The sequence below is a fragment of the Cydia pomonella genome, chromosome 1 (assembly GCF_033807575.1).
Source record: "Cydia pomonella isolate Wapato2018A chromosome 1, ilCydPomo1, whole genome shotgun sequence".
Taxonomy (NCBI): Eukaryota; Metazoa; Arthropoda; class Insecta; order Lepidoptera; family Tortricidae; genus Cydia; species Cydia pomonella.
The window spans coordinates 37107096-37228991 of NC_084703.1; the positions used below are offsets into that span (position 1 = coordinate 37107096).

Sequence of the window (121896 nt, forward strand, 5' to 3'; positions counted from 1 at the left end):
AGAATGATTCACTTGATATTAGCATAAACAATGTGATGTATCTACCAGATTTGTCTTCAAATTTAATGAGTGTGAGCTCTATGGTTAACACAAGAAATAAAGTTATGATTTTTAAAAAAAGGGTTGCGAAATTTACAATGCTTATGAATGTTCAATAAAAGGGAATCCATTTGTAACTGAGAAGCATGATAGGGGAATTTATAAACTAAAATGTTCCTCAAAGGCAGTTGCACTGGCGGCTACAATTGGAAACGAGATGGAGCTTTGGCATAAAAGGATGGCACACTTGAGTGTACGTAACCTGACTTTATTGAGAGACAAAATGGCAACAGGGGTAAGTTTTGAGAACATTATTAACTGCAAAATGGACTGCGTAGCCTGCTTGATGGGCAAGCAGACTAGGCAACCCTTTAAACGTAACCAGGCTACGAGAGCTGGAGAGCTCCTCGAGCTAATTCATTCGAATATTAGTGGGCCAATGAGTGATAAGTCTATTGGAGGTCATAGGTACTACATAACTTTTATCGACGACTATGTAGTATTTTTTGAGAACCAAAAATATGAAGGAGGCACTAGAAGAGCATGTACAGCAAGACGTAGCTCCAAAGCAAAGAGATAATATTCAGCAACGGGGAACTCTACAGCCAAGAGAAAATGTTTAACAAGAGTAAAGAGTTCAGGTAGAGAACCTGGAATGAAATGATGGAGATCATGATGCTCATACTGAAATATCTGAAGGTGAAGAAAACGGGGCTTCGTCTGAAGAGAGACCAGATGGAGAAAATAGAGATACACCAGTAGAAAATTTACCAGCTGAAGAGAATAGAGACACTCCTGTTTAACCTTTAGTGGAAGAAAGGAGATATCCACGCAGGTGGTGGTCCACTTACAGTGCAAGAGGCATTATCCAGGAAGGATGCTCAATAGTGGAGAGACGCGATTAAGGATGAGCTAGACGCACTGAAGACAAATGGAACGTGGACTCTAGTAAAGCCTGAACAAGCAAGCAACGTTGTTGATTCCAAATGGATATTTAGGATCAAAAAGGAGGCAGAGAATAAAACTCGTTACAAAGTTCACTTGGTTGCACGTGGCTTTAGTCAGAGAAAAGGCATAAATTACGATGAGACTTTCTCACCGGTAGTGCGACACAGTTCAATTAGACTTCTCCTAGCCTTAGCAGCTAATATCGGTCTACTGATTGATCACATGGACGTAAAAACTACGTTTTTTAATGGAAGTCTTAATGAGAGAATCTTCATGCGTCAACCACCACACTTTGAGGAGAAAGGGAAGGAAGACTACGTGTGTCTTAACCAGAAATCTCTATATGGACTTAAGCAAGCTCCACGATCTTGGAACTTGAAGTTACACGCTGAGCTGGAGAGCCTTAACTTCAAACGATGCAAGAACGAATCGTGTGTCTATATGAGAAAAACAGATAAGGACATGATAATCCTCGCTGTTTATGTAGATGACATTTTGTTACTCTATAGCAACGAGAATGAGATGAAAAAGGTTAAAGAAGAACTGAAAACAAAGTTTGAAATGAAGGAGAAGTTCTAGATCTCCGCCTTCTGCATCTAACTCTTGATCCAACCACCTAGCGAGAGTCTCTCAAGGTGTTGGTCGAGACTCTTCGCTATCAGACCGTTCGCTGAAACGACTATCGGGACAAAGATAGTCGAATCAACATCCCACATGACGGTTATCTCGTGAGCCAAGTCTAGGTACTTACTGGACTTGTCCTTATCGGCTTTCACGAGATTCTGATTTTAGGCTACAATAGTCCTGTCAGTGATAATAGATCGAACCCAATAGAGCGTGGCACGACCATTTTCGAGAACTGACGCAGGTGAGTACTTGTAGTACAGTACGGTACTTCGCGGTCCACAAGGCCGTATAGAAGAGCAAGTTGCTGGTGAATAATCCTGGCTACGAGATTATGTCTGTGCAAGTACTCATCGTTAGCAAAATGAGAACAACCGGAAATGATATGCCTGAGTGACTCTCCGGGACGGCGGCATGCCCGACAAATGTCGACCGTACCGTCCTTCAGGATATATTTCCGGTAGTTGTTCGTCATCATAACCAAAGAGTAAAAGTAAGTATATAGGAAAAGAGAGCCCTCTTGGAGCATTTTATGGAAACTAATTTCGAAGCGCTATCTCTTATTTGCATCCGAAACTAGCTATGTATGTGTGCGTGCATATGTGTAGGTACTTTCGTACTACATAATATTAGGTCTACTTGGGCGGTTTATAAGTTAATTTTTTGTTTGATTTCTTGTAAATTTGATAGTTTTTTGTTTACAAAATATCAAACAAAATATTAACTTGTGAGCCAGCCACCCAAGTAGACCTAATATTATGTAGAAAAGTTTAAAAAGAATGGAAACTAAAATAAAGACATACTTTATAGTAAAGCAAGTATATGTTTATTGTTTTCAATTTGGTATACAAGATAGTAATAGACTAGATTTGTGTACAAAGCTAAATAATTAGCTTCGTCTTCTGTGACTTGTTTCTCAGTCTGACTGAGAACTCTTTCATGTGCGCATAACTGACTTGCCTAGTTCTCAACTGAGCGTTTCTTCTTTCACCTTTACATCCAACTGGACTTGAATTGAAGATATTCCGGAGGTAAAGTAAGCACAGGTGAAGTGCACATTAGGAGCAAGGGCGGATCCACCGTTGTGGGCACGATGGGCATGCCCACAACCCTAATAGGGTGCCCTATTAATTCCTCGAGTACAATTTTATGCCGATTTTTGTTTCGCAGATGCTATGGCAGAGGAATCTTTGTAAAAATTTAATTACACAGAGTAGTTAGTTGGTTGGCATAACATTGATACGCGGATTTACTTTTCGTAAATTGATAGTTTGATAACTGTCACGCTTACCCAAGTCGAAAACAGATCATCTGGTGTTAATTAGAAATTCTCGCCACCGCGAGTCCTAATTATTTGGAAAAAATACAGATTATTTACTAACAGGGGCAATTACTTTTAGCTTATGGAGTCTTAGAAATGTTTAACATTCACAAATATTAGTACAATAATTTAAAATATTGCCAGCTTTTAATTTACAGCTGTAGGAGTTTTTATAGCGTAGTTAGCGTAGCGTTTATCTATCTATGTATAAAAAGCGGTCAAGTGCGAGTCGGACTCGCCCATGAAGGGTTCCGTACCATTTATGACGTATTAAAAAAACTACTTACTAGATCAGGTTCAAACCAATTTTCGTTGGAAGTTTGCATGGTAATGTATATCATATTTTTTTTTAGATTTTTCATTCCGTTATTTTAGAAGTTACAGGGGGGGGGGGGGGACACACTTTTTTTCACTTTGGAAGTGTCTCTCGCGCAAACTATTCAGTTTATAAAAAAATGATATTAGAAACCTAAATATCATTTTTGAAGACCTATCCATAGATACCCCACACGTATGGGTCTGAAGAAAAAAAAAATATTTTTAAATTTTATGACGTATTAAAAAAAAACTACTTACTAGATCTCGCTCAAACCAATTTTCGGTGGAAGTTTGCATGGCAATGTATATCATATATTTTTTTTTAGATTTTTCATTCTGTTATTTTAGAAGTTACGGGGGGGACACACACATTTTTCCACTTTGGAAGTGTCTCTCGCGCAAACTATTCAACTTAGAAAAAAATGATATTAGATATCTCAATATTATTTTTAAAGACCTATTCATAGATACCCCACACGTATGGGTTTGATGAAAAAAGATTTTTTGAGTTTCAGTTCTAAGTATGGGGAACCCCCAAAATTTTTTGTTTTTTTCTATTTTTGTATAAACATCTTAATGCGGTTCATAGAATACATCTACTTACCAAGTTTGAACAGTATAGCTCTTATAGTTTCGGAAAAAAGTGGCTGTGACATAATCGGACAGACAGACGGACATGACGAATCTATAAGGGTTCCGTTTTTTGCCATTTGGCTACGGAACCCTAAAAAGTGCTCCATAGACTGCAATAAATCGTTTGCGATTTTAGATATATTGCCGACCCGAATGTTATAAGTACCTATCGCAATTGCTAAATTACTAATTTAACTGTTAGTTAAAGTTTAATTAAATTGTCACTTTATTCGAAAATAACTTTAGTCTAGTCAGCAAGTTGAATTTAGATACTGCTTCGAAAAATACATGTGGTACCTGATTAGATTCTGAATAAGGTAATGTCTAGAAAAATGTATTCGAAGCATATATTACCATTAGCACATAAACAATTGCAAAAGTTAAAAAATAAATATTCATGAAAAAATATGGTATTTCGTTTTTAACCGAATCTCATAAACTATAATACATTTAAGAAATGAAAATAAAATATTTCTAAAGAAGTGGACATTTCCAATTAAAAAAATCCCAAGTACTGTAACTCTATTCATTGTAGTTTTCATTTACCGCTGAAAATAGCCCTAAGTTAGGGAACAATTAATAAAAAAAAATCTCGTTCTTACGTCATTATCGTAAATGTAAACAAAAAAAATGTTCAAATAATTGGCGTAAAAATATTTCGGTTATCGGTGCTCTGCTTATATACATACTAAGCAATATCACGCTATAAAAACAATACTTTGGTTATAATATTGTTTTATATTTAACAATTTTACCTTGATTTTTTTTTTGTCAATTTTCACTATTATTCTGAAATTGTACACAACGTATTAAACTTTTTGTAATCTTATTAAGTGAAATCTTAATCTTTTATAATATGGGCTCCACGAAATATTTTTACGCCAATAATTATAAAAAAAAAAAAAATTACAATAGAGACGAGAGTTCGAGAAAAAAGGGTTAATTAATAATTGCCTATTGTTGAAAAATCTACCTTTAAAATAATATTTAATGTTACATATTTACTCGTTTTTTCACGCCGCGCGCGCATCCCGAAAATGAGGCGCGGCTATTTTTAACGTTAAATTAAAACTGTAACGAATAGAGTTTTGAGTACCTAGAGCTGGATTTTTTATTGGAAAATTTTCTCTTCTTTATAGTATTTTTCAAACGGGAAGGGTACCCTGATAGATATCATCTCCATACAATTTATATCCTAAAAGCTCCACATGTCGCAAAATTGTATTGAGATGACATATAATTTTGCGAGAATGAGAATATATCAGCATACCCTTCCTGTTTGAAAAATATTAATAGGAATCTTTTGTTTTCATTGTCAATAGTTTATGAGATATTGACAAAAACTAAATACCATATTTTTTATAATTTTTGTGCTAATAAACGATTCGAATTCGAATACCGAAGGGGTTTTAGGGTTCCGTAGCCAAAAAACGGAACCCTTATAGATTCGTCATGTCCGTCTGTCTGTCCGATTATGTCACCGCCACTTTTTTCCGAAACTATAAGAGCTATACTGTTCAAACTTGGTAAGTAGATGTATGACATGTGATGACAAAAATAGAAAAAAAACAATAAATTTTGGGGGTTCCCCATACTTAGAACTGAAACTCAAAAAATCTTTTTTCATCAAACCCATACATGTGGGATATCTATGGATAGGTCTTTAAAAATGATATTGAGGATCTAATATCATTTTTTTCTAAACTGAATAGTTTGCGCGAGAGACACTTCCAAAGTGGTAAAATGTGTCGTCGTCCCCCCCCCCCCCCGTAAGTTCTAAAATAACAGAATGAAAAATCTAAAAAATATATATGATATACATTGCCATGCAAACTTCCACCGAAAATTGGTTTGAACGAGATCTAGTAAGGAGTTTTTTTTAATACGTCATAAAATAAAAATAAAAAAAAATTATCCAACCCATACGTGTGGGGTATCTATGAATAGGTCTTCAAAAATGATATTTAGGTTCCTAATATCATTTTTTTCTAAACTGAATAGTTTGCACGAGAGACTTTCAAAGTGAAAAAATGTCCCCCCCCCCCCTGTAACTTCTAAAATAACAGAATGAAAAATCTAAAAAAAAAAAAATGATATACATTACCATGCAAACTTCCACCGAAAATTGGTTTGAACGAGATCTAGTAAGGAGTTTTTTATAATACGTCATAAAATTAAAAAAAAAAAAAAAAATTATCCAACCCATACGTGTGGGGTATCTATGAATAGGTCTTCAAAAATGATATTTAGGTTCCTAATATCATTTTTTTCTAAACTGAATAGTTTGCACGAGAGACTTTCAAAGTGAAAAAATGTGTCCCCCCCCCCTGTAACTTCTAAAATAACATAATGAAAAATCTAAAAAAAAAATATGGGATACATTACCATGCAAACTTCCACCGAAAATTGGTTTGAACGAGATCTATTAAGTAGTTTTTTTTAATACGTCATAAATGGTACGGAACCCTTCATGGGCGAGTCCGACTCGCACTTGGCCGCTTTTTTTTCTAGACATTGTTTCAATTCCAATGAGGTATTTTTCAAGTATTATTATTTCTATTTTTGACCATTTTGAACTTGTCGAATAGACTACTCAACGAAATATTTAAAAAATGTAAATAAAATATAAAAAAAAAGTTACTCTACTAATAGTTCCTTAAACGAAAAGATTACTCTGCCAAACGAAATTCATACAATAATTGTTCTGTCAGTGCTCTGCTAATTAACAGAAAAGCGAATTGAACGGTATGTGAACCAAGACTAGCAAATGTCGACTAAAAGTTAGATCTACGAATAAATCCCTCTATGAAACGTTGTCTGAGAATCGAGTATCTGCGAAAAATTGATAAGGTAGCCCCCTAATAGCCTTGTGACGTCACACTTTCAGTCTATTGAGATCGGTAAATAGTACGATCGTTTAAGACTTGCAAGAGTCATGATTGTTCATGAACGAGTTCGGACTCCGACTCGCACTTGGCCGATTTTCGGGTGCCTGTGCTGTGACCACAACCTTTTTTGAGGGCTGGATCCGCGCCTGATTAGGAGAATTCCTGGTAATTTCGTCTCGCTCTCTAGCTCCGTAAACAATGCGCTGCAGATATTCTTTGGACCCGGGTACGTCCTTGGACCCGGGTACGTCCTTAAACTACGTCCAAAAGAGAGGTATGGGCATTGTGAATGTCATCTCGCTTTGTGTGGTAGGGCACAGCACAGCGGATGTCATTCCAGATCTAGAGCAGAGCCCAACTGGGGAAGTACCTCCACCTTACAGAAAACCGCAGCCAAATAACACTAGACTCTACACATATTGTTGTGTTCCTGCCGGTGAGTAAGGTTTCCAGAGCTCAATGACTCAATGAGGGGACCCCTCCCCTCATTGAGCTCTGGCAACCTTTGTTTGGGGTCGGCAACACGCATATAACTCCTCTGGAGTTGCAGGTGTACATAGGCTACGGAAACTTATATGAACTTCCTAAAGACATGTACACTTCGGCTTCGCTTGATAATTCTATTGAACTTGCCTTTTTTACAGTGTTCAAATTTTAAGCCTCCAGGTTTTGTAACATTGGAACTATTGGGATTATAATTTCCCTCTTTGAATTTTACTCGTGTTTAATCCTTGCTCCGATTTTACTTTGCTTTGCTCTGCAGTTTAAAATTAATAGAGAAATTGAAAGTTCATATCAATCATATCTTTGTTTACATTTATTTGACAGTAAACAACAGTTGCAATGTAACAACATTATGAACAACAACAACAACTACATTATATACTATAGGGACCGTGCGAGTTGGAGGGTCTGCCATCTTGTGGTCTGAATCGGAACCATAAACAGGCACATTTACACGTCAAGAGTTTTCTTGTGCATAGTAGGTTCTGCCATCTTGTGGGCTACATCGGAACAAAAAACATCACATTTACGCCTCGCGCCAAAAATCTGACGGCTCTTGTGCTGCCTCCTATAGTTCATGCAACCTTCTTATTATTGAGCTCATCATTTGACAGCTCCCCAGTAGTTGCAAACGCTAAGCGGCGCTGCCATCGTGCACGCACCCAATAGATGCCACCATACTAGGTACACAAGTTTGTTAGCTACTAGTTTACCTAATTAGTACAGCTACTCACCAACAGATGGCTGGTATTATTTCAAACAAGTTCCGAATTTCTCAACATCATTTTTTTGCGTCCTTATCATCAAGTACATGTCAACTCGAATCTCAATAATATTATAAATTAAACAGTATATTTTAATGTGTTTTTATCCCGGGTAAGTTTTTATTATTATGTTTTTGTACGCTTAATGTTTGTGTTAATGAAATAACCAATGTTTGTAAAATTACTTTGAAAAGGCGTCTTAAGGTTAAGTTAGCTTTTAATGTTCTACTCTTTACATCAATGATAGTCTCTTCGAGGTATTTAAAAATATGAACCCAGTTTTACATTATTTCGAAGTAATCTTAGATTTACATGCAATGCGAGTACGTTGTGAAAAATGAACATAACGTGTTTTTGAGTACGCCAGCTGCAAAGGAAAACATAGCTTTCTACTAGTTGCGACTTTATTTCATTTCTATGAATGGCTCCGTGATAACTGTGTATAATACAATAGTCGAAACAAAAGATATATTATGAAGTTACTCTAGTTTATTAATGGAGTTCCTATAGTTTCAAAGTTTCTAAGTATGAAACAAGGTATCAGGAAACACCAAACTAGGCATTACTCAAGTGTAGTTTAAAAAATCTCAGGCATAAGTTTTCATCAATTGTTTTGTGTAAAAGTATTCACCTATGGTTGAATGGAAGCAGCCCACCTAGCGAATTGTAAACATTTTCTAATCTATTATTTAAGCTTATTATGCTTCTAGTTGTAATTCTTTACTGCCTGGATGATAATGAACAGTGCTTGCGGTCTTTCGAGTCTAAAAAATAATAATTTATATTCTTTGACATTAACTGATTGTGATACTGATATATGTATGTGCATGTTGTACATATAAATGCTTTCTGTTGTTAAGTTTATTATTAGTGTTACCTATTTTGTTCAGTGTTATTAGTTATTACATGTGCCTTGGCTAAATATCATTGGCCATCAAGCGGGGTAATGTACCCAGTACTACAGACACCCTTTTGCAAGTGAGAAATCTGGGGTACTTCTGAGACACTGGCAGTTAAAGATTCGGCGTTTCTTGTAGAATCACACTCCTTTACTTCCATTCCATATTAAAATTTTCACACTGTAAATTTTGTGTTTTTTAAAAACATCAATAAAAATTATGTGATCTATTATATACTTCAGGTCAGATGACGCCTATATCAAACACTAAAATAAAACAGTTCCACAAGATCACATAATTTTGGCTGTATGTCTAACTATATCCTATTATTTAGATAAAACTTTTTATATTAGCAAGCAAATTAAAATAACCCAACTTGTGAGTGTACAAACATTAATTAGTTGGTTATAGGGTTCCATACCCAAAAGAACTCCGCTGTCCGCCCGTCTGTCTCTCACCAGGCTCAATCACATGAACCGTATTTGAGACAGTTGAAATTTTTACTTCTGATGTATTTCTGTTATTGCTATACTATAACAACAAATACTAAAAAGTATGGAACCCTCGGTTGGCGAGTTCAACTCGCACTTGTCACGCTTTTATTTTTATTTTTAAATATCTTTGTATTGTCAATTATGTATGGGTGTTGTGAAATTACCAACACATATTTTGTTTATCATTTCAGTTACCAGGATGGCGATGGACCAGGAGGTTGATGTTAAATTATTTATTACATGCCGGTTGTGCTTAAGCGAACCTGGATCATATCAAATAATCCCTTGTATTAAGGGGCAAATATACTACTGCTTTGGAATCGAGGTGAGATAAAAAAAACCCACAATAATTTTTATTTATCTATAGGCATTTGACTGACGCACAACACTTAATTTAAAAAAAAACTACCATTTAGCTGGGCAAACACCCATAATGGGAAGGTTGGATGGCAGCCACTAGTAGGGTGACCAGATCTGGTGTCCGGTTTTACGGGAAAACTTCATTGAAAATACGGGACAGGCCATTTTTTTTTTATTAAAAAACAACATTCATTTTTTAATGCAAAAATTTTACATAATCAATCAACATTGTTAAACATTTAACACATTCACTGCCAGACAAAAAACGGCGCACTACCCCAGAAACCGGTGGTCTATATCTGCATACAAAACAACCCGCCCAGCGGGTGTTCCGGCATCTGAACAAAGTTCATGAACGCCCACCAGGTGGGTTCCCGGCAGTAAATGTGTTAAAAACATAACAATTTTTATATTATATGGAAAGGAAAATTTGAAATAATTAACTAAATAACCTATACAATAATTGTTGCTAATTGTTTTTGTTTAAGCTGTATCTTTTACTGAGGTGTGCTAATAAGGAGTACTTATTCTATCTATCTATCTATCTAGACACGAACCTATACAACTTTGATTTTCTTTATGAATCACCCTTAAAACAATTTGTAATAACATATTTGGATAAGAAAATGTGAATTTATTGACTATAAAATTACATAGACATGCAAACAAATTCTGACTTTGCCAATGAAATACCATTAAAAAAATGATAAATATTAATACACACAATTTTTATCATTAAATGCCATCGAATCATAAAATTATGGGACAATGTACTGTCCCGTATTGGTTTCACCAAATTACGGGAAATAGAAAAATTCGTGCCTGAAATTCGGGACAACGCGTAAAATACTGGACATCTGGTCACCCTAGCCACCATGGACAACGGTCAATGGCATTGCCGTTAGCAGGGGCGGCCTTAGCCTCTGCGAGGCTCCGGGCGGAAAATCTTTGCGAGGCCCCTTTTCTCATTACTAAATTAAAAAAAATGGTAGGTCGTATCAGGAAAACGCCTTGTACACGGTCCAAAGGCCGAGCTTCAAGAGAATGAAGTTCGGTCGTGTGTGTTATAAAGCGAGAAGCGAGGCAGAAAGGCGAGCTCCATCTAGGATAGAAAACCTGGGGCATTAAATGGCTTCCCGTGCTGAAGCTGAAGACTGAGCTGCTGGAAAGCAGAGCTTGGAATCGCACTCACAGAGTGAGCTATGCCGACGGCTAAGCTCCGTAAGAATAAAGCCAGCAGTCCCGAATGTGTAGAGTTTCCTGCGAGTCTGAAGTCGAGCTGCAGAAGACCATAACTTGGAATTGAACCAGTGGCCTAGTGTAAGCAAGACCGAAAGCCAAGCTTGGCTTATTGTTTCAGTCAGACCTACAACTTTCCTGCAGCGCATTTAGGCGTGGCCAAAGGCCAAGTTACAGACAAAAACCAATGGCCAAGTGTTTTAAAATGTAAGGCCTAAGGCCAAGTTCCACGAAGGACCGAGGGACTTCCGCGTAAAGCCAAAGGTCGAGCTACGAGAGATCAGAGCTTGAAATCTGACAAACGGCCGAAGGCCCAAACGTCCAATCGAGGAGCGTTTCCATGCAAGGCCAAGCTGCAGGAGAGCATAGCTTTAGATTTAGATTTATTTATTTCATGATATGAAATTACAATATAAATAAATATTTAATTAATTATAAATAAGTACTCTATCAATATTGATAACAAAAGTAATTAAATGTCGGGCACAATAAAAATAAACTAACTTATCTATTAAATAAAACTAAATTAAAACTAAAAACTAATACTAAATAAAATTAATACTAAATATAAATTATATTAAACTAATATATATGAATTTGTACTATGATCGTCAAAGAAATCTTATACCTTTAAACGAGCAATTCTTGTATATATATATATATATTTCCGGGATCTCGGAAACGGCTTTAACGATTTTGCTGAAATTTGGTATATGGGGGTTTTTGGGGGTAAACAATCGATCTAGATTAGTCTTATGTTTGGGAAAACGCGTGTTTTCGAGTTATCATGCGTTTTTCTTTCGACGCAGAATATGGTCACTAATTTCGTGTTGCCTGCCACTGTCCGTCTGGTCCAGCAGGTTAAGACGCGGACTGCTAAACGAGTGTTACGGATTCGAATCTCGCCCGGTGACTAACTTTTTTTTTTATATGTTCAAGTTTATATTTAATTTTTTAATTTTTATTGTTTTAGACAAGTTTAATGTAGTAAAAAATGTAGATAAGATACACCTATACACCACCATATTACAATAAATAGTTATAACCGAGCAATGCTCGGTCGCCCAGGTACTATTGATTATATACAATTATAAAATGTCTAGATACATAATCTGGACATTAGTAAATATTATCTCGATTCTCTTGCTAGTTGCTACTCAATCTTTAGCATCGCATGGAAGCGCGACTTTCTTGGTTGTTATGGGCCTTAAGCAGTATGCGCTTTTTTAAAATTTCATATTTTAGTCATACGATCACGGCTGTACAGTAAATTCGCATTTGGCTTCGCACTCCACATTTCGGGGTTTAGGCCTGATGTGGAGCGCGCTCTCCGGCCACCTAGGGCCTTGAAGCTCATTCTTACGATTCGCCAAACACATCATCTTTTGTTACTCCGTCTCGCTATCCGATTTTGGCATGCCAGTTTTATATCAGATATATCAAATTGCATACGGCGCAGCAAACCAAAATTTGAGCTTCATTAAAAATTATTGCAAAAATATAATAAGCGATAGTGCCATGACACTTTTTTACGACTGTTTTTTTGCAATTAAACCATCTTAGATATTTTTACAGACATTAAGAGTTCTTAGACAACTTTTGCATCGACTCTGCTTATGTTTGACGTAAAAAAAACTACACAGCGTGTTGCGCGAGGGCCCCCGCAACCGCGAGCCCCCCCCAAGCGCGAGGCCCCGGGCGGTTGCCCCTGTTAGGATGAGCAGAGATATAAAGTGAACCAAGGCTTCGGCTAGCGTCGTTGTATGGCATCGAATAGACTAATATCGTAGAATTTGCTGATTTCGACTATTGTATCATGCATTCGTACTTCGTACCGTTTTGATCCTCTTTTCGTGGGAAACAATGAGACACAAGATGAGTAGGACATGAAGTGGCTCCAGGAGCTCTCCCTTTGGTTTACACTCCACTCGTACCAGAGGTGACTCCTTCAGCACAAACACCACGCTCGTGCATCTGCAGCTTTAGTCTGTGACCTTTGCCCAGGCGCCAGCATTCGGTTCTTGGTAAAAAGCTTACGGAAGTTACGGAACTCTACTATTATTATTAGTACTTCTTATTTTGACCTCGGCCCTTTCTTTCCACTCCTCGGCAACAATGTACTATTCCGCACGTCCCATCCATCTATAGTAGGCATAACTAGTTATGATACTTTGTGTTTCTGGTATAATATCGACACATTATTAGGTAAATTAAACTTTTATTCGACACAAATAAGCGTGACGAGCTAAAGGCCAGACCACCTATGGCCATAACATATAATTACGTCGGAGGGGTGCTGACCTGCAGCGAGTGAGGCCGCACGTTCGCTGCTAAGATTGGCTACGTCAGTCACCTGAGAGCGCACCAGCGACAATCGGCGGTAGAAAGCAGTTGCTGTGGCCGGAAACGGCTAGGAGACGATGATGATATATATATTTTTAAACATAAGAATAAATTGGAAAGTTGGAATACTAGGAAAACTTAGAAACTAAAATGTAGAAAAGTAGCTGGAATCAATATTGTTTAGCTCAAGTATACTTTAAAAAATTACAACTCATGTATACTCAAAGGTTGTACATATGGTTAAAATCTGGGCCTTAACCACAGAAGGAAAGTATGGAGAGGACTATACTGGGAATAAAACTAAGAGATGCAAACTCACATACATTAGGAAAACAACTAAGACGTTTCCCAGAGAATCCGACAACTCAAATGGAAATGAATAGGGCACATGATGCGCCAACAAAAGGACAAAAAATGTCACAGAATAGTACAGTCAAGGTATTAAATATCGACACGGTCAAAGTGCCAAAAATATGTATACACGACCTTATTGCCTATACATTAATGTAGCGTGTACATATTTTTGGCATTTTGTACGTGTCTATTCTTAATACCTTGACTGTACCTAAGAGGACAGATAAGGCCCCATTATAAACCGTACAAAAGATGAGAAGATGACTTTCCTGAAGACTGGAGAAGACTCCAAAAACCGCGAGGAGTGGCGCAGCCTGGAGGAGGCCTATGTCAAAGTCAGCCTGACAAAGAAGAATAAACAGAATAGAGTAAAAAAATAAATGGATACATTGTGTATACTAGTAAAAGAAAATGTAAAAACTTATGTGTCAGGAATAAAGACTTCAATTCAATGCTTTACGCAAAACAGGGTGCTTGGTTTTGTTTACCCTATTGTAAATGAGCCATCCATTAGCAAGAACATTCATTGGTGCAAATAATATATCTTCAACTATAAATATGTGCAATTAGGTGCTTCACTACCTAATTGCTTTTCAAAAATGAGAACTATTTACTTAGTAATTCCAATTATGTGCATTAAAACCTCAATCAGAGGCCACTCTTTCACCACCTTCATAAATGAGATCTATATCCAGATAATATTTTCAGGTTGATCCATTTGATGGATTACCCCAGTTGATTTGCAAAAAGTGCAAGGGTATGTTGGCTGATTATTATGCTACAAAGAATTTATTTGTGGAGAAGCAAAAACAGCTACATGACAAGTTGCCTAAAAATGTAAGTGTACCACAACTATTTCTATTTTGGTACAACCACGTCTGAAAATATCGATACGGACAAACTGCCAAAAATATTTATACACTACCTTAATATATGGACAATAGGTCGTGTATACTGTTCATATCGATATTTTTAGACGTGTACTGTCCCTGAAAGACCTCAATACTCAGTTTGGAATTCACGGTCGATAAGCCTTTCAGATATCAAATTGAGTGTTCTATCGTCACTACTATGAAAAAAAAAACTCGTATCTAATATCATCAAGTTTCTATATGTTTTGAATATGTTACCACAGTATTTGTGAAAAATAATAATAGTTGGGCATATTGGCTGCCGCTGCAGCCCTTACAAACGATTACTCGCTGATTCACACGGATCTACCGTTGCGATAGCAAAAACTGGAAATATTGCTTCAAATTAAAACTTGACTTGCCACATTTGCAGGATTGGGACCCCTGCGACTTACGTATTATACGTATGTATGTGTGTGAGAGTCAGAATGGCGGGTGTACCTAAATAAAATTAAATGAAAACCATACCATATTTTTGTACCTATTTGTACTATTTAGTACCTCCTTTAAAAAAAATTGTACCTCACGGTACTTAAAGTTATCACCAAAAAACAGGTCACCCGCCATCCTGACAGTCAGAATGGCGGGTGTACTTTATTACGCTATGTTCCCGTGGTTATTGATAAATTCTATAAAAGCCAAATTTTTGTACCTTTTTTGTACCTTCATATTCAATTATAATACGAGTCATTATATTTTTGGTTTCCAAGTTTTACTCATTTTATATTTTGCTTGCTATTACAATTTTGCAGGCGTTATAATTTTTCAAATTATCGATTTCATTTTTCAGAAAAAACGCTAAGGTACAATTATTTTTATTACGCCAGGATTTAGTACCTTTAATGTTTAATCTGTTAAGTTCAAATAACTCAGTAAATCATGTCTTAAAAAAGGCTAGGCGCCAATACAAAGAAATCTTCCTAAGAAAAAATCATTTTTAAGACATGATTTTCTGAGCTATTAGAACTTAACAGATTAATCATTAAAGGTACTAAATCCTGGCGTAATAAAAATAATTGTACCTTAGCGTTTTTTCTTAAAAATTAAATCGATAACTTGAAAAATTATAACGCCTGCAAAATTGTAATAGCAAGCAAAATATAAAATGAGTAAAACTTGGAAAGCACAAATAAAATGACTCATATTATAATTGAATATGAAGGTACAAAAAAGGTACAAAAATTTGGCTTTTATAGAATTTATCAATTACCACGGGAACATAGCGTAATAAAGTACACCCGCCATTCTGACTGTCAGGATGGCGGGTGACCTGTTTTTTGATCATAACTTTACGTACCGTGAGGTACAATTTTTTTTAAACGAGGTACTAAATAGTACAAATTAGGTACAAAAATATGGTATGCTTTTCATTTGATTTTATTTAGGTACACCCGCCATTCTGACTCTCACGTATGTGTCCAAATTTCATAAAGTGGCTAATATGACAAAAAATCCACGTTCACCAAAGTAACGCCAAAAATGGCTATTTTGAGCGTTTTCACAGAAAATTATATCAAAAACGGAATAATGGCCGTGGAAAAGCATCGGTTTAGTTATATCTAGCTAGAAAGAGCATATGTAATAGACAAAGAAATTAGTCGGAAAAAACTTATCAATCCGCCGTCGTATATGGGAAAGCATTAATAATCGATTTCCCAATATATGATATGCCCACCTTTCGTTAAATTTTGCCCTCTAAAATCCGACTATATCTTAATGTTTTCTTTCAGAACATAGATGCACAGTCGTTGACACTTCCAATAACTGAAATTGTTCCGAAAGAATCACCAGCTGTAGCAGAAGTGGCCCCTGCTGGCGAGCCGGAGAAACCAGCGGCTGCAGTTCCAGATGTTGCTGCTAAAGTTGCTCGGCATGATAATCGAAAAAAGAAGAAACCTTCATGGAAAACAGCATTTAACAAACACTTTGTTTGTACGATTTGCAGCAAAAGTTTTTTAACGGAAAAGTCAATTAAAAAACATTCCCCGACGCACAAAAGATTTATTAATAAACATGAAAAAGTATTTAAGAACTTTTTGACTGTGCGCTTAAATAAAATAGATAAAAAGAAAAATAGCACTGGTTGTTTACAAAATGTAGTTATCAATAAAAATAAGATAGTTGAACGAGGCAATAGTCAGTACCACTACTCATTTTATTTGAAGAAGAACTTTGAGGAAGGAAGTACACCTGAGAATAAAGCTGATGAAAATGAGAATGTGGCTAAGAGACCCCGGGAATTTTCAAACTCTAGTGATGACCAAATTATTAAAGGTAAGAAAAGAAAAACTGGTCGTCTTGAATCAATAAGTTCCACACAGACTGTTATACTTGAAGAAAACAAAGATCCCACCAACGTAGCGAACACGGACGACCAAAGCAACACTAACGAAACGGACATCGTTACCCCTGATTATATTAACGTGGATGATACGTCTTCCGACTGTCCGAAAAAGAATACAGAATTAGAAAAAAAGAGAAAAATGCCACAACGGCGGCAAGTTAAGGTGGAAGTTGCTGATTACAAAGCAATCCAAAATATTGTGACAATGTGCCACAAAAATTACATTAAGAAAGTTCAGGCAGACACTGGGGGTTTGAATAAATCTACATTTTCTGAATCTTCACTCAAACACAAAGTTTTAAGCTTAGGTAGAAAAGTATTAAATAAACAGGGATTTGTTTGCACCGGCCTATTAAGATACATGGAACATAAAGATTTAGATATTACATGGACGCCTACTGCTAATGAAATGCAAAAAAAAGGTTCAAATTTTGTGAGAATTATGACAAAATTAAAATCTCGTGAAGATTCAGAAAATGATGATGCGTGCTGGAAAAATTTGCACGATATTTCATTTTGTAGAGATAGCGGTGTGGAGGCGGTGGTAGCTACTGTCCCCGATGTGAGAAGTGATGATCAGGCACCACTTCAATCTGCCCAAACTGACGAAGATCCATCGTTTGCTGGCCCTCCTAGTGAATCGAGTGACTCGGCCTATAGAAATAAATTGCTAAATAAAACTCCTGTTGCCAACCCGCGGCAACTGCCTAAAAAAAACAATATGTCTGAAACTGAACTTGTTGTTACAACTGATGATGTAGCCATGATGCCATCAAACTTAATTAGCAATGGCTTAGAAGATGCGCAGGTTGATGACGATAATATGTGCTTGCCAATTATAACGTCAACTACATCATTATCTGTAAATGTTAGTGAAAAAGAAAAACAAGAAGTTCCTGTCTTAGAAAAACCAGCACCTCGTATCAAAGTGAAGCCGGCGTCAGAGTTGATGACGGCGATAGCTTTAAACAACCAGGAAACAGTAAAGGACATCTGGGCGTTTAATGCGATCCAAAGTAGTTTACCTTATCATTTAGCCAACACAACACAACACAACTCGCACAGTGCTTTTGCCTCAAATAATCGCACGGATGAGCAGCGACGACAAAATGCATACATATTATTAAATAGCCCTCAGTTCCCCAATACCAAAACATTGGCGCCATTCCAGTATTTTAGAAAAGTCCTGCTCGTCCACGGCTTGCAGTTATTAGACTTGAATGAAGATTTACCTGAACATTTTAACTGTCTTATCAAATTCAGGCTAAAGCTGAAACAAGATACTAAAAGGCCTATTGAGGTCTTGTTGTCTTTGTACTGCTCGAAAAAATACTTTTGTTTTTCTTTTAAAGACACTAATTCTAAAAAGTTTGATCCCAATCAGTTATCCGCATTTTGGCAATGGGAGTTGTTGAAAATATACAAAAGCGATGTCACCGACAAAATTTTGGAGAATGCTATGAAAGTAGGTAAAGAAGTACATGAATATACGAATCTTTTCTTATGTTTACTTAAATCTATAAATTTAATTAAGGAAGCGTAGCTTTACCAATGAATACTCAATTGTGAATGACTATTTTTAGAAGCCTCATTGTGGAGACTTTTTTTTTATGATAGAAGAGGCAAACGAGCAGACGGATCACCTGATGGTAAGCGATTAGCGTCGCCAATGGACACCTGCAACACTAGAGGGGTTGTTAGTGCGTTGCCGGCCTTTAAGATGGGAGTACGCTTTTTTCTTACCTCCCTAGTTGATTTAGACTGATATGCAGTAATGATATTTATCTATATGTATATCATAACTTCCCTACAATATGTTCGGAAACGTCATGTTAATGGCCTATATTAAGAAACCTGTACCCCTAGTGTAAATATTTTCGACAGCGAAACGTGACGTACGCGTTTGCGTTAAGTGTCATTTTGTATGAGATTTTTGACTTTCCAAAACGTCCCGCTTGGCGCGCTGTTCAAAAACCCATACAAAATGAGACTTAACGCAAACGCGTACGTCACGTTTCGCTATCGACTAAATTTACACTAGGGGTACTGTATCTGTGGTTGCACCGTAGTGTTTACTTTAAAGTATCGATAATTAATGACCGATGCTTTAATTACATTCAAAATTATTACATCTGAGATACAAAGCTATTTGACTTGGCCTCTAATATCAATCGAGATGACGTTTTATTCGAAATGAAGTGTCAATTCCAAATAATCTTGTCAAATCACGCGTGTTACTTGATATCTAAATTATATCTAACGATATGGCAGTGGGCCCCCGACTTTAGACTATATTCGCATAAAAAAATAGAGTCGGTAATTTTGGCAGTTATGAATTGACCCTTATATATGTGACACTAAGGCTACCAGAAACGGTAGACCTTAGCTTCGTAAATATAAGGGTAAATTCATAACTGTAAGCTTTTTAACTTAAAAGGACTAAGGATGCGTGTCATGCGTGAAAGAGTTTCATTTACCGTCATTTGACGTTTAGTTTATCTTTTAATTCGTTTGTAAGTATAAAATTAGTTTTTGTTGTTAATAAACTAACTATAACAAAAAATGAGCGATAAAGATATTTGGGAGACGCCATGTCATATCCGCGAGAGAGCAACGATGCCCCAATGCCGGCCGTAACATGCGGTTCCTGAACACATCGTAGAGAGCCTATGATATGAATTTAGATGAAGCAGTGTATGTTACTGTACACAATTAGGTATTAACCTTTTGAGCGCTTTCTCTCTCGCATCAAAATGTGGCATACACGCCTACATATCAACTAGTGAGAAACGAATTCAAACCTTATCTGTCAACAGTAAAATTGCTTTGACAGCGTCTGCCATGACCCCTTTAGTGGTCGTTGGCGTGGTAGGCACGACACCACACGACCACTTTAGTGGCTCTTGGCGTTCAAAAGGTTAAAACACTCGTGTGATCATTTTATAACCCACACCCGTATTGTAATGCCTTCCAATATGCAGCAGTCGCATAAATTACTATTAACAAATAACAATGAATAGTGCCCGTTCCTGTGACAAAGTGATTTTACTGTTATTATTGTCTATGTTATATTTAGAATAGGGAGTAGTACTGCAATATTCTGCCGCCATAGCCATCACTAGCACATAGAGTAACTTACATTTAGGTGCAAAACTTTCCCAATAGTAGCATCTTGGTAGAATGTGGAGAAGTCGATGTCGATCAATGGGAGGGGCACATGATTAATTCATAAATAGAGGCTGATTGTTTAATGAAGTATGGTTCCCTATTTGGAGTTTCCATAGAAGGAAATAAAAATATTGGAAAAAATAAAAAGGTGTTTTTTTTCTATATACCTTCAGGTTCTAAATTACAAAATAACCATAAATTCCGAGTATATCAAATGTTAAGCCGAGTTGTAGGAAATTTTAAGTACTGTTATGTATTAATCATGTGCCTATTAGTCAGCCAGCTACGGAAATAGGTATACAATTTATAGAGCAACGAAATCCCTCTAGTTAGTATACCATACTATTATTATTGATTAATTCGAGCGCCTGGCAGCTTATCAGCGGTGGGTGTCAGAGTCGATGGGCAACAAAGGGGTTCTACAATCAATTGAAGCTATACAATTTTAGAGCTCTGAGTTTGGTGTGATATAATAGCTAATTATATATTTAATTCGAATATAACATTGCCAGGCGTTTTAATTGGGGGAAAAGTAGTGCCAGGTTGTCCAGAAGTGCCAAGTCATCTCATTTACTGGGTCAAACTGTATCGTGTTTCGCTACCCAAAGGCTGAAAACGGGACTTTGTTACTAAGCCTGACTGACTCGCACTTAGCCGGTTTTAAGAAACTTTGCAACCCGGGATCGAACCCGTCCAATTTTTTTAACCCGCAGCCTAAAATATACGTGTAACGTGTGTATCGGTGTATGTTTTATTTGGGGCAGTAATATTAAACATCGTTATTGTGTAAATAAAGTATACCTGAAGCATTAATGTTGCCACGCTTATTTTCATTCATACTCGTCCTCTTCTGAGTCGGCATCGTCATCTGTAAGAATAAATTAATGTTATTAAACGTATTCGGTAGCATTATCTGCAATATATCGATAAAAAAGTATAACATAATAATATAAATTTATATATGCCTGTCACGTTAATTTTCTTCCTCTTTGTTGGGTTGAATGATAATATCATTTACGTAGGCTGGTGATTGATCCCCTTCAAACCAAAGTAGATCGAATTTCCCTTCGGTTTCTGTCCAGCCATAATCTTGTGGGGTAAATTGGGTTGGGGTTTTTAGATGAGCGTTTCCCCATATACTGCTGATGTAGTTTGCTCGACGCCATTGTTGATGCAGTTCTGATTTGCATTTGCATGGTCAATATTTTCGCTGCGTCAATATTTTTGAGTTTTCGGCTGAATGTCTCATTGACGTCTTTTTCCCGCACCTTGGATGTCACATGGCACTACTTTTACCCCAATTAAAACGCCTGGCAATGTTATATTCGAATTTAATATATAATTAGCTATTATATCACACCAAACTCTGAGCTCTATAAATTGTATAGCTTCAATTGATTTTAGAACCCCTTTGTTGCCCAATCACTCTGACACCAGGCGCCAGACTGCCAGGCGCTTGAAAGAATTAATAATGATAGTATGGCATACTAACTCTAACTAGAGGGATTTCGTTGCTCTATAAATTGTATACCTATTTCCATAGCTAGCTCTCCGTCTACTATAGTTGTGGCGTTCTCGATAATGTTATCCGTTTGTATGGGGAATGTTCTCGGGCGAGAACAACGTAGTAAACGGAGAATGTTCTAGAGAGCGGCACAACTATACATGTGCCCCCTCCACATTCTACTATTGGGACAGTTTTGCACCTAAGTGTATATACCTACACTATGCCTTAAACAGTTTATTGACAAGTTTTCACACATTATTTGTTACGAATAAATAAAACGTTGATGCATCAAGGCGGTTTGTTTACAGTTTGTGCTAGTGGCTCCCCCTATGCAGTTTTGCATATTCCCTATTACCTTAAGTCATATTATCATAAAAATAGCATTTTTTTTATTAAATGTTATGTATTTGATCAATATAAAGATTTTATATTACCGAGTTGGAATTTGACAGACGGTTATAGTCCTTTTGGTTTTCTATATTAGCGTCCTTAGTATGAGATTTCCTTTCTTGGACGATGCATGATAATTATATGTTTTACTTTGTAAACAAAATATTAATTAACATTTAAATCCAGTATGTTACATGTAATACAGTTGATTACTAATAATTCAGCTAAGTGCAAATCGAATTTGCGTACAAAGGATTCCGTACCTTAACGCCATTCTTTATATTTTGTTTTTTGAAAATAAATATTTTTTTTCTTTTTACACCCTGATGATTTTCATAGTTTGCAAATTTGTACATAGTAAAGACTCTTAATTATTTTGCATTTAATTAATTTAATTGTATTACTAAAATTACGCATTATGTTATTATATACTACAAAGGCCGCGAAATATATAATTGCCGCCAGAGGGCCGAGCGAAACGTGGACCTTTATGCACACTAGGCCGGTAATTCCTATCCCGGCCAAAGTATGTATAGTGCTTTACTCTAAAATGTGTCAAAATACTACCTATAAACCGAATGCGCGCTCAGAATTCTATAAATACGGAATCTCATGGCCAGGAAAGACGTTTAGCGCGCGGAATACGAAGTCTCGCGGCCTATACACCGTGCGCTGGTAAAACCAGACAGATTTCAGCGACGCATTCGCAGGAGCAAAAAATGTTATATGAGAGTTTTGGTCTTATACAGCAATTTTTTTTTCTTTTAGAAAGAAAAAAAAGTTTTTGCGGTTTCTGCACAACACGCGTTATTTCTTTTTACATTTTGGCGAAAAAAAAAAACATTACAACGGATAAGTAAATTTCAAAAGAATTGTCATCATCTCTAAAACAAGACTGATTTCAGAAAACTTTGTATGGTGACCTATTAGTCTCTAAATGCGGCCAAGAATACAACTTTAAAATCTGTCGGGTTTTACCAGTCCACGGTGTATATACCGTAATGACAATATTTGCTCGCAACTATGAGAAAATTGTATTTTAGGTATTTCAATTATACACATTCTAGATGGACAAATACCGCTTTAATAAATAAAATATGACGCATTTCGTTTATTTAGTACTTTCTATATTTGTTTATAAATTAGATTTGCAAAATAAGTTCAGACTTGAATATCATCTCTAGCTGTACCCTTTATACTTACGGTGTTAGGTTAACTCAGTGACTGTCTCGGATATGCTGTTTTAACCCTCTTATCTATTAGACATTCCTTTCTAGTCAATCAATCTTGAACCGTTATCCTTACAGTAGTGATGCGTTTTTGTTTTAAATATGATTGTTTTTAGATTTAACTATTCTAGTTACGTCGGCTTGCTAGATAGCCAGGAGCTGTTTAATTCGAGGATCTTGGCGGCCACTCAATACACGACAATCACCGTTTTTCACACTGAATAAATTTACAGCTTACGCCAACATACTAACATGCATGTAACTTAAAACTGAGTAATCTAATGTCTACTACTTGATGTTTTTGTTTGTTTTTCTTTTTCACGAATATAATCAAACGAATAAGAAAAACCATCTGGGTCATCACTGTCATCAGGTCTAATATAAATTTTATTTGTCTTACGTGTGCCTTCAGCCTCTAAAGCTCTGGGTGTTGTAATGAACAATATTGTTCTGCCCTCACAAGCCTAATATAATAGCGGTATCTCAAAAACAAATGATTTTAGAGTTTAAGGTATATGTTTGCATATTTTGATTTGAGATACCGCTAATTGGCTTAGAAGTGCAGTGTTATTCAACAATTTGTGAGTTATTTTATTCTTCGCTTTTCCTTATGTGAAGTAATCAAATCTATAATTTATAGAGAAAGTTTGAGATTTCCCTCATTCACTATGTCTGTTTTTAAGTCTTCTGTCATTTGTCCAATGATATAATACCATAGACAAAACCCGTACGATCAAGCCAATCTTAGTCAATTTTGTATGATATTATATCATTGGATGAGACAGTCTTGTGGTTATGTTAATTTCTTAAAATACTGTAAGTTAATTGTGATTATAAAAAAAATACAATTTGTTAAAATCTTACATTTGTTTGAATAACATCTACAAATCATAAATTACTAGATATTTACATTTCTGATTGATGCCTAAAATTACTGTAATGTTTTGCCACCAGAGTCCAACACTAGCACATATCGTAAACCATAGAGTAACTGCATGCATAATGTGCCTTAAAAAGTTTTTTGACCAGTTTTCGCAGATGATACGACCTTCCTTCCTTCCTTTCTTTCCGTCCTTAAACTATGTCCAAAAGAGAGGTATGGGTTGTGAATGTCATCTCGCTTTGTGTGGTAGGGCACAGCGCAGCGGATGACATTCCAGATCTAGAGCAGAGCCCAACCTTACAGAAAACCGACCACTATTTGTTTATGGTTTACCGACGTAGTATAAAAAAAAAGATGATTTGTTACGAATTAATATGACATTGTTGCACCAAAGGCGGTTTGTTTACAGAGGACCGCCGCAAAACCCTAAAATTGATAATTCGTTATCTGCCACTCTATGGCTCGAATATGCAAGAGTGATAGAAGAGGCAGATAACAAATGATCGATTTTATGGTTTCGCGGTTGGCCCTCTGTTTGTGCTAGTGGCGCCCCCTACGCGGAGTATTCCGTAAGATTCCTTATTAGCATCTGTCAGCGATCAAGCAGCTACAGGTATACATCGTGAGGCCACACAAAATTTAAGTTTTGTTTTAAATCTAGATTATTTATCTGCATAGTGTTTCCATCACCGTGTGTGATTCTGTTTGTTCATCATTTGTTTCATTCACAATTTGAAATTCTAAAATCTATAGCTGAAATTTAGATACAGCAAAGGTAAATTAAGATTAAAATTCAAAAATCGATTTAATATAATTATATACGTCGATAGACTGGCTCATTACCAATAAATAATACATGATGTGCCGAAAGTAGGTAGGTACGTACCTAATAGAAGATTGGCCGAAAGTTCAAATCTTACCGGATCGAATATTCTATAACTGTATAAAATAATAACAATAGATAGGTACAATTCAATTACATTATTCCCTAGAAACAAACAGCTAAGAAAGTAAGCAACTCGAGGGTTGCTTGTACAAATTTTTAACAATCCAAACAAAAAGAAAACCAAATTCAACATGACTCATCATCTACTTTAATGACTACGGGAAAACGTAACCTGATAGCAAGAGTAGGTACTTGAAAAGCTCTCGAGAAAGTTTTACAGTGTTACAACAGGACAAACATATTTTTTTTGCTAATATTCGTCAATTTAACCGAATAGTTCGGTCGAATAAGAACATTATTGGAAAACTTGCCGAACATTTAACGAATGTTCGGCCCATCTTTAGTATGTACAGTTGCTATCATACATGGATAGGTTCATTGAGAAGCCCTATTTACTATGAAACATCATATAGATAAATAATCTGCTATTTAATACATTCAGCGCGAGCTACACGCTATATGCCGATAACAGGCAAAACCGTATGTAGTGAACCGGCCTAGCGGGTCGCTGGCAGTGAATGTGTAAATACCATGTTGTGTATAGGTACTGGCTAAATAAAGTCCAGTGTAAAGGTCTTCGCACACTATGCCAATTCCACACCAACTCAACTCACTTTTGGTTCACCTTAGTGGACGACGAGTGGACGACGCGTAGACCACCCGACAGTTCTAAATTTTAAACATTGTACTATAGTTAGGGAGGTGGCGAGCATTTCGGTATATGATTTGCACACGTTTCACATCGAGGTAGATTGCAGTTTACGTCAGTACGAATCGATTTGGTCCAGTCAATAATGGTCCTACGTCGCTGCGTTTTCGCGTTACAGCCGATTAAAGTTGTTAAAAAAAAAAGGGGTATCAAATTATTTGCACACGTCTGCCTCTGGGGTTCATGGTCACAAATATCTTGGAAACGAAGAAAATCGAGGAGGCAGACATTCAGGGCTCTGCATTATCATGGGACGGAGTTGTAAAAGTGTTTGAAAAAAAAACTCTACTAAGTCATTTGCACACGGTTCTCATTGCCCCCATTCGATTCATTACGACTCCGTGGATACGAAAAAACATTTGGCAGACACTTTGCTCACTGATATTTAACTTTATAACGGTTTGAAATGGACGTAATCAAGGGGAAGCGGGTATTGCATGTTATTATTGTGATTCTTTATAGGTTTATTATTATTATTTTGTTTATTGTTATTCGCTGAACTCACGGTGACAATCCAACTTCTTCTAGAGCTGAAATCTACGAAATTATTTGTTTTAAATGCTAAGAGGAAACGAAATGCGCTCGAAACTTTAATTGGAGAGTGAATTTTTTTCAATTGTAGTTTTTATTTGTATAAAATACGTAGATTTTTAACCTCGGCTCTATTTTCTTCTTTTTACAATAGAAAAGTTAACAAAAAGCGATAATATTTAAAAAGCGTCGTCATCACTGGCATCCGAGAAGCCTTGGCGATCGTTCATGTCGGCGCTTTCATCCATGTCTCCTTCCTCATCTGAAAAATACACAACGTGTTAAAATTTTTATGGCACGAAAGTTACATGATACACCTAAATGAAAAAATTATTACCTGATTGGTGTTCAGGATCTTCAACTTCGAAGATGACGTCGCTGTAGAACTGGGGCAGTTGTTCTCCTTTGAACCATTTGAATGTCAGCGTTCCATCTTTTTCTTCCCAGCCACAATCATTCGGGTCCAAATCACCAACAGGATTTTTTTCGTGGGCATTCTTCCAAATTTTCGTAATGTACAGAGTCCTCAGAAAGTGTTCCGTCAATTCAGTTTGACATGGTGGCAAATTGGAAGCGTCGAAATTGTAGGGAGACAGTTTATTAAGTTATTATGTGTATCAAGCGCTTACACACTAAAATTACTCGAGAAACTTCAAAGACTCCAAATACTCCAATTACTCGAAATACTCCAAAACTGTTGATGAGCGTCTCGGAGAACCTGCTCTGCAACCTCTGCTGTGTACAAAGCCTTACGCTTTCGAGACGTCCTTGTGGAAGTGCCTGGGAGCGCGAGAGAGAGGGAAAGCGTGCAAAATAAGAGGGAAGGCTGTCTCCTGTTTCTTTCTATTTACTTCTATACTACCACATGTATCTATAGATGTAGGTATACGCTATATACATTTAGGTACGCAATACGGAAAAGGTCGGAACTGGGTTATACCGTTCTCACTCATATTCCCAGATAAAAGAGAGACACTACGAAAGGAACTATGGAGATGTTTTATACCTGCGGAGCCGCAGTTAACAGGCAGAAGCCAAATATTTTGAAGAGTTTTGAAAATCGTTCGTATAGATTCTATTAATTATTTTCAATAATATTCAGTAGATGCAAAATTTTGTATTTGCAGCTTGGCGCGAGTGTCGAGTTGAAAAAAAAAAAAAAAAAAAAAAAAAAATTCAAATGGTCTGCCTTTGGAATATCAGGGGTCTGAACGTCTGCCTCATCGATTTTTTTCGTTTTCATGATAAATTGAAACATCAGTCCAAGAGGCAGACATGTGCGCATAATATAGCACATCTTTTTTTTTTTTACATTTTTGAAGCGCTGTCAATAGACAACGCAGCGGCATCACGCTGGCAGACTATTTTTCCGTGGTCCTTTTCATTGTTTTTAATCGAACAATTCAAATCTGCCAAGTGTGCATTTCATATACAGTTTTTTAAATAATAAAAATAACTTAAAAAATTGAAAACTTCAAAAGTCAGAGCCCTGGATGTCTGCCTCTTCGATTTTTTGTGTTTACAGGATGACTGTGATCATCAGCCCCAGAGGCAGACATGTGCAAATAATATCGCCCACCTTTTTTTTTTAACATATTTGAAACGCTGTAAATTGACAACGCAGCGCCACCGTGGTGGCAGACGAGGTCCTTTATGTTTCTCAAGGTATCATTATTGCTATTAATAACGTCTGCCATGTGTGCTGATGATATCGAAATTTTGCTCGCCACCTCCCTAACTACTATAGGACATACAAGATAAGGCTTTAATTTCAATATTTAATTTTGAGTCGAGTGGCTGTTGAGTTGTAACAATGTGCTAAGACCTTTAACGTGCTCTGAAATTTGACCGATACGCGATAAAGCCAGAAATATATGATCACGCGCCATATCGCAGAATTACATTGGAACTAAATTTTTCATAGAAAACTGAACTGTCACCCTGTACATGACAATAACAGCGCCCTCTCAACAATGATCATATCTTTCTGGTCAGGCTTTATATGCCACATGAGGTACTTGTTCCTGTTGCACCTAGCTTGAACAAACTGTTCGCACATGTACCCCGCACCCATACTTTTTGTTCTATCAAATGGGATCTACGGGCAGTTTGATAAACGCTAATAAACTGTGCCTGTTATATGTCAAAATCTCTATCTCACTAATGAGGTTGACAAAGAGACTACCTCGTGAATTACATATTGGGCACATATAACGGTGTCCTGGTTCTGAAATGAAGCACGGCGTTTTTCGATTCAATAAGAACATCCTACTTGGAAGACCGATGGCAAACATACACCGTGGCCCAAAATTACGTTGACAAAATTAAAAAGTAAAATTTTTGAATTTGGAACGCCAAACGAATTCGGTTCATTTTCTGTTACATTCTTACACATATTGGCAACGTTTTATGAATAATAGCTTGTTTGAATTATATGAATATTTTTGGTTTTTATGATGTCTACGCAGCGTAAAGCAATAATTTCCTTGCACGAAGCGGGAAAACGACAGTGTGAGATAGTTAGATCGCTCGGTGTCAGTCGTCAACTGGTGTCCAAGACTATTGGGCGGTATAATGAACTCGGGCATCTTGCTGACCGCCCAGGAAGAGGAAGAAAGAGGACTGTTAGGACTCCGAGGCTTCGAAATGTTATAAAAAAACGGCTTAGTCGTAATCCACGGACCAAAGTGCGAAAAATGGCTCGGGAACTGGGTGTAAGCCGATCAACGGTCCAACGTATTGTCGCTAATGATCTAAAATTAAAGGCATATAAGCTACGTAAAGCTCAGCTTCTAGAAGATAAAGATAAAAAAGTTCGTCTACAGAGATGCCGTTTGATTACGCGACGTGCCGCTACTGAAAAATGGAAAAATATCCTTTTTACTGATGAAAAACTTTTTTGTATAGAACAGGCCCACAATCACCAAAATGACAGAATTTACTCTTCTAGTCGCCCCGGAGAGGTCGCAGTCATTCCCCATCGTCAAAAGCCGGATTCAGTTATGGTTTGGGGTGGTATTTGCTCTACAGGCAAAACTCCTCTCATTTTTATTGAAAAGGGTGTAAAAATAAACCAAGAAATATACAGGAGAGATATTCTGGACGCTGTAGTTCTTCCTTGGAGTCAACAACATTTCGGCAACCAGCCGTGGATATTCCAGCAGGACTCTGCTCCATCTCACAGGGCCCGAAGTGTGCAGCAGTGGTGTAAAGACAATTTTCCAGGGTTCATAAGCTCGAAAGAGTGGCCGCCCTACTCACCTGATCTAAATCCAATGGATTATAGTTTGTGGTCTATCTTAGAAACAAGGGCCTGTGCTACAAAACACAAGAGTGTAGACGCTTTAAAAGCGAAACTTACCCAGGAGTGGGCAAAAATAACCATGGAGGAGCTGCGGCATATCGTTGAAAATTTTACCAAACGTTTGCGTTTGTGCATTAAAGCCAAAGGGGGCTATTTTGAAGACAATTGATTTTTCTTAAATAAAAAAGGCTGTATTTTTAATTTTAAGTTGTATTGAATAAGTTATGTAAGTATTTAATATTAAAACTTAAAAAAATCTTTGTCAACGTTTTTTTGGGCCACCCTGTACATGGCTCTTGAATCTGTCGATTCCATTAAGACTAGTGGACTGACAGCGGCCTTAGCGATCTTCTGGAGTTCATGACTAGTTATGAATTTGGTAGGTATGTTTTATCCAAGGGTCCAAATCGACTCGAAATCTTTGACCACTTCCGTTGGAGGCGAATGCTTGTGGAACATAAAGTAGCCTTGTATCTGAGCGGGGCTGACTTGCGTGTTGTATTTCATCACGCTGAAAGAATAAAAAATACAGTTAATATCGGAATGTTTTGTAAACAGACTGCGGTCTAGCCTAGTTGGTAGAGACCCCACCTATGAAGCCGAAGGTCCCGGGTTTTAATCCCGGTACGGGCATGTATCTGTTATCAATGTGTTTAAGTATTTGCATAGTATATTATATCGTCTGAGTAGCCTTAACACAAGCCTTCTTGAGCTTAGGTACCGTGGGGCTTAGTCAATTTGTGTAAGAATGTCCTATAAATATTTATTTATTTACTAGTATAGTTCAATTTATTTTCTTGAGTAGGTAGAGCCGGACCAAGCCAACTCTGCATGACATATTGTGGCAATGTCTTCATTAATGTCAAATTTAAAATGACACACCCTCACTTTTCTATTCAAGTCTGGGCAAAGTTAGATTAGATATCCTCTATTTCTCAAAAAGATACAAGTACAGTCGAGTTCAGAAATATGTATACATTTCTTCACCTTAATCCATGCAAGCAATTTATAAAGTGGACTTATTTATATATTTATGATTCGCCTGTACCTACTGTCTTGAACAGTGTTATTGGAATAGTTTTTGAGAATGTTATCGTGGGGCAATCGTTCATTGTTCTTGTCTTTTGCTTACAACATGCATTGAGAAATGGTTTGCACAATATCTTTCTATAATTACGTTACTTTTATCATATGTAGGTATCTTACTTCTCGGCAAAAATCCTCGCATGCTCTGCAGCTCCATCTCCTTTGTAAAACCTCAAAAACATGAGTTCAACTTGTTGCTGGTCACAGTAGCCCACGTACTCTTTCATGTCGACTCTGCCGGGCCTAATTAGCGCAGGGTCCAACCTGAAAGGACAGTCTCAATTACATGTAGAACCGCATATGCACACTGGCCGGGGTGTAAATATTCTTATGCACCACGCCAGCTCGTAAAGTAAAAAAGGTAACTTTTATAGTTTCAATGCCTATGGACAGTCTATGGACGGCTAATTTTCATAAAACTAATGCTTTGTTAAGGTGCCAAGTCTTAGAGTTTTCTCACTTTGCTCCTATTAGGATCACGGTTCGTCAAATACTTAAAATAGCTAAACGCAGCCGTCGGGCTCGGCTAGTATTCGGAGGCTCTCAAAAGCACCAATATGAGCGCTCCACATATTCTGTATCGCGACCAATTAGAAGCACCAAAATTTAAACCACCTTTTGTACTGATCAAATATTGCAAAATCATCTTCATAATCTTCCATACTATCAACAACCAATTACTTTCTACATTTAACCGTTTTGGCAATTAAACACTTGTAACCAGTACATTGGAAAATTATACTCCACTAAGAATCGAATTTTTATTTGAGTCGTCGAGATTCTGACCTGCACGACGGCTACAGACAGACGTGTTGGTACAATATGCACTTTTTTGGTTATAGCAATTATTGTTTACTCTTACTAGGAACCCGCGGCTTCGCACGGGTTACCAAATTATGCACTTAAACATTTCTCAAGAATCACTCTATTGATAGGTGAAAACCGCATGAAAATCTGTTCAGTAGTTTTGAGTTTATCGCGAACATACAGACGCGACAGGGGATTTTATTTATAACAACCATAGTCATCGCTCCCTTCGAAGTCGTAGTTATAACAATAATTATTAAATACCTTTCCAAATAATTAGTGGTCATGAAGACTATCCTCGCTTCCGTGGATGCAACGCCATCCAGACAGTTGAGCAGCCCGCTGAACGTGACGCGGTTGAGGCCGTCGTACGCCGCCTTCTGCGAGGGCGTCTCCTCGCGCGACACGAATGCTGCGTCGATGTCTTCCAGTAGGATGATCGACTGTTGTGGGGCTACGCTGCAAATTGTATCATAGATGCAACTAGTTCGTATATAGGTACAAACTTAAAATGTGTGTTGGTCTTTTGATGTTGATATAAGATTTAATTTCATCTGGACTGTGAGCAAAGTTAATGTCCATACAATGATTCGATATGTCTCCATTGTCGCGGACGTTGCGAGTGTTGTGCTTATCCAGTTGTGAGTGCATACTTGCATAGGAAGATATAATCAAGAAAATATCTTCATATTTTAAAAATAAGAGCATCATCACACTTAAAATTATTATATTTAATTATGTCACATCAGGAAGAAGTCAAACCTAAGTAGATGGTTTAGTCTGTCATCAGTAAGACCCCTCTCAGACAGATTAAGTACACAGATGTTGTACTCCAATTCTCCAGCTAGGGCCATAATGAATGATGATTTTCCACAACCAGGTGGGCCATACAGCAGGTAACCTGAAAATATAGACAGAGTAATCTTCAAAGAAAATGCGTCACTTTTATGTAACCGTAGCATAGCTTAGGTCTAGTTAAAACCGCCTTAGTAGTATCAACAGGGATATGCTTATTCACAAACTTATCAATAGCAGATTGACAGTAACTTTAGCTAGGATCAGTTAGTTCGTACTATTGGCAATAAGGACCTGTTGCCAATAATATGATAACAACTTGTTTCAATAGTTACCTCTTCTGTAAGGTATCCCTCTTTCCGTATACCATTGTGGATGGTTGATAAAGTCCAGACAATCCTCCAGGATCCTGTCTGTCAAGCCAGCCCGCAAGACTACACTGTGCAGAGGACGCCTGCGCCGCGGGTGTCCGAATGGTCGCCACTCGGCCCCCATTGCTGTGTACATAATGGTCATGCCTTCGTGCTGCTTTAGTGCCATTGTCCGAGCTGGAAATGACAAAGTTGAATCTTGTAAGTATCATTAAGTATGTACAGTTTAATTCCTTTGTTCTATGTTCAACTTACGGTTTTTGGTATAGATTTCAATAAAATTCAGATACCTATGAGTGTTTTCGTAAAAGTTTAGGTATAGTTGTGCTTTTTAAGGGTTAGCTATCATAACTTGGAAACATTTTTTGTCCATTGCATTTTGTACAGTCACGTCTGAAAATATCGATAAGAAAAATGTGCCAAAAATATGTATACACTACCTTAATATATGGGCAATAAAGTCGTGTATACATAATTTTGGCACTTTTTTCGTATCGATATTTTCAGACGTGATCGTACAAAAACTGTTCAGATTGTGATATCAGCAGAAGATCAAACGCTCAAAGAACAAGACAGAAGGATTTATGAAGGTATATGAAAGAGATAATGAAAAACAAAATGTATCAAATCCGAACTCTACAATACCTGTCTACTGCCATGCTTGACATATATGCGGATGTGAAACATGGGCGTGCACTAAGAATAATATAGAGGGGGACAGGTCACATGGCAAGGTGAAAAATAAAGAAATGGACACAAAAAAACATAACAATTTGGTTCCCTATATACAGTAAGAGAGGTCAGGGACACCCGAAAATGAGAGGATGATTTCCCACCCAAGTGTATAATATAAGAACTGCCCAAACTAAAGAAGACTGGAAAGCTCTAGAGGAGGCCTAGCCAACAACCTGACAACTAAAAACAGTGATAAAATAACAAAACAAAACTAAAAAATTAGTCAGTGATTGAAGGCTAATTGTATTGTATTGTAAAAGTAAGTAATGGTTTTTTTTTTTACAGAATTTTAGAATATTGTTTATAAGTCTTTGAGTGATTCTTGTCCATGTCCAAACTCACAAGTTTTTGGAAGCAATTAACCATGCATCAGGCATAGTTGGCATGGTTAAGCGCATGATACAATCAGAAATTGTGGGGTCAGAAACTCTAGACTCTGAAGAATTAATAGACAATTTTTAAACTGAATCCTAGAAAAGTACATATTTCATATACATCAGATTGCACTTGTCTAGACTTTGTTAAAGTATGATTATTCGTGACCTTGCATTTGCAGCTTGCAAAATGTCCCACTTTGTCCCTTGCCCCTCCTTATGGCACGGTTATTCTTATAAAGATACAAGCAACTCTTGTCCTGATGGCAAGCGAAAAAGTGGGATGTTTTACTGGCCGTGGTCACATTTTATGTTTTACCTTCTTCCAGTATATCATAATATAGTTGCTTATTGCTGCCAAAGGATGTCAAGGTTACTGTTTCCCATGGAACACCCATATGCAAATCCAGAGTATGTTGTTCCCTGGTGCGGTCTACTTTGATCCAGGCTCCACGATATCTACAATCAGGTTTAGTGTAATTAAAATGTTGGACATGTCGAGATTGTTCAAGGCACTGGCAATATCATCACACAACAAGATAAAGAGATGAAATTTCTGGCTTTGTTATCTGCCCATGTTAACTTGTGGCTGATGATCAATTTGAAGTTAAAGGTAGATATTAAATTGCTTTTTTTAATATGCATTTTACACACTGGGCTGGGAACTTCCAGTTTATAATTACTTTCCAGGTTGATAGCATTCTAGAGACAACAGTTAAGTACCATGGGTGAAGACTACTTCTGCATGTAATTTTGATGACCCGTTTGGCCTAGTGGGTAGTGACCCTCCCTATGAAGCCAATGGTCCTGGGATCGGCATTTATTTGTGTCATGAACACAGATATTTGTTACCGAGTCTTGAGTATATAAGTATGTATTTATGTATATACATAATGGATATTGTCACCTAGTACCCAAATTAGGTATAAGCTTTGCTTAGTTTGGGGCTAGGTTGATCTGTGTAAGATTGTCCCCAAATATTTATTTAATTATTTTATAATTTACCTGAAAAAATGCTGACCTACACTGGGAATAAAGTCGTATTTAGTTTTAATTTGCCCAGTGTCCTTCTGAAGGAAAGACGTTTCCACACTTAAATGTTGCGTTTGTTTAGCACCTTTCTGAGTTATCCACTGCAGCAACCATTGGTAAGACTTGTCTCTACATGGTACTTCAAGTGTGATCATGCAGTGCCGTCGAAATAATATCATAGAGGTTTGGAATCCTTTCCGTAAAATTGCAGCACTGGCTCCAACGCCGAATAAGCCGAAACCCGCCCCGAAATAAGGATTTTGCGCTAGCGAAGTCACATATTCTACAATCGTCATGTTTTAAAAGGACAGTTAACACCAATTTAATATTTTTAATCAATATTATTTCAATAGTTTTTGTGTAATACGCTTTATTTCTTTGATTTTTCTAGGTTATAAATGGATCTTCACTAGTGTCATTGATGACATTGACAGCTATCACAGCAGAGCGTTCAGATATGCTACTTTATTTCACCTGCTAAAAATCATTCGGTATACTGGAGGATTTATAATTGTTGTTTAAACAGTAGGACGACGTATTATTAGGGTTGGCACAACTTGATGTCCCTATAAATGCACGACCACATATAAGATAATGACTTCAATTTTGACAACCCTAAATGGCTGAAAGGGATAGTGCCATACATTAGAAAGGGACAGCATAATTCGTCCCTGAATCGCTGTCAAACTTCAGTTTTATAGAAGTGTACAATTTTTTTTTATTTTGTGCTACTCTTATCTTGATTATCTTGAACAGTGTCATTATATTGGATTGGAGAACCAGCGGCTGTAACACGGCCGCATTTTTATCATTTGTCAGTATGGCCGTCACTTTCGCGCTTACATACTTGTTAGAAAGTGACAGGCATGGTGACAAATGATAAAGAGCCGACCATCATAACCCTACTGGAGAACTTTTCGAGATATGTTATCGTGGGCTAGACGTTTCTTCGTACTATTGTTTCAGGTGTTGGTACCACGGAGAGCAAATTAGGCGCACTATTATTCTTGATTTTTATAAATGATCTCCCATGTGGTTCTCCCTAAGGGCACAAAGCCGAAAACCATACATTTTGTTGATGATACGACTATAGAAGTTATTAGGATCAGAGTAAAAGTCCTATATATTTTACTTACTTTCTCTTTGGTAAAAGTGCATGGCGAATTTATTAATGAATTTATAATATCTCCATGCAATTTGGCAGCTCAATGTACATACGAGGCAGATATTAATAAAGCTTTAACAGTCAATAATAAATAATAATCTTCTCATCAATCTTAGAAAATTAAGTACGTATGTGCAATGCCATTCTTACAGGTACGCTCCACCAAAGAGTATAATATATGTATATGAATGTAAATTTCAACAAAGTTCAGCAATAACATTAAATTCTTAGGATTAAATTTCGATTCTACTCTAAACTGGAAGGAGCATATTCACCCCATATGTGCAGAACTCGACCGTTTTAGAAAACTTGAGAAAACTACGAAAATTTGTATCTTATGAAGCTGCACTTACCACGATCTATTTAGGTTTCCGGAATCCGGAGTCCAGATACGAAAACATTTTCTACCACTAGTGGAGGTCGAGTGCAATAGAGTAAATCAGAGAAGAATCACAAAGGCGGAGGAATAGAAGGAAGCTGCATTATTATGATTCTTATAAGTACCATAGCGTATAAACGTAGTCGGAAAGTTTTATGCCTACGAACAATAGAGTCCCCTGTTGATATGAGAACCTTATATTAAAAAATGTTTGATGCGATGCGCGCCGTGCGGGTCACGCGACCCCTATCGTTGCCGAGTCGACGTCATGCCACGGGTTAATTTATTATTACAACATCGCGGCTCTGACTCCGAGTGTACGGTCAACTTTTAAAGTAAATACCTACTACTTAACTCAGTTTTTAGTAGACGGTAGTAGCAAGCAATGCAATTAGAACTAAAAATCAACCATTACAAATTGAGCCGTAAACTGTAACCGATCGTAACGGTTTACGGTTCAATTTGTAATGATTAATTTTCAATATTTTCAATTCTAAATAACTTTCAGCCAACACTGGTAGCAATTATGTAGCGCAGATGAGACTCGCAGTCCCCAGCAATTACTTACCTATTACCTAGGCTCTACTTACTTACTTACTTACATAATTAGGTCTTACCAAACGAATGAATACTCAATTCTATCCAGTTACTCTGCTTTCGTATTCGTACAAGTTTAGTAGGTACTAAAATGACAGATCGGTTGCTGCTGTCGGTGTATTCCCATTTGTCTTCCCCGGGCACAGATGGGAATAAGTGCATTCATTGTATGGCGGCGTTCACTTGGGACAGGGAGAAATGGGAATACACCCTGCTTTCGTATTAATTTAGTAGGTAAGTACTAAAATGACAGATCAGTTGGACAAATTGTGACAACCAAACTGTAATTACAGCAGGTTATAAAAAGGTTTATGTTACAAATCTATATGGCTATGTCAAGATTTTCTTACAATGTTTAATTTGTTTCACATTATGGTGATATTGTGGTGTTTCACACCTACGCGCGGCCTGCGCAGCGTCCCGCAGTACGCGCGGGACGTGTCGGAGCACTGTAAGCGGCGCGACGCGCTGCCCTCAGTGTTCCTCAGCCGCAGGGTCATGGACGCCGACGCGCAGGTGCTCCACTTCTCCAGGCTGGATGTACCTTATAGCTGTTTTACTACTGTAAGGTACTGCAGGGAATTAAAGATTTGCATAATTTTGTGTATATAGGTGCGTCAGATACTCCAGATCCAGCAAATATAGTAAGCGGTTCGCGAGCCAATGCGCTGCTCACGTGCTTTACTACTGCTACGCGTGCAATCACTCGTATATGCAAGAGTGATACAGAGACAGACGAAATATCAATTTTCGCTAAGCCCTCAGCGCATTCTGATAATCTGGACGGACATCTATGTACGTCGTAATACACGCGACATCGTCTGGATACACATTAATAGTTTATTTTTAAAGACATGTTCTTGAATGCGTAACATGTCAACGTTAGCAATCACATTTATTACTTTTCAGAACGGAGCCTGGCCATAGCATAATCATGGTGGTAGAATTGTCGCCGGGCGAGTCACAGGAAGAGTTCTGTACTAATGGATATCAGCTTGGAGTTTTCGAGTATACTGAAACGTTCGGCGGATACTGGGGCCCGATACCGGACGCCGTTCTGAAACAGGACCCGAAAGACCCGGTGTACACTAAGCAGTACACCCTGGCGACTAAGCCGACGACGCGTGTTATACCGCGAACTACAGAAAGTACACTTAGGTAACTTTTAACAAGTTTTGGTAAGCGATGATATCACGGCGGGTCTCGAGTGCGATTATGCTATGTCATTTTGTCACATTCTGGAGTCAACTACTACCTATAGACAAACCGATATTAATATTAGAACTTCTAATTTAAAAGGTATCAATACCTATGCAACACGCACAGAAAAAGTGATCGACTCTGGTCCAAGACAACAGATTTTTTCCTTATGTTAGCTGGTAGAATTGACTTTTAAATGATATTTTTTTTATTACGTTCATTGGATTTGATTTGTTTTTTTTTTGGTATTTCATAGTTTTTTCGCGTTGGTGTGGTGAAAAATGTTGTGTTTCACTCGGAGGCAAAGCTTGTTTAACCCTCGTGCCTTGAAACCTGAGCAACACTCAAGATTCCACTTCTCAATCCGCTCGTTGTTCATTTTTGGAATCCTTCGCTTGCTCGAGTATAAATATTAGCAAGAGCGGTTAAACAACAACTTTGCCCCCTTTACAAATAACTATTACTTATTCCTCTTAACCCTTTTCCATGCATAGTACGATTTATCGACCACATACGTGTCAATAGAATTTCAACCCTAGCCATCTGATTTAAGGTTCAAATTAGATTGCACTTTCGGAAAATGTGACTTGCCTTCAAATGAATCATCAAAGCTGGATTTATTGGAATATATTTGAATTTTTTGGGAAAACCTTGTAGATTGGTTCGGCCTGGAAAAGGGTTAAACAACATTATCACACCTTAACGCGATTGATACCACACTATTGAATATATACCTTAGTTGAAAGAATGAAGGTCACTTTGCTAGTGTACAGTCGTGTTCATAAATATGTATACATTCCTTTATCTTATTCCATTCCACTGCAAAAAGGTGAAAAATCGTACCTATACATATTTACTTATATGAAGTTGACTTCGCCATACCTAAGCCTTAGTTCATTTAAAGGTCGTTTAGGTCTCAAAGGTTTAAATGTAATTTTCTCTTCAGGATTCCTAAAACGACATCTTCAACCTCTAGTAGACCTACAGCTGTAACGCAGGACTTTATCACAATAGAGGTGCCGTTGGTCAACCTCTCTGCGACTTTGGTACCTATGGAAACGCAAGACCAAAAACCTTTTGATGTAGACGAGTTTTTTGACCTATTTTATGATGTAGTGCCAAGGTTTGTATAAATGGTATAAATACATCGAATCGCGAGTGGAAGGTTCATAGTTATAAATTTCAATCGCTATACTACTCAGAGACCGTCTCTCTGTGTCCCTCCCGCCTCAATGTTTCTAAGTGCGAGAATGCTATCGTTTAGGTGGCTGAATTATATAGAAACCTCCTTTTTCATAACCACATTCGAAATGATTCGAACTCTAAAAATCTCGTAGCATCTGGCGTGCAGCGAGATACACTGCGAGTAATCTTAAATCAATTATAGTAAGGAGGCGAATTTGATCGTACTATCTAAACGTAAGATCCAAATGATCTCATTCACGCGTGCATTTTGCTCGTAGGTACTTGTTTGTACTTACATGTTAACAAAATAACATCATGTTGATGTCAAAATTTTAGTTTGATTTGGTCTCTAGGAGGCTAATTCAAACTTACATTGTGACATCAAAATGATACCTAGATGGTTCGCTCTAATCCATTCAGCGCTAATCACGACACGTTGTCGCTTTACCTCTACGAAGCATTTCCTCTACATGCCAGGAAATCCATGTTATCGCCTATGACGTGACGCTACGACCGTAGCTCAGCGGTGAATATGTTAAAAGGCAAGCGTAGATTAACTTGGCTACGCCGTAGCCCGTAGCAACCTTAAAAAACGCTACGCAAAGAGGCAGGGAGGTGGGTGTCCTTGGCTACCATACTTATACTGTTTTTTTAGGTTACATCTACTCTCGGTTATTGATAAGGTTGATTTTTAATATAATCTCAGTGGCAAAACTTCCTTATTTACGATAAGCTCTTTAGGTTGAAAACGGTCTGTACGTTTCTCCTAATTTGACACTGGGCACCAGTTTAATAGTGATCGACTTCCCGAACAATTTAAGGCGAAATATTATTATGTCATTCTAGTATTACCAATAATAATGATTTACTCATATCTAGAATTACAAATGGACTAAGAGCTAGCCAATGGAGTTAGTACATGATATAGTTCTTGTCATCCACGATGACGCGCAGATTTGTCAAATCTAACCTTTAAGAACATCACAATACGAGCCAAGGCACGCGTCGTCGTGAATGACACGATCTATAATGAGCTCAGCGAAACTTTACAGTTAGTTTACTATATTAACGGCACCAATCATGGGACATTTAAGAGACAATTTTGAGTATTTTTGATATTTCACCGACACCTGTCTACCACTTTATGCGTTAAAAGTTGAATGTCCTATTCATCCTTTATGTTTTCTATGTATTTAATGAAAGCTACTACAATTGGTTTCAATATTATTAACAAATTAAAACTATGTTTTTTTTTTGCTCCAGTAATGGGATGTATGGCGCCATTAATGGTCAAACTAACAAATATCAATGAAAAATTAAACTTAAGCAGCTTTATTGCTCTTGTTTATGGTAAAATGTAGCCAGCCTTTAAAACCTGATGGTAAATACTTGTTTTACAGGATTTGTCTATACCATCCCATTACTGGTGCCAGTCCCATCATAGGGGTGTTTACTATATAGGTACCTAGACATATTATTACTGCATTCACAGTCTGTTCATCGGCGAAGGCCAGCAAAACTTTTAGTTGGAAAAAGGAATGCCAAAGAATGAGATTGAAGTTGTCTACTTGTGTAATTTACAAGTATAGAGGGCTGGGCCTATATTATAGGCAGAACATTACGCAATAACATTACGCAGTTTTGTGGCAACAAAAACCGTAGGCGAGAACTATATTAACTATGAACAAACAGAATTTGAAATAGAGGTGGATTGTCAAAGAAAACTTTGAAGCCGCAGTAAATTTACTGCCATCTTTCGAACGATGCTGCCATACCTTTGGCCTATGCTCTATAAGATGGCGCCACTTTTTGATATTTAACAAATTAATACATATTAGTGAAAGAATAAGGATCAAAGTCAAATGGCGTTTTAAAACTTTTAATCATTAGCGTGTGCGTAACTTACGTAACGTACTCGCATATTAGTGCAAGAGAGATGTATAGAAAGTAAGTTAAGCAGACCTTAGCGAATATGTCAGTTTGACATTGCTAAGGCAGTCGTGGTAAGGCTACAAGTAATAATGATACCTATAGCAAACTGACTATCAAGATACTGTACAGTCAAGTGTAATATATTACTTACTGAAAAATATGTCCCATAGTTCTTAATTCGCTGACAAGAGCTATGAGACATATTTTATTTATTTATTTATTTAATATACATGAATTGTACGTGCTTGTTAAAATGTTTTTGGAAATTGCTAACAGTTTACTCTTCCTAATTCTGCATAGCAATATAATAGTGTTAAAAAATCCTTAAATGTACGATCTGTCTATTATAGGCCGGGGCAGCCATACAAAACCAGTATTTTGCCGTTGGTACAAATAGCAGTGAAGGAACAGGAAGGCTTACGGAAAGGCGACGGAGAACCCAGATACGAACTTGATTACGCCGTGGGACCATTTACACCAGATCATAGGTTAGTAGAGATAGAATAATAATTATGTGGACACTGATTAAGGTCAATACGGATAAATGTCAGGGCTTCACATTCGAGCCTGTTAACTACAAGTTGGCCGTACCTCCCGTCCTGCTTCCCCGCGCCAGCGCGCCACCCCCTCTGACGCCGTATCTACTCGCCCACCACAACTTTACAACTACACTCACAAAAAATATATATAAAGTAAGCCTTAAAAAATAAAATACACAATTATTTTTTGTCGACAGTAATAGTAATTGTGCCTGTGACGTTAACGGGTAGTACACATGGATTAGTGTTTACTGCGCGTTCATACTTTTGCCACTAAGTGTTAGGCCTGAGTGGACGCTCGAAGCGGAGCGTTCGGCGGAGCGGTAACGATGGTATCAAGTAGCAAATGTATGAACTCGTAATAAACACTAATCAATGTGTAAACAGTACCCAATGTGAAGGCTAGCCACACTTGCCCGTATAGACCTTACCCAAACATTGTTTATCTTGTCTCGTTACACTAAGGTTTACAAATAAGTATAATTTATTGTGGTTCTTAAAATGAGTCTAACAGACTAACCTTATGTTTAGGCTGACTACACCTGGACGGCCGGCGACATCAACGCACATCAATACAAATAGAAACAGTAACAGGTGGAAAAAGAAGAAGTTGCAGGACAAGCGCGTGGAACCAAACACAAACAACTCGCCACGCACAAGAGAACCTGTCGAGTCCCGGAAATTGTATGGATATTCATGCGTGCAGGCCAATTAATAATAGAGACTACATACAAAGTTGCATTCCTCTGAAAAATTTATGTGGGGTGTAATTAGTGAAAACAGTTCTTGTTACTTAATAAGTGTAACTAAAAGCGATGGCCATATTTAGCACCATACAAAAAAAAATAACTCTGTATCCTCCCTAAATACATGAAACTTTGTGTTGAGATTAACATGTTTTGTAATTTATTCATCTATCTACACATGTACTTAATTGAAGTAGGTTGAGCTATTCATGATCGTTTTTCAAGTTTCAGAAAAGAATACTCACTCCCGACCACTAACCATAGGCCATCCAACGACGTTATTTTTCCCCAAGCAATAGAAAACAAACACGAGGACGCTAAAGAAAAGGAACCATTCAATCTGGTAGATGATGTCATAAAGTCACTAAACGAAAGTGGGGGTTTGAAACCACAAGAACAATCCAACGATAGTGATGTTTTTACAATATTTAATAAGTGGGATAATAGTTACCGAAACTTGAGTGGTATGTTCAATTTAGTCTTATTTTAAGCTTAACTTAGTTTCCCCGGTAATTATTTTCTTACATGTATAAAGTATTAGTCATAATTATAACTACTTTCGGAATTCCATCTTAATCTGATAAAAGATTATTGTGAGATTTTTGATGTTCAAATTGGGCTTCAAGCATAGGTACACATCACACATTTAATATTGAATGTTCTGTACATACAAAAAACTTACATGGGAAATGCTTTTTTGTTTTATGTTATACTTCTTGTCGGGGCAAACTATGTTTATAAGTGTTGTTAAACATATATATTAGATAGAAAAAAATATGACTCCGGACATCAAATGACAATTTCTTTTTCTAATTTCAGTATATTTGGACCCGTATCCTAATATAACTGAGATTGCTTTTCGAGGCACAACGGAAAGTGTTTTAAGTAGGTAAGTGTTTTAATAGGTACCTTGTAGACCCTAAATATTAATATTTCTAATATTTGAAATATATAGAATAAGTAAACAATGTTTATAAATGAAAATTTATTTACTTAAGTATTATATCTATTTCAAACCGCGAAAACTAATACGTATCTTAATTACTTCATAATTTAACTTAAATTTTCTTATTACGAACGTACTTAGTAAATCACAGGATGTGCTAGAAAACACTAATAATATATCATCAGTACTGGCATACAATACAAACTCATACGAGAAACAGCAAATCCTTGAACATCCCGATGACGAAATTGAAGTTGAATCCTTAACGAAGGAAGGAAGGAGGATGTCGACAGTCGAAATGGATACAGTGACATTTTTACCACTTACTACCGAAAGTTCCGAAACAACGAGTAGTCTAATAATTGGAGCAAGCAGCAGTCCGAGCTTTGAAACAAGTGTTCATGGTGCGTTTGCATTTAACCCTTTGACGGTCAGACAATTAAATTATAATTTTAATAAGAGGATGTGAATTATACTGTGTATTATGCATTACATATGGATCTATACCCCTAGTGTAAATTTATTCGATGGCGTAACGTGACGTACGCGTTTGCGTTAAGTCTCATCTTGTATGGGATTTTGAGTTTCCAAAACGTTCCGCTTGGCACGCTGTTTCTAAATCCCATACTAAATAAAAAAACTTAACGCAAACGCGTACGTCACGTCACGCTATCGAATAAATTTACACTAGAGGTACAGTACCCCTAGTGTAAATTTAGTCGATAGCGAAACGTGACGTAGGTACGCGTTTGCGTTAAGTCTCATTATGTATGGGTTTTTGAACAGCGCGCCAAGCGGGACGTTTTGGAAAGTTAAAAATCTCATACAAAATGACACTTAACGCAAACGCGTACGTCACGTTTCGCTGTCGAAAATATTTACACTAGAGGTACTGATCTGTAATTGAATACTTATGCCTGTAGTTTATTAAATTGAGTCTGTTTCACGAAGTCTGAGTAAAGTATTGGAGGAAGTAAGAGGAGGGAATTGAAAACTTTCAGATTTTATTTAGATGATGATAAAAGTCAAATAGCAATACAACTGTCAATCAAATATTCAATTGCAATTCTTTATTGACAAAATAAATGTTTACAATACATGTCAGGTACTATTAGTATGTACCTGATATAGGTAGTATGAGTCAGAATAATGAATAACATTACTTTAGAGTTTATTTCACATTGTTGGTTATTGTTTACTAGGTAATTTATACAATCGTGATATAATAGAGAGCTTTTCAGTCGAGTGCCGTATTTAGGCAAAGAACCTTGCTGAGCTACCTGTAAGGTACGAGATTGGAAAGCCTGATTATATCACTATTGTATACAATACTTTTTCTATTACTAATCTAAAATAAACAAGTAGTACAAAAAACATAAACGCGCGATCCCCCGTTTAGTCTTTTATACGGCGCGGCGGCACGTGTTTTTTTTTATAGTTGACTACAGCGTATCGTAATGAATATTGTAGTTGAGTTAGGAGCCCATACATGAAAAGTACGCAGTTATAGTTTGGTATACGAAATCTTATTTTAACCATTACAGTCGACGAGTAGAATATTTTTATAAGAAAATCGCATTCGCGTATCGTCGCCGATACCCGAAGTATCTTGATATTTTTCGGTCAAAATGTAGGCTTTAATAACACTAATCGGTAACCATGCGTATTGGCCACCAGGATCATCACGTCATACAAGGTGTCCCCAAAAATAACAAAAACTCGTCGAAAATAAAATTTTATGTTACACAGCCACAGGGATCAAGTTTAATCTTAAATTGAAATCGTCACATTATCTCTGCCGCTTAAAACCGACGTATTTTTGGTAATTTTGGGGACAATGTGTAGTGCGTGTGTTTTAATAGTGCTTGTGTACACGTGCTAATTGTAACGTGTAACTATTTTTAGAAAACCAAGAGAAACGAAGTAGCTTAGGAGCTACAGATCCTTTAACAGATGATGTCCTAATTCCTGCTATCACTACAGAGTACGTATGGATAGATTAATACTAACAGTCGAATTCATAAATATGTATACATTTGTTCGTCTTATTGCAATGGATTTAGGTGAACAAATGTATACATATTTATGAACGCGGCTGTACGTACATTTTTAGGTACAGAAAGTAGGATAAATGCAAACGAAATAAGTAATTATTGTTAATGAAGACAGCAGTTGACTATTATTATAAAGTACAATATTACATAGGTACGTAAATGGGATATATATTTTTGTGCGATATTTTAGTCATACATAATTTAAACATGTGCCACTCGCGAAATGTTTCCAAAACGTTTAAACAGTACACAGAAATTTCAGGAAAGTTTTACAGGAAATAGAGGAAATTTCCATACAAAATTAACCATTTCAAAAATTTGGATATGTTTTAAAGGCATAATGCTTAAAAATGTGTAGAGGTAGGGACATGTTGCTGACTGTGACTGTACCACCATTACATTATTATTATTATTGATTGTATGACCATTGTATTAATATATTTCTAGACGATCTTTGTCGGGGACGTTGGTGGATCACGAGTCTTGGGAAAACGTGGTGCAATCAGCGCCAGTAATGGCCGGATTGCTAAATCAACATGGATCTGAACTTTTAAAACCACAGAGCAAGCGTAGGTATGAATTATGTAGTGAAGTAGGTATAGTCACCAGCTATAATATATTACACAACGAAGGCCGCAAAAATATCTGCCACGATCTTATTTGTAGCGCAATAAGAGCGCGTCACTTATTTTTGTGGCCCTCTTTGTGTAACATATCATTGCTGGTGACTGTACCTTAAGGGGCTTAAGCTATTTACTTCACTCTGATTGCCGGTAGTAATAAGTAGTTAGTACGGTAGTATGATTGTTTCGCTTAAAACTAAAAAATATCGAATAATGATTCTATCCAATTTCGATTTTGACAAACAGTGATAACCTCTCGGTTACACGTCATTAATAATACCACCGAAAAAGTTCGAATCACCGAATTTATTTCAGTGGACTCGACCGACAACAAGTTGGAATAATCCTTTGTAGGTTTATATATTAATATTTTTTGCCATAGGTACTTAATCAATATACAGTGCGTAAATCCACGGGTGGTAAATTAAACCAGAAATAGAATTCATGAAAACAGAAGTGTTTCAAGTTACACTTAATTTATTAAAAAAAAAATTAAAAAGAAAATTACCGGGCAGTAATGTCCTGCAAAAATAATGAGAAATAACATGACATGACATTCCGAAATATGATCTTCTTAGGGTTCCGTACCCAAAGGGTCAAACGGGACCCTATTACTGAGACTCCGCTGTCCGTTCGTCCGTCCGTCCGTATGTCACCAGGCTGTACCTCATTAACCGTGATAGTTAGCCAATTGAAATTTCTACAGATTATGTATTTCTGTTGCCGCTATAACAACAAATACTAAAAACAGAATAAATACGGAACCCTTCGTGCGCGAGTCCGACTCGCACTTGGCCGGTTTTTTATCGTAACTGCCAACAAGCGTTGACAGTTACTATGAAAAGCTCGTATCTCATAACGTGTATTGCTTTGCATATTTGGTATGGTTCAATATTTTCATAGTATTTCTAAAATTTATCTCAATATACTTCTTAGGTCCTATGCTAACCACCACTTAAATATTCGGCCGTATTTAATTCACACACTGTATATTGCTGTGCCGCACACTAGTAGAATCCCCCTTAAAAGCAACATGCCGAACATGCGGTTTAGAACAGACGGATGTTCATTTATAATTGTATACCTAATTAGAGTTTACGTATATATTTTAGGAACTAGGTCACTTTTTAATTAATGTAGTCTAATCACTATTGACTATTAACATGACGCGCAAAACCGGAATCTGTCCTCAATGAAATGTTTTTTGGCAACATTTGCATTAATTGAAACTATTGCTGTACCTCACTCTGTCAAATCTATGCCGTTGCCTATAAAAGCCTTTGTGTTTGAAAGGAACACATAAAATTTTCCACAGGCATATATTAATGCTTGCCTACGATGGCTCACAGCTTACGGCGGAGGCGGCACATCTCGGCCATCATGGTAGACGACGCTCGGCCGCACCGCCGCGTCACCACGAGCTTGCCGACGCAGCAAGCGAGTGCGTTCAACGCCATCGACATGCACGAATTCGCGCGACTCATCGAGCTCCCGGATGACCAGGCACTTATTCACTTAACATATTTTATGAGCCGAGCTTTAGCTCTGTCACTCACGACTCCGGGCATGTGTTGAAAATTGTTTTAATAGTAACGACGGCTGCATGAGGGTTTGCTTAGAAAATAGAACTTTGCACATGGGAAGGTTGATCTTCCAATCAAAGCAATAGAAAGTAAATTTGCAGTCGATATGCAATAACGCATTTGCGATGCTATTTACATATGGTGCCAACTTGCTTTACACTGCGACTTCCCGGCCGTTGTAAAATAAGACTACCTACTAATAATGTGCCTGTAGCCGTACCACGACTACCTTAGCAGTGCTAGAAAACTGACATAATATTCGCTAACGTCTGCGGAACTTACTTTCTATATATATATCTCGCTCGCATGAATAAGCGACTTAGTACGAGCGAGATGCATAGAAAGCGAATATGTGAGTGTCAAACTGGTGGTAGCCGTAAATCATTTTGAAAAGAAAAAAAAACTAATTTACACAACAGTTTGAAATAACATTTAAATTATTTAATACCATAGTGCATCTCATAACAATTAAATTAGCTACAAGACGTAAAATAAGTACCTACCTACTTGTCAAGGAGGAGTTCCATTTTGGTCTTCATGAGCTGTTCCATTTCAGCATATAGCACTGTTTAAATACAAATGCTTGGATTATAGATTTAAAAAAAATCGCTATAAGTAAGCTTATAAGAGTTATGGAATTCCTTCAATTCCTCATGGTATCCATCATCAGAACTCGACCTTGGCAAAAATGTTGTTTAAAACCTAACTAGCTGAACAAACTTACCGAAGAAGACATATCGCAAAACATGAATTACGTGTCGTTGAGGGTGTTCCGTTCAGATTTGAGGAGTTCCCTCGATTCCTAATGGATCCCATCCCATCATCGGATTTGTACCTACTTTGACAAAAATGGGACCAATCTGTAAGAATATAAGTATAGTGTGTAAATTCAATGCGGGCAAATATTTAAACTGACGGAGTTCTGTGATAAGAAAAATTTAAAATAAACAATTCCTTTTGGAATTATGAACCGACTTGCAAGACCCGAGTGATCCCATAAGTGCTTCATGAACAAATAATAGCGACTTACTTTCGACGATTAACGCGATTGTATGGCTAGATATTATTGTTTGACGGTGCTTTTAATATACTTCACTGTTATTTTACAGATGAATAACCATGTAACGATAAAAATGAATCCCGAAACGAGTACGCAGTTGTTCGATATGTGCAGCGCGTACAACAGAACTAAAACCCGATTCTTGGTCGTGTTCAACTCGTCGAGGATAATACTGAGCATCGAAAACTTTACAGTGAGTAATATTTTACTTACTCTGGCATAACAAAAAAGCGGCCAAGTGCGAGTCGGACTCGCGCATGAAGGGTTCCGTACCATTTAAGACGTATTAAAAAAAAATCTACTTGCTAGATCTTGTTCAACATTTTACCGCTTTGGACACACATTTTACCACTTTGGAACTGTCTCTCGCGCAAACTATTCAGTTTAGAAAAAAATGATGTTAGGAACCTAAATATCATTTTTGAAGACCTATCCATAGATACCCCACACGTATGGGTTTGATGAAAAAATTTTTTTTTAAATTTATTGACGTATTAAAAAAAAACTATTCACTAGATCTCGTTCAAACCAATTTTCGGTGGAAGTTTGCATGGTAATGTATATCATATATTTTTTTTAGATTTTTCATTCTGTTATTTTAGAAGTTACAGGGGGGGGGACACACATTTTTTCACTTTGGAAGTGTCTCTCGCGCAAACTATTCAGTTTAGAAAAAAATTATATTAGAAACCTAAATATCATTTTTGAAGACCTATCCATAGATACCCCACACGTATGGGTTTGATGAAAAATTTTTTTTTTTTAAATTTTTATGACGTATTAAAAAAAACTACTTACTAGATCTCGTTCGAACCAATTTTCGGTGGAAGTTTGCATGGCAATGTATATCATATATTTTTTTTAGATTTTTCATTCTGTTATTTTAGAAGTTACAGGGGGGGGGGGACACATTTTTTCACTTTGGAAGTGTCTCTCGCGCAAATTATTCAGTTTAGAAAAAAATGATATTAGAAACCTAAATATCATTTTTGAAGACCTATCCATAGATACCCCACACGTATGGGTTTGATGAAAAAAAATTTTTTTTTTTAATTTTTATGACGTATTAAAAAAAAACTACTTACTAGATCTCGTTCGAACCAATTTTCGGTGGAAGTTTGCATGGCAATGTATATCATATATTTTTTTTAGATTTTTCATTCTGTTATTTTAGAAGTTACGGGGGGGGGGGGGGGGACACACTTTTTACCACTTTGGAAGTGTCTCTCGCGCAAACTTTTCAGTTTAGAAAAAAATGATATTAGAAACCTCAATATCATTTTTAAAGACCTATCCATAGATACCCCACACGTATGAGTTTGATGAAAAAAGATTTTTTGAGTTTCAGTTCTAAGTATGGGGAACCCCCAAAATTTATTGTTTTTTTTCTATTTTTGTATGAACATCATAATGCGGTTCATAGAATACATCTACTTACCAAGTTTGAACAGTATAGCTTTTATAGTTTCGGAAAAAAGTGGCTGTGACAGAATCGGACAGACAGACGGACATGACGAATCTATAAGGGTTCCGTTTTTTGCCATTTGGCTACGGAACCCTAAAAACGCTGATGCTATCATATCAATCGCTCTTCATGTTGTTATGTCGATTTATTTGTATTTGTGCCAAAGGGAAAAAAAACAGGTATCGTTCAGGGATTGATTGTAAACTTCTTCTTCTTCCTCGGCCTTCCAGACTCCCATGAGCCCCGGAATATTGCCACGGCTCATGGGAGCCTGGGGTCCGCTTGACAACTAATCCCAAAATTTGGCGTAAGCACTAGTTTTTACGAAAGCGACTGCCATCTGACCTTCCAACCCAGAGAGTAAACTAGGCCTGGTTGGAATTAGTCCGGTTTCCTCACGATGTTTTCCTTAACCGAAAAGCGACAGGTATATATCAAATGATATTTCGTACATAAATTCCGAAAAACTCATTGGTACGAGCCGGGGTTTGAACCCGCGACTTCCGGATTGCAAGTCGCACGCTCTTACCGCTAGGCCAGGGATTGACTGTAAACTGAAATAAGAAAATAAACAGACCTTAATTTATAAGTTTTATTACTTGCAGCATTCTGAAGCCGTGTAAAGCATGCATTCAGAGAGCCAAATCAATTCGCACCCAATTCATAATTTCAGTCCATAACACTTTTAAGGTTACATTCGGATGGCAATTGCAGCTACATTACTGGTGCGACATTACAAGGGCCTTGACGCGGACACTGTCACTGTCAATTTCCTTGAAAAAGTGAGTGACGGAATGAACGTGGTATATAATCGCGCCTGTAATGTGGCTGCGAAACTCACTCATTTTATTAAGGAAATTGACAGTGAAGCGCGCGCGTTGCACGTCTTGGCCACAGCAGTGATGCCGGAACTTTAATGCAGCTGCAATTGTCATGTCACCTTAACACTTTTGGTAACATAATGTAACGCTTGTGACCCAATGCCATATTAAGCGTAAGCGAGCAAAAATGGCTTGTGTATAAAAAAATATGATAGGTACTTTGTAATACCGTATATACAATGTTTAGATGGCACACGTTATGGTGGCGCTGACGACGGCGCGGCCGCTGGCGCTACTGGAGCCACAGTGTCCGGAGAACCTGGTGGAGTGCCAGGTGGAGGGCACCCGCCTCTGCATCGACAGCACCAACGCCTGTGACGGCATACCGAACTGTGGATCCGCATGTGATTGTTTCTCTGTTTACGTCACTCTGGCTGTGTATGACCACCATTATTAGAGCTGGCGATAGTTAGCGGCCAATTTATAACATTTAATTTACTTATAGTATATGAGTATATTAGTAAGATGGCTTTTCAAACCATGGCGTATTATATTGAGCGTGATACGAAAGATGACATATTTCTCAAAATGTTCAGGCGCTGCCCGGCGTCTCGTTTTGATGAAGCAGGCATACACGTGGTACATGAGTGTTTTTGTCTTTTCTTTGGATCCATGTGAAGTACAGTACATATGTTGCCTGGCCCGAAGAAGTAGTATTATTCTTCACTTCACTGTCGAATCTGCATGTCGTAGTCGTGCGGATGTCGTACCTGCGGCAATCAAGACATTTCTATTGTAATTACTTTTCATGAAGTACCTACAGACTGCTGGCTGTGTCCATCAATTCTATTAATTAAATGTCTACAATGTCTACATATCTAGAAATAGAATAAGGCGTTCGGAACTCGATTACTCATATTACGCTCAAACTTCAACAATAAATCTTCCTTTACTCATGGTTGGTTTCTGAAATGGATTTGAAAATAAAAACAAGTGTGCAAGAAGTGTAGATTATGAGATTAGAGAGAGCGTAATAGGTACACGTAGACATATTTAATGCAGCTCATTGTACAATCACGGAATTTGAGATGTTGTGTGGTACCGTTTTTACTACCGTTTTACAGTAAACTAATAAAGTTTTAACTGTAGCAGTAATTAATAAGCCATACATTAATAAGCCTTATTGCGACCAAACAAGGTTTATGATCGATTAGTTGTTTATGTATAATGAACCACCAACTGTTGATATCTAGATGCCTACGACGAAGACCGCGTGTTATGCGGCGAGATCGACCGACAGCACAGCGTGTACCTCGCTGCCGCCACCTGCCTGGCGGTGTTGGTCACGATGCTCTACATCACACACTACTGGCTGCGGATATGCGTGCCCAAAGTGGCGGAGGCATTCTTCGTCTACTACGATAGCGCCGACAACGAGTAAGCGTTTTACATTGCTATTTAGTAGGTACATATACTAAACGCAACACATTTAACTGACTTGCGCTAGACCTTGTGTCTTATGGTTATGGCAGTCAAGTTTACCAAGTTAGAGCTTTAAACTCCAGGGGTGGAAGTGAAAAATTGTGTAAGACGCGAGTTGGCACAGTGGCTGCTCGCAGCCACTGGGTAGAAAGCGGCGTACACCTCTCAACACCCCTGAGCCACTTACACCGGTGTTGCCCTTGAGCCATCCTAGATGTCGCTTTTTGTGGGGGCCCATCTTGTGAGGGCGAGTCACCGTCTGCCGGAAATAAAATTGAATACCGTTTTATTAGGCAGGCGTCCGGTTTTTTTATCCCATAGCCCAGTATTTAGTCCATCGCTTTCACCCAATAGCCCAGTTCATGTTAGAGTCATCAACTCGCAAATAGTCCTTACACACTGGCGAGTGCTGCCTCTGTGTGCGTCCCACGACACGGGCAAGGGCAGCATCCTCTACGTGTTGGCTTCGGCTCCGCGCACGCCTCCCAAAGGTCCGGAGGATGAATCAACTTTTTTTGTTTTGTTATCCTGTCCCGTTGTCCAAGGGACAACAGTGGCACAGTTTGTTTGAAGAGACGTTGTATGCCGTTCTATTAACATGCGTAGTAGGGGGCCCATTATGGACATTGGTTATAACGACCACAAAAACGCAAGTTTAATACATTTAAGTACCATAAAATCAGTATTTCAATGAACTTTTGTCCCCTGGACAACTAATCGTAACCATGGCAACGAGTGACGCTAAAAAGTTGATTCTCCCCGGAACACCATTGTTCCGTGATGGGAAAAACATACAAGTATAGTAGGTATATTAAATACTTTATCAGTTTCGATTAGATTAGAACGATAAAAAGTAAAGTAAAGGCCCTCTTGATTGTTCAAGAACTAATGAGAAAGTTGCATTTTATCTACATGTGGGGCAAAGTAATCAGATGCAAATTTTGAGTTGTTTCTTTATGTTAGTTGGTAGAATTGACTTTTAAAAAATACAATTTTTATTACGTTCATTTGGATTTGATTTGGTTAGATTTTTTGGTATATCACAGTTAGTATTTTCCTCGCGTTGGTGTGTTGAAAAATTTTGTGTTTCACTCGGAGGCAAAGTTTGTTTAACCCTCGTGCCTTGAAACACTCGCAATCTTCAAGATTCCACTTCACGAACCACTCGCTACGCTCGTGGTTCAATTTTGGAATCTTTCGCTTGCTCGGGTATAAATATTAGCACGAGCGGTTAAACAACAACTTTGCCCCCTTGTAAAACAAATAACTATTGTGACCTCACATGGCATTTTAGTATGAGGCGTTAACGTTATAACTTGCGTTGCGCGCGCCATATTTACATTTATAATTTGGAAGTATCTGGGGTACAATATATATCAAGTTTTTAGAATTCTTAGAAACATTTGAATGTAACGGGGAGTATGTAATCGATGGTCAATCGATGACATCTTCCAAAATATTCATGCATGAAGTAAATTCGAAAATGCAACTCACCAAGTGAATTAATTTACTGAAAACATTTAGAGCTCTTTTGCACATTATTTATTTTCTTTTCAGGTTATATTTGGACTCAATCATGCGCTCCCCGATGGATACTGATCGCGACCAATACATGTACAATAGCGCTCTTTTTGACGAAGAGAATATGTTATATTCCCACGATACTCGAAAATCCACAAATATTTTTCTACGCGCGTTTTCTTTTTTCCACAAAATAAACTTATTTAAGCAGCGGCGATCGTCGACTGAATTAGAAGTGCATGGAGCCGGGAGATCGTTATCTAAAGACGTACCTCGAAGTAACTCATTTACTGAGTCCGAACTGCTCAGTATGATGAGCGACGGAAGAGATCAAGAAGTTCAAACAGGAGAGAGTCTAGAAATGGCATATTTAAAAGTGATAAACTCCTTAAAAGAAAGAGAATCCGACAAGAGACCAACCAGACAACGCCTACCTTCAGTGCATAATGATGTGTTAAGAGATTTACTAAAAGTCAAATTATCTAGTTCTTTGGATACGAGTTTAGAGTCACCTAGTCCCCCTGGAAGGAGCGCGGTCCTTGCGCCTCAACCTGGTTTAGAAGAAAAAGAAATTCATAGCACTTTATATGATCCCGGTACAAGTAAAACTTCAAAACCAGAAAAAATAAAATTTTCGGGTACAGGAGCTAAACGGGGTAGGAAGTGTTTGAGATTTAATGAACATGCTACTTTCATACCCAGGGACGATGAGGAGGACGACGATCCTACGGAGATGGAAGAATTATCAACAGGAAAACGTTCACATAAAAAAAATGTTGATAATAATTCAGAACATGGAGGTTCAGATTTCAGAAATTTCTTTAGAAAGAAGAAAGATCATAAATAATAGCTTACAATAATGTGTAGTATCTAGTTGCTTTATTTAGTATCTGCTTAAATATATGCATTCTTTTACAAGCTTGTATTTAACTTGCTATATAAGTATGTATCTAACTATGTTTGTACGGGTCAAATCACTTCCCGATTTCCGATGAAGCTTAAAAATTGCATACACATGTAAGTCGGGTAACAATGAAATATTATGGTACCATCGACCTGATCTGATAATGGTGGCAGGAGGTGGCCCTAGGAACTCTGTGATAAACACAACGCAACTTAATTATGTTTGGGGTTTTTAGAATTGTCTCCATGAGTGCTAGTTACATGAAGAAAGAAAGTAGTCAGAAATAAAAGCTAGTACCAAAATTGAAATTTTTGCCAAAAACTTTTATTTTATATCATAATATTTGTTTCGTTTAAAGTAAAACTTAGTGATACGTATATACGGACTTAAAGATAAAGATTGGCATTGGCGCCGTAGGTTCAGCTACTTTTCCGAACGCAGCTCGCTGAGCACTGAGCTGACGGCCGTACGTGCCTGCGTTATTGAATTGTTATTGTTAGACAGTTTTAGCAAAAAGTAATTAAAGAATTCGATCAATTTTCATGTTAATAGGTAGCTTTTGTACAAAAATAGTTACTTACTAATATTTAATGACACATTTGAGACCTATGTTCGTGATTTTTTTATATCGAGCGAAAGTTTTCGAATCGATGAAGTTACCAGAGAAAGTCAAAGGTTGCTATTCCTAATTTTTGGCACCCTTATTAATCTAAACAAGCGCTAAAAAATTTCAAAAACTCTGTTGGCTGAAACCACGGCACCATAATATGAGACACGTACTACCTTAACTTCTGTATACAAATTACTACATTGTACCTCAGCCAATTTCAACTCTGGAATACCACTTCGACGCTATATTGACCGTATGAATCGGAACGTATGTATAGGAAAGACGGCAAGCTGACGCAAGACTCGGGCGTCCCGCACCGCTGTTTCCTAATTAAGAGCAATTGTGGACCGGATAGGACACGTGCCAAAATGTCGTGCCTCTTACGTCATTGTACATTTGTAATAAAAAACCCATTAGCAGATGAAACTATTGTCTTTGTGGACAGGCTAATAAAGGCACCGAAAAGTAAATAATTTTAAAAAACAATGTAATTTTTTGAATTTTCGGCCAATTATGGAAAGGGTCAATCATTTTCGCAGTCTATGTATAGGTATTTAGTCATGTGGGTATGTTTGTGTCGAGTTGGGGTGTTCCAACCAAGCCGATTCTGGTGAAAGAGATGTCGATTGATCGAGGCGATCGTTTTTATGTCCCGGGTAACAGGCAAACATTTTTGAACAGGTTTGTAATAGGAGGAGGTGTTTAACAAAACAATTCGTAGAACGGTTGCAGTTTTGTTGTACCAGCATAATTAGACTAGTCCTTATAATCGAATGGCTATAGACCCGCTATACGTTTTTCACTGGATTTAGATATGAATGTCATGTTTACCTGACATTAGTATGCATATCGTATCGCGAATTCATAAAAAATATGTATCTTAATACTTTAATTTTGGGAAATGAGCGGCCTTATATCTGCTCAACGACAACGAATCAAGTTCAAGTTCAAATACCTATACTTTATTCCTGTAGGCCTAGAAAGAACCACTTATTAATAGTACATAGATATATATTATTTTAAGCTAATTATCAGAGCAATTTCTTTATGTTAATATTATTCCACAAAAATATTGATTATTATACAGATCAAATTTAATTGTGGACGAATACATACGCGAAAAAGGCTTTTCTATAAAAGTGATCACGAATAGCTAAATGTGTAAAACATCAGATGGCAAACAAATGGAACTTAAGAACCTATCGAAAGCAAGGGAAACTAAAGCAAAGCGAAAAGCAGCTCGCAAAAGTAATAAAGCTTAGAAAATTATATGATACGTTTTAATTAAAAATTAACATTATGTTGAGACCTATGTCAAAACCGGCTATTCTGTACTACGGTCAGATACTGTACTAGGGTCAGGTCAGTACATACGGTTGATGAGGGTAAAATGTCAAAGTACCTACTCGTAAAATGTGGGTCTATGGCAATGGTTTGGCAAGCGATATGTGAATGCGGTACGAAATCTAAAGGGTTAATAACAACCTCCACAATTATTATAGACGTTTATAAGGGGTGTACCGAAATAAAACTGTAAACTTCAAATGCATAGAACTTATGCGATTGAGGAAAAATTAAGGTTTATAGAATAACTACAATAAAAAGCGACTTTTAAATTAGATAATGGACCGATTTATTTATTATACTTTTTTCTGTAAGACTGATAGGCTTTTTCCTAGCACATTCAGTAGCAGCTATTTACGGACCCGTTTTTCATATTTGCCTGCATCAGCCTATCACCTGTTGGAATTGTTAATGTTTTTTGGCTGATTCATTTTTCTCTTTTAATACACTTTTGATTTGCGTCCAATAATAATTGAGGGAATGGCACTCCAGGACGTTTGGTGATCTTGCTCTTATCTTCAATAATTACTAAATGCGAGTTTTGTACGAAGGAAATTGAATGATTTTCGACTTGGCCTAGAATTAAATAACGCAAATTTTCGGTTACTTTAGCTATCCTAACCTTCATATGAAGAACTGAACTGCCTTTCGTCGTATTTCGTTCCACTTTAGCCGCATAGATACCCCAGTTTCTACGAAAAATATGACAGGCATGCTTCGTTTTCGCAAATTCTATTAGTAATATAATATTTCTGATGGGCATAGGTCACTTGTTCTTAGAGCTCTGCCGCTTCGAGGCCTCAGTTCAAAAGACAATATACTAAATTAGTTATTTGTTATGAAATACATGAAATTTCGAGGTAATTTTAAGTGTTTCGAAATCAAGTATATAGAACCAATTTTCAAGAAGAAAATACCAATTTTCAGTGATCTCTTCTATTTACCGGTGTAACGTTGCTTAACGTAAAACCAGAATTATTTATATTGGAATATATAATATAATAATTAAACTTATTATCCCCGTAAGAAAGCCGTAGTCATCTTGGGTAGTTTTTTTTTACAGCTGTTTGAAATTTACAGTTTTTTATCGGTACAGGCCCTATATTCAAACGTGTTTGTAGAATCGAATATTGCTCATGATTCGGTGCCATAGACAGAAGGTCAACTTTAGTTCGGCCCGATTTAGCGAGATTCCATTATGCTGCGCATCACAAAATGAATGGAAGCCCATGAAGGCTACGAGTATATGTGGAAAATATTATGAATTTATTAAATTACCCAGAAGTACGCCCAATCGATGAATACTGGGCCATAATGATGAGGACCCTTCGGCAACATTTTATTGCAGTGGATACTGTAGATAAGTCGGACACATATGTTATTGGAAGGACACATATTTGTAAGTCGCACTTTCCACACTCCCTGGAGTGACAAAAGTTGTTTGAGCTGCTGAGGTAAATAGTTATTTGTACAACAAGAGAGTAAAGTTTGATATTTCTTCGAGTGCTTGTTTTGAGTCCCGTGCAAGCGAAATATTCTATAATAGATTCACGAGCGTAGCGAGTGAATCTAATTTAAAATCTTGAGCGTAGTAAGGGACTCAAAAGCGCACGAGATGTAAATAACTTTGATCTCGTGTAGTACACTAATTTTTTCACGTCAGTCAGCTATCAAAAAATACAACCTGAAAAAATGTATTCCAGACGGACGGATCACTATTTCACTCATGTTTTCTGAAGGTTTTTTTTTTATTCTAACAATTAACTTTAATTACCGCAATAAAACAAAACGAAAGAAATTTCAATAAAATAATACGAAAATAATGAATTAACGAACATCAATTGATAGTTCAATCAACAACTTTTTTTTTGTAAAAAAAAACTTTGTAAGATACGGTCCGAATTGCGGATACTACTATTTGTCAACTATAGTAGAGATCGTTAAAAGTAGTTAAGTAGAATTATTTACTGCATAACTATTGCGTAAATTTGTATAGGTTCATTGTTTTGATTGTATAATAAAATACGTAAAATATGGTGTTTTTATTAAATTTTAACCTTTATTTAATTAATTAGTTATTACGAATGAAGACTCGTAGGGTGTTTTGGAACGATGCGGTCTGACTTATTTCGGGGGTCTATTATAAACCGTCAATATACCGTTGAATTAAGTATGCACTTTTTTTGTCTCTTTCTTTTTGCTAATGACGTGAAAGGGATAAAGACAATAGAATCCAAATATTTCGAACTTGTATTAGGCCCCGCACGTTGAAATGACGTTTGTCTCACTCGGTGAGCAAAATGCGATTTTGCTCATTGTTTTTAAGCAGCAAATTAACCTTGTTCGAGCTGCTGACGTGAAAAAACTTTTTTTATAGTTTCTTTTTACCGTTTTGTAACGATCGCTGAGAAAAGCTGAGGACAGACGGACATGGCGAAACTATAAGTTTCTAGGTGACTACGAAACCCTAAAATGGTGAATGGACTTTGTGACAATATAAAAATGCAAACAAAAGCTAACTTAGTAGTCTTTTCTTTTCAGTCCCATTAAAATTAACCAAATCTCGTATTAACACCTTTAGAATTGCAAAAATATCCTGAAATATCAAAAAACCTGCTAAGAGCATATATCGGGCCACACATTAATTTAGCGCTATTGCGATAAAAAGGTCTAACTGATCATAGTGATCATGTTCGTTTTTTTTCGACAGCTCTACTTTAACGTTTTTTTTCGGAGTGATTATATTCAAAATTATTCACTTTCTCAAAAAAGTGGTTGTAGAAGAACTTTTAAAAGACCTATCCAACGACATTCTACAAAATAACAAATATATAGGTATTCGTATTTTATCCTAATTTTTATATAACTTCTTTATTGGCGTGATTGATTAATATATCCATGACAAATAGCTGCTTTCCTGCACTAACGATCATTGTTACACTAGAGCTGTGATATATTTAGTCATAGGTATTGGCTGGCACTATTCGTTTAATGTTGTATGTATGAATAATAATCGTTTGATTTAGATGCTGGTCCTTTCGTTGAGGTTAAGTAATGGCTTTAAAATTTAAGTTTCATGTAGTTCAACCTTTTTCCGGTTTGGTGTTATTATTAATTACACTATATAGTTACGTAAATTCTTCTACATACCCAGGGTTTATAACTAGCAAGGATGAATCTATTTTCAGAAAATCTGACACTAAATTCACTATATCTAAACAAGTTAATGCTTCTTAAACCTTAGCTAGTTTTACCTACTGATGGTTTCATTTTAATTTATAAATCTGAATAATATATCTAAAATGACGCCACGACTCAAAAACTAAGAACGAACATAGAATGACGATTATTACGAGTAGGTATACAAATATTCATCTAACATGAGTTTATGTCAGTTCCAAAAAAAGATAAATGTCAGGCTAGTGGTGGGTTACAGTCGGTGCGTGCGAGGTCATTTCAATTGAAGTCAATTAAAGCAATTGAGTCCAATTGAGCGAGCGGCAGATTCTGTGCTCGCTACGTCGCCAGAGAGATTTTATGTGCGACGCCTACGCCCCGTCACGTGATTCTTCACATAGACGCCTATACCTATGCTATGAGAACATACATTACATATATACCATAAAAAATATTCTTGTCGATATAAACTAGGTATCTAGGTACTTACATAGTATATATGTATGTCTACGGACATCAATTGCAAGGTGAAATTACTTAGCCTTCTATTGAGCGGTTGGTGTAGGTGCTTATGCACCTATTAAAGTCGACCTATCAGGGGTCGACAATTTTTAAAGCAAAAGAGCAACACATTATAAATATGAGTATAAATTCTAGGCTTGGCCGTTCTACACACTATGTAGCTAATGAGTTTTGTAACAAAGCTACAAATGCGAATTATTTGTGGCATTTACCTAGCATTAAATCTTAAGTCCACTGTAACTTGTATCATGGGCGTCAGGTACATAATTCAACACAAGTAGGATTTATATTAAGTATAATTTTCATTTAAAAAATGGGGCGAATTGGGGACGGGTGGTGTATTTTTTTTTACTTTGAAAATATTTTTACGCAGTGGATACTAAGAAATATATGTTGGTAAAATTCTTATTTTAATATTTTACTTGGGCGAAATTAGATTGAAGTTAGGGTTCCCTACGGTACATAGTTTTGCCAAGCATATTTTTAATGAATTATATATTTATTATTGATAACGAGTTTTGGTTATGTAAATATTATTATCTAAATATATTTGCTAAAGGAAAGTAACGGGCTCGAATGAATATAGAAAATTCAGATAACAGATCAGACACATGCTGCTGGGGTGTAAGAATTAAAATAAAATGAAACCTTTACCAAACAATACCTACGATTAAAATTAATCATTTTAAAAATAGCTTAAAATGTACAAAGGAATACTACATTTCAAACTCGGTTGATAAGAAGATACAATACAAATATTTCCCATAACGAGGCCGAGATTAAGGTTCCGTAGTCAACCAGAAACCCTTATAGTTTCGCCATGTTCGTCCAATTGTCCGTCAGTCCGCTCGCAGTTTACCTCAGTGATCGTTAGTACTAGAAAGCTAAGTTGGCTCGAATATATCAATCATCACGCCAACAAAGTAGTAAAATAAAATCTAGGCAAAAGAAAACTTGGGTACCTAAGTACAGCAGGTAAAGCTTGGAAATGTTTATTTTTTCCCTTAAACATTATTGTGTGGGGTGTCGATGCATAGGGCTTTAAAAAAGAATAAGGGTCTTCAACAACCATTTCTTCATATAATCTCTGAGAGACCGTGGTGGTCTCAAAAACTGCACATAAAAATAATGAAAGTAAAGCTTAATGTCAGTGAAACTTGACGAACAATGAGCCCTTATTCTAGTCATGAAATAAAAGATAATGAGTGCCGAAAATACTGTTTTTTGCTCTCTTATTAGTTATGAGGCCGGCAACCCCTTTTCACTCCGAGGTACATACTCGTAATTATAGTGCTTTTTAGGGTTCCGTAGTCAACTAGGAACCCTTATAGTTTCGGCATGTCCGTCTGTCTGTCTGTCTGTCCGAGGCTTTGCTCCGTGGTCGTTAGTGCTAGAAAGCTGAAATTCGACAAAGCCAAATTGAAAGCCGACAAAGTCGTACAATAAAATCTAAAAATTAAATATTTTTGAGGGCACCTCCCCTACACGTAAAGTGGGGGTGAATTTTTTTTTTTGCTTCAACCCTACAGTGTGGGATATCGTTGGAAAGGTTTTTCAAAACTAATGGGGGTATTTAACAAACATTTTTTGATAAAGTGAATATATTCGGAGATAATCGCTCCGAAAGAAAACAAAAATGTGCCCCCCCCCCTCTAACTTTTGAACCATAGGTCCAAAAAATATGAAAAAAAATCGTGGAAGTAGAGCTTAAGAAAGACATTAAATGAAAACTATAGCGGACATGATCAGTTTAGCTGTTTTTGAGTTATAGCAAAAAGTTTCCCCTTCATAGTAAAAAGACTTACTTTAATTAGGTACTGATTATACAAATTTGCCTATTTGTTTAACTCGCGTGAAACGTACCGTTTCATCCCTTGGTTAACAATTTACTATACTTTAAGCTCCAGTTTAGCTTATTGTGACGGAAGAGCAACTACGGAACCCTACACTGAGCGTGGCCCGACATGCTCTTGGCCGGTTTTATTTCAAACATACAATGAAAATAGTACATTTCGATGCTAGTGCGGAAAGTATGTAGGTATGTAGTAGGAAGAATGACATTTCCGCACGTGTATCGAACGACGTTTTTTAATACAGTTGCGAAAAAAGAAGAAAAACAACAAGTACTTTTTTTATGAATATTCTAGACAGAAACTATAGACAGAAACAATTGTAAATATAAAATGTTATTACCTAAGTATTGTTATTTACGATTATTTGTGTATCGTATATTTAAATTGTATGTAAAACAATATCGAATGTTGCCTTTGGAAACTTAAAACATTCTTGCAGTAAGAAAAAACGCCTCTGCTTTGACAGGTGTTTCGGCAGCTATTCCCTTTTTCAGACAACTTATTAAGAATGGTTTTTCAATATTCAATATTAAAAAATAAACGTGTTATAATGATGAAGAGGTAAGTAATACAATATGAAATATGTTTATATTTATTATTTTTACATGAACAGTAGGTTTTTATGTTGATTGCGACTTTTAAAGGAAACTAACATTCACACTCATCAATAAGTAGTCATGAATTGGAACAAGTGGAAAAGTAAAAAGCACTAGTTCGCGAAATCCAATTTTCCAACGTAAAGTAGCACTTTTTGAGCAACTGTATTTAAAAAAATATATCGCATTGTTTCATGTCCTCATGTGATAGTTTATTCAGTGCGTGGGGTATTAAAGGGTGACAAAAATTTTATTATTTCACCGTTACGACGCACGGTTTAGGAGATACAGTCCTATAAATATTTTTTTAATACATTTGCTCAAAAAGTGCTATTTTACGTAGCTGTTTAGCGTGCGGAAAGTTGGATTTCGCGAACTAGTGCTTTTTACTTTTCCACGTGTTCCAATTCATGACTACTTATTGATGAGTGTTAATGTTAGTTTCCTTTAAAAGTCGTAATCAACATAAAAACCTACTGTTAATGTAAAAATAATAAATTTAAGCATATTTCATATATTATTACTGGCATGTGGATATGTATTATGATCTTTATCGAATCTATAAACCTGTATTGACATACCTACCTGTAGTGAGTTATAAGGCATTTGAAAGACTTCAAATGTTTTAAAACTCACTACAGGTAGGTAGGTCAGGTACAAGCTGAAGGATAAATTCCAGATCGCTTTGTGAATTTAAAAATGATGATGAAAGTTTGGATTTAAGGCCCCGTACGTTCGTGTTCTTCTCACTCTCGCTGAGCGTGTGTGTGCTCGGGATCACAGATAGCATGATAGCAATTGTTGTATGTTAGAACAAAAACTAAAGTAAACGATGAGTTCCCTCAAAAATAAAATTGTGCAGTTTTAGAAGCAATTTACATATTTTTAGCTTTTGTGCATAAATTGTAATAAATTATCAAAGTGCGTTTTAGACCAATATTGGTTTTTCTATTCTATCGAGCGCAAGTAAAAAAAATCAAGATTCGATCGATGAAGTCCCTAGAGAAAATTCTCAAGATTGCAATTTAATTTTAATCAATCGTATTGTGATCTAAAAATACGGTGTTTCAATAACTTCGCTCTCTGAATCTACGGCACCTTAAGAAACACTCTTTTACAATACAAAATACATGACAATGTTCGAAAACACGCAAAGTGGCCACTCTCCTCTAACTTTCAAATCAACTTTCACTGTACGTCGTAGCCTGTAGCACGGATTTCGACTTAACGACAATGCGTTGTGACAGTATTGCGCTGAATGGATAAGCGACAATTTTCCATGAAAATAATATTCTTAAGATATTTTGCTACGAAACACATGTGCTTCCGCTTGGGCGGATACGCACTTGTCGTAGTTTTACTAACGCCTTAACATTATCAAAACCTTATATTTTTCAAAAAATATATTAATGGTTTTACATGTGTTCGGTGCATTGCACCTTTAACATGTTTAAAGCTTCGTGCGGCGCGTGCGCACCCTGTCAGCAAAACACGCGTAAACCAACAATTTATATATACCCAGATTTAGTGTACTTTTCGGATCCATCGCGGCCGGGTGCATAGATTTAATTATCATAACATTAACATGCATACAATGTTTTAGCAATATTTGAAGATAAAAATAAGCAACATAGGCCACATTTACTATGCGACGGTGCATGTCTGTACGTTAAATTGTTTAAACTTTTAATAGAATTCAAACAAAACAGTCGTGCATTCGTTAGCAAAATAAGTTTGTAGCTAATGTACTACTTTGAAATTGAAATAATGCTTAGGCCTTTCGGACGCCTCTTGAAATACATATATTTTTGTACTAATCACATATATGTACATACCTAAATATTTGTATGTTAAACTTTTTCTTTGATTTGCACTAGATCAGAGGCAGGGACTTAGGTTTTCCTGTAAATTCTGACTCAGTAGGTACTTCCGGTAACATCGTCTCGCGCATGACACATACGTACATCCATCAAAATGTCCGGGAGCCGACATGCACGCACAGGATGCAATGCACATTCGAGTCAAACGTTCCTAGCACGTACACCACAACTTAGCGCAATCATAATCCACGGATACACAAGGTCACTCATGAAAAATACACAGGTACGGAGGTGAGCCACTTCACGAAGTCACGTCGACCCACTTTCCACGAACTCCGCGAGTCAATATGCGACAAAGTGCATCAGCGAGTGCAATTCGTGTTGTCTGAAAGTCACCAATAAGCCCAATGAAGCCGAGATCCCGCTGGCGAGCGCCAGCACCAACCTAAATAGACTCTGATCATCTAAATTGACTTCAATTAAATAACAACCGAAATTGCTGAAATGCGCCATTACTCCCTCGACGTTAATCTAAGTGCCAATAGTTAGGGCGAATGTTTTATTAATAATCCCCAGTAATAACCATTAATGAATAATTAAGCGGTGGCTGCGGCGGACGGCCCAGTGCGCTCGCGCCGCGGCGGCCGCGCGCCGCTGCTGGCCGCTTCGGCGCCTTGTCATACCTCGTACACAGTTTTCTTACCATAACACCTTTCTTCCTTTATTCGAGTAAAAACAAGTCCATTGTTCCAATTCTGTTTCTGGATGCTCATAGTCGAAAATAAAACTTTATGTAATAATAATAAGTAATAATAACGACCCCACGGACCCGAGTACTCCCGAGAGTCGGTCAGGGTCTCCGTCTCCGGCGTGTCTTCGTCGGTCGGAGTGGACCCCAAGGGGACCCGCAGGACCCTCAGCTCTGGCTTGCCTTCATTGGCCGTCCAGAGAGGAGTCGTTAGAGCTAAATGCTCCAGGGGTGGAAGTGAAAATTTGCATAAGACGCGAGTTGGCACAGTGGCTGTTATCAGCCACTGGGCAGAAAGCGGCGTAGACCTCTCGACACCCCTGAGCCGCTCACACCGGTGTTGCTCCTGGTCGTCTTTACGACGGCAGTTTCAGGGGCCCATCTAGTGTGCGGCAAGTCACCGCCTGCCTCGATAACTAGTGGAAACATTGTTATGGCAGGTGTCCGGACGTCTTTGCAATAACCCAGTCTCATTGTCCACCCAAATTTCAATCCATAGACCGTTTTACTGTTCACTTTTTCTACAATAGTCCCAATGCCTGCTGCCACCGGTTCATGGGTATCTATTGTTGCACCTGTAAACGGGTTCCAGCAGGCGTTCTACATGACATTAAATCTCTCCAAAGGGCCTCTACGTGTTGGATCTATATCCCCACGCAAGCCTATAAAAAGACCGGGATTTATAGGCCCGTGAAATCCAAGGAGATACAAATAAGTACTAGTAATTAGTAGTATTGATACGAATAGATAAACATAAAAATGAAAAAAAAAAACAACTATTTGAAAATTATGGTTACCTATTATGATGTAGGTACTTTAACAATGTTCCCACGGCTATAAATCATGTAAGAGACATATGAGTTGCGCTGATACGGATTTACAATGAAGTGCTATGGACTTTTACAATAATGATGTGGGTGTTCGCGCCCCACAATACCATCGAGACAAACAAATATATCGGGTGAGCTTGTGGGAATCCCGCATGGTGCGCCGCGGCCGCGGCGGCAGCGCCGAGCCCGCAGCCGGCGTCCGAGGGGAACCGGCCGGGGGAGTGGCTCTGCCGGCCCGCTATTGGTTCCCGTTCGTGTGCGATCCGCAGTCTTAACCGCCCGACGTGTGCAACGCAACCCCATCCTTACCACCTAACATTACGAACGAATATGCCTCACCCTCGCGCATGCAGCGCGCCTCCATCGCCCTACTCATTGGCCCAAAAGCCGTGCGGAGCAACATATTATGATAATATAAATTGACCAACCGTAGAGCAAATTCGGTTAGTTCGTTAAAGTTGATTAAAGTCACTTAACCGGGACGGACGCGACGAAACGAACGGCGCGCGCGTTCGTCGATCCCGAGGGCCCGGCTAAATGAAGTCAAATTGTTTAATATAGCAGTCGATAAATCGGTCGCAGCTCGGTGTCGGAGACGCGGACGCTAGAGGTGCGGCAGGTAGCTCGCCGCGACGGAGCCCAGCGAGGTGGGAACGGAGGTAGCGGGCCCGCACCCGCCGCCAGCCGACGGCTACATGTACGTGTGCGGGGACAGCGCGCGCTACGAGTGCGCCTTCGAGCCCGGGGGAGCCATGGAACAGCCCAGCTTCGAAGAGCACATGTTCGGCGAGTTCGGCAAGGAGCGGCACGTGCAGGTGGTGGTGGGCGCCGGCGGCGAGCTGCAGTATCGCGACGAGCTCCCCGTGTTCGGCGAACCTAAGCGGAAGGACGAGCCGCTGCTGCTGCAGGGCTCAGAGCACGCGCCGCAGCACCCGCTGCCGCTGCCGCACCCGCCGGCGCCCGCGCCCCCGCCCCCACCCGCACCCTCAACCGCCACCAAGAAGAGCGACAAGAAAAAAAACGACAACAATGGCATCAAGAAAAAGAAAACAAGGTAAGCCTCTCACTCACATATTATTTTTTTGATTTTCTCTTGCCTGTACCTTAACTTACATTGTCATACTCTATTATATGGAAATCTAAGTTAAGGTAAGGCAAGCTTATATATCTTGTTTCTAACTATCCATTGCTTTTCAATGTTTGTATTTCGTATGTACTTACTTTAATTGCCAAGCGCCGCGATTTTGTTCTTTTTGTTGCTTTTGCGAGTATTGCGAATATAAAGTTATACATATATATATAACTATAGTGTATTTTGTACATAATTTATTATTAGTAAATAATTATGTGTATTTTAAGATTGTAATAAAATCTTACTATTTATTTGCAAAGAATGTAACGTCGTTGTGGGTAAGCGCGGTGAAAGCTACAAGCGTCTTCGTAGCATGCTACGCGCTACGAACATGCGGTGGTATATCCAAAATACCACCACCGGGTTAGGGTTGGTTAGGGTACCAAGTACTTACGGCCGTATTCGAAGAATGAAATACGGAAAACATAAGATAACGATAAGGTCTGGTTTACATAAGTTCTCAATTAGATATCGTTTGTATGTCGTATAATTGACAGAAGCAGCACGTTTCGGGCAACCAATGTCACTTTGGCGTTAGAAATATCGTAAATAGATCTTACTGAGATCACAGCAGAATCGAAATAAACGTCAATTTTGATATATCGTTTAGTTATCGATCTTTTCAATCTCTTTCCAAGATCTTAAGCATCTCTTAATCATTCTTCAAATCGGGCCCTTAGGCACAATGAGCATCAAAAGTAGCGGGTCAGACTACGCGTCAAAAGAATCTTGTAAAAAAACGCGTCCTTTAATAGCTTAACAATAATAAAATATAATACTTTATATGTAGACCAATTAGATTGTGACAGTTACTTTTGGCCTGTTGGTTCATCCGCTGCTATTGGTGCTGACTGTACCATTTTAGGTAGATAGAGATATAAGACTCTTTAGGCTCTTTATATCGTAATCCGAGATTTAGCCGAGACATGATAATTAAAAACTGGCTCTAGTCATGTGATTACCATTAAAATTTCAGCAATTTAATTTGATCCAATTACGAGTACGAGTACATGTAGGTAATTACTGATTAGGTATCATGGTATAGGTGATGGGTCGATGCTAATGCTATTAATGAAATGGATTGCATAAACATATAGTAAAACAATGTTTTTTTTTTTTATATCGTAGGTATATTATTTCTCTGAATATACGAGTATCTTTTTACAAAAGCAGGTGTGAAATTATGCAATTAAGTATTCGTCAAAGAGTAAAACCAAAATAAAAAGAACAATATTCCTAAATGGTATAATACGGTACGGCCTAGTAAAACTATCTAACTTCTCGAAAACCTTGTAAATAGAAAACAGGGAATAAATATAACATCGTTCAATCTGCTTTCCTTAACCACACAATCACTCTGTAGAACATTATTGAGAATCACGTACAAGATTCAATATTATACAAAAGTGCAATTCAAAGAACTTGCTACTTGCAATAAAATAGTTACGCATTTAGTATAAGAACTAGTTATCTACAACTAAAATAACAACGTAATCCATAAAAAGAAGTCAAAATTCATTAATTCCCACTCTAACGCCTGCCCAATAAATTGGTGTTCAAATATTTATAGCATCTTGATTGCCTCGATATACACGGTGAATATCTCGAGGAATCTGGAAGATTGTAACCACGAATTTTTAAGGCCAAAACACGGAAAAAAATGTCATATGAGTTTAGGTCAATTCCGCCAATAAAACATTTTCTACAAATCAAATTTTATTAGTAAACCTGTCACTTAAAATGAATTATTATATTACTTTCTTTTGGTAAGACTTATTTTTTGCAGTGTTATTGTTACTTTTGTACATCTATCAATGAGGATGTTTAGACTACGTCTCATAGTAGCAACATCGCCATCAAAAAGATAGTGTTTAACTCAGAAACTAATTCCAGAAAAAAATATAGGACATTTTAGTATTTAAATATGATGAGGAATACACTATTAAAATCTTTCGGCTTCCTCGTGAAACACCGTGTATACACTGGCACAACCATTTTGTCAGTAGAAAAAGGCGGCAAATTTAAAAAAAATTGGCGCGATAGGTTGATCTCTCATAGAAAATTTGAAATTCGCGCCTTTAACTGACAAGTTGGATGTTTGCGTATATGTGACAACTAATAGAGCACGGCAGAAATTGCAGGATCGGTGAAGTGCTGGCACGCGCGATCACAGGTGGCGGCGCGTGCGACCCCTGTTTAAATGTTCAACTCATCGCACCGCACCCCAATATTATTATTTGCATAGCTAATTCAATGATTTTCAAATTATGAGAACATATGGTTAGGTGGATTCCTCTGCATCTACATTTTATTGACTCAATAGTAACTTATACACTGGATGAGAATTAATATTTTGTACGTAATGTGTATACCGCTCTTAAAATAGGCCATCTACTATTTTTGCGTAAATATATTAGGACGAAAGGGAACGATGTCATGTGGGCACTTCTCCATACAAAAGTAGTCCCCATTTTCTTCATTTGTATCGAATGTGTTTTTCGCTTCTTTCTCTTAAAAATCGAAAAAAGTGATATGAAGGGGCATAGCTATGATTAATATACATTAATATGTACCTAAGCATCTGTAAAAATATTTTCCTCGATGTCAATATTAAGGGAGAAAAATTGGGACTACGTTAGTAGGAGAAATGGTCGTCCATTATACTAGTGTTCTTTACCAACAATAATTTTATCGTCATATTTTTTACGGTTTTTAAAGATTTTATCATAAATACGACAGTGGCTGATTAGAATGCCTAGCCTCTTAGAAAATTTGATTTTGTAGGTCTTCATATTTTATATTATTCTCGTGACATTGACTTATAGGTCAACCTACAAGGCTTCCTAAGACTACAGAACCCTAAAAACGGGTACGTGCAAGTGCGGGCTAAGTAAAGGAACAGTTTGAATGGAAAGTCAGTTCTAACCCTGTATCCATCAACACGAAAACCATTGTCTGGATAAAAAAACTGTTAGTGTTATGGAATTTAGATGTTATGAAATACGGAAGGGGCGTCAAATAAATAGGGTATGAATATCAATAGCACAATCAAAAAGATCCAAGACTAAGATTAGTATTTACAACAAACAAAAATTTTACGCGCTACAACAATATGCATGGGTTTTCTAGAGGGTTGTTGTATTCTCGCGAGCCAGTAACAGTGAGATCTCCGATCATGCGTAGTTGTTACGGGGCTTGAGAACACTAACACTGGCTCGTCTTAAGCGTGTGCTTGGCATTTGATGGGAACAACACCCCAATAGTCAACACCGTCTGAGCGATTAATTACCCGTATGTCGACGGGAGGGCAATTGCTCTATCGCGCCGGCCATCTCGGCTGCTGTGGCCCGGCCAGCGTAATAGGGTAATGCACGCATTTGTCTAACCCGGGCACAGATCATAAGGGTATTTATGTTGATATTTTATGTAGATATAAGTGTCAGAATTCATTTAGATAGGGGACAGAAAACGATACAGTTGTTTTGTTTGTGGAGTGATCTTCTCTTCTCATTTCAAAGAAACAGTCATCGCCACTTACCTAAACATGTTAGTATAAATATAAGAATTTCGCATCATCCTTTACAAAAAGGCGACTGCGACGGGTAATATGGGTGGTAAAATTTAATAGCATAGCTATACTCTCAATTTTATTGGCAGGCAATTAGTGTTCTCCGTGGGGTACATTTCGTTTCACGCTCAATCAATTTCCGCGCGTCGCGTGTGCCCGCAGCCATATTGCACGCGTCAGATGGTGGATGCGCTGATAACATCCATTTATTTGTGAATATCTAATTGAGCTCATATTTATGCAGGTCTTTTAATTGACCACGTTTCGTGCGTGTTGACCTGTTGGCTGTTTAAATATTTTCTTAATACATTTTATACGCTGAACTATTAAAATTTAACTCTTCCTATTAATTGACTACGAGTCTGCGATTGCACAAGTTAAGTGATTACTTGATTACATTCCAACCTATGAACGGTGACATGACGGTTATCAACAAAACTATTAGAGTTCTCTATCATGTTAATAATGGTGAATCGACTTTTAGCCGTAAATATCTACAGGTAAATACCGACTACTTAGGTAGATACTGAGAACCAGCACCTAATTTTAATTTATTTTCATGATTGTTCTCAGGACAACATTTACGGCATACCAATTGGAGGAACTAGAGCGGGCTTTCGAGCGAGCGCCCTACCCAGATGTGTTCGCGCGAGAGGAGCTCGCGCTTAAACTCAGCTTGTCTGAATCAAGAGTACAGGTATATACGAATTTTATTGCATATACCAAAAATAACGGTACTAAAACGTTATTTATAACGCAATCATCTAATTCTTTACTTATCTTTTAGGTATGGTTCCAAAACAGAAGAGCGAAGTGGCGAAAGCGCGAACCTCCGCGGAAAACTGGGTACATAGGTTCAAGTTCGCCGAGCTCCACGACCCTTGGCGGCGGTTTTTCCGGCATCGGCGGCAATCTGCCCGCCTTCCCGCAGAACGGCATGCCGGCGCCGGCCGATTCCTGGTCTTACCAGCACTCGTACGAGCTGCCCTCGCACCACCTGCTGTCGTCGGGCGGCGGCGGCTACCCGGGCTTTAACGCGCAGCCGGCATACTCGTACACCACGGTGCTGAACGGGCACGACGGACAAATGTTCGCACCACGTCACTACGAGTACGGTGAGGGCAGCCCGCCACCGCTGGGTGTGCGCGACTACCCCATGATGGCGGCGCACTCGCCGCAGCTCGAGCCGCACGAGGACAAGCTGGAGTACCGCGCGCACGAGCACGAGGACAAGTACCCGCCGTGCGCGCTGCACGAAGAGGCGCCACGCTACACCGCGCCCGACGACTTCCCGGACAAGCACGCCGGCTACGAGCCGGAGCGCCACGCGGACCTCGCACAACCCGTCGTCGTCAAGGTGGAGCCCACCTCTCACCAGCCGTACACCACACTTCCCCCTTTTTTGAATTGAAATACTCCTTTTCGAAAATATCCATGATACACGAATAATTTCGAAAAGGAGTATTAATTAAGTCCACGAGTACGATGATATCGTTATGGCGCCGCGAGTTGACAGAACAGTCCGCGGGTTAGCAGCTGCCTGTGCCTGCCGAGCCTTGGCTCATAAAACTATAATGGGCCTATCATCGGCAAAGAAATATGATTTTATTTAGATTAGCCCCAGTTCTTGAGTTAGGTATGTAATTAATTATGAGAAAGCATTTTATTTCCTTATCCTAATAAAAGTAGGCACTCGATAGTTACGTAACTTTAGATATAAAATTAAATTATTATATGGCTGCGATTTATCAAATATTATCAGATATTTACTTAGATTCATCACACAAAGTTAATGACATTAATTAATATAGTATTTTTTTAATCTTGTGCAATTGAATCTAGGAACATTAGTTACAAAAACAGCAGCAATATTTTAAAATTTCGTTATGAATATTGTTGATATTTTATATGAAATATCCTCGTGCATTCCTTGTGCCTTATTGCTCTAGGTTAAGTTATCATTAGTTAGGAGCAAAAACCTCCGGCTAATACATGGTGGTATATAATTATATTATTCTATCGTATCCCATTTCTACTTGATCAACTGATTAGTCTGTGGAAAGAGAAGAGTCGGGAAACGTAAAGGATCCAATACATTCTGCGACTTCTCTTTCCGCACAGACTCTAAGGCAATTTATGTACTATTGTTGCATTTTTATTGTCATGGTTAGCTGAACTGGCCAACATCAATTAAATATTTTTTTAAATTATTTTGTTTATCAGTCCCAGTTAATGTTTAGATAAAACAGTTAAATAGCCTTTATGGAATAATTGAGTGGTGTAGTGGTGGTGCTACGAAATAAGTAGGAAGTACTCTTCCTGAGATAATTACCTTATATAATTTGTCTTCTAGCTAATCTTTTTTTAGCTTGCCTTTTTTAACAAGTCTACAGCTAACAAAGCCAAAGAACAGTAATGATTTAATTGTAGATAAGCGTCATAAATGTGTATTAATGTAAATATTAGGTTATTGCGTGAATAAAGTGTGCCAATCGTTTAAGGTCTACCTAATTAAGACATTTTATTTTTCAATCAAATGCATATTTACAATTATGCAAAGATATTAAGCAATTTTAGAAGACTATATATTATTATAAAGAAATGTAATTATAAGTGCAGTTTAAAACATTTATATTTAATTTAAGTAATAATGGCATAATAGAAGATCATAAACCTAAAAAATATACTGAAAAAATACAAAACAGATCTCCTTGTTTGATGTAGTTAATTAAATGAATTGTTAATGATGAAGAAAGGTAATAATAAGTAGATTGTTAGTACTTTTATACAAAGTTTTTACTTTAAACTACATAGGTAACTAGGATAAAAATATTATTTAAGGGAAAAATATGTAACCATAGCTATACATTACTATTATGTTTTTACTTTCTGCATGTCTATGTTTACATTCATAAATATTTTAAATTAAGATTTTAAAAGCAATATTGGATATAAATTTAATGCACTACGTTTGAGAGATTGCAAATGTTGACGCCAGGGCGTAGATTTACAGGAATGTTCAATAATATTAATGATGTGCTTAAACGAGTTGTTTTATTTATAAATATATATCTCCCTGACAAAATATTGCTTATTATTTATCGGGCATTTAAAAATGAAACAGCATTGTTTTGTTAGGCAAGTGCAGCACAATAATAAAATTTAACTGTTTATTCATATTTTAGCGCCAATTAAATTAGATAAGGAGCAAATATTGCCATCATACTATTAAAAACGGCAGCGATTTCAAGCCTACCAAGTTATAAACAAAAAACATGAGATTATAGGTTGGACTCTAAAATTATACTTGGCATCTAATATTGTAAACGGTAGCGCCATCGTCGATCTCGGTTTTGAACCCCTGATTTTAGTTAGGTACAGTAGTCACCTCTATTGCCAAGGCGTTAGTGCGTGTTGAGATATTTTCGAACACCTCGGCCGCTCCGATAAATCTGATTGCTACTATACAAATGAGGTTCTTGGTTATGTACGAATCATCATTTAATATTTACTAATTGCTTTTCATTTTCTTCCCATTGTTTTATATACTATTGACCGAGCGAGCCCAAAAAGTGAGAGAAGGGTCTCAAAAATCCTGTGTGTCTGTCCGGCGGTTATCTACAGGGCGCATTTTTCAACCGATTCCATTGAGTTATTAATACTTCATATAGAAAAAGCCATATCAAACAATGAAATTGTCGCAATCGAAACCTGTATCACGCGACCAAAAGCTCGGAAGTGCCGTGAAATTCATGGCGCTTACGCGTTAGGTCGCGAGTTTCATGCTCCGCTTCCATAGTTTGTTATTGGCCGACAACAATTCATGGCGCATAATACTGGTTTTCTGTGTCGGTTATATACGTAGTAATAACAGTTCAATGACCGATTCTCGTGAAATTTTGTGACAAGGAGCGAATTTTAAATTTCGAGCGCTTGATATCGCGTGGCTCCCTTCACTACTATCTCCACTACTTCCTCTTCTTCTTTTCATCCTGTTGCCCCCTGCTGGGGTATAGGGATCGAACAATCTCTACAACCTACAACTACTAAGCATTTAAATTATACTAATAGAATTGAAATCAAGTGGTCGATGCCACTAGATTCCAAATTTCTATCGCTCGTATTTCAAAAACTTGCGTTTTGCCGTTTTCCACAGTATTTATTTCGAGTGACTAAATCGAACACTCGAAGTTCAAAAGTAGGTAGTGCCCCCTGGTTTGATACTTTTTTTTAACGGATACAGTTTTTGGAAAACTTTTTTAAATATGGCGCAGCGTTCGCGAGTCTACTACAGCTCACAGCGCCAGTAAGTACAACATTCTTCTTTCTTTCATTCTTTCTTCAACGTTCTATACGAGTATTAATTAACCGAGTATTAATCGAATTAATTACAATAAGACTTAGTTTCTCGTCTAGACGTTCTACGTTGCCAAAGCGGACGATTTTTAGGGTTCCGTAGTCAACTAGGAACCCTTATAGTTTCACCATGTCCGTCTGTCTGTCCGAGGCTTTGCTCCTTGGTCGTTAGTGCTAGAAAGCTGAAATTTGCCATGGATATATAAATCAATAAAGCCGACAAAGTCGTACAATAAAATACGTAAAGTGGGAGTGATTTTTTTCCTTCAACCCTACAGTGTGGGGTGTCGTTGAAAAGGTCTTTCAAAACTAATAGGGGCCTTCAACAAAAAAAAAAGATTAAGTGAATATATTCGGAGATAATCACTCCGAAAGAAAAAAAAATGTGTCCCCCCCCTCTAAGTTCTGAACCACAGGTCCAAAAAATACAAGTATGAAAAAAATCGTGGAAGTAGAGCTTATGAAAGACATTAAATGAAAACTGTAGCGGACATGATCAGTTTAACCGTTTTTGAGTTATCGCAAAAAGTTTCCCCTTCATAGTAAAAAGACGTACATCCACAGTTAAACGTTATCACGACATTAAATGGGTTGTTAAAGTTATTTTGCATTATTCATGAATAAAGCTAAAATTTAACATAAAAATTGATTATTTTACTCGTTCTATTTTTAGTTAATATTTAATTTGTCTAAAACAGTTTCATTGGCTGTATGAGTAAAGCCGTTGACTATTGGCAGTTTTAGAACGAAAGAGTAAAAATTAAAAAGTAAGAGGCCATACTGCAAATTTTATATTCATATTCGTTTACTACATTCGTGTACGATGCATTATCTCTAGGACATATTGATATACTCTACTTTTTCATGCTTTAATGAACAAAATCATTTTAAAATTACTGCAGTTTGCTAAAATATGTGTTTTATTCATCTATATAGCTATCTAAATGTTTTTCGCTATGGGATATTTATCTTTAGACATGCAAAGTCTCCGATTTCAAGTAAGTCTGTTACTTTAATTAGGTACTGATTATGCAAATTTGCCTATTGGTTTAACTCGGGTGAAAGGTACCGTTTCATCCCTTGGTTAACAATCTACTATACTTTAAGCTCCAGTTTAGCTTATTGTGACGGAAGAGTAACTACGGAACCCTACTCTGAGCATGGCCCGACATGCTCTTGGCCGTTTTATTTCCTTTAGAATACAACCGGGAAAACACTAAGGTAAAATGGATTGACCTAATTACAAATTTTTTTTTCTGTATTTGCAAACAAAATATTAAATAAAAAAAACTTCATTTTAAAATAATTGCTGCTCGTCCTTTAAAAGAAAGGTCAACCTAAATATGGTCTGCCTTAAATTATTTCAGGTGTCATTAAAATCCAGCTCGTATTGAGGTATTGTATTTTTAATTTTTTTAGCAATTCAATTTTTTAAGCTACCCGAAATCAGTTACTTATTTGCCTGGTTAAATAAGACACATCTTTCAGTTCATACCTGTAACTCTTAATATAGTAGGAAAATTAGATAAATGTACTAACAGGCAAAGGTCAGCTGGCGGATGCGCCCTCCATCTTAACACCGTCTGGGCGAGCCCAGATGCCATCTCCACTAAAGTGGTACTTTTTCTCTATCTCGTAGAGTGTGAGGCTGAGAATTTGGTCGTCAGTGAACTCTTGGCAATTCAGGTTGTTGTAGAACCCGTCTAGTTTTACGGCGCCCATGGCCGGGGCGCCGCTGCGCAAGGCCAGCAGCAGTTCAACGTATTGTTCTATATCCAATCTGAAATATCAACATTAAATTACTTACCTACTCCTTTAAGGGAAGAATTTGGTACTAAGATTTGATCATGAGCACTCATGGGCTCCTCGATTTTTAAACAAAAACAGAAGTCGTAAATAGCGATTGTGCCACTAATCAGTTATTCGTTTTCAATGCTAAAAGAGTAGGTTTAGGTAGATATATTCTTCGTGTACAAACGTTCTACCTTTCTCTCTCCGGCTTATTTGCGCATCTCTTCCATGTTGTTATTCAAGGAAGAGATACAACACGAATTTTGAGCAAATAAGGCAAAAAGATTTGGCACTATTCTTATTCTTTTTAGCGATAAGAGCGCCTGATGTTACCTGGTTCTATTTTCCTTTACAATTTATTTGTAGCTTTACATGTATGTAAATGTATAATTGTTGATGGAATAAAGAATATTTACTTACTTACTTATTTACTTATTAACATGTTCGATCTGAAAAGTATTTACTTAGATACTTACACAGGATATAATAACAACTGACAATTATTAATGATGAATTTGTTTTGGAATCTTTGTTGCAGAAATTTAATATTTTCATCTACAATATTTAACGCAGCATGTAGCCAAAACTTGTGTCTTCGTAATTGACTTAAAACAAACTTCAACGGATCTGTCGATACTTGGGGCATTCCGCTGCCACCAGTTAGTGAGGATACTATCAGTACTGCGATGTCCCGGCCGCATACTTTGTTTCCAAAGCTGCTTATGTACCTATAATAAAATTATATTTCTGTATAACTTATTCGGCCAAGCTAGCGAAGTAATGACACAGTGAAGTGATACACAGGACGAGGCGTTTGGAGCGTGAACCTCCAATTTCGAAGTACCTACCATTGCTTAAAACCCATTTCTTACTCCGCTCCCACAGTCTCAACAATACGTAATCTTAAAATAAAATTGGTTGGGTAGATATATTTTCAATATAAAACTTTTAGTAACTTACTCGTTGAATACTTTGCTAGAGGAAACCAGATGATTGAGACTAAAACACTGTTTCTTGGCTGCCTGTATTTTACTTAGTCGGCTCATCATTTTATGCTTGTGTATCACCATCGACAGCACCTGTGATTATAAAAAAGAGCAACAAATATAATATCAATTAAATATGAACAAATATAATTAATTGTTTATCTAATTTATGTGACTCACTCTTGGGTGGGTTGATAATATATTGTATTCCTTTTGGTTTTGTAACTCGTCCAGCCTCTCGCGCACTGTGGCTGGGCGCATACAGAACACCTTCAAACATCTTTGTTGGGCCTCTTGTCCTATTCTATACTCCTATAAATGAAGTACAATGCATTGTATTGTTTTGTCGCCTAAATAGTGTTTAGTTGTCATTTTATAAAATGTATATGTATGTTAGTCTGTAAGGTATTTGTAATATGGGCCTTGTTGCCTGAATCAAATTTTAAATAATAATAATAATTAGATATACATAGAGAATAGGTAACTATTAAATTTAAAATGTTAAAAACGCCCTAAACTATTCGAAATACTTTTTTCTAGCTATGCTTTACTTCTAGCATTACAAACTGGTCCGAAAATACTTTAAAGGACTTTCTCACCGAATGGAGCGCATTTTCATTATGCCTGTAGAGTACATTATTTATGGCAGACGCGATGGAGTCCTTTCGGAGGCGTCCGAATTCGCGAGAAGCCGATCGGCTTGCGGCCGTACAAATTAGAAATGCGCTCCGACGCGGCCCGACCCCGCCCGTTCGGGGGATCTTACTTAAGAGGCTGTCAACACCCAATGTCCTTGAAATTGATGTTACTTAAACAGTTTTTTAAGAAAGACTATTTGTTTTAGTCAAGTAAGAAAAATATATGTTCATATTAATTATATTTCAAAGACCGTGGTTGTACTCGATACATGATTGAACGAAATCGGCTCGATAGAAAATAATTGCAAAGATTGGTCTTAAAATCACAATTATACGGTTTTATGTCTTTATTGTTTTGACTTATGGGTCTGCAATTAAAATCACAATTTCAAAACATTTATATCTAAACCGCTGTTGAGTAAAATATTACACTAATAATCCACATTTTAATTTAAATATTTTTCTTATTATTCCCTTGCCCAGGCCCAGTAACATGCGACAGTGCTATCTCATTTACTCCGATACAAATAGACAGTGTGCGCGCTTTAGGTATTGACAGCCTCTTAACAGGGAAGTATACCACGTGAACGTCCATACAAAAAGAGAAAACGTTTTTCCACTTCTAAATATTTTCCATTCTCCGTGATTTTTTAGTATGTTATTGACACAATGAACAACTAGGTTTATAGGTTTTCCTTTTTTTTTATTTGCAAAACATAGTATTTTTTAATTTCTTTCTTAAGCAAAACCTATAAACCTAGAAAATATTATGCTGAAGCGATTGACATCAAAATCAAAGTGATTTGTTAAGATTTAGTTACTGGAAAACGTTCTCTTCCGAAATGGAATTTCATAGAAAAATTACCGTTATTTCGTTAGATTCGAAAGCTATTTTTATTTATTTATTTATTATTAAATCGTTTATTTCAGGCAAAGCCCATAAAAGTGTTAGTATTACACAACATAACTTACAAGGCTATTCTTCCCTCTTAACAAGGAATTTTTAGGCAATATTTTCTTACTTACATGTTTGATACAAAACATTAAAACTAAAATAATTTAACTAAACCTAAACATCTCCAAAACGTTGACCTTTAGCTTTGATATACAAACGGAAATGTTTGTTAATATTCCATAGTTAAAAAAAATAACAACATATTTTTAGGCCACACAAACAATTAATTATAAAGTGTGTTGCATACATACTTCCAGAATTTCTCTTATTTCTAACAGAGCATTGTAATTATTCTTCAGAATGGCAGGTTCTATGCGGATTGCTTCTCTGATGTCTAGACCAGCCAAAGATACAACATTTTCTAAAATCAGTTTTGTGTTTATAGGATCTGCTGATATGACAAAACCATTTCTTCTTATTGTTTGGAGGTCGAAATTGATTTGTTTCTCTGCTATGTGCAATGCTTCTTGTATGTCACTCATTGGCTTGTGTTTTAAAGGCAAATAGTTTCTGCAATATTCCTTGAACTCCTCAGGTGTGACAGCCAGTTTCCAGGTAAGATAGCTTTCCAAGACACTCAATCTAACAGATACTGAAAGATAAAATATAAAACATTTACTACTAGTGGCTCTGTGAACTGTACATCTCACGTGAAATTTAGGAAATATGAAAGTGAAAAATACTTAGTTTGTTGAGTCATTATCACAGTGAACTCACAATGATCTAAAGCGCTATAGACGCTTTGGTTTATAAGTTCTTTATGCGTCATATCACAAAATGTGACGAGAATTGTTAAGATTTACGATCTGTAGAAAGAAAGTCAAAACGAAGACCTTCCCTAATGCTACAGTCAATAAAAACTTGTATATCAATAAGGGGCTCAAGAGCAGCATGCAACTCTTTGGACCTGCAATTGAAGGTGCAAACAATCTACATTTATTTTATTTTATTTTTTATTTAAACTTTATTGCACAATATAACAAATAAAGTACAATTGGCGAACTTAATGCCTAAAGGCATTCTCTACCAGTCAACCATCAGGCTAAACAGAAACAGTAGTACGTGCAGGCATTAAACAAAAAAACAGAATAAGTAACTTAAAACAAGCAAAATAGCGATAAATAATATATACTAACGGTTATAAACTTACATAAATATACTATAATTAAATATACATACATATATATTAATTTATGTACCCAGTGCAAAAAATACTATGACTACAAAGGACAATTAACCAGAGAGCTTGTCGAAAAAGTGCTTGCGTAACATACGCTTAAACGAGAGCTTGGTTTGAGCCTGTCTGATGTTGAGTGGGAGATCATTCCAAAGCCGGATCGCCTGAACGGTAAAGGAGTTAGAGACAAAACCAGAACTATGACAAGGAACAGATAATTTAGAAGACCACCAGTCAAAAAAACTCAAAAAAGTCAAAAAACTTCTTTGGCTCTTTTAAAACACTTTTGACTTTGATTTTCTCTTTCCAACTTTGGTTGGGTGAAGAAATGTTGAAAAGTTTGCTGATCCCAGTATTTGATTAAAACGGAGGTTGTCTGACAACAATAAAAAACAAACTGGACATACACTGCTTTTGTTAATAGCTTTGAAATGGAATACACAAACACTAATCACTTGATGTACTTACAAATAGATGTAGTAGAATCATCAAAACCATGTGTTTTCTTTTGACTAGATGGCCACTCTTGGAAACAGTTTAGTAAAACTTCCTCCAATTTAATGTCATCTCTAATTAGTCCCTCCTTTTTGTGGTGTGCTATTGTTCGGGATCGGACAAGTGTGTGATACCTGTATGATTTTAATAGTTATATTAAACAATTGTGTGTAGAAATATTGCAACAAAATAAAAATATCAAATAAGCAATGTTGCTATGTTGGATTGTATTATTTTTTGGTAAATAAAATATGTAGTATATTGTTTTGTCTAAAAAACTTTATAATGTTAAAGTATAACATTTGATCATAATTTATAATCAGACATAGGAATCCGTGGGGCAAAATTGTTTGACAAGTAGGGAGTTCCTGTATTGATAAACTCAACTATCGATGCTAGTTCTATAAGAAGAAGAATGCGAAGAAGAGTACATTGAGTTATTATTTAAATTTTTTTTTACTCTTAATAAAAACGTATTTTTACAAGCAACCCCTTGAGTGATCACTAGTATATAGAACTAGCATTGATAGTCAAGTTTATCGATACTGGAACTCTCTACTTGTCAAACAATTTTGCCCCACGGATTCCTATGTCTGTTCATAATACACACCATACTTACATTATGTCTTGTTTCACAGTATTTGGCATTATAAATATTATAAATTCTTATAAATTGACATTAATGTAATTTGTACTGTAATCTATTGTTGTGAAATAAATAAATGTAATCTAATCAATAATAACAGTAATATTCGTTTGGAAAAAACTTTCTAATGGCCATATTAATAAGTATATTAGAATGGCTACCTTATTAAATGTTTAGGTGCAATATAGGCAAATCTACATTCTTTCAGTATTTCACCATAGTTGTCTAATGATATTGGATTCATACAGAACACATGTGGGTTGGAACAGGCGTCTAGTGGCTCTACACCAAACTTTTTAAGTATTTGGAGTGAACAATGCAGTTGCTCTCGACTCAGAGTATCTAACATAGGATTTTTTTTCCTCAGTTTGTTTATCATGTACTGTGACAATGATTCACCTGAGAAGAAATAAAATGTACATTTTTAAAACAGTTACTATCGCTTTAAATATTTCATGTGAGTCATACATATAAATGAGAAATTTGTGTGGCTAAAACCTAAAATAAAATTCACAAGTGCAGCTTACCAGTAGTGTATTGATAAAAGTCGTAAAATGGAATACCATGATAGTATCTTCTTAAATTATAGCCGAGTAGAGGTGCTAAAAATATCGTTTTCATCTTTAAAATTTTAGTGTTAAGGGCCATTGTGATCAAATGCAAATTCTATGCAACACATTAATGAACAAAATATCCGCATCGGCAATAGAAAAACAGAATTTTTATAAAGATACCTAGCAATAACAAGAGCAATAATTCCAAACACTCGGCAACTGGGTACTATCAAGTGTCACTGACGTCACTGTCAAATAAACTGTCACACTTGTAGGATACGTTTAAAATATCACAGTTTAAGCTTCTGATTCAAATTGGGACACACAAGCAGTTACATTTCCTAAACATTAGAAGGACTTAGAGTTAAAATATAGTTATAAAATATATCTTTATATTGAAAAAGAAACAAATTTAAAAAAAAAAAAAGATTTAGGTGGCAGTTTAAATTTAATTGAAGCTATTTTGGAGTAGCTTTAGAACGTGATCAAATGACTTTACGCAGTTTAGAGAGGTCCAAGTTACACATACGGCCAACATATCAAAAGCAACATTGTTACGAAAACAGAACAAATTGATAAAATTAGGTCGATTGTTTTTCTTTGAAAAATAACTGCTAAAATATTGCTGATAAGTATTTATTTTACAGTCAAGTTGATTTGATTTACGTCGCTAGGTTACAAATTGATTAACAGGTTCGTTTTGGAAGTTTGGAACTCGTTCCGTCGAAATCGGGATCGGATCGGCGCATAGACATACAATATAACGATCGGCGAGACGGATGGCAGAGGCAAAGCAAAACTGAGACGAAATATTTATATTAATGCATTTATCTTGTCTTGATTTGCGCTGTCGGTTCATATTTCGTATCAGTTATTTACGTTTTGGACTATACATAATTTTATCTTCGTGTGTACCTGTTCAGCAGGTTATCTATCACTACGATAGACAGTTAGGTTGCATCAAAATAACGCCAGTAATAATATTTAGTTAGATAAAATAATGCCGGTAAGTATACCTATGAAATATTTTGCTCTCACCTACACAAAGTATTTTGTACGTGAGAGCTTTTCTTGTGTTTATATTTACCAATTCATGCCATACTCTACGACACCGGGTAGCTTCATAACTATCTCCGGTATACTTAAAGATGAATAAGGTGTATTCGGGTAAATTAGGAATGCCGGTAAGTATACCTATGAAATATTTTGCCCTCACCTACACAAAGTATTTTGTACGTGAGAGCTTTTCTTGTGTTTATATTTACCAATTCATGCCATACTCTACGACACCGGGTAGCTTCATAACTATCTCCGGTATACTTAAAGATGAATAAGGTGTATTCGGGTAATTTAGGAAATTGATATTTCCGAAAATAATTTTACAATTACCATGTTCCGCTGTAGTAAGTGTGCCTTGTCGGAAATATCCGCCACTTTTATAGTGTTTTTTCCTTTTGTAATTACCCGGATATACCTTTGCACTTCTATTTCTGCTTAAATTACCATTTCTTATATATTTACTAGCATAATCGAATCCATATATAGTTGTGCTTGGAAATAGGGTGAAATGAGTTGCAACCAGATTGCTATAGGAATATTAGGAATTTAATCATAAAAATAATAAATAGGTTTATTGAAGCTTTTGTTGAGAAGTTGATGTTGTTTCAACCTATTAATATCAATGATTGGCTCAGGTGCTAATGTTTACAAAACTGCTGCCAATCATTCAGACGAGAATCTAGAACTTATTGAGATCTGTTAAGTTTCTCTACTGTTTTCTTCATTACTGAGATGTTTCATACATGTTTCATTCACTCATTGGTTGTGCTGTAGTTTGAACAATTTGAACCCACAATCTCTGGGTTCTTAACTGATTGGTAGGCCCTAATGTTGTTAAGATATGATAATTTTTTACTTACCATGTTCCTGTAATTATACAAAATGGAATTGTTATTTTCTTCAACATAAGGAATTAAGATCTTTTTTTAATTTTCAGCTGGATTTTCATGCGGTCAAGAATCAGTTTAAACAGACATGGCTGACTACTCTCTTGAGTCTAGTTCTTTTTGCAGGTGTAACATACTTCCTGCTGTGGGCAGAGGTAAATTATCTTGAAATTACTAGTCAAATTGGATAATTTTATTTATGTATATAATATTTAAACCTTTTGTTGATATTAGTATTTGAAATATTTGTTCCTTAACTAGTTATGGACATTACATATTGTATATTGTTGCCCCAGTACCCATAGTACTAGGTTGATCTGTGAATATTTATTTTGTATGTATTTATTTATTCAGTAAAAAATAATTAATTGTATTAAGTTACTAATTAAAATTGAATATTATTTTTATAATCTAGTACCTAGTTTCCCACTATTCCAGTGCATGACTGATCTCTACTTGGTGTTAGATATATAGAATACAGATACATGCATCTTGAATACTTTTAGAAGTCACTTTTGTGTATCACATTTGTTACTATGTGAAAACTTCACTTTTAATAATTTTTATTATTTCTAGAGCCACACTATCCAAAGCAGTTTGATGTTGGAGGAGCTAGTATCATCAGCTGAAAGTATTGACGTGCACACTGCCAATGATGCAGCACGGTATGAAGGTAGGGTTGTGCATGTGGTTGGGCCTCTGCGGGTGTTGGAGCCCATATCCGAGCCTGACTACAACATCCAAGTCCAAGCTGTGAAGCTAAGGAAAAGGGTACAGATGTACCAATGGATTGAAGAGGCCATGTAAGTGTTGTGAAATGTATGTCTTAGCTTATTATCTTATTAAAATATAAAATATAACATTTTCAGTACATAGCTGCCATGTTTTATTTCAGGGAACAAGATAATTTTCTTAGCGAACCAGCAGAAGAGTCACAGAAAACCTACTGGTATCACAAAGACTGGAGAGACTTTGTGGTTGACTCCAATCTGTTCTACATAAGGCCTGGCCATCAAAATCCAACTTCTATGCCGCTGTTCAGTGAGACACATATTGCTGAAACTGTTAAAATTGGCTGGTTATCATTAGGTACAATACTTTTTCGTTTAATATCAAACAAAATGTAGGGCAAACTATGTGATAATTGATCTTTAACATATTGATATTAATGTATTGATACTATTCTCATGAGATAGTCACCATTTGCCTTTAAAAAAAGGTAAGGATCATTCATTCCAAATGGGCGCTGAAGGGTGCTGGTTCTTAATTCAGCATTAAACAATTTGTTACTACTTAGTGCATATTGTTTTTCAGGTGTAGATGTAAAGAGAAAAGTGAATGATTACTATGAGATCTGGTCAGACTCGCGGCCCGACCGTAGCGACATAAAACTGCACTCGGGCTTCTACTACCACGGCGAGAGCGCGCTCCACCACGAGGTCGGCGACCTGCGCGTGCATTTCTCCTATGCCGGCCGGGAGGACGACATCGTGAGTATGACAGGGACCGATATACAGCCGTTTCAGTTACCAACAGTTGATCATTATCGAAATGGAGAAGTATGAATAATAATTTACCACGTAACTTTTCTCTATCATTCCGATATAGTTTTTACTTCTCGATTGGGTGATTGTGGTCTTATTTACGTGTCCAGTTATAATGAAGTCGAGGTGTGTTTACGCAGGTTGTTTCACTTGGTAAATACCTGCCCTAACAAGATCTAGTGTCCCCCTTTTGTGGGCATCACTATTGAAATAATAACTTGGGTAGGTAATTAGGATCAGGAGTGGGCCCGCTTTATTGTCAAAAAGGTATCCTATTTAATTGTGTCTCTATTTAAAGGGATGTAACTTTTTGGTAACGACTATGGTTAACTGTGGGAACAAATGAAGTCAACTAGTAGGGGATTCTAATAGCAGGTGCGAACCGTCAACGACGCGTAGTCTTTTTAAGATGGCATACAGTCGAGAATTGGGACGGGTTCATCCATGGCGCCAGCCGCGATAGCTGACGACGCCGTTTCGAACCGGAATAGGCGGGTCCACACAGAGCGAGCGAGCGAGCACATATGCGCGTGCCCGAGCGCGTCGCCTCGGCCGAGGCACGTCTACACTGGTCGGTTTGTGCGTGAGGAAATTGCCTCGTGCGTATGCTCGCTCTGTGTGGACCCGGTTAATGATATAGGTCAAGTTCTGTCAAAAAAGGTTTTTATTGATAAATGAATCAATCAATATCTTTATTGCTTACTTTTACATAGGAATATAGCTTTGGTACATAAATTGCTATACATATGGATCTAATTATTTATACTTATATGGATGTGCAAGGTATAGCGAAAGCAAGCTACCTTCCGTACTAGTTTATACTGTATTACGGCATGGTACCCCCATCCCTTTCTGCCCAGGATAAAAAAGTTATGGGTACAGAATCCTTCGTATTTATGCATATCGTTTAAAAGCTTATTTAATGGTACCTATAAATTGCCTGGTCTGCCTGAAAACCTGACTAATTATTTCCGTTTATAACTATGGTTAAATCACATACAGCTTGACAAAACTGATGATCGTGTTATACTCGAGGACGCGTGCCATGGTTCATATTGTTATGCCGTTAAAAGTTAGATTTGTCGAATTCGCGGGTCTTCGTGAATAGCAAGATCTGTACAAAACAGCTACCTAACACGTCACACTAATTATTGCCTTATTCCCATTATTACTAAGCTAAGAGATGTAGAATCTCTGTATTCAAGACAAGCAGTGTTAGGCAAGGTCGGCAATGTATGTACTTGAAAGTTCACCTCTGCTTCGAGCGCTAAAAGTATCCAAAATGATTACAGTACACAGCCGTCGGGATAGTGGAGAATGGGGTGCTGCAGTCATTCAGCCCGACGGGGTTCCCCACCGCTGACCCCATCTCGGTGCTCCGCAAGGGCTCGTTCAGCCTCAAGCAGCTGCACGAGCTGGAGAGCCGCGCCGCCAACGCCAGCACCTGGAAGTACCGCGTGCTCGGCTTCGTGCAGGTGTTCGCGTCCACCATGACGCTGCACCCGGATTGGGTCACTCTGTGTAAGTAAACTACAGTCTACACTTCTAACATAATAAAGTCATTATGATGTGTAAATATGATGTCTGGCGCCACTCGCGACCTGCTCTGGTTTACATTACGAGCCTAATGAGTGCAACTCCTGCACTAACATGTGCATGGGCAGCTCGCGTGCAGTGCGTAAGCGGTGCATTCACAGCGCATCCAGGCGCAAAACATGTCCTATTGGCTAAAGACGGAATATATTCTGTATTGGCAGCTATTGGCAAGATTTCGGCGCTTAATTTCTGATAAGTTCAGTCCCTATGGTTTACGCCTTAAAATCCGTTGTCCTCCGTCTCCGCCTACTCTTTTAGTTTACAGACGTGATTTGTTGCAGTTTTACAATGGGCGTGGATATCAAGCAGCCTTCGCCGCTGCAGCAGGGTGTGGGTCAACCTGGTGCTGTCCTTCTCGTACACGTTGCTCGTCACTTCTATCCCATGGTGCGTGTTATTGCACTTATTTTGTCATGTGTCTACTTAATAATACGATTAAGGATGCTATTAAAGTTTTCATCATTTCTTCTGTTTAAAAAGTTTGCTTTTCAACTGGAGATTTAAAATTGGCTTACTTATTGGCCGAGGGAGTTTAACTTTCCATTTTTTTTAGTACGAAGTGTTTCCAGGCACCCGACGATATTTTTATGAACGTTTGTGTCTTTACAGGTTAGTACATAAACCTTCTTTTGGGGCTATAATGCTTGGTGGAGCCATGCTTCCGATACTACACTACTCTACTCTGCTTAGCCGCCGCCCGTAAGGTCTAGCAAAGCTGGGCGAAGAAAAAACTCATATTTGTGTTTGGATTTCCGACGTATCAGTAACTTTACAGGGATTGCTTAAGGCCACTGCCCTCAATCACAATACAACTGGTTAGTTGAATTAAATGTTGAAAGCACAAGCCATATATCCAAGGTGTTTCACCTCAACACGTCGTCGAGATGTGCTGTTGATAACAATAGGCTTGTGTCACAGTTTTTATTTCAACTGCAGATTTGTTCAATTTGTTGCGACAAAGGGAGAGATCGCTGTGAGGAAAAATTTGCGCAACAGACTCTCAGCGCCTGCCAGAGTGCTAGTTCAATTCCGAATTTAAACAAGATAAAATAATCGGACAATTTATAACATTTTTATTTAATCGATGATTTATAATCAGACTATTGTTAAATACTATGTCATAAATACCCATTCTAGTATTATCACCGTATATTGGTCCTCGCCTCGCGGCTCGGAGCATAAAATGCTTCGGATGGGTTGGGTTGTTTTATGCTACAATAAAATATATACATATGTACAGTCACGGAATTTAAATTCCTACCCACCTAAGGTTCAATATCGTATAGCAAACAGTCATCATAAGAGCTATCTAAGCACAACGTTACTTGACATATCAGACGCATTTGTTTGTGTTACTAGGCAACTGATATGATTAATTACGTTCACATGGTGAACTGTAAAACGTCAAGGCACTGCTACAAATGGATGACAGTAATGGAAAATCTAACAAAATATATGTCTATCGCTTTCACTCTTGCAATATTCGAATGAAAGGAACGCAGATAATGAACTTTCGGAATCGACGTTTGAATTGTTGATTGTCGACGAATCCAGACACTGGTGCCGATATATAGGGAGCGTGCATGAACTATAGGAGGCAGCACAGGAGCCGTCAGATTTTTGGCGCGAGGCGTAAATGTGATGTTTTTCGTTCCGATGTAGCCCACAAGATGGCAGAACCTACTATGCACAAGAAAACAATTGACGTGTAAATGTGCCTGTTTATGGTTCCGATTCAGACCACAAGATGGAAGATCCTCCAACGCGCACGGTCCCTATACTAAAATGAAAATTTCGACCTTAATGCATCGTGAATGCCTAACAACATTTCAACGAAACGGGTAGGAAATTAAATTCCTTGACTGTACGTGCTAGTATAATACCTCGGGAAGTCAAAAAACACAAGGAAAAAAAAACCGACCAAGAGCATGTCGGGCCATGCTCAGTATAGGGCTCCGTAGTTACCCGTCCGTCGAAATAGGCTACCTTGAATGGGAGCTATTAGAGGGTATCCTGGACCAAAGAGAATTAAGAAGACCAAGAGTGCTCACTTCATACAACGGTTTTGTTACCAAAAATACTATTTCGTAGTCTACATCTTTTTGTTTGCCGCGACATCTATTGTCGAGTAGCAGTACTGAGAGTTCCGCTACTTGACGCTAGATGTAGACTACGAAAATAATGGTATTTTTGGTAATAAAACCGTTGTATGGAGTGAGCACTCTTGGTCTTCTTAATTATATTTGCCTGGACATAACAAGCATACCTATACTACAAAGGGAAGACTTATAACGGTTTAACCGATCATGTTCGCTAAAGTTTTCCTTGAAAATCTTTACTTTCACGATTTTTTCATATTTTTTGGATCTTGGATTTGGAGTTCGAAAAGTTAGAGGGGAGCATGTTTTTTTTCTTTCAGAGTCGTTTCCGAAAATATTGTGTTTATCAATAGTGGTTCTTGACGACCCCTATTAGTTTTGTAAAACCTATTCAACGTCACCGCAAAAGGTTAAGGTATAGGGTGTCCCTACGGGCTGTTGTGCAAAAAAATGTGCCCTCACCCTCTCTAACTTTTGAACCGGGCTTACAAGAAATTTGAGTAAAATCAAGAAAATATTTAAACTTGGTATACTCGGGCAACGCATATGCGTGTGGGCTATTATGCGTGCCCCGACATGCACTGGGTCGGTTTTTAAAATTCGATTAGGTAGTGAAACATTTTGCGGCCTAACCATCTCTTCTTAATATGAAGGTACATATATTCAATAAATAAAAAACCTGCATTTATACAAAACATATCTCTCTGTAATTCATCAAAATATGTAGTTGAGATCATATTTCTTTAATTGCATTAATCAATCTTGTTTTTTGAGAGGATAATAGTTATTTGTTTTACAAGGGGGAAAAATTGGTGTTTAACCTCTCGTGCTAATATTGATACCGGAACAAGCGCAAGATTCCAAAATTGAACCACGAGCGGAGCGAGTGGTTCGAGAAGAGGAATTTTGAGCGTTGCGAGGGTTTCAAGGCACGAGGGTTAAACAAACTGTCTCCGAGTGAAACACAAAAATTGTCACCTCACCAACGCGATGAAAAATACTTAGTATGTAAAACAAAAAAATCTAACCAAATCAAATATACCTAAATGAACGTAATAAAAAATGTTTCATTCTAAATCATCATTTAAAAGTCAATTCTACCAGCCAACATAAGGTCACAACTCAAAATTTGCATTTGATCACTTTGCCCCACTTGTGGATAAAAAGAAACTTTCTTATTAGTTTTTGAACAATCAAGAGGACCTTTACCTTTGTTTTGGTAAAAAATAGGACAATATGTATTAAAGCAATACAGAAGTCATAAAACGCCTCGTAATAATACTGAGAAGTGACGTCGTTGAATGTGTACACATGTGTATGTGAGTTTTACAAAAGGTGCAATATGTACTTAAATAAAGAAGATTTTTTGTTCCTTTCGTATTTCTCGGATAACAAAGAAGCAAGCACGACCAATTGCCGTGTACGACGCGGAACTGTGGACGCTTACCTGTATACTGTATACTACCCTAATGCCCTAGTCGATAAAGTCAATGTAACTCACACAAAAATATATGATGCCATGCCATATAGTGTCCGAATAGTAAATATTTTTTTATACATATGTAAGTATGAGGCAGTTTGGAACTGTTATTAACATCTAGTCATTAGGGGGATTAACTTAATATTAATACATACATCTGTACTAATACATTAAAATTCCATGTTCATCATTAGTCACTAAGTATAGAATATATGTACGTTATATTGTTCTTTGCGGAATATTAGTAAATAAAAAAGTATACGTTTTGAATCCTAAATACCCTAATAATAATAAAAACCTCCAATTAAACATTTGACACTTGGGTATTTAATTAATTTAGTAAGTACATGCCTGTATTTCATTCTTTCAGCGTGTGTATTAATATTACAAAAGTAAATAGATATGCGGATTTTTTTGGGCACCATGAGGTAATAATGAGATAATTTCATTATTCATTACTCGCTCTGTATTCAATTTGCTTCAAAATTTTACCGCATAATGCGCCTGATGGAAACCTTATGCTTAATTCTGCGCACATCTATTTCATCCTAAAAACGAAGTATTTATAGCTAAAAACACAAGTGTTGTTTATAGGTAGAGCTTGTTTTAGAAGTGATTTATGTGTCAGGCTGTGCCTGATATTTTGGTTACTATTTTATCTCTCTAATGTAATCTATTTTACATATTTAAAGCTTAAAGTAGAGCAGGTGTAATTAACACATTCACTGCCAAAACACTCTAGCTCTCTATCCCACGCTCTTTTTTTATTGTGAAATAGTAATATATAATTGAGCGAACTCAACACAATATTGTAAACGTAGTTTTTAACTAACTTTATAATGTTAATTTACGTGTAAGTAACGTGTTAGTAAAATAAGTTGTTTGAAGACCAAGATTTCAGGCTTACGATTTCGGACGATTATGGGTGGATCCACTTTTGTCGTTGTTATTTTGTCCTGCCAGCTAGGCGACAATAGTAGAATACTTAGTTTGTTAGAAGAACTGTTATACCACGTTCTAATAATATGACAACTAGATGACCCACGGAAGGGCTTTAACTCCCATAAAAATGTAGATATCTTTAGTTATTTTAAATACCACAAAACCAGGGTTTTATAATATAAATGATCCTGATAGTAACCATGGTAGCGGGAGTCAATAAAATGTTGATTCCCCCTTATTTACATGCATCCAAATTGAACGAATGCGCAGCTGATGATCTGTTAACTTAAGAGGATAGTGGACGACCGCATCTTCATACAAACGTAGTTCCTATTTTACTCCCTGGTTATTATGGACATTATAAAAATATTTTTACACAATTTGATATAGGTACTTATATTAATTAGTGATGCAACGAATAGTACTTTTATGCATACGAATAACATTTTATGAATTTACTTATACGAATAGCACTTCGAATATAACTTTGGTACTTCGAATATAAATTCAGTTTTTGGATTTTGTCTCTTACTTGTGCTATATATAAGACTTCTAGCCTAATTATTATTTTTAGTTTTATTTAAAAAGTTTCGTATGAAACATGCGACGTTGACGAACGTATCATTTGATTGCTTTGACTTACATATAAATTAGGTTTTTCCGCTTCAAGAGGCAGAAGATCTGAGACAATAATATTAATTTTGACTTCATACCTACATGTGTTCTGTAAAACTATTCAAACGGTAAAAACCGAAATTTACAGGTACTAACCTGCATTATTGTCGAGGCGAGGAATGATGCAATTTACGGGCCTGAGTACTCTTTTCAAACTTTGGGAATCCGTTTAATTTAACACGAAGCTTTTTCCTAAATTTATTTTTTTCATAATATGAAGTCAAATGTTGAGCTTGAAATACGTCTTAACTTATCAGTCTCAGGCAGTAATAAATATGCCGATTTTTAAACGTTAATTTATCAATAACTGTTTGACCTTAATTTTTGAAATATTGTGTTCTAGACAAGCTAAGGGGCTTGAATAAATGTGCCAAATTGCATGTGTGTAGGTTAAATAGGTTTCGAGTTGTGAAGGGGTCTAAAGTAGCTCGAAATGGTTCGAGTAATATACGGTTTATAATATGTGTACGGTTGCTGCTTCGCCAGTTCCTTTTTCTTTGAACTTGGCTGGACACGCGCTGGGGACTACGTTTGTATGAAGATGGAGAGCATGGAGACATATCTTAAAAGCGTTGATATGACTTTGTGTTTTGAATAACACACTACGCACAAGACCTTTTACCTATTTATTAAAGCCAAGTTGGTATCGGTGCAATATTGCTCAATTTAATAATAATAAGAGTTGTAATTGTTAACCATCATCGTAGTTTCTAAGCCAATTGTAAATAGATAAGTATATTTGATGCGGGGCTATGCGGGTAGTATTAGAGCTATGCAAGGCAGAGGACCGGCGGTGCGAGGATGCGTTCATTGCGCCTCACGTTGTAGCCTTTTGCATTTGCTATGATCCGATTTTATCTTTGCGCACCGCTTTTCTACCTTAGCAGCTCTGGTCGTAGCTCGACCGGTCGACATGTAAAAAGCCCTTCAGGCTAGAGTTGAATTGCGGATATTTACTGGCGTCTTATTCTTTAACATGGTATTTATACTTATAAAACAAAAAGAACTGGAGGTTCATACTTATGAACCTCTAGGCCTTTTTGTTGCCTTATTCTTTTGTTGCAGTACATCTTCTGTATTATTGCCTTTTTAATGTGTTTATATTACGTTTGGTTTCTGAATAAACTTTAAAAAAAAAAAGCGTTAACTTGGTCTGACTCTGATAGTATAATTTTAGTATAAAATATCTAGTGATATAGCCAAGGGATATGATGAAAATTATTAAAATTTTAAACAGAAGTAGATTTTCAGAGTATGTAGAATAATTGATACAAAAGGGCAGCCCGTTCCACGGCCATACGTGAAAACGCCTTCTATATCCGCATTACGACTATTACGAACCTTAAATCTGACGCAAATTATTAGGCGTAGTTTTGGCACATTCACAATAGTTTGTCACCACGAAGTGGGATGGAGATGGTATGGGGGCGTTCCTGAATATCCGACAGTCAGTAGCGGCCGACTCACTGCACGCACAGACTATGATCAGTTGTTTTGTAAACTACATATTCGTATGACGTATGCCTAGTGTAACAAATATTGTATATTAAAATAAAAAGGACGTATTATTAAGCTGCAAACATAATTATAATAAAAATATTATTTTATAATATAATCAGATAATTGTCATTATTTGCGTACGTAAGCTAGTAACGTTCAATTTTATTTTTTAGTAAAGATCGTGTTATTAACAACGACGCGTGCCTTGACTCGTAATGTGATGTAATTAGAGGTTAGATTTGATAAATATGCGCGTCATTGTGACACGAACTATACTTAGAGTTAAAGTCATTTGTCCCTTGTTTATCTGCTAGAATATTCGATATCCCAAATTTGTAATAGAACTTTCGCTGCTCAAAATCTGGCGGCGAATAAAAGGCAGTTTACAGTCCCAACCGTTGGCTGCTGGCAATATCGAAAACCACAGTGTAAAGTGACCGTAAGATTCGTAACAAGCTATGCATAATCGGAAAGCTTGCTTATATACCGTTTTTTTAGCCCTTGACTCGCATATGATAAGTGAGCGATATTCATATTTTTTCAATAATTTATTACACTGTAATTCCGTGTTGAGTAGCTGTATTAGACTGGCGCTAGGCGAGATTTTTATTTTGTTAATTAAGCTTACCTATGTCTCATAAGTCGACAAACCTCCGCCACGAAGCTTAGAGCCTGGAGTACTGTGACTCATATTTATATAGATTATAATGTTTATTGTTCTGACCATTTGCCTCTTAGTGTGAAGTGTAATTTTAACGTAATAAGAACGAAAACTAACCATTTTTTGCAAGAAAGTAGTAAGGTTATTTGGGGGGTCAGGAATGAGGAGCAAATAAGGAGATAAACGTGTCTGTGGCTGGAATAAACATGTTCGAAGTGCGCACGGGGACGCTCGACTTAAATACAAAATGTGGCTTAATTGTAATAAACCTAGTAAAGGAAAAATATATGATGAAATGTGTGAATCTCGTAAAGTATTTAAAAGTAAACTGAAGTGGTGCTTAAAACACCAAGAACAAATTAAGAAGACATCATTGCGTCGCATAGGGAAACTAAAAACTTCACTAAATTCTGGAAAGCTACAAACAAGCTAAATATAAAGCCTAGCCTACCCGTGAGCGTCGCAGGCCTAAGTGAGCCTAAGGGAATTGCGGAAGTATTTAGGAAGCATTTTACAGTGAAATCACCTTTAGGTCCTTCACGACAGGTGATCGATGCTAAGACTAGTTATGACTGGACAAAAATTCATATCACTGCTAAACAAGTAGCAAGCGTTATTAGAGACATGACTAGAGGCAAATCCCCGGGTAATGACTGCCTCAGTATCGAGCACTTAAAATATGCAGGGATTCATTTGCCGAGAGTTTTATCTATGTTCTATTCATTTTGTCTGAGCCATGCGTACTTACCAGAGGAGTTAATGAATACCATTGTTGTACCCATAGTGAAAAACAAGACAGGAGACATCGCTGACAAAACCAACTATAGACCAATCTCTCTCGCAAATGTACTCGCCAAAGTATTGGATAGCATGCTTAACGCTCAACTTGACCACTACTTACAATTTCAGGACGGACAATTTGGATTTAGACCTGGCCTCTCAACTGAAACTGCCATTTTGAGTCTTAAGCATGCTGTCCGGTATTACACTGAACGTAGCACTACTGTCTACGCATGTTTCCTAGACCTCTCTAAAGCCTTTGACTTAGTTTCATACGACGTCTTATGGCAGAAGATGAGGGATAGAAATATACCTACGGAATTGACTAGCAAATTTCAGTATTGGTACGCAAATCAGCGCAATAGTGTACGATGGGCTGGTGCTCGTTCAGACTCGTACGGTTTAGAGTGTGGCGTAAGACAGGGAGGGTTGTCTTCGCCAAAGCTCTTTAATTTGTATGTGGACGGGCTTATATCTGAGCTCAGCAACACGCATGTGGGGTGTCACGTGGACGGTGTCTGTGTAAACAACATCAGCTACGCAGACGACATGGTGTTGTTGAGCCCATCGGTGAAGGCACTCAGAAGGCTCCTGAGTATTTGCGAATCCTATGCGAGCAGTCACGGATTACAATATAATGTAAAAAGAAGTGAAAGTGATCTTTAAGGCCGCCGGTAAGAGACCGGAAATGCCGCCTCTTGATGTGCCGGTCATTTGTCTCAACGGTGCACCATTACAGAGAGTTTTTAGTTTTAAATATCTTGGGCATTATCTAACCGACGACCTTAAAGATCATTATTAATTATTAGGTTTTTTTGAAAGAGAACGCAGGGCGCTGTCGGTGAGGCGTAACATGTTGGCCCGCAGTTTTGCTCGTTGCTCGAATCAAGCCAAAATCACGCTATTCAAAGCGTTCTGTCAGAGCTTCTATACGAGCAGCCTGTGGTTCAACTGCACTCAGAAGTCGCTCAGTGCCCTGAGGGTTCAATATAATAACGGCTTTCGGGTGTTGTTGGAGCTTATATCTAGCGATAGTAGCTGTGACGGGGGAAATTATCCGGAGGATTCTGGGCCCGGTTAGAAGAAGAAAGACCGAGGTATATTGAAACAGACAAGGTTAGACTAGTGCGTTCTCTGGTGTTCCTAATCTTTCCTTATGGTAGTGAGACATGGACTAACCGAGCAAACTTGATCAAACGTATCAACCCATTTGAAATGTGGTGTTGGCGCCGGCTTTTACGGATACCTGGGACAGCTAGACGTATAAACGTTGTAGCACGGCTCCGTACACAACAACTACGGCCCAGTTGCACCAACAATAATTGACGGACTGATCGACACCACTCATCTGTGAACTACATATGAAACTTACACAAAATAATTTAGCGAAAGTTTCAAAGGTGACAGACGATTTGGTGCAAATCTGCTGTGAGTTACCTAACTAAATTGTTAAGATTTAAGATTCAACTCAAGATTTGACTTATTATTCCATTACATACAAACAATTACGAACATACTACGAACTGGCTCATAATATTCCAAGGGACTGTTTTAAGTACGAGTATATTTGGGTTCTGTTCCAAACCCGAAAGCAATCCAATATACGATAAAGTCATTAAAATGCATCTTTCCTTTATTGGTAATTTGGATAAACAAGATGCTGACAATAAACGTGACTGTCTTGTCCGAAAACTATCGCTTGCCAATATTAATTTCAAAACATTGTTTATTGGAATCAAAGAGTAAAGTAAGTAAATTGGAAAGCTATTGTTGTAAATATTTTATTGTATTCAGAATATTTTTTATTGCAACTTTTACATGTTTTGTATTTTATTATTATTTTTGGGGTTATATTCATTTTTATGTGTTTATAATTACACAATATTTTCTTCTTATTTACATCGGTGACCTTTCATGACTGCCAATGTCTGTTTTCAAGGAGTCTCCTTGCCACTAAAATAAATTAGTACAACTGAAAATCCGCAACATGGCGAAGGCCAAATAGAATCTTGTTATTGTATACCTAGACAAAACTTGCACACTGTATATTTCAATAAGTATTGTATACTATTGTATTGCGTTATTGCGCCGTATATTGTATTACGTTTACTCAATAAGTAGGTACATTTTATAGCGCTGTTTCTTATTAAATGTCAATTGTTGAACACATTTCGGTGCATAAGTTGTTTACGACATACCTCTAGGTTTGTTGTAATTTTTGAATCCCTTTATAATGAATCCTATTTTCAATATATTCTATTGATTATGATTGTATTGGTTTAATTTAAAATTTATTATGAACCGAATAATATTTGCCGATTTATTGGGGTTACTGGCGCAAGATAGGTCATTCACACAGCATTGACAGCGCGGAAGCGCAGGCGCGCTGACCGGCGCCCGGCGCCCAGCTCATCAAGTCCCGATCTTGCCTCAAATAGTCTTTATTTCGCGTGTCACCGTCACACGTGCTCATCCTGTCTCGTCTCACTACTTTCCGTTAACAACTAGAATGAAAGCAATAATTTTAATCGTAGTTCTTATAATTTCATTAATTGTTATAATAGATTGCGTTAATATACTCATTATCAACTTCTGGAGAACCCCTAAACGCATGCCTGTGAATATATCATCTTTGTCGAACCGAGGTGTTCAGATTGTTTCAAGAACAGCTCTGAACATACCGAGTAATAAGCTAAACGCCGATAAAAAACGCCGTTCAGCCGTCGCTCCTTATATAAGAAACAAAATTGCAAAGGAAACCGACCATAATAGATCAACTGCACCGACCAATGTGATCAGGAAGATTGAAGGCAGCCCTAGATTTCCAAATATTCATGATGTCGTTTTAGAACTTGACAGCAACAAGTACTTCTGCAACGATTCGGAATCTGTGGAATGTGCCACTCTCACATCTATATTCGGGGAATCGATTCAGAAGGAGTTGTCCAGAGTTTTGACCTATGACAGCAATGTTTTCCGCTCCGGTTTGGAGAAGCTGAACACTTACCATGTGCGATTTAATGGTACATATAGGCAGCTGCGGTCGCGAGATGAGATAATGTGCGCTCTGAGTCGGGTGCGCGTGCGTACGTTGACGGGGCAGGAGCAGTCGCTGACGCAGCACGGGGTGGCCGCGCCGCCCGAGCTGCTACAGCACGGTCTCCGCTACTCGAAGTGTGCCGTGGTGTCCAGCGCTGGTGCACTGCTTGGCTCCCGCCTTGGACGCTTCATTGGTAATTATGATAACTTCTTTCTTTCCTCACTCTGCAATGTTAACACAACGGTCTAACAGCCCGGCTACGACATCGCGCGGCGGCGGCAGCGGCGAGCGGCGACCATAAGTTGGAGCGAGACACAGCGATCCAACCTTTCGTTCCCACCTATGGCCGCCGCTCGTCGCTGCCGCCGCCGCGTGAAGTCGTGGCTGGGCCGTAACATAATATCACTCGACTCTTGTCATGTAGGTACCTATATACTGATTAACAAGAATGGTTTAGGAGGAAGAGCAGTACCCTTTTTGGTCAGTTGTTGTTCGCTCACTGGTATTAGGTATACCATTTAGTTAGCATTGCTAATTTTGCAATATCGTACCGTAAGGTTTAATTTTAATGGTAGGTAGGTGGAAATCATATTCCGTTCGACTATTATCCTCAGATGGAAGGCTGGTGATAATTAAATACCTAAGACTGGCTAAGACATATGATCATTGCAGAATTGAACAAAAAAAAGAGGTACTTATTACATGCTTGTGATAGGCGTTTCCGACGTACGATATCAGCAAGGTCATACTTGTATGACGAATACCTATATTTGCGACTTATATGTTAACCTTCTGGGCGCTAGAATGAGGAAGTATCTACCTTGAATGAGCTGGAGAAAGTGACTAATAAACCCTTTCTGCACCAAGGACACACTACACGTCAAGAAATATAAACTAATTATAAATTAAAAACTACGTATATGTTTCTGTACCTAGTTTTATTATCCTAGTCTAGTTATATTTACTTCTAAAGCTTTAATGTTATACAGTGTATAAATTCAACACGGGCAAACCTTATACGGTGGTTAGCATGACACCTGAGAAGTATATTGAGATAACTTTTGGTTAGAAATACAATGAAAATATTAACCATAAAAAATGATTCGGCCCGCAATGTAACGCAACACACAAGATACGAGCTTTTTATAATAACTGTCATCGCTTGTTGACAGTTACTAAAAAAGCTCGTACCTATCTCGTAATGTCAAGTCATGCTATGTCTCGTAATATTTGTAAATTTCCAAAAATAAGTGTGAAAAAACTTCTGAATTCATTATTACACTGGTAATTTCTGTTTGGTTTGATTTATTGCCCGTATTGTATTTACACACTGGACATACGAAGAGCTAAAGATACCTAATAGTGGGCTACCACTTCTCCATACAGACGAAGTCCCCAATTATTATGATATTATTATTTACCTACAAATTGCGTAAAAATATTTCCCATAATGTCAATATCCAGAAAATAATTTCGGGACTACGTTTGTATGGAGAAGTGGTTGACGTAGTCCCCTTTTGTTCTAAAAAAAAATCTTAGAGTCATTGCTGTGTATATCCGTTCAAACAAGTTTATCAGTAGAAAAAGTCGCAAATTTCATATTTTTCAAACTTGCCGGTTTTTTCTATTGCATGGCGGAAATGGCTTGATAGACTATATCTTCCAATCTTAAGGTAGCTACGAGTAGATTGGTATAAGTGGCTTAGATTGGCTACTTGTAATGGGGTTTTAAAAGACAATCTTGGTATTGAGAAACTGATTCTGAAGAACATAGATACTGCATCAGAATTTTAGGTTTAAAACGAACTGTATAGCAATGCAATAAGTATAACTATTTACGTTTTAATTAATTACCTATGTCACATGCGTTTCGAATAAGTCTTCTTGTCGGTTTGCCCTGTGTTTTTGAGTCACTTTGTTCATTGCTATTAGATACTATACCTACTACCTATTACCGAATGAATCATCGTGTTTTCAACTTAGTAATAACCGTATTTACGTATGTGCAGCGCTGTTTGAGTATATGTAAGTATTTCGTTAGACACTTCTATGTTTGTATACAGTTAGTGTCCTCAATATATTTTAGTAACTATCTAATCTGTGTAGGTATATATTATATTATTACTTGACTCGTTTTTGTTGGGGCAATAGCCCGCAATGAGCGCGAATTTGTTACTCACAAAAACGACGTTACTCAGGAAAAATCAGCTGTAATTCGCTTTTAGGAGCAAATTGATGTCACCAAGAGTGACACTACCTCTACCTTGATACTTAAGGGGAGATGGATCCTGAGATATCAATTGCTTGAATGTTTAATTGTTGAAATTTTAAGTAGTTCACCTATTTGCCTTTTGACTAAATATTGGCGGTGGGCACAAACAGGTACGTATATAAACAAGTACACCCTGCACAGGGTTCGATGCCTTACTTTTAGGTAACTTGCATACAATGTTAGTAAATACATCCTATGAACACGTGTGCACGTTAACTGACTCAACTAAAAAAAACAAAGGCGTGCAGCTCTGGAGCCGATATCAGAGGCCGTATTTACTTTCTCTATCAAATGTCAATTATCAGTTGCTAAACATTTGATAAATTCGTATTCGCCGTGTTTTAACTCCTTTCATTTTAAGGGTGCATTCCCGAGTTTGAATTAAGTTACTTTCTCAAAGATTCTAATTAACTCCATTAACATCCAACGGAGATAATCGAAAATTTGTTTCTACCTAATCTCCCCTGTGAACGTTTAGGGCTCCTCTACACGATGGCCCAGCGTAGGCCAGTCCAAGGGACGCAGCTATGCGGTGAAATGAGATAGCAATATCACTTGCTCCCTCTAACGCATAAATGCGTCCCTAGGACTGGCCTACGCTGGGCCATCATGTAGAGGAGCCATTAAACTTACCATGGGGCTTGTTTACATATGAATTAGTGATTAGTTACGTTTATACATTTGCTACTAAAGACAAGTACTATCTTAGACGATCGATGTTCCAAATGTTATTGCTATGTCAAAGTTTTCAATTGATTGGTTAAGTTAAATAGCATGCACACATGTTACAACAACGCTATGTGCAGCATTTTCACGAGTTCTTTTTTAGAGTTTCGTATACAACTAGTGTCATGTAGTATCGCCATGTACGTCAGTCTGTCCGATATAAAGTATTTTGGTTTTATGGAAAGAAAACGTTCCAAATAATCTTACGTTAGTATACTTCAGAAACTAGAGTCGAAAAATAAAAGGTTTCAAACAGTAAAGTAATAAGGGAAAACAAATTATGTTATCTGTTTTTGGATTTGAGTTTACAAGTAAGTGTTAAGGTAGTAAGTATCTACGTGTTACATCACATATGTATGTAAAGGGTGTTGGCAGTGCTATTTACCTGTTTAGCGTCGGCGTAGTGTTATAGTGGTTGGAGGTTGAGCGCCAGGTGATCGACCGAGCATTGTGCACTTATCATCGGATCTGCGCGTGCGTGTGCTTTGTGGCCACATTGACATGCGCGACAAAGCCTCTTCGCCGAACGGCCCAAATCGTAACACGAATTACTTGAATTATTAATGCTCAAAGGTCTTCACCGATTACTCAGTCGAAAAGGAAACAATCCAGCTTTTGTTAATTTTATTATCTCACGCGACAAACAATTGACTTATCCTGGTTTGCGTTCAAGATGCGTCTTAGTGTCTTTTAATGGCGATATCGTAGGTAAATATATCGTAGTAGGATAGAGTCGTTATCTATCTGCGTTGATGTGGGATCTGCGATGGTTTATTCATGCTCTGCTCTACTCTACTAGGCTCGTACTGCTCTGAAATGCGCGTCAGCTCGATATTATGCTGATATGGTAGTTGATTATGTACCGGCAGTTTATAAACAAATGCCGTGGCGCCTTCACTTTTCTGTAAAACCTTCGCGTATCGCGAGGGAAATCCATTTAATGGTGCGAAAGATATTCTGCCGATAAAAGGATATATAAAGTAAAAAGCGGCCAAGTGCGAGTCGGACTCGCCCATGAAGGGTTCCGTACCATTTATGACGTATTAAAAAAACTACTCACTAGATCTCGTTCAAACCAATTTTCGGTGGAAGTTTGCATGGTAATGTATATCATATATATTTTTTAGATTTTTCATTCTGTTATTTTAGAAGTTACAGGGGGGAGGGGGGGGGGGCACACATTTTACCACTTTGGAAGTGTCTCTCGCGGAAACTATTCAGTTTAGAAAAAAATGATATTAGATACCCCACACGTATGGGTTTGATGAAAAAAGATTTTTTGAGTTTCAGTTCTAAGTATGGGGAACCCCCAAAATTTATTGTTTTTTTTTTCTATTTTTGTGCGAAAATCTTAATGCGGTTCATAGAATATATCTACTTACCAAGTTTGAACAGTATAGCTCTTATAGTTTCGGAAAAAAGTGGCTGTGATATAATCGGACAGACAGACGGACATGACGAATCTATAAGGGTTCCGTTTTTTGCTATTTGGCTACGGAACCCTAAAAACGTACCTTAAACTAAAAGAGAATAATACTGTACGGTATTTAAATTGCATTTGATGTTCTATCTTTGAATCTCAGACTACTTTATAGTTCTATAATAGTACATTATAATACAAGTGCGAAAAATAGGAAATACGAAACGAGTGGCGATAAATTAAAACACGACCGAAGGGAGTTTACACGTTTTACAGTACATATGGGCCTTTTAATATTCGACATAGTAACGTAATATCCTAATTTTCGCACTAGTGCGGTAAAGTATATGTACTGTAATAATATATTATAATGTTCTATATTACAATGTGCATGCTAAATTCAAATAAAGGAATTTGAAACTAATTTTTGCAGTAACGAAGAAATTAGCGGGAAGGTAGACACTGATGGCATAATGAATATAAGATGTATATTTAATATAATCCACCCCAAAAATATGTTCTACCCAAAAAAATGCATAAGGTATTCACAGTCAGATTTCAAAGCGCAATTCACAAAGCTACGACGAACTATGGTATGAGGCATATTACTTTTAGTCGGTTTAAAATCGTTATCCTGTAAATCGCACATTAGATGACGCACATTTTTCATAATTAAAATATAGGGGAAGTCCCGTAAAGCCGGATGGCACCGGCGCCTAGTAGTAGGAGGGTGGGGGGGGGGGGGGGGTTGTGTTTTTGTAGCGAACACACTGCGTTTGCACCTTCATTTCCCCTTGGCTTCGCGTTTTCTTGAACTTTTTTATACCATTGGTTTGTTTTCCTTTTCACCACCTCCCACTTTCACACTTCTCCATTTACTTTCTTTCCTCTCTCTCCTCCCTTTCTTTTGGATTTACACTTTAGATTTTTTTCAACTGCTTTACAACGTGTTTTGGCAGCATCTAGTAGTAGCAGTAGTCCATTCTTCTGTCTAAAACATCGTAGGTACACGTAACGTAAAGTGACGCAGTGTGTTCGCTACAAAAACACAACCCCCCCCCACCCTCCTACTACTAGGCGCCGGTGCCATCCGGCTTTACGGGACTTCCCCTATATTTTAATTATGAAAAATGTGCGTCATCTAATGTGCGATTTACAGGATAACGATTTTAAACCGACTAAAAGTAATATGCCTCATACCATAGTTCGTCGTAGCTTTGTGAATTGCGCTTTGAAATCTGACTGTGAATACCTTATGCATTTTTTTGGGTAGAACATATTTTTGGGGTGGATTATATTAAATATACATCTTATATTCATTATGCCATCAGTGTCTACCTTCCCGCTAATTTCTTCGTTACTGCAAAAATTAGTTTCAAATTCCTTTATTTGAATTTAGCATGCACATTGTAATATAGAACATTATAATATATTATTACAGTACATATACTTTACCGCACTAGTGCGAAAATTAGGATATTACGTTACTATGTCGAATATTAAAAGGCCCATATGTACTGTAAAACGTGTAAACTCCCTTCGGTCGTGTTTTAATTTATCGCCACTCGTTTCGTATTTCCTATTTTTCGCACTTGTATTATAATGTACTATTATAGAACTATAAAGTAGTCTGAGTATAAAGTAGTCCGGTCGTCGAGGTAGGTCAAATAATGTATCGTTTACATTGTAGTTAGTTACAAAGTCAGAAATGGTAGTTTCATCATGGGTCACGTTTACTCTATGTTGTCCTGTATAATATTATTAGTAATAGTAACAATTAAAATTATTAAATCAATTATTGTGGGATAGGTATATTGTTCTCAGAAAATGTTTGACGTATATTATTACTTTATGATTAGTAATACTTCGTAACAAATTGCTTTTTTCAATATTTAATATTAATTAATAATGGTTATTATTTTATTTAGTTATTTGGTGGTAGTTCATGTTGTCACTACAATCGATAATCGTGCTCGACATGGTAACAATGTAAACTTTAGTGGAGGATTTGACAACAGTCAACTGTCAAATAACTAATTAGTTGTATCTAGCCACCATTCTCGCACAATCAAGACAAGACTACGATTGCTACCCAAAATATTATAAACACAGATTATCATCATCTTCATTGTACAAAATACAACAATATTCAAATAGCCGATTAAGTTATTTCTGTAAATAGTCGTGTGTAAGTATCTTTAAGACCGACAACAGTTTGATAGCAAGGCCACTTATTGCAGTAGGCTTATCGTGTATTAAATTGCCTAAAAAATAAGAACGGAGGCAACTGAAATTATATTTTGTATTCCCCAAGCCTATGTGTTGTTGATGTAGACCCCACTGTGCGGCAGGCCAAAGGTAAAAGTTGAGATGATTCATAAAATAAACAAAATGGACGGAGACTGTTAGTCATGCAGTAACCGCAACTAATGTCATTGTCCTTTTTCAAAAATGTACCTACGGTGATAAAACAGGTGCTTTAACCAAGAAAATTATTCTTACATACGAAAGTGTAAATAATAATGATAATTTTTAAAATATTTTACATTCAATGTTTTATTTAACGTAGTAAAAATTCATGCATGCATAAGATTTACTTTCTTTTTCTCTTGATTATGTTCCTTGCAAATGAATCAAAAGTCTTACAATAAAAAACAAATTCAGACATTCCCGATATTAACAATATATTACTCAACCTCTGACTCATGGAAAGTCCAGTCGCCATCAGATACATCGGAGTGGCCAAGGTGCTCTTAAATATCTGAACAATTGAACACACGCTATAATGTATTGAAAAAAGAGGTATTGTTCAGATATTTGCGAACACCTTGGCCGCTCCTATAAATCGGATGGCGTACCGTACCTATACCTACACATTTCACTGAATTTTAGTATTGTGGGTACCATGCATTTTGCGGAAAGCTTTTTACCTGTGCTTATTATACAATACATACATGACACAGAGCGTAGCGTATCGGTATCTTCGGTTTAATCTAAGTACTTAAAACATGGACGTATATACGCCTATACGTCCATGTTTGAGGTACTTAGATTAAACCGAATCTCACCGAACCTCAGAATTCTGAGGTATTCTGATACTGGGTAAGTTATCTCTTACCAAAGGTCGTAAAAAGGAACACTTACGCCTGTCACAGACATTTTTGATAGTCTAAGATTTGAAAGTAAATAAAATACTAATACTTAATGAAAGGAAACCGAAATTTCTCTAATAAGGTATAGCGTTCTTGACTCATACTTGCATGATGCCGGTCGTTCCGTATCAGGTTTAATTTTGTTAGCTAACAGTACCTACTTGATTCTGACTACTAATAATGAAGAACAAGTTCTGCGTTCCTTGTCGGTGTCAAAACATCAGGTTACAGTTCTTGTTAGTCTCTTGTGCTTTACTTTTTGTTCAAACATGCTATGTTTCCGCAGCAGCTTTCCTGTTTGCTTGTATTATTCTCACAATCCTTGAAAGTAACAAAGCGTTAATCTAAAATTCGTTTATTAAATCTCGTTCAAGGTGCTGGCAGCCCTGGCGATAAAGTAACTGAATGAGAGAGGACGAACATATGATGATAAATCCAGTATGATTTTTTTTTAATTAAAAATTAGAGTCTACTACACTGTAAAACTGGAAGTCGGAAATCTTGGGACTTACAGTTCTTGAACAGGTGAACAGATATGGATGGTTAACTAATACTAAATAGAGCTAAATATAGAATCAGTTAGTAGAGTCGTAGTATTGTTTGCGCTGCGGGGCCCGCGCCGCGGAGTCATCAACCCACGCGTGCAAGGGCCGTGCATTATTCATACGAGGCGCTGGTCCTATTGTGCTGCGCTGAGTTGCTCAGACCGCTGTTGCGATTTACTGTGTGATCACAGGCGAAAGCAAAATTATGCCGCTCATGTATGTGCACGTCTGTATTAAACCAGTAGTTACGAATAATAACCGCATTCTAGATGATTAAAATATTGGCTACCACATCAGTACTTTGATGTTGAAAGTGGCGATGATGAAATCATGGTTAAGTTAAATCTTGTCGTTGACATGTTATTGTCAATCGTTTGATTTATTGTTATGGTATTTATTGTGATGGGTGATTCCTATGTGAACCCACCCAACTATATTCCAGTACCAAACAGAACTATGGTTCACAACTTCGATAAGTAATTAATATAAACACCTACCTCCTTATTCATAAACGTGTACTAAAGTTATGATGCCGCTAATAATCGTTTGTCCCTTTCCGACGTATTGGTATGATGGAAAGGGACAAACGATTATTAGCAGCATCGTAACTTTAGTATGTACACGTTTATGAATAAGGGGGCTATGTGTTTTTCTTTAAATAAAAAAAAATATAAACTACGAAAGTCGGATAATAGTCGCACCAGAACGAAGATATTCGAGTTAATTTTGGAGTATAAATTGAAGCTTATGGACTATAGTTGAGTGGTTTTACGGTATTTCAGTATATTTCAGTTAAAAGAAATCTTTATTCTCAAAAGAATTACAATAAATTCGCTTATATGAGAAATGTACAATTTAAGTTAGTTTTCGTTAGCGTGCAGTATTTAACAATTATTAGTAACTTAATCTGAACATAAACAGGTTAATTAGTAACTTAATCTAAACAAAAACAATTATATAATATCCAAAATTAGTGGATAATTTTAGTTGCTAAGCAGGCCAGTGTGCAACGTGTTGCTCTGGCCGGTCGTACGAGTAGTTTTACATACATTTATTGCTCGTAATTATTGTCCGTACCTAGGTACAATACATCTTTCTGCTATAAATTAGTTGACCAATGACACATCACGGGTAATATTATGATAAGTACGCAGGCGTGTTGCAATCGCGACACGCTGTAAATTGCCGTCAGACAATAGAATAAGTGCGGCTTCCACGCACCACATACATAATTGAACAGTTTTATTTTCCATTAAATTGTGCTGGATTGTCTCGGCATTTTCTTTGCTTTCGTGGCGACGAGCGCGTGACTGGCCCTGCTGATGTACGAACAATAAAACCTTCTCTACAGTATACCATAACCACTAAAAGTTATTTTTACATGTTTTATAGGTACTTTTGTCTGTTAAATATCTGATTTTATCAAACGTATTCAAACTTTATATCAACCATTGTCATTGAAGGTAAACTGTATTTTTCCTGTATAAATATTAACGGGTTGTAGGCGAATCAACTTTACCATTACGTTACGTTGTGTCTCCTAATCACACTATTCACGCTTTAAAACCACGGTTATATAGGACTAGCAGTGGATCATAGTTCGACTTTTGGTTGTTGTTTTGGCTTATACCATTATAAGCCATGGTTTTTAATCCTAGGCCACTCACATAGTTTTTAAACTTTTAAATTCACCAGATTTGCATTTTTGTAGAATTACTCATACAAGTTTAGTGGTCAATACTTAATATCAATAGAAGTAAGCTGCCGTAATCTACCCTAAAGAAATAATAGTAAACTTTTTTAGAGTAATACCATAATAATACAACATTCAACATTTACGAAGATAATTTTATACCTATCTACTATAAGTCTATGCAGGGTTAGCTTGGTCGATCTCTATCTGTGCTGTACGGATATGGGTCGCTGTTCTCTACATAACATCGCGTCATTATCAAATGACAGTGTCCGTCTCTTTCAATTTCGCGGTTTTAGAAAGTGACGGTCATTTTGTCACTTCGATAACGCCATCCATCTTTCGCCAGCTGGCCTAATGGCTCATAGTTGCTTTTGCTAAATTTTAGTAAATGCAAATGAAGGTTGTATGACCTTTAAAGGTTTATGTTTTCAGGATTTATCAGACTAATAAAGAACATTACTGTGTTCTAGTATAATCATAAGTGTAATTCAAATCAAAACACGCAAAATCTGGTGAAAATAGTGTTATTTTTTGAGGATTTATCGGTTTTATAAATAAGGATATTGGGTTCTCGTTCATTAATAAGTGTTATTCAAAGGAAACCTGATGCAGAACCCAACACAGACCACCCAAAGCCTGGTGAAATTTAATGTTTTCAGGATTTTTCATCTTAAAAAGGAACATTGCTGAGCTGTCGCACATTAATTAATAAGAGTAATTCAAAGAAATCCAGAAAACACCCAAAATCTGGTGAATTTAGTGTTACTTAGTTGCTGTATTCTGTAAGGTGGTTATTTTCCAGTCGATCGCCTCTTAAGAGTCACACGAACCGGCGGGTTCGAATGATTTTAAAGTTCCGTTGTGGACCCTAACCATGAACAATAAGAACATATTATTATTATTAGCTAAAGGAAGGATGCATAGCATGAAGAACTTGATGAGTAGCAAGTAGGTGTTAACTAATATGCATAATAGATGAACAGATATAATGTAAATATATAGATAAAGATGAACCATACGAAAAACTTGAGCGGTTTTCTATCTATGTTTTTGGTTTTATGATTGTCAATTTATGTTGTCACCATACCAGCTCGTAAAGGCTCTTTTTATTCTTCAAAAACTGACGAGAAAGTTGTAAAAGTGGCAAAGTAATTGAATGCAAATTTTGAGTTGTTTCTTTATGTTGGTTGGTTGGATTGACATTTTAAACGATTGATTTTTATGAATTGATTTTGAATTATCAATATTTAAAAGCGTTCATTTAGAATAGAATAGAATAATATTTATTCAGACAAAACATCAATTATTACAAAGAAGATAATACATTAACAACAACAAGAATTAAAAAAGAAACAGTGGAAGTTGAATAGTACAGATAAGGATGTGAGGCTGAAATGGTCTCCACTCAGCATTGCAGTTGGCACGACTAAGCGTTGTCAACGGCGCTGGTTTTCTGTGGAGCCAGTGAGGTGAGCGGAACGGCATACTGCGCGACTTGTGTGACAGATAATAATAAATAATCAGTTATCAATAGGCAATATCAAATAAAAATACTTATAAATAACAGCTATTAAGGTACACATTATTATACATTATACATGCGAGTTCATTATATTGCAGTAACCAGATATTTACTTGGGGGTTAATCATATTTAGGAACTGAGGTTATGTAGAATGATGCCCTTAGACAGCAGTACCTACCCTGTTGAGCTATCAGGTGTGTTTTCAGTTTAGATTTGAAGCTACTAACAGTTGTGCTCTCCCAAATAGGAGGCGGAAGGTTGTTCCATTTAGATTTGATTTGTAATGTTTTACAGTTAGTAGCTTATATTTCTGTGTTTCAGTCGGTAGCAAAATGTGTTTAACCGTCGTGCCTTGACACTTTTTTAACTACGAATGTAACGAGTTTTGGAATTTTCCGCTTGCTCAGGTATCAATGTTAGGGATTAAACAACAACTTTGCCCCTTAGTAATTTGTTTTACTACTATTTAATGCGCGTGTATTTTGAAAGAATATGTAGAACAAATTACAAAATGTACTTAATAAAGACGAGACCTTTTAATAGATTGCTATAAAAAGTAAGTAGGTTATAATTTCCTAATCTCAAAGGGAAAATTAAAACATTCAGCGCGTCACTTTTCAAGGTTCGTCGCGATAAATAACAATGCATATCTATTATGATGTTTTATTGGTTTGGGTCTGCTCTCAATTCGAGTTTTGCAATTTACGCTTTTAAGGTAGGCATAATTTTAAACTGATTGGGCCTTGCATTGACCACAACAAAATAGGTTTTCGATTGTCACGACCGTCGTGATTCGAAATGGTTGAGGCGGTTGATAGAGAAATTAGTCAGCAATACTCGGAGGTTTATAATACTCTTTCATGAATAAAAGATAAAGGTCTTATTGGTATAACAATTTGCATTATACATATGACCTTTTAAAAATCTTATTTACATTGCATAGCGGAAGTGAAATCATCGATACGGGAAATCCGATTTAATCAATACTTAATATTGCAGCTCAGGAATACAAGTCTGTGCACAGTCGAACTCAAAGATATTTATGTATGTTTACATTTTTAAAAAGTCTGATGCAAAGTGGCTCTAAACATATTTTTGACGTCGACTGTACAAAATGCATGTGTGATTATTATGTCTTTATAATTACAAATAATAATCATTATTCAGGAAATGTATTTTAATATACACGTAATAGGTTTATACAAAATAATGTTCATTTCAAAGGCCGTTCATGCCGCCTGGCCAATTCATGAATTCCATCGCACTTATAAAAATAATACCTCATATGTATAAATAAATAATAGATACAGGACATTCCTACACATATTGACTAAGATAAAATAAATACATAAATGAAATGAATATACATATATAACTATATCAACGCAAAGCGGGTAACTTTCGTCATAAAGACTCTTTTAAGGCCTCCAATAAGCATGAAACTTGCTATTTTTGTTGCGGTGTATTTCCCTTTTAGTGCCCCTTTTTAGATCGACTTAATATAGAGGTATTCTCATCCAGCAGAAAGCACGAAACCAGGCATGCATATAGCTTTTACGTTTATAAGAATAAATAAAAGTAAATACACGCCCAGAAGTTACCTTTTCCCCCCTCCCCCACTTTTATATCATCATTTTTAGTTAGTATACATTTTCATATAACTGAAAGCTACAGTAATAATGTCTAGAAGTATAACTCAGTAAAATTCTCTACAATATTGACTTTGGAACTTGGGAAGTATATCGTCCAGACCTACAGTGTTCTAATTCTAATTCTAATGTGCAAACAATGTTTTATTGTGCTTGACACCGCTGTACTGGCCACATTCTTATTGCCCGTAAGGCCCGTCCTTAGATATATGTCAATAATGTTACGTGTATAATAATTATTAATGCTTTTCTTTAATTTAGACTCGCACGATATGGTTGTACGTTTCAACAACGCACCTACTGAAAACTACACTGAAGATGTCGGTTCCAAAACGACTTTTCGTATCATTAACTCACAAGTAAGTATATTTGTATACATGTGCTTATACTGCGATGTGTTTATTGGGACCGTGCGAAGTACATGGTGGGGTGCAAGTAAAGCGATCCCAGTGCATAAGGTGGTAAAAATTTGAACTAACTGCGGATAGCGTCTTTAACATTTCGTACAAGTTATGTGGCTCAAATCGAAACTTTAATTTACGATTACTCATGAAATATTCATTTAAATTGTATGGTGTAAGGGACCATTGTATTAATCTGTATGAAATGCTTAATATAACTAACGTATTTTATCCGTGTAAATACTTAAATAGCTTTGCAAATGCCACATATTATGTGATCTTTTCCCATCTGACGTTTTCCCCTAGACTTGCGGACGCTAAGTTGCGTGACAGTCGTGCACATAGCGAATAGGTAAATAATAGAGATGCAACGAATATTCGGCCACTATTCTTTATCCGGCCTATTCGGCCACAATTTCACTATTCGGCCGAATACCGAATAGTACGTTAACACGTAGATAACGGTAAACAAGGGGTAAAACAAGTAACAAACTACAAGTAATCAATTATTAAGATCAGTAATCAGACTACCTATTATATTCATAGATAGTACAGAAGCATGAGAAAAATAATACAAAATATTTTTTTTAATCACACGACGAAAACTAACACACCGCAATGTCCGCGGCTATTCGGCCAGTGACTCCGCCGGATATTCGGTATTCGGCTAAGCCACTATTTGTTGCATCTCTAGTAAATAGCACGCATAAAAACAAATCAATGTCTCTTTTTAACGAACTGCAAATAAAGAAGAAGGTTATGAAACTTATGAATTCCCCTGTATTATTTTGTATTTATGTTATGTACCTATACCTCAGTAGGGCTAAGATGGTCGGCTCTTTATCATTTGTCAGCGTGCCTGTCACGTTCTAACAAGTGTGTAAGCGCGAAAGTGACGGGCATAGTGACAAGTGATAAAAAGCGGCCAGTGCGAGTCGGACTGGCCCATGAAGGGCTCCGTACCATTTATGAGGTATAAAAAAAAAACTACTTACTAGATCTCGTTCAAACCAATTTTCGGTAGGTGTTTGCATGGTAATGTACATCATATTTTTTTTAGTTTTATCATTCCGTTATTTTAGAAGTTACAGGGTGGGGGGAGGGGGGGGGGGGGCACACATTTTACTACTTTGGAAGTGTCTCTCGCGTAAACTATTCAGTTTAGAAAAAAATATATTAGCAACCTCAATATCATTTTTGAAGACCTATCCATAGATACCCCACACGTATGGGTTTGATGATTTTTTTTTATTTAATTTCTAAGTATGGGGAACCCCCAACATTTATTGTTTTATTTTTTCTATTTGTGTGTGAAAACCTTAATGCGAATCGCAGAATATATCTACTTACCAAGTTTCAACAGTATAGTTATAATAGTTTCGGAAAAAAGTGGCTGTGACATACGGACGGACAGACAGACAGACAGACATGACAAATCCATAAGGGTTCCGTTTTTTTGCCATTTGGCTACGGAACCCTAAAAATAGAACCATGCTGCCACCGCAGAACTCCTTGATTTCTAAATCAATTTGGAAATGTGTTTATCTTTGATTTATCTTTAAGTGTTTTTTTTAGATCGTAAAATTCTACTTTAGTTCTAGTACTTAGAGTTCATAGTCTTTGAAATAAGCTTTATTATAATCATTATCGGACTAAGGTTACAATACTTCATTCACAAAGGCTGATATTTGTATGTATTTTCATAAAAACATTTAAGGATAGTAGACCTTATTAACCTTAAATACGGCAAAGTTTAAGGCGTTAAACTCTCTCTATCTATCAAATTCTTCGGTGAAAGGCAAATAGTAATATCATATTTTTTTCGGGAATTTGTCCAAATTTCGTATTTTTCGGTGTTTTTTCTGTTTTATTCAGAAAAATAAAATGTCATACATAATGCCACTGATGAGTGATGACAGTGTCAAATATATAAAATGCCAGAAACTAACACATTAGACGTGCAACCTTAACCTTCCTGTTAAATTCCCAATTAAATTCATATGGAAAAATACAGAAGTTAAAATAAAATTTTTTCGGCTTTATTCGTTTTTTCCGAAGTATTGTAACTGAAATTTGCATTGTTTTTGTTTCACTAGAAACTTGAAAAAATCGAGTCGTTTGGATTTTTTTCCGTATTTTGCTGGTTTTTTTCAGCGCTAATCATAATTTAAATTTATTAATTTATTGATAGTCATCATTGTTTACTAACCATTTTTCTACATGTGTAACTACTAACAAAAATATGGATTTGAAAAAGTCTGAAATAAAATAAATTCATTCATTCATTCATAATAGGAAGTTTACAGTCACATACGATTTTCCGCTAATATTATAACCAGAGTAACCGGAACTCTATTTTCAACTCCTACGCTTACTCTGGTTATAATATTAGCTGAAAATCGTTGAGCATTAGACTTTTTGTTTGCCGCGATATCTATTGTGGAGTAGCAGTACTGAGAGTTCCGCTACTCGATGATAGATGTCGACTGCGAAAATAATAAGCATTTTGGTACCAAAACTGATGTATGGAGTGAGCACTCTATTACTTCTTATTTTTCTATGGTTCCGTCAAACAATTCCCAACGGTTGGCTACTCGCAACTCCCAAGCGTGTAAGCATTTCGAAAACCCCAGTGTAACGTGACCGTGAGATCCGTAATCTGTGAACTTAGTAAGTTAAGTACCCCTATATTCTGTTTTTTTTATTCCGTAGACTAAAATGACATTTCATGTGGTACTAAGAAATGTCATGTCTTACATATGAAACGTCATTTTAGTCTACGGAATAAAAAAACAGACTATAGTGTACATTTATTGGATAGCGAAACGTGGCGTACGTGTTTGCATTAAGTCTTATTTTGTATGCGATTTAGAAACGTCGCGCCAACCGGGACGTTTTGGAAACTCAAAATTTACACTAGGGGTACTGATAACAGAGTTAAAAGGAAACAGGTAGCTATTTTTAATGTATAGAATTGTAAAGCTTATTTATTAGTGATAAGCTTACAATACAACCTAATAAACATTGTTGTTCTGGTTTTGCAGAATTACTTCTAGCACTCGGAAAATGGCGTAAAAAACACGTCAAAAGTACGCTCCCTGTTAATGTCGTTTTTAAATGCTATTTTTTTCTAATCATATTATGGATCTATCAGCCTTGCACAATTCGATACCTTCATTATTCATCTTTAATTTAATTTATATTTTACGTGGGTTTCTTTGATTAAATACAAAATATGCATAATTTTCCAAGCCTGCCCCCTGCAGAATTGTATTAATCTATACGTTACATGCGAAACTGAAACACTGCAATGTTTTGGGGGAATATCTAAGGTATAAAGTAGATAAAAAATGGTGGTTATAAAATTTGCGGTATAATGGGCCTCGGCAAAGTTGCAAGATTGTGTTGGACACACTTTAGTAAAGTATACATCATTTTCATAGATTGACCGGGTGTTTACGTCTTCAGGCAATCTGGAGCTTTCCAAGGTTTCCCATATATTCTCCATGTGAATTGTATATAATTATATCATGTTTTAATACTTACGAAATAAGCTATCAAAGTGTGCCTAAACTTTTTATTTATTTTAAGCTTTATTTTATATTTAATTAGTTGAACCTAGTATGCGTCTAGGTATGTGTAATCGAAGAGCTTTGGTACTTATACCAGTTGCGTATGATAAGCAAGCGATATTAATAATTAATTACAGCGCCATTCCGTGTTGAGTAGCTGAACCACATTGGCGTTGGGCGAGCTTTTGTATAATATATTAAGTTAAGATTCAAAACGCGATTTTAACGATTTTAAATTTTAATAAATCGAACAAATTTCAATTTTTTTCAATGTCTACATTTCGAAAAAAAGTTTTAATTGCATCGTCCTTTCATTTGGGAAAGAAAGACGATCGAAAACATTTTTTTGAGTAAATGTAATTTGTAAGCGCATAAATTAATTTATTACAGATTACAATTACAAAATGTAGTTATTACTTCGCTTACTAATAAAAAAATGTAGGCAGTAATCGTCAATCAAAGGCTCAACTACTTTTTCCTAGTAATTGTAATTTGTAGTTACAACTACATTTTGTAATTATAATCGTTAATCTGTAATCCAACTACTTTTTGCCAAACACTGTTGTGAGGTACCTAGTAACGTGGCGGTGTTCTAGCAAAACCCAAAGCACTCTATAAAGGGGCCCACTGATTACCAGTCCGCGTAGCCAACGTGCCAATCGTTAGCGCTTCGTAGCGAACGAAACGTAACTGCCACTGTCGCACTAATATATATAAGAGTGATAGAGAAAAATGGCTACGATACGCTACGGAGCGTTAACGATTGGCACGCTGGCTACGCGGCCAGTTCGCCGGACGGTATTGGCCTGTCAGTTATTCGCAATTGTCAGTTTTTGCGAATAACTGACAGGCCGATATCGTCCGGCGAACTGGTAATCAGTGGGCCCCTTTAAAGCCAAAGATTCGGCCATATTATATTTAACCATTAATACTACTCACGATTATATACTGCGTTTGGTGGTTTGTACCAGGTTGTGGCCAAGACTGAATACAATTTCCTGGAAGATCCTCTGTATTGCAACATCTCGATCTTAATATGGGATCCTGCCAATTACTCTTCGAACCTGGATGATTGGTACCGGTCACCTGACTATCCTCTGTTTCAAGTGTATAAGAGGTAGGTAGGATACACATCGATATTATATATATATTTGTGATTTCTAAGATCATGACTTAAATTGGAATATAAACAGTTTAAAAAAAAACTATATGATAAAAAGCATCAAGGTTTCGATGTTTTTTTTCGTTTTGTTTTGTTACTGTAAGATAAGTTATGCGCACTTCGCGCACCCCTACTTCTTTAAAATAGGGATGAAGTTTACATATTTAGATCAATATTGACAAAAAATAACAAAAAAACATTTTAAAATGGCATCATAACATATGAAGAATTAACATTTTTTGGCTTGATCTTTTACAGGTTTTTGGAGTTAAATCCAGATGCTGATGTCCACATATTGAACCCGCAAGTGCTATGGGAAATATGGAATTTGTTACAAAGTTCCGCACCTAACCGAATTCGAAAAAATCCTCCATCGTCTGGCTTCATAGGTATTACTCATTATTATTATTCATTGAGAAGTTTTGTACATTTGTATTTGATTATAAAGCGATAAGTATGTGCCTACTTACTAATTGTTCTATGTAGGTATGTAGGTATGTATGTCTGTGTTATGCTGATGGGTAGGGATGTGTAACTATATCTTCCTCCTGTAACACACTGAACTTGTTATATGTGCGAAAATATGGTTGCATCACTTTCGTTTCGGATTTGTGTTTGCTAGCCTTCGAATTCAGCTCATAACGTAAATATATGATTTTTATATTTCCAGGAATATGGTTCGCACTGCACCGTTGTGCGAACGTCCGTGTGTTCGAGTACGTGCCTAGCTCGCGTGCCACAACACGCTGCCACTACTATTCGGCGCACGAAGACCGCCATTGCACGCTAGGCTCTTGGCACCCGCTAGCTCAAGAGAAAATTCTTGCTAATCTGATGCGTAATAACTCGGATTTCGATACTTATCAACGAGGATTTATTAATATACCAGGAGTAGAGTCTTTTGACTGCCCGGATTGATTTGAGATGTTACGCTCTTACTTCTAGGCTACCTGACACGGAAATAGTGTTTTTAATACAGTTGCTCAAAAAGTGCTATTTTATGTAGCTGTTTAGCGTGCGGAAAGTTGGATTTGGCGAACTAGTGCTTTTTACTTTTCCACTTTTCTTTTTAAAGCCGTATTTAGTATAAAAGTTGAATTTTATATGCAACTTTTAGTTAATATAGAACGTAATACAAGCGTTTCGAAAAATTGGAAACAACCCTATTGTCTTTAAGTTTTTTTTTATTGTACAAATGTTCGTTGGTATTTTGAAATTTGTGCAATTTTATAGTTGTAGTTGTTGACCTATTTTTTATTTTATTTCATGGTAATAAAGACAAGGTAATTGGATATACATATTGTAATAAAAAAAAAATATTTGGCTTAAAGTACTAACAAGAGCAACCCAGACAACTTAGCAAGTTTTCGCACAATCTGATTAATTTCTCAATTACATTGTGTGGTGTGGACGCAAACATTAAATCATCTCTGTCATCCCTATTGCTTCGATTATAAAGACCAGTAAACTGGACATTAGGTCAGCATTTAAATATGCATCAATCTCATCTACCGGCCTCACCATGTACAAAATTAAATCACTAATATTAGGTTAATGATGCCAACCGAGCTCTTGTAATAAACAATTTGCCCCCAAACCCGCATACTAACATCGAAATTAGGCATTTTTGCGTCCGCACCTCCTGATTTCATCGGTAGCGTCACAATCTCACAATCGAATCAACCACTTTACTCGTGACATTTATAAATCGAAATCGTTTATGACCCCCTTTTATCACATAGGTAATAATTGCAATATCTTACTTATCGACCAATTAGCCTGGTGTCTCACATCTACAAGACCTTTATTAAAGTGACAGAGGGTCGCATCGCTGGGCAACTCGACCGGTATTAGCCTCCCAGTCAAGCTGGATTTCGCACTGGATTCTCCACAGTTGATCATCTCCACACAGTTAACCAGATTATCGAAAAATATACCGAATTTAAACTGCCTTTATATTTAGCATTTGTTGATTATACCAAAGCTTTCGATAGAATCAACCACTCCTCCATAATCACCACTACACAGCCAAAACATCGATAGTTACAGACCTATATTAATCGAATCCAAACCATATATAAGAACAGCACAGCAGACATCAAACTCCAGTCTCTGGATTAACGTTTCGGGTACAGCGAGGTGTCAAGCAAGGGGACCCGCTATCTCCAAAACTTTTTACGAGTACGCTCGAAAATGTTTTCAGAAGCCTAGTGGTTTCTTGGGAGGAAAATGTAATAGTCATCGGTAACAGAAGATTGTCAAACCTGCGCTTTGCCCAAGACATTGTTCTTTTTGCCTCATCTGCCACAGAACTTCATCAAATGCTCCAAGATCTGAGCAACGCAAGCCTTCAAGTTGGACTTCAAATGAATCGTACAAAGACTCAGGTGATGACTGAAACGTATTAGGGTTGAGGTAGACGGGCAGATTATACCATATGTCAACGAGTATACCGGGTGTTGCCTATAACAGGAGCAAAAATTTCTTATGTTTTGATCTTAATTACACTTTAAAGTTTATTCTACGACGAAATGTATTGCGAATTTTATCATGTTTAAAGCGTGACAAGTAACGTCAATTACAACGATGATGGCGTACATTGAAGACAATATTTATTTTGTATGAAAGTTAAGAAATCTATAGACTTCATCATTTTTAAAAGTTAATGAATAAAAGTGTTTTCGTTTGAAGAGTACAATATATGTTTTAATTATTTGCTCTTGTTACAGGAAACACCCGGTATATATTTGGGCCAGTAAGTCTCTTTCAGCGACAGGCAAGACAAGGAAGCTCAGCGCCGTGTTAAAAATGCTTGGAAAAGCTACTGGTCCATGAAGGAACTAATGAAGGGCGACCTTCCAATGTCACTAAAACGTAAACTCGTTGACATGTGTATTCTGAGTGTGCGGTGCCCAAACATGGTCGCTCACTGAGAGCCAGAAGTCCAAATTGAAGGTTTACCAGCGAGCAATGGAGCGCAGCGTTCTAGGTCTTCTCTGTCTAAAAAAAATACTAACATATATCGATATAATTATATTTACGAATACTCCTGACTATTTTTGCTTTCCTATTCCTGGTACCATAGGCCACCAAACGAAGGAAAAAACGGGGAAATAGTTCGTGTATATGCTAATTTTGGTATGTGTTGAGGCCTAGGCTCCTTTTTAGACAGAGCAGGGACGCCTAAGCGGTGCTTCAATGAAGACTTCTTATTTAAACTTTTTGTAAATTAATTTATTTTTAGCAATTAAAGATCGAATTACAGTAAGTATATATAACTTGTCGCTCTGGTGTATTTTCGAGGATTGCCGTTGGCTGCCGTCGGCGGACGTTATATACAGGGCCGATCGCTGCCGAACTTCAAATTTCGGAGGTCATCGGCCGTCCTCCGTGACGTCTATAAGCTGCGTTCTGAATAGTATGGTTATAGATAAAGGTACCTTACTTAACATACTGAAAGTACTGATGGATGGGGGTGGCGTTAACCTTAATTAAAATCAATTTTATGGTCCATTTTACTATATTTTTCGTAAATAACTCTTAAACGGTGGCCAATAGCTAAAAACGTTGTAATACGTAAATTATCTACACAAAATTTTTGACATACAAGATTAAGTACGCTTTTTGAAAGGATCAATACTTAAAAAGATAATATATCATTTTATCCGTCTATATATGTCATGTCAATATAGTTCTCCTGATTTGGGGGCAAGTTTAAGTATACTTATAGCCTTACGTATTCAATAATATAATATGGAATCACGAAAAGAAACAATAAAATATCTTTTCATTATGTATTTTTAATTCCTGTTTCATTTACACCCAATATCATGTTTAATTCCGTAATAAAACGCGTATATATTATGTAAGATATACGCAATGGTTTACCCCTGTAAAAATGTTATTTTTTTGTGACTTTCTAACAAGATTGTTATGACAGATGGTACATATATATTAAACGGTTATACAAATCGAACAAAAGAACGTTATAATAAATAAGCATGCCAAGTTAAACGACGACATTCTTTTTATTAACAATAGCTCCCATTCATTTTTAATGTTACGAAAACTTTGATGGCTTCTCCTGAAAAGTAGGTGTTTTACAGATTGTTACCTAAGTACTTGCCGACATTGTTACTTGGGACCGTCGCTATAATGCTTTATGTGGCTACGTCATTTGTATTTAACATACGAGTAAGATATGTTGGAGTAACTGCGGCTCTGGGTTAAGTTCGAATAATTCAGTCATCTATAAAACTAAGCGTTATTTTCGATTGAAAGCCTTACGGCCCCATTTTCTTGGCTTCCATATCACACTTAGCGCCACTTACACCATCCCACTAAAAGTGACATCTAGGATGACTCAATGGCAACACCGGCTGTGAGCGACTCAGGAGTGTCGAGAGCAGTGCGCCGCTTTCTATTCTACCCTGTGGCTGTTAACATCAGCCACTGTGCCAACTCGCGTCTTATGCATATTTTACTTCCACCCCTGGAGCTTATAACGACGACTCCACTCTGGCCGGCCGGCTAAGGCAAGCCAGAGGCAGAGAATCCTGTCCCACCCACCCTCCTTACGGGGAACAGAACTTTCCAGGAGCACTCGGGTAGATGGCGTCGCTACTCTCCAACAGCTCGCCAATATTATTATTAAGGCTTTAGGCA

The 121896-nt window shown here is 37.0% G+C and overlaps 7 protein-coding genes across 12 annotated transcripts; 5 read left to right on the forward strand and 2 right to left on the reverse strand.

Moving 5' to 3' along the window:
* The first annotated feature begins 7379 nt into the window (after window positions 1–7379).
* Window positions 7380–18626, forward strand: LOC133521839 (uncharacterized). 2 transcript variants are annotated; one of them, XM_061856943.1, is made up of 4 exons: window positions 7380–8151; window positions 9624–9757; window positions 14437–14565; window positions 16370–18626. In XM_061856943.1, the coding sequence occupies exons 2-4, from the start codon at window positions 9632–9634 to the stop codon at window positions 18524–18526; spliced, it is 2412 nt and encodes an 803-aa protein (XP_061712927.1). In that variant the 5' UTR covers window positions 7380–8151; window positions 9624–9631; the 3' UTR covers window positions 18527–18626. The 2 variants fall into 2 exon arrangements, with proteins under 2 accessions (XP_061712927.1, XP_061712920.1); XM_061856936.1 differs by lacking the exon at window positions 7380–8151 and having other exon boundaries at window positions 8781–9757.
* Window positions 18627–25231: 6605 nt separating this feature from the next.
* LOC133521921 (mitochondrial chaperone BCS1) lies at window positions 25232–35263 on the reverse strand. Its single transcript, XM_061857062.1, has 8 exons — window positions 34824–35263; window positions 34138–34277; window positions 32674–32886; window positions 32306–32444; window positions 31808–32002; window positions 30857–31000; window positions 26684–30161; window positions 25232–26608 (listed from the first exon to the last, which is right to left on the reverse strand). The coding sequence occupies exons 1-7, from the start codon at window positions 35144–35146 to the stop codon at window positions 30041–30043; spliced, it is 1275 nt and encodes a 424-aa protein (XP_061713046.1). The 5' UTR covers window positions 35147–35263; the 3' UTR covers window positions 25232–26608; window positions 26684–30040.
* Window positions 35264–35724: 461 nt separating this feature from the next.
* On the forward strand, window positions 35725–55066 carry LOC133521802 (uncharacterized). Of its 4 annotated transcripts, none has more exons than XM_061856870.1 (15): window positions 35725–37560; window positions 37901–38149; window positions 39138–39314; window positions 41659–41796; window positions 42379–42531; window positions 42819–43057; window positions 43413–43482; window positions 43681–43943; window positions 45445–45523; window positions 46041–46166; window positions 47566–47719; window positions 48909–49052; window positions 51393–51549; window positions 52399–52582; window positions 54185–55066. In XM_061856870.1, exons 1-15 carry the CDS (start codon window positions 37343–37345, stop codon window positions 54993–54995), a joined length of 3162 nt encoding a protein of 1053 aa, XP_061712854.1. In that variant the 5' UTR covers window positions 35725–37342; the 3' UTR covers window positions 54996–55066. The 4 variants fall into 4 exon arrangements, with proteins under 4 accessions (XP_061712854.1, XP_061712861.1, XP_061712869.1 ...); XM_061856877.1 differs by having other exon boundaries at window positions 42825–43057; XM_061856885.1 differs by having other exon boundaries at window positions 35725–37225.
* On the reverse strand, window positions 50903–83514 carry LOC133521896 (transcription termination factor 5, mitochondrial-like). 2 transcript variants are annotated; one of them, XM_061857022.1, is made up of 10 exons: window positions 83031–83512; window positions 82824–82898; window positions 82458–82695; window positions 81624–81784; window positions 80230–80570; window positions 78566–78697; window positions 78360–78478; window positions 77876–78127; window positions 77148–77388; window positions 50903–51915 (listed from the first exon to the last, which is right to left on the reverse strand). In XM_061857022.1, the coding sequence occupies exons 3-9, from the start codon at window positions 82673–82675 to the stop codon at window positions 77157–77159; spliced, it is 1455 nt and encodes a 484-aa protein (XP_061713006.1). In that variant the 5' UTR covers window positions 82676–82695; window positions 82824–82898; window positions 83031–83512; the 3' UTR covers window positions 50903–51915; window positions 77148–77156. The 2 variants fall into 2 exon arrangements, with proteins under 2 accessions (XP_061713006.1, XP_061713001.1); XM_061857017.1 differs by having other exon boundaries at window positions 82824–83514.
* On the forward strand, window positions 66531–74297 carry LOC133521941 (retinal homeobox protein Rx-like). The gene is made up of 3 exons (XM_061857077.1): window positions 66531–67606; window positions 71826–71949; window positions 72040–74297. The coding sequence occupies exons 1-3, from the start codon at window positions 67248–67250 to the stop codon at window positions 72661–72663; spliced, it is 1107 nt and encodes a 368-aa protein (XP_061713061.1). The 5' UTR covers window positions 66531–67247; the 3' UTR covers window positions 72664–74297.
* Window positions 83515–83621: 107 nt separating the features above from the next.
* LOC133521930 (transmembrane protein 43 homolog) lies at window positions 83622–98342 on the forward strand. Its single transcript, XM_061857069.1, has 8 exons — window positions 83622–83856; window positions 84847–84951; window positions 85373–85599; window positions 85692–85885; window positions 86111–86286; window positions 87633–87861; window positions 88218–88323; window positions 88546–98342. Exons 1-8 carry the CDS (start codon window positions 83851–83853, stop codon window positions 88637–88639), a joined length of 1137 nt encoding a protein of 378 aa, XP_061713053.1. The 5' UTR covers window positions 83622–83850; the 3' UTR covers window positions 88640–98342.
* A 122-nt stretch (window positions 98343–98464) lies between these two features.
* LOC133521911 (beta-galactoside alpha-2,6-sialyltransferase 2) lies at window positions 98465–118523 on the forward strand. The gene is made up of 5 exons (XM_061857034.1): window positions 98465–99306; window positions 112358–112455; window positions 117041–117186; window positions 117490–117620; window positions 117902–118523. The coding sequence occupies exons 1-5, from the start codon at window positions 98583–98585 to the stop codon at window positions 118147–118149; spliced, it is 1347 nt and encodes a 448-aa protein (XP_061713018.1). The 5' UTR covers window positions 98465–98582; the 3' UTR covers window positions 118150–118523.
* Window positions 118524–121896: the final 3373 nt, after the last annotated feature.

Bases quoted from the DNA above. Each gene is read 5' to 3' on its own strand.
- LOC133521839 (XM_061856936.1), top strand. From the start codon at position 9,578: ATGGGTGTTGTGAAATTACCAACACATATTTTGTTTATCATTTCAGTT. The intron at 9,758-14,436 runs GTGAGATAAAAA...TAATATTTTCAG, and splicing joins ACTACTGCTTTGGAATCGAG to GTTGATCCATTTGATGGATT. The intron at 14,566-16,369 runs GTAAGTGTACCA...GTTTTCTTTCAG, and splicing joins ATGACAAGTTGCCTAAAAAT to AACATAGATGCACAGTCGTT.
- LOC133521921 (XM_061857062.1), bottom strand. From the start codon at position 35,146: ATGACGATTGTAGAATATGTGACTTCGCTAGCGCAAAATCCTTATTTC. The intron at 32,887-34,137 runs GTAAAACATAAA...TGTCATTTCCAG, and splicing joins TTATGATATACTGGAAGAAG to CTCGGACAATGGCACTAAAG. The intron at 31,001-31,807 runs GTATTTAATAAT...CTGTCCTTTCAG, and splicing joins ACCACTAATTATTTGGAAAG to GTTGGACCCTGCGCTAATTA.
- LOC133521802 (XM_061856870.1), top strand. From the start codon at position 37,343: ATGTTTAATTTGTTTCACATTATGGTGATATTGTGGTGTTTCACACCT. The intron at 37,561-37,900 runs GTACTGCAGGGA...ATTACTTTTCAG, and splicing joins AGCTGTTTTACTACTGTAAG to AACGGAGCCTGGCCATAGCA. The intron at 43,944-45,444 runs GTGCGTTTGCAT...AACTATTTTTAG, and splicing joins CTTTGAAACAAGTGTTCATG to AAAACCAAGAGAAACGAAGT.
- LOC133521941 (XM_061857077.1), top strand. From the start codon at position 67,248: ATGTACGTGTGCGGGGACAGCGCGCGCTACGAGTGCGCCTTCGAGCCC. The intron at 67,607-71,825 runs GTAAGCCTCTCA...GATTGTTCTCAG, and splicing joins ATCAAGAAAAAGAAAACAAG to GACAACATTTACGGCATACC. The intron at 71,950-72,039 runs GTATATACGAAT...CTTATCTTTTAG, and splicing joins TGTCTGAATCAAGAGTACAG to GTATGGTTCCAAAACAGAAG.
- LOC133521896 (XM_061857017.1), bottom strand. From the start codon at position 82,944: ATGGCCCTTAACACTAAAATTTTAAAGATGAAAACGATATTTTTAGCA. The intron at 78,698-80,229 runs GTATGTATGCAA...CTTCATTTATAG, and splicing joins AAATAAGAGAAATTCTGGAA to GAGTATAGAATAGGACAAGA. The intron at 78,128-78,359 runs GTAAGTTACTAA...ATTTTATTATAG, and splicing joins TCTAGCAAAGTATTCAACGA to GTACATAAGCAGCTTTGGAA.
- LOC133521930 (XM_061857069.1), top strand. The intron at 85,886-86,110 runs GTACAATACTTT...ATTGTTTTTCAG, and splicing joins AATTGGCTGGTTATCATTAG to GTGTAGATGTAAAGAGAAAA. The intron at 88,324-88,545 runs GTGCGTGTTATT...GTGTCTTTACAG, and splicing joins CTCGTCACTTCTATCCCATG to GTTAGTACATAAACCTTCTT.
- LOC133521911 (XM_061857034.1), top strand. From the start codon at position 98,583: ATGAAAGCAATAATTTTAATCGTAGTTCTTATAATTTCATTAATTGTT. The intron at 117,187-117,489 runs GTAGGTAGGATA...GATCTTTTACAG, and splicing joins CTGTTTCAAGTGTATAAGAG to GTTTTTGGAGTTAAATCCAG. The intron at 117,621-117,901 runs GTATTACTCATT...TTATATTTCCAG, and splicing joins TCCATCGTCTGGCTTCATAG to GAATATGGTTCGCACTGCAC.